General features: G+C 34.9%; 3 protein-coding genes and 1 long non-coding RNA gene across 4 annotated transcripts; 3 read left to right on the forward strand and 1 right to left on the reverse strand.

The window, feature by feature from the left end:
* Positions 1–7,442: 7,442 nt before the first annotated feature.
* Positions 7,443–46,902, forward strand: LOC133327224 (probable serine/threonine-protein kinase DDB_G0282963). Its single transcript, XM_061535786.1, has 11 exons — positions 7,443–9,645; positions 23,122–23,399; positions 23,675–24,430; positions 28,873–29,291; positions 29,382–29,611; positions 32,910–33,479; positions 33,545–34,567; positions 39,633–39,763; positions 44,219–44,986; positions 45,072–45,212; positions 46,806–46,902. Exons 1-11 carry the CDS (start codon positions 7,443–7,445, stop codon positions 46,875–46,877), a joined length of 6,591 nt encoding a protein of 2,196 aa, XP_061391770.1. The 3' UTR covers positions 46,878–46,902.
* A 23,048-nt stretch (positions 46,903–69,950) lies between these two features.
* On the forward strand, positions 69,951–79,425 carry LOC133327226 (uncharacterized). The gene is made up of 5 exons (XM_061535787.1): positions 69,951–70,004; positions 77,968–78,103; positions 78,173–78,301; positions 78,452–78,556; positions 78,617–79,425. Exons 1-5 carry the CDS (start codon positions 69,999–70,001, stop codon positions 79,423–79,425), a joined length of 1,185 nt encoding a protein of 394 aa, XP_061391771.1. The 5' UTR covers positions 69,951–69,998.
* On the forward strand, positions 70,742–71,477 carry LOC133327225 (uncharacterized). Its single transcript, XR_009754220.1, has 3 exons — positions 70,742–70,802; positions 70,911–71,222; positions 71,253–71,477. It is a non-coding gene; the product is annotated as an uncharacterized LOC133327225 (long non-coding RNA).
* A 29,270-nt stretch (positions 79,426–108,695) lies between the features above and the next one.
* Positions 108,696–109,261, reverse strand: LOC133327228 (zinc transporter zipt-7.2-like). The gene is made up of 2 exons (XM_061535788.1): positions 109,256–109,261; positions 108,696–109,178 (listed from the first exon to the last, which is right to left on the reverse strand). Exons 1-2 carry the CDS (start codon positions 109,259–109,261, stop codon positions 108,696–108,698), a joined length of 489 nt encoding a protein of 162 aa, XP_061391772.1.
* Between the last annotated feature and the right edge of the window lie 540 nt (positions 109,262–109,801).

The raw sequence follows: 109,801 nt of genomic DNA on the forward strand, positions 1-109,801 counted from the left end.
AATTAGGTCATTGATGAATGCGAAGTTTTGTTGAAATCGGTTCAGATTTAGATATAGCTCCCATATATTGTTTCGTCCGATTTAAAGTAAATGGTGCACCAAACTCCCAATATTGCTCCGATTGAAGCAAAATTTTGCGCAGAGTATGCGAAATTTCTATATCTACAGTATATTGTAGATACTAACATGTCTTGCATGTACCCATAGTGATGAAGGGTATTTTTTCTGTGTATCTCCGTTTTACCCTTGCTGAAGACTTCTTTCAATTGATCAAAATTGGTCGTCATATCTGCACAAGGAAGAGAAGTGAAGTCGACTCATGGAGCTTTAAAACCATGACAAAGCGATCCAACACATGGGGCTTGCAACTGATAAATTTCTGGCGACCTTCAGCGATTGCTTGAGCAAACCTCTCAAGGTGTTTGCCGCCAAAAGACGTGCTCCACATCCCAAAATACTACGCCTTAAAAGTACTCTTTCAACCGGACAGCAACATTGTAGGTAATCCTGTGGATTCACGACTGACATAGGTTTGGGATTTCAAAGTCTTCAGCGGAAAACTGCTCTTGCATAGGCGCAGCTTTGATCTTGTAAGAAGGCGTCTTGCAAAGCATATTGTTTTATATTTCCATTTGCGATATATACGAGAAGTTCAAGTCATTGTATGTACTGGGATAGGTTCACTTTTTGTTACATTTCCTATATGTAAATATCTCGAAATCATTCAATAACGGTCATAAACGAGTTTTCTGGAAAAAAAATCCAAAAGCTTACCATCAAAAAAGCACGCATCAATAATAAGTAAGGTGTTAATTTTCCCTTCAAATTTAATGCAAAGGAGTAGTTACCATAACAGAACCCAATTAATTTGGAGAAAAGAGTCAGTGTATGGATTGGCATAGGTCCTCTTTTTGTAATATGTTCTATATAAAGATAACAAAATCATCCGCTGAAGAGTAGTACAGGACCAGGTGCAGTCGAAATCTTTAATGGAAGTAACTGTCAGGCGTCTATATCTGAAATGGTTTCCAATAGAAGTTTTGTTTAAAGATGTTCTAAGATTTGTTTTTATAAATTTAAAGGTTATCATCCCAGTAAGAAGCATTTTATATGACATTTACATTTTTCAATTGGTATATGAAATATGATTGATCACATTGACAATAGTGTAAATGGCACACCCTTATTAATGTTCTACAAATGCCAAATTAGACATTCACCAAAATATAAAATGTCGAATGAAATGAAATTTGCTGAATTTGTCTGGTATGCTAATCCATTGTCAGACCCTCTTTATTTACAATATGTTAAGCTCTTTTTAAGTGGTAATCTATACACACTTTCGTTTGTAAGGATTTTCACAAAAAAAAACGTCCATATGCCCATGTGATGTGGGACTGATGCTGATAGTTACCCACCTGCTGGCGTGTAACAAATTTATGCGAAAAAACTTTAAGGTGAACAATTTAAAGTAGAAAATATAAAAGTTAGAAAGTTGAATAATTAATAATGAAATTAAATTTAAATATTTGTCATAAGTTATTTGTAAATTAGAAACTCAATAAAAAAATTCAATAGTGGGACGTGTTCGACCATGTATATAAAAACTCTGCTGTACTACGTTTAATTTATTGTATAATAATTAGCTAATTATCGGATGTATGAGATTCAAATGTCACTACAGGATTTTCAATATTTTTTATAGACCTTTGCCGACTAATTCAAGTTCAATATTAAATTCCTGAAATTTCAAACACTCATAAGTTTAATACCCATCATACCCAGATATAGATCCAATTACGCATTACCCTATGTCTTTACAACTCTAAATGCTGCGCTCATACAAATACACACACGCACACACCTTTAGCAAAATCTAATAAATTACCACACGTTTATCTGCCAAAATGTACGTATCTCTATCTCTACAACATAAACCGCAAAAATATAATTCAAATGTGCCAGCTTCGCTAAGAGGAAGACAGAGAGATAGAGAGGAAGGAAACACATCAGCGGCAAATGAGGAACCAACCGAATGAACATAAATAATTGTGAACATAAATGACGTATTTTTGCCAGCCTTTCAGCTATTTTTCCCCTCCAATTTATGAAGCGAGCACAATAATCGTTTGTCATTTACGCGTGAAAATGTTTTGGGTCTGCGAGAACACCTCTATTTACTTTGCAATGTGGTATGTGAAACAAAAAATATGTCGAAATCATTTTTATACTCTTTTGAGTAAGAAGGGAAATGAGATATTTTTTATGGAATTTCATATGGTTGAGATATTACTGTTCACATTTCATGTAGGGTATTTTACACTTTTTTAAAGGTACCACATTTCATTCTATCAGTTTCAGCTGATATCAGATAATCTCTATAATAACTTAATCTTCACAGATCCAAGACTCCCATACCAATATTAACAGTATTTTAAGTCATAATATGTAAAAATTTTAATTTTTCTATGCCCTCTAACTTTATCCATAACCACGGATTTCTGATTAGGGTAAAATTAAAAAAAATTAATTAAAAATTATCCACTGAAAAATTGTTGTCGTAGTCTCCGTTCAATTGTCAATCTATTGAAAGAGCTATCCAAAATCGGGTTTGAAATAGATAATATTCCATCAAAATCCGAAATTCAGATATAATTTATAAAGGACACATACAATTTTATATTTTGCGTACTGACCCATTTTTAGGGTTTCTCAGACATTAACCTGACAATGGGTCTTCTGGCTTCTTATTGCGTTATAATCATTTTTGCAGAAATGTTTTCAATATCATAGAATTTTTCAACATCGGTTGCAAAATTTTCCTACTATTCTCCCAGGTCTTGTAGAGTAAACTACGTCTACGCAAAAACTGTTCGCTATAGGCCCTCCATTCAAGGAATATTGATAGTCTTAGCAGATTGGGTAGGCTATCTCCCAACGAAAAATATCAGTATTGACGTTAGTTTCGGGGAAAGTCTGCTATAAGAGTACTCCCATATTATTCGGTATTTTGGTCACATTTTATATAAATACTTGTATACGCCAAAACTGTGCCTCATCGAAATATTGGTTTTTGACCCCATATTTCTTTGGACAAAATCCGTTTCAGACATTTTGGAGTGGATATATACATGTCTATCCGTCTGTCTGACCGGCTGGTGCGTACGATAACTCTCAAAGGGAGTAACCGATTTCATCCAAACTTTGCACATCGTAATATTTCTGCAAAACTCAGTTCATGTTCGAAAATGAGGAATATCGGTCCACTCCTTCTGGTACCTCCCCCACAAAATGGTAAAAAGCATCCGTTTTAAACCAACTTTTGTATAACCTATTATATAAGCCTAAATCAAGTCCGAAGATGTGACCCATTGGTCTACTCCTTCTGGCACCTCCCCCACGAATTGTCAACATTTTCAATATTTATAATTCTTCATTCAGAAAAAGTAGAAAGTTTACAGTAATGCGGTCTTTCGTTCAGATCAACTCAACTCTTCTGGTTAAAAAGACCACATAATACCCGGACGGAACCGACCATATGATACCCTGCAAAACTACCACGGATTACCTTCCCCGTGGTGTTGTAATGTCCCGTCACATTAGAGTGACCAGAAAAAGAGACACAAAAAGTTTTTCCACATTTCATCCTCGAACCTCTAGATGTCGTCCTAGACCATAACCCGAACTAAATGTAAAACTTCATTTCTGCTCTATAGCGGAGAATGGTAATACTATAGGAGGTGATGCAAATGTGGTATACCCATTTGTTTTTAGATTGCCAAATTTTTATTTTTTATCCGATTAAATTGAAATTTTACACTTAACAAGCTACATGTGTTGTACTTGGTATCAATTTAAAGGTCAACCACTTATCTCGGATATACCATCAACATCTCGAGTATATGTCCTTCGGGAATAAATGTATACGCCATAGTATAAAATTTTTGTCAATTTTCACACAAAAGTCTGGGTCCATTTGACCACCTAAATATTAACCGATAGGCCAGCCGCCATCCTCCGTATAAAATTTGGTAATGTTCGGACCATAATTGTGGCCTCTAGAGCCACCAGAAAAACAGAAAAAAATAAATTTTTTGGTCCATTAATATTAACCGATCATTGCCGATCATGGCGATTGGTCTATAACTGTGGCCTGTATCGTGTTTTGAAATTATAATGGACAGCCGGATGGACGTACACACATAGCTAGATCGTCTCAGCTAATGGAGATATACAAAAAGGTGGGTCTAGGACCAATATTTCGCAGCATTACAAACTCTTGGGGCCATACAAAGCTATAATACCATCACAACATAGTTGTGTGGTTATTTAACATTACAAAATACTGGTGTCAAAAAATTCATGAACGCATTAAACACTGTTTGTATTTACATTCACATACATTATATTATTATAACATAAATTTTTATCAAAATTAGGGTCAATCCAAACAAAGTCATTCTCCCGCTGTTTCTTTAAATTTTCACACAATCTTCAAAATTTATCGACCTCATTTGTATTCAAACATTTTATTTAAAGGTCACCGAATCACTTCATGGCACTGTTCACCGTTCACCTTCCATTTTTTTTTTTTTTTTTTTTTTTTGCAAAATTGTTGTTACTGCGACGGATATTGCCGCCGCTAATACTGATGTCACACTCTGTTACTCTAATGACATAATTTATAGTAAATGTCAAAATTTATGTCTTTTGTCGCCTATACGGCAAATGTTAACTCCCCTACTCCCATCCCCCCTTTTTCATTTTCGCCAGAAACAAATGGAACGCAATGAACATCATTTCTGTGGGCGTAAAAAGTTGGCAGAGTGATATAGAAACGATTGTGTCGACCAGAGATGAGTAATGCAAAATGTTACCATCATTATATGTTTAATGGAAGCATAACGAAAGATCTATATCGCCAACATTCAGGGACAATGATAAATTTGTATTCTGGCAAAAGAGAAAGCAAAGGAACGCACGAATAGTGTGACAGAGTGACCACCAGAACAAATGTAAAGATAATATCTCTCTCTTTTTGCCAGTTTAATGATGGTGAAAGTCATTGTGGATGGGAAGTTAATTTTAAAAATCTTAAAAAAATAAATATTTTAAAAATGAAAAAAAATTCGATTTGAAAGTCTAATATATTGAACATCTAAACCTCAATATAATGCAAATAGAAGCATTTTCTAATAGTTATACAACGAAAATGAATTTGACAAAGCCTACAATTTGGTTAGGGTCTATTTTGGAGAAGAAGACTAGACAAACTGTTTATGTCTTCTGCTGATCAGCGATGGACATTTGCAGAGGATGTGCTCAATTGTTTCCAGCTCTTCTTCGTCCTCACATAGACGACAGTAATCCTCTCCACTGGAGTCCCACATAGAAGTGAGAGATCTAATTTTGCAGTGACCAGTTATAATCCCCACAACGATTTTGATCTCCCTCTTACTGTGTTCCAGCAGGGAAGACGTTCTTTTACGAGAGAATTCAGGCCAGATAGATTTAGAGATTCTGCAAGCAGGTTTCCTTAGCCGACTACCTCGCAACGGTCCCGTAATGTCGGCATTAAGTACTTTTACTATCTCGGCCGCTTTCGTGATTGCGAGAATCTCTGCTTGAAAAACGCTACAGTCATTGTTGAGTTTATATGAGTTCTGTATATATATATATATATATATATATATATATCTTGGACCCGTCTGTGAAGATTGACAGACCTGGCAGAGGTAGGGAGCCACTAGTCCAGGATTCCCTACTAGGAAATTCAACTTTAATGCCATTGAAGTCCCTATTGGGGGGAATATAATCACTGATATGACTATCCCTCCTAAAGAGATCATAACCTGGCGTTATGTTTAGGATGCTGGCATGACCATAGTTCAGCGATTTCAAGGCTTCTGTTTCCCGGAATCTCAGGGTACACCTGGCCGCCTGGAATTTGATCAGAATATCCAATGGTTGGAGATTCAAGATTGCGTTCAAGGCTGCCTGTAGTGTACTTCTTAATGCTCCGGTGATCACAATGAAAGCCGATCGCTGTACTAAGCTCAGTTTTGTCAGCAGCATCTTTTTGTTCACCCCCTGCCACCAGACAAGACAACCATAAGTAAGTATGGGTAAGACGATCGTCGTATACAGCCAGTGTATAATTCCAGGTCTCAATCCCCAACTCTTGCCTATGGAATTCTTGCATGAATAGAGTGCCAGCAATCCCTTCTTGGAGCGTTCCTCAACATTCCTATTCCACAGTAACTTGCGGTCTAGGATAGTGACAAGATATTTAGCTTCATCAGAAAGGGTTAAAGTCACTCCTCCAAGTGATGGCAGACGGAAACTAGGAATTTTATGATTCCTAGTGAAGAGCACCAATTCGATTTTAGTTTACACTAAGACCTTTGATGCAAGCCCAATTAGACAAGGTTGAAAGGGCCTCCTCCAGGATGTCTGATATTGTCGTTATAAACTTACCCCCAACCAGCAAGACTACATCATCGGCATAGGCTACCGCCTTTATCCTGAGATGATTCAATTTCATAAGTATCTCATTTATCACCAGAACCCACAAAAGGGGGGAAAGTACTCCTCCCTGAGGTGTGCCTCTGTTGACAGATTTCCTCACGGAACTCTCTCCTAAGGATGAGTGGATAATTCTGCTTTCCAGCATTCTATCAATCCATTGTGGGGATACATATGCCTACGAGAGCAGAATGGATAGCTTCACATTGTTGAAAGCTTCTTCGATATCGAGGAATGCTGCCAACGTGTAGCCAGAGGACTCGACGTTCTTCTCGATGCATCCAACCACCTCATGTAGAGCTGTATCCACTGATCTTCCTTTGATGTAGGCATGCTGGGAGAAATGGAACAGGACGAAATTAATTAATTGAAATGTTTGAAACTAAATATTCACATTCTCTTATATAGGACTTAAATATTACAACAAACGAAATTTAAATATTACAACAAAAACCTGTAGAAAAGGACCAAAGTCGAACTGGTTTTTCTACGAAAATACTTACTCTAGAATTTTTTTCAAATTTAAATACAAAATATTTAATATATTAATTATTAAATATGAATTTAGTCCCCTTACAATTTTATTCCCATAATACAAACCTCCCACACGAACATTAATTGCTAACAAAAATGTTAATGAAAAATATTTTCACATTCTTTGTGGCTTCAGTCAATATAATCGATGATAGCCCTAGGCATATCTCCACAACTATGCAAAGCATTTGAGGCCTTTAATTTTAATTAAAAAACATTGTAACCAAACAAAAAAATAAACGATTTACCAACATTGTCAGCAATTAAATTAAATTTATAACACTCTTTTTTTAAACTCTCCACCACCACCGCAATTGCTAATTTTACTCATCATCTTTTTCCCCCTCGTTTTTTATTGTTATTGCAGTTAATTGACAACAATAATGGTCAGCACAACATTGACAACAATTGCTGCTGCTCCGGGACAAACAACAAGTGGCATTAACAATTTGCATTCAACAACAGCAACAGCAACCTCCGGTGGTGCATCACCCGAAAGACGTTATCACAACAATACAAATAACGCTGCCAGCAGTGAGGCCACAAATCGTTCGATATATTATCAGACTAATAGTAGAGCAACGACGTCCGGCAATACCAATACAACAACAAACTCCTCGCCCAACAACAAAGCCAACTTACGTTCATATTATTACAGCAGCAACAGTAATCGCCTAAATGTCAATAATGATGGTGGCTATAGCAAATTGAATGGCAACGATAGCGACAGTGCAACGGAACAATCCCACAACCACAACCTAGCATTCTATCAGAGAGAACAACAACAACAGCAGCATCATCAGAAATATTTGTCGAACGGTAAGGTGAATGGTGAAACCACAAAAGCCGAAACAGCCAATACCAACACCAACACAACCACAACATTAGACTTGTCACAAGCTTTGGTTAGCTCCTCACCACCGATAAGTGATCAAATTTCACTGCTCTTCCCCAAGTGTAGACCAAAGTCATCGTCGTCATCGGCGGCGGTTAGTCAGCACCAGTCCCCGGGCTCATCGCTGGAACAGTCGACAATAGATGCTAATTCGAATTGCAACAAAGACGATCAATTGAATAATTCATCATCGACGGCAGGTTCGAAAGGCCAGAATCGCTATACCACCAACAACAAAGTTGGCTACAACAACGGCAACAACAAAACTGAAGCGAGTGACAACAACAAAGAGAAGTCTACGAACAGTCATTATTATCGCAGTGTGAATATCATTACCCAGTCACCACCACCGCATAGTGCTTCGTCGTTATCGTCCGAATCTTTGTCATCGGTGACACCAAGAATCTCCACAAATCCATTTCTCTGCAATCAATTGTTGACACCCGAAGAGGTGGACGAGCCACATCGTGATCTCAGCGAGGACGGGAACAAATCACGCCGCGATAATACCCACAACGAAGACGACGAGTTACCCGTGCCTATTACCGCACCATTTTACTATCACACCAACACAAGTCCCAAGACCAAAACTCCACGGGAGAAGACTCAACGCCAGCATAACGACACAGAGATACGCGAAATGCCACGAAAACGCTCACAATATGAGCGGTATCATCACATGAATGGTCAAAATTATCCCAATGAGAAGCCGTATAATCATGGGATGTCCACAGCGGATTCTAACCCGCAAAATGCACAACAAAATGGCCATCCAAATCAAAATCCATTTGTAAAGGACAACTACTGGGAGAATTCAAGACAAACAACTACAACAACGGCGACTAATAGTAACACCACACCCACAAGTACGGTATTAAATTCACCCGAATATGGCGGGGGCGGCAATGGCCTACCGGAAATGGAACATTCCCAACGTTCCCAACATCGTCGTTCCATGTATCAACAAGACCAGTCGGGACAAGGGCAGGGTCAGACCACGCAACAGCAACAACAACATTCAAACCAAACTCAATCCTCAGCCTACATGAACGCCAGACAACACATACGTCTGGGACGTAGCCCCAACAGCGAGTCGACATATTCGGAAACGACACAAAAACGCAACAGCTACAATTCGGCACAAAATCAGAATTCTCTCGGACATCAAAATGCCGGTCAGAAGTCGTATGCAAATTCTGAAACTGGTGGCCTCAAAACACTTGCCCAACATTACTTGTATGGCAGCAAAACATCACTGCAGGATCATGATTCCTCACACCGGGAATGGCCGGAGAAACGTGAATCACATGAACGTTCTACGGTGTTGATGCGTGAACGGGAACGAGAACAGCGTGAACAACGTAGCAAAACTGAACGTTATATAAATGCCGCTTTGGTCCGTGAATCGGTGGGTGAACCAAATTCTCCAGCAACGCTCGAGTTACGCGAACGTCGTGAACGTGATCGTCAATCGTATCCTCAGTCGCAGTCACAAATGCAAAAATATCAGCAGCAACAACAACAAAAATCTTCACATCAATATAGCCATCAACAGAGGTCGTCTCAGCAACAACAGCAGCAACAGCATGTTCAACAGCAACATAATCAATCACATCGTCAATCAATGATCGATGATCGTTTGTCCAGTACCAATGAAGTGATATTCGATGATATAACCGAAAGTTGGCAGAGTAAGTGAAAAGTTTTTGTTGGTTTTTATGTACAAGCGGGGATGGGGAACTTTAACTTAAAATGTGTACTTCTTATATAAAAAAAACTTAAGTCGTGACCAAGTCGATGCCAAAATACAGACATTCGGGGGACAGTGGAGTGGTTTTTTATGGAATCTGTGGCAAATACCACCATTTTGATTAGTTTGTACTTAGAAGTACTTTTACAACTAGAAGTAGGGATTATATCACGACTAAGCGTTTTATGCAAGGAATTACCTTTATAAACCACAACTTCCAAATTATTATGAAGTCGGTTAAAATTGTTCTGGAAAGTGTGACCAAAACTCTAAAGGAAGCAAAAACGAAAGGATCATTTTACAGGGGGGTATTGCAATAAGTGAACCTCACTTTTGATGGTAACTTTTCCTAGAGTTTCCACCATAGTGTGTTAAAATTTATTTGCAATGAGTTTTCTTACCCCGCGAGGAATTATATTACAATTACCTGTGGTAGGAAATACAGAAAATCGGGGACGATGCTTAAAGATGGATCGATATAGCCCATTATCTAACCTAAAATTTTAGTTTTGTGTCACGAAAATAGGAAAGTGTGACCAGCTGGACCGATGTACCACAATTTTCAACCTGATAATTTAGTTTTGTATATCAATACCCTCCGAATGTAGTATTATTATAACAGATGAACGGAAAATGCTAAATTCATACATTGTAGAGTATAAACAAACAAATTCCGCCATAAATCTATTCAATATTTTAATACAAATAATTCAAAACGATGTTATGTTCGGCCCAGCCAAACTTTTTATACCTTCTATCATGAGGATGACATTAAAACTGTGTAAAGTTAATGGGAGCTCCTTAGAATAAATTCATTTTATCTTAGGTCCTTGATTACACTGAAAAAGATGCTATATCAAAACGTGGATCAATATTGATCATTTTGAGTAATGAAATTATTTTTAGTACAGGGATGTGGAGGTACCGTTATATGGAGGCTACAATCAAACTCGGTTCAATATCAATCAATATACCCTTCACCGCACTGTGGTACAGGTTATTATGCAGAATGCGAAGAATGATTAAATACGCTCTTTCTCACGGCGAGAATTCGAATGTTTTTCAATTTATCGCGAATGATAAAGTTACAATGATTGAACAAGCATTTGCATTCTCTCGCGAATGTTCGCATTGTACGATAAATTCACGAACGATAAAATTTCGCTGCAAGCGTTGTCGATTCGTTCTTTCGCGAGCATTTGTTGCTGAAGAACATTCTTTTGAAAAACTCAAAAAAGAAATATTCGCGAATGATCGAATGAATGATTCATTCGCGAGCGAATTTTTGCACACCCTGGTTTAACGTCTTTGAGCATATGTTTGTAACAGGAAAAAGGAATCGAGATAGACCCATGGTTCCTTTTGAGAATATGCATTGAATCTCTTTCTGAGTCGATACGCATGTCCGTCCGTCCATGTATTTTTGTGAATAAAGTACATGTCGCATTTATGATCCGATTTGGACTAAATGTGGCACAGTTCACTTATTTGGCCCAAGGACGAACTCTATTGAAAAAGTACAGGTCGCATTTATGATCCGATTTGGACTAAATGTGGCACAGTTCACTTATTTGGCCCATGGACGAACCCTTTTGAAATTGGAGAAAATCGGTTCAGATTAAGATATAGCTCCCATATATAGTTTCGTCCGATTTTATGTGAATGATGCACCAAACTCCCAATATGTGTCCGATTGCGACAAAAGTTTACACAGAGTACTAAATTAAGTCCAGACTGATGTCTGCGAAGTTTTGTTAAAATCGGTTCAGATTTAGATATAGCTACCATATATAGTTTCAGTCCGCTATACCTTAATGTGGATACGTATCGATTATTTTTGTAGAGATGGTGGGTATTTGGTGCTACGATATATGCCATCTGTAATTCATTAGAGGAGGATCGAGCTTGACTATTATGTCTGATGTCCAGTCTGCTTGATTTTTATGCCAACTTACCTAAATTTGGAAATTTCTTTTCAGCTATTTTTAAGCCTTGATATAGGGGAAATTTATTTATTCTGGATTGGGTTGTACACTGCCCTTTGATTTGGATAAACTACAAAGCTCAGCTATATTTTCCAATGTTGTTATTAATGCGTCCTCTTATAAAACACCGGATTCCACTCCCCAATTCACCTTAAAAGACAGCTCGATGATAATTGTGGATGTTCAGAAGTCAGTGGTAGTTATTATAACTGTGGGAAGATTATGAAATATTCTTAAATATCGCCATGACCTTTCTTTTCAAAATCCTAGGACATTTTCACAGCTCTTTATTTTGATAGTCAAATCCAGAAACCAAATTTTAGAAATTTACCACCTTATATTCCAACGATATTGAAGCATTTCAAACTAAATCAGTGGTACTGTATTTAATAAATGTTCTTTTAACATTTCCGTATGTCTGTATATCGAAATGCAGCAATTCTTACCGACATTACATACTCATATGCAGCAATTGTTCATTTCAACATTTTTTTCCATTTCTTCTGCTTGCCAAATTCTTCAAGTGAAATTTCTTACAAACCAAAAACATGTGACTTTAAATCTTTCATCCATTTTATACGTATCCTTGACCTTCATCCAGATATGTATCTATGTTTGGCCGTTGTCTACATGTAACATACTTTCATACATGACAATCCATTTTTGAAAATGCCAATATCCATATAATTCACATTATCACTATCGCCATCATCATCGTCATCTGTCTCTCTTCTTGCTTTGTGTCACTATCATATCTTTGCAATATTTCTTGAGACCGCAATCAGGACATGTTGCCACTGCAGCGAACAACAATCCTTTTTGTGCATGGCCAACACGTTTTCATTAAAAAGATATACGAATTGTGTGTATGTGTGTATAAATCCATGACGGTCACTGCGGGCACGTTTCGTACATTGTTTGCGACTTTAAATCTAAAGCCAAAAATCTGCGGGATATTCAAGGTGTTTGTCTGAGATAAACCTCTGGCATTGAATGTCATCATTTTCGTTTTTGTGTTTTGAATTGACAGCAAGCTACACATGCTGTGAATTGAACTAATGAACTAAAAGAGGGAGCGACAATATCGACGACATTAGAGAAATAATAATAAAGTAAGCTGGAATTGTATTATATATATATATATATATAAACAACTTAGCAAAGGATATTGTCGGGTAGAACTTAAAATGTGATATCATACAAACGTATCCCTTTATTAGAACATTCTTCAGAATCAAAACTCATCTTGGGACAAAAATGGGTTATTGAAGAATCATAACAAATGTCTTTGGGAAAAGTTTAGGATTTTGTATTTCAGAAATTTAAATTTATACGTATACGTTTTGGTATAGCCCCCATATAACGATAACAGCCAATATTCGGTATTTTGAGTCTATTGGGATCGTTTATCAACCTCATTGGCTGTCCCTTTGCATTTGGCGTTCTCATTGTGTAGAAAATCTTTCCCTAAAATTTGTTAATATTGGTCCAAGTTTCCGGTTAGCTCCCATATAAGGTTACTCCGAATTATTCGGTACATGCAGTGTTTGGGTACGTTTTAATAATAAAATGTGTGTTTAAATTGAATTTTCAGTTTCTCGTGGGGGTTTAAATCATTGACAATGACAAAATTAATAATAATATCCACACAATGGTTGAGGTAATAAAAATGCCGTCTACTACACACTGACAGCACGATTACCTAAATTGTAGATACTTCTGTTGGAAAATCCGACTAGAATCCTCAAACTATGGAAAATCGGGCGGTGCCATTAGAGGGATTTTGTAGTAAGGGACAAAATGGAGTTCTGTGTTTTCATTATATTTGTGCAGGGCAGTTACATCGAAATTGCTCACATACTTATGCTCTTCGATTACGAAGGTATGTCAGTGCTTTCGCTAATTTAAACTGATTAAAGTCGGTGGACGTTTGGAATAATCTTGCCACTTTTAAATGACCCCAGAGTTACAACGATACATCTGAGCCTTGATTTGGCGGTAGTTAATTTATCCTGGAGTGGAAGTAATTTGATTTTTCGGTTTCTCATTGGGTTTTAAAATTGTCAACGTTATCTTATAACTCCTATATAATGGCACCGACCCATTTTCGGTAGGAAGGCTTTAACCGCATTTTCCCTGCGATCTGACTGTAATTTGGTACATTTGGAATGTAATTTGTTACATACCTATATACTGGAAAAGATCAATAAAGGTCCATGATATGAAGTAGCCCCAATATAAAGGCAGCGCCCCTTATTAGTAATACATTGTCTATATTATACATATTGTCTATATTATCCAAGTTGTGATATAGCCCCGAAATTAAGGTCCCGCTCAATTTTCGGGAGTTTATATGTTTTATAGGTATTTTTCCATCGATATAGGCTCCTGCGTTGACATAGCCGAGGCAATTTCCTTTTTAGATAATTTTCTACATCAATCGATGTTTCGACATTGCCGCCCCATTTTCGGTATTATTCGCTTCATAGCGGATTTCATTAATCAATATAGGTTAATGTTTTAAAATAGCCCCTATAAAAATGTCCCGTTTAATTCGCCATTTAATTGCAACTCCATTTTGCAACTCCAACCCCAGTTTTCCTACTTGAGAACTAGAGCAATCTACTACCACATAATGCAACCAGTAAGGAAAGTAGTAAAGTCGGACTCGGCCGACTATATGATACCCTTCACCACTCTGGGTATATTCTGCATATGTATCCTTTGCCTTTTTGAAGGAATGTTGACATGAAATTGAACGAACTTATATATGTGATTTTTATAACTTTCGGGAACCTATGCTAAATTTTATTTCATTTGGGCAAGTTTAGAGTCGTTTACGCACAGTGGGACAGATTTGTGTAAATCGATTTAAAGCAAACTTGACACACGCTATTCGGTATGCTACACTGTTTAAAATTTAATCTCAATAAATAAGTCCAAATTATATATGGAAGCTACGAGATGTCTATATCTGAACCGATTTAATTTATATTAATTTCAGTACGTTGTGTCAATCGGCCTAGCTGTGGATCTTTAGTGCACAATTTACATAATCGGACGAAAATATATATGGGAGGTGTCATCATTTTAGCCTTAATTCAATACGCTATGCCAAAATTTGTGCAATTCGAATGATTTTCAGAGACTTTGGTGCACCATTTATCTAAAATCGGACGAAAATATATATGGGAGCTATATCTACATTTGAACCGATTTTCACGAAACTTAGCACACGTCATTCTAGACCTAATTCAATAGGCTATACCAAATTTCGTGCAAATCGAAAGATATATAGAGTCTTTGGTGCACCATTTACCTAAAATCGGGCGAAACTATATATGAGAGCTATATCTAAATCTGAACCGATTGTCACGAAACTTAGCACACGTCATTCTAGACGTAATTCAATACGCTGTGCCAAATTTGGTACAAATCGAAAGATATATAGGTACTTTGGTGCCTATATCGGACGAAAATATATATGGGAGCTATATCTAAATCTGAACCGATTTTCCCAATTTCAATAGGGATCGTCCTTGGGCCAAATTTCATCCAATTCGGATCATAAATGCGACTTGTACTTTGTTTACAATTTAACATGGACAGACGGACGGACATGCATAAATCGACTCAGAAAGTGATTCTATGCATATTCTCAAAAGGAACTATGGGTCTCTAATAATACCACAGTGTGGTGAAGGGTATAATAACGTTGTCCCCATATAAAGGTACTGACAAATTTTAGGAAATAGAACGAACACCAAGGAGAAAATGGAGGATATAAAAGTACTGCAGTTTAATATTCTGATTCCTACAGACAATTTTGCATACAGATCCATGTTTTGACATAGACTCCCCTACCCATTTCCAAAGATTTAAATGAATTTTCCAACGATTTTTAAAATTTGGCAATCCGGTTTGGTGAAGCTTAAGCAACATAACTGCAAAATAAATTTTAAAAAGATTAAGGTCTTGATGTAGCCCTCATATAAATTCGAAATTTTTAAGGCTTTAAACGCATTTCCCCTCTGAAATTCCGGGTTAATAGTGAATGAAAATAAAAACTTTTTTTCCGAAAAAATTTCAATATGGGTAAAATAACTCCGCCACATAAACACCCCGTTTTAATTTCAGTAAATTAAAGTTTCAAGCCCTGTTCCAGATTTTCATTTCTCAAAGGATAAACAACTTTAATCAGTAGACAAGTAACAAAGATCGATATAAGGAAGGCACTAAACAAGGTGGTGTGCATTAAAAACTTGGACCAACATAACGGTGTTTTTACTTCTTCTAAATAATGTCCATGCTTGTTTGTCATTGTTTGTCACATTACCATATATATTTAAGGATTTCAGGTATTTGTTTCATCCTATAGAATCTTTGGTATGTTCTAGCAGAATTTTTAATTTTGTAATTTTACTTTATTTTCAATTTAATGACAACGATTTCCAATTAGATGAGATTTTCTCTATGGTTTTCTCCTACTTTACCTTGCAGAATATTTTATTTCTCAATATTGAGACATTATCAAAAAACAATTTAAATAAAATATCTACTGCAACATTTTGTTTTCCCAAAAGACCATAACGACACTGTAATTCATCATCCCCCACACACTACCAAAGAATGTAACTACTAATGGCCAATCTGTCTGTCAATTTCATATGCTGCTGCAACAATTATCTCAATTCCCCCCATTGGGGTGGTAATAATGTTGGCAAATATATTTTGGTCACCCCATGTCAAGGACATAGAAACAGTCGGTGACAAAAATATACACACGTAATTAGGAAAATAGATCTACTTTCATTATTTAGTCCAGAGTGGTGGGGTGAAAAATTCTCTTCGTGGGGCAGAATATGTCTCTGGACATGTTAAACCATAATGCTTAATTTAATAACGATTTTGGAAAAAGTCATTACTTGCAGATTATTTATATTGAACAGCTCTGATTTTGATCAAGTCCATAAGAAATTGAAGTCGAATAATGTATGTTTTTATCTCAAATAGAAATTCGTTTTAGCTTTAAATTAAGTTTTTGTGTTGTATCAGAACAATTTTTCAAAAACATAAATTAAAAGAAGGGTTTGGTCTTCAAATTCTGTACAACATTTTTGATTTTTAATCAGGACTTCCAAAGCTCAAAATTCACGCTAGCAGTTCCTGTATTACCATCTCAAATATACACTATTAAGGCCACATTAAATTTGTTTATTTAATTGAAAAAAATTAAATCCTACGCTCTTCAAAACCTTGGACAGACAAAAGCCAATGTACCAACTGAGAGTAATCTACGGATGCAAAAAATATATCGAACAAAGCCCAAAGGGAGGTCATCTATACAGATGGCTGGCTGTCTGGTTAATTGAATGAAATTAATTGAAAAATCATTGGACAATATGTTGTTCAGTCGCTCGTTGGTTTATTCGTTTGTTTAATGGTGTATGTGGTATGTGTGTGTGTTTGTCTATATCAGATGTGTAAGCCCCCAAAAGGGAACATAGGAAACTAACTGATTTTCCTTGGGTAAGAACAAAAGCTGGCAATGCCAAACGACAATGACAACATGTTGTTAAATGTTCTTCTATATAAAATGTCTACATGCAGCATATGGGCTTGTAGTGTAGCTGTAGCATCCACACCCCTTCTCGCCACGTTTATCTGTTTATAATAGGTACAAATGAAATACCTATAATATTAAATAGTATGTTTGTGTAAATATACGTGGGTTGGGTAAAAATTTTTCATGAAATTTCCATTAAGTTCGGTCAAGCCGAAAGTTGTATGCCATGTACCATGAGGTGGCTATTTAAAATATCTGCAATTGTCATGGGCGTTTATATATTGCGATAAGATGAATGAATACAGTTTAAAATGGCGCTCATAATCCCCAAAATATCGAATAATGGGAAACCGTTACCTGAGGGCAATACTAAAAATTGAGCCAATATTGATTATTTTTGGTAGAAATGTTTTCAAAGTACTAAATTTTAACCCCAAAAATACCATTAAAATAGACTGATATTGATAATTTTCGTTAGAAAATATGTTTCGCAATGAGAAATCAAAATATAAATCCGCAAAATACCCAATATTTAATGGTACCGTTATATATAGTAGTTATTCCTAAACGTGGACCGATATACCCGATTTGCATTACAAAACATCTTAGGACTTTAGCAAAGCGTGTGTATTTTATAAAATCAGTTTTTTTTCATAAAAAGCGAGTTTCGCCAAAGAATTGTATTTTACATTGTTTTGAAAATCAGCTAGAAAATTGCGATATAAACCCCAAAACCGATTATATCCGTTTATGATTGTGTCGTAAATCTCCCAACATAAAAATTTCCCCCGATTTCCAACCGAAACGATCTACTTTTAAGTGCATCCCACATATAAAGGTGTAGGCCTCATATAACTTTATAACAATTAATAATTTTAGAAAGGCCAACAAACCGAAATCTTACATAGAAACACGTAAAAAAGTGTCAATCGGTGTTTCCGACAGATATTTCTATATCTATGGTTTGCGAAGGTCTTCGGAATTACACAAAGGTTATTCCCTTTATATATGGTATGGTTTTATCTAAGAGATTACTATTTGTGGGAGAGGTATAAAAAAGAAGTGGACTAATGGGTACCATCTTAGGACTTCTCAAGCCTTGCTAAAGATAATAAGTTGTACATTTTTTTTCAAATCGGTAGTTAGTCCGCTCACATTCAGAGATGGCCTGTCAGAAACAGTGACGTAAATTACATACATTTCCGACGTATAATACATATGTCAGAAACGTCGGAAACCTACCCAAATCCATTAGGTTTTTGACAAAATAGCTATTTCCATTAATCAATTTGGAAATTACGCATGCTTTACTCAAATTAATATAAAATTTCAAAATTTTCTTCTCAAAAAAATTTAGAAATGTTTATCAGTTCTACTAAGGAATAGTCAGATATATGTAAAAACAATATGCATTCTTGAAAATACATGTATATGCTGATAATATTGAAATAAATGACGTTTACTACATTTATTACATTTTATACAGGTTTTCGTTTTCGACGTTTACACCTTTTTGACAGTCGAAAACCTAAAAATTTGTCACACGGACCATCCCTGCTCACATTATATTAAAAATTTAATTTGTAGCACAATTTTGACCATTTTGTGAGGGAGATACCAGAAGGAGTGGGCCGATGCTCCTCATCTTCGAACTGAAACTTAGTTTGGAAGAAATATTAAGATCTGCAAAGTTTGGATAAAATCGGTTACTCCCTTCTAGAGTTATCAGATTTATTCCAAAAACATTAGATTTAAAAGCAATATTTTGATCAGGCACATTTCTCCGTATCAAAGTCTATTTACCCTCATTAAAAAATCGGTATTTTGTGCGAATTTTTTTTTCTTTTTTGGGGATTTTGGGCAAAGCCTTTCGGATTTTAATCCGTAATTCGGACAACCGAAACAAAACGGGTGCCGAAGAACATTTGCTTCGAAGAATTTTCGTAAGACTTTACTCGTCTGATAAGACCCACACGGTCGATTGTTGTTTTCTTATGGTCGGTGATCGTATTTTTTCAAAATGTCCGTTAGGTTAGGTTAAGGATGTGCGGAGACCAGCCAGGAAGAGTTTTAGTATCTCCTTCCTGACAATTTTTTTTGGTTTTTGAGACAACTGTGAATGATGATGGGATCAGAGAAAATATCAGAATCTACCAAACATTCAATGTTTCCTGCTGCGAAACATTGCAGTGACGTGTTATGCTTCCAACAGTTAGTTTCATCTTTTGCTTACCGACATCTGCGTATAGAAATAACCATTTTTCGAAATAGATCTTACGACCTTAAACCCAACAAGATCACATAAAAAGAATCACATAAAAGTTATATACATATATATAGTCCCCAATTCTATGTCATTAACCCATAGTTCCTGGAGCCGTTTTATGAGCGATTGTCGAATAGTACACGTACCAACGAGGACAAATCCTTTTTATGTTGTTAATGTTTCCATCTGCCAATATGCCTTATGACGATCTTGTGTCTGAAGTCACTATAAACAACACAACACATGGTCATTTCCAATGGAAATACCAGTTTCATCCGTGTTCAGTTTTGGGAAGGGGAAAAATCTGTGGGCGCCCAATTCGGTTTTGCTAAAAGTGTTTGCCTTTTGTCAAAAACCCAGGCACAATCATCAATGTGTGTCATCATGGTACAAATACTTATGGTTTTCCATAATTCTCTGCGTTTTTGACGAATTGCTTCGTACAAACCGCCCACGACTTAAAGGTAGAATCGTACGACCTTGTTTTTTTATACCCTCAGCCTTATTGCTATGGCCTCATCGAAATGCTTCTTTGGACCAAATCCGTTTCAGGCAATTTGGAGCCGATTTATAAATGTCCGTTCATTTGTCTGCATACCGTAATATATCTTACAAATTAAGTTCATAGATGGTACCTCTCCCACAAAATGGTCAAGATTTTGCTAATAATTATTTCTATAATATTATGCGAACCAACTATCCGATTTGAACCAAACTTTGTACTAGCAATTATCTATACCAAGCCTAGATTAAGGTCAAAATTTTGAATTTATAAACTTAATATCAGGCTAAGGGAATGTCCGATTTGAACCAAACTTTGTACATCCTATTATCGTGAACAAGCCTAGATCATATTCGAAAATGGCTCCCGTCGGTCTATCCTTCTGATACCTCCCCCATTAAGGGTCAATATTTTATAAACGTGTATATTTAATTTGGAAGTATAAACGTAAAAAACCTATACTTTACATAAATCGAACAATAAAACCTTTGTGTAATTCCGAAGACCTTGGCAAGCCATATGTTGTCGGCTGCCATTTTCGATTCGATTCGATTCCCCATTATCAAACATCTTTATTTCCCTAACTTATCATATGTTACCCATATTGACTCATCTTTGTAATCTTAAATCTACATACGTATAATATGTATGTGTACATGCATATAAAAATGTAATATTCTGAATAAATTGTTAATAAATGTAAATGAATTTTCAATGTTATTTTGCATAAGGTAAGGAAGGTCATGTTAAACACAAATCGATTTCCACACACATTCTCCCATCTGGTTGAGCTATAAAGAACAAAAAACGCAATCAATTGATGGAAATTGAACCTTTCTGGCGTAGGAACTCAACCGGATCGTTATAACCCCCATTCATGCATTTACATGACCATGGTGATGATTATGACAATGATGATGAGGATGGTGGTGATGTTATATTGACCAGTTCATTCATGTTCGTAGGTTGTTTGATCGCATATTGTCGACATAAACGTATTTTTTACATAGTAGTTAAAAATACATTTTGTAAAACTAATTGTTTCCCCTGCCCCCACCCCTTTTTCATTAATTTTTATGTTTTTCCACTACCATTTAGATATTCATTCACATTTTTTCTTCTCTTTCTCTTTTTTCCCCATTCGTTCGTTCGTTCGTTTGTTTGTATATTGTCATTTTAGATTTACGTGTTACAACCGATTCATCATCCCAAATCAACCAGAATCGCAATTCATTATTAGCGGGTGAGGTGAAATCTCATCATCATGATGCGTCTAGCAACCAAATGGTGGCCACAACTACTGGCGGTGGCTCATCATCGTCCACACATTTATTGAACAGTGTTCCAAAGAAGACCCATTTGTTGATGACGACAGCCATGGATGGAAAAGACGACAAACATCAGTCACATTCACAAACAACATCACAGCCGCATCATATCCCGACATCTGTAGTTGTCAGCAACAACCAGAGCAGCGACCTAGAATTGTCGTCATCGTCCACCTCCTTTAAGGATCACAAGAAATATTCAGAGAAAAATCATGGAATTAGTGTAGAATCACGTCATGGCATTATTGGTAAGTTGTTGTACAAACACCATCTTCCATTGTGTGTGTATGTGTATACGTTTGTATGTATCGATTGTATTTAGAAATCCATTCTCCGATTCAAATTCCCATCCATTTAGAATTGTAGAAAATGTACAAATTGCATGTGTCCATTTGAGTGGAGTTTACCTTAAGATTTGTCATCCTGTCATTCATGCCGGAACATGTACCTCAATGAAAAGTATGCAAATATTTCACTTTTGCCTATTTCTTGTTTCTCCATAAAGGTGTCTAATACACCGTAAAGAGATGACACAAAAGTGTTTACTTTTAGATGTTTGCCACGAAAATGAGTGAAACTGAAATGAAGGAGAGTTAATACATAGTATGAATGCGGGCAAATTGATTGGGATAAATTAGGTCAGTATTGGTGCGTAGGTTAATTCAAATATATACTAAAAATTGTAAGACGATGAAACTGATGGAGATACAAATCTTCGCGCTAGAATGCCACGAAAAGTACTAGATTTTTTACGACGATCGGGCGGTAGAAAAACTTTTTTTGCATGTCTGCCATAAATTAAATTGAGTACATAGCTAGTTTTTAGAAAGTACTGAATGGCGAGGTTAACTATGGTAACACTAGTATGGGTCATTGGACAATTTAATTTGTCTATGATATATGAACCTTAAAATGGTTTAGTTCCAAAGGACGCAAAATGACTCCAATATGTGAGGGAACAGATTATTTTATGATTGCCTGGGGCGACTTTGCAGAAGCTTCAAAGAGATTTCGTTTTGATATCTAATTTTTTATGACTTTTAACCGACCGCAAATGGACTTGCATTCCTGAAACCAAGAGTGGGTGTCTACTTAGTGACAATTTCTAAAATGTATTGCAATAAGACGAATTAAAGAAAATTCGTCACAGGTCAAAGTCAAAGTTTTTTTTTTTTGCTGACGACCCTATTATACTTGACGAGTTAGCTTCATATCTTTATTTGAAGCTATTGTATGTATTTTTATACCCTTCACTACACTTTAGTACACACAGTTGAAAAACGCGCTCAAGAACCTCAAAATACCGAAAATTTGGGGATACCCTTATATGGGAGCTATGCCTAAACGTGAACCGATGTAGTCCATCTTCGAACTTGACCTGCCTGCAGACAAAAGACTCTATGCAAAATTTTGGCGATCTATCTCAAAAAATTCCGTTCTATCTGTGAAGGTTATGAAATATCCTGGCACACGCCATTTTCACCAGTTTAGTTTAATGCTCTTGTTCAAGAATTTCATCATGGCTTTACAGAGCCCGATTTTACTTTATGTTTAGTTATAAAAACTTCGCCTATACAATTTTTCCTGCTTTTTAATAAATATATTAAAACAAATCCCCAAGCACTTATTGTCACCAAAAGAATCTTAACCACACTTTGTATTAATTTCGTGTATTGATTGATTGTCAGCTACTTATTTACATTTCAAGTAAAAAATGAAAACTATATTTACATTTTTACTTATTCACTTTTTTGTTATTCTTCTTTACAGAATATGAAGGTTCCCCACGACGCATTGGTCAAATGGGCAACAATAATGGCAACGATGAAGACCACTATCATAATCAACAGCATCGGACAAACAGCAACAACAAAATGCAAGGGAATGCCACGAATAAAGCCAATCATCACAGGGACGCCATTTCCAATAGCAATAACACCACTACATCGGCAACAGTTGTAGCTGGTGCAGCAGCAGCATCAGCATCAGGCAATATGTCAAATAATTCACCAAAACAACATTATACAGCAAGACCAGGGTTTCCACAGGTAAGTTATGGTGTGACACTCAGACACACTCACCCCTTAAGAAAATCCCTTTTAAATGTAAGACAGATGCTCGTTGAGAGGATAGCTTAAAATAGAAAGCCACAAAAAAATAAAATCAATATTTCCTCTTTTTGTTGAATTCTTTGACGACACTGACATAAGATTAAAAATAAATATTATTTTCTTCTTATTCTCATTGTTCTCTTTTTTCTTGTGTCTTTTGTATTGCTGATCTCGGGTGCCATTGTCCTGTTCGGAAATATACAATCTTACAGCGTATCATATCTCCACAACGTGAGACAACACCACCGATTATGCTGCTAAATTACAATGGCAAAAGTCAACAACAACAGCAGCAGCAACAACAACACCATCACCAACAACAATTGAATTCACAACAGCAGTCTCCAACTAGGGACAACAATGCCGAAGATACCAGCAATGATGTATCGGAAATTGGCACAATCTCTGACCTGACAACGCCAGAGGCTATTATCCATCCAGCCGGGACAGGCATGCTTACTGGAAATGGCAACGGTGCTGCTATATGCGATAGTCGTGCCACCACAACACCATCGCCACCACTGCCTTCTAGCTCCCATCTGGATATGGAGACAACAGGCGCATCGATATCGGCATCAGCCACTGCAACAACAACAACAGCAGCAGCACCACCACCAACTGCCACAACATCAATGACGGTTAGTTCCAAATGCAGTACGCCATCAACGCCACCCAATACATTGGCAACAACAATGACATCGCTGAATAATATGGCCGCCTCAACATCGCCAAGTGGTGTCAATGTATCGACGGCAGCACCGACAACAACATCAACAACAACAGCCTCGTCCACATTGTTGCCATCAAATATTGTCAGCAGTAATCCCTTGACTATACCGACCAAGTCATCAACCTTTGATTACCTCTATGAGTTCTCAGAAACACGCAAGGTGCTCGAAGAGTTTTTCAAGTGTCCCTCCAGCGATGACAAGCCCATCATTGAGAATAGCAGTGACGTCGATAGCATTGTAAGTTTGTTGTTAGTCTTCTCCTTTCGTTGGAATTATTTATTCTTATTTAGTGTTTTTTTTTTTTGCGTTGCGACTTTCTTACTACAATAGAATATGTAATTACACAAGGACTATATTTGTAGGGGTGGGATGATGAAGAAGGAGAAGATATGTTGTTATAAGGACTCTACAGAGAAATGGATAAAATGTGTGTGTATGTAGCGGGTACATGAAAGAAAAGAAATTGAAAAATAATTATCAGAATCTTGCGATAGGCAATATTTTCTTGGATTTGTTAATAAAAGAGGTGTCATCTAAAGTAATCTTAATGATAAGAATTATACATGTCATGTTGAATCCTTTACTAGCCGACAGAGGACATGGAGTACTTGTTTATTAGGGCGCATACAGTTTTGTAGGTGCACCCTGCTTTAAACTTCAATACATTAAGCCATAATTTTTAATTTGAAAAAAATCAGCAATGAAAAAATACCGTTAAGTTCGCCATCTCCCTGAGTAACCAAAATCTAGTAATTATTATTATTAATATTATTATTATCATTATTATTTAGTAATTATTTAAGTTGACCTATAATAAAATGGCATAGCGATGAATTATAAACATTTCCGCTTATATGACATCTACCATCTTTTAAGCTGAAATTCTAAATTATTGCTATTTGACCCACCTTACCGCGTTTAGAGGCGCTCCTTAAATTAGTCTGTTAAAAGACCTGTAATCAGGCTAGACCATTTAATAGGGGTTATTTCCAATCGGAAAGGTCTCCGTTGATTATATGTTGAATTACGGAATGTCCATAATTAAGAACACTAGCCAGCGCCCGCAACTTCGTTTGCATTTTTTAGAAGTGTGGTATTTTTCATTCAAATAATACTATTTAAAAATGTTAGGATTTAATAATGTCAAGTTGCTATTGTTTGTACCTGGACATATTATAAGTGCGAAATTTCTCAAAATTGTCTAAATTTTTTTTGCAAAATAGTCAGGCTGAATCCCAGTTTTGTTGTTTTTATAAAAAAAACAACTATTTATTAGTGGGGAATGTATGGCATTGTTTGCCGAGGGGTAAGGCAAGAAGGTTCGGTTCACGCCACTGATCCTCATCAGTTCCCATAGTTTTTTTTATTGATATATTCTCCCCAGAAGCTTTTGCTTCTATACAAAAAACCTTTCATACCCAAATGTCTTTTGTAACAAAGAGAAGTACTTAGGTGACCAACGATATGAACTACATGAGAATTTCGCTGGTGCCTTACTTCGAGGTTAAGAAGGCATTTATAAACAATACCATAACTATCCCACTGTTGTGTGTTGGCGCTAATTGGTTCAATATTCTGCATACAAAATTCTAGGTTTACTCTTTCGCCCAATATCAATAATAATTGGTTTATAAATTTTAGTACACTTTTAGTACGATTTTCCAAAGATCCTTTGGTACTGCTATTCTACGTTCGATTAAGATAATACAATCTAAATTTCAGAGCTCTAGATCTATCAGTTCACTCAAAAACAGTTCTAAAATTTTTAGTTCTTTTCGGTACCATTTTTATACACATACCAATTTGCCCAGTTTTATCACACACATTCGAACATATGACCCATATACTGAATTTCAAGATTCTTCTTCTTCTTCTAGGCGTTGATTATTGGAAGTAGTCATTTTAGTACCCTTATGGTACGTTTTTCCAAAATCCCCGGCTTATCACACACCTATGTGCCAATCTGGCCCTCACATAAAATTTCAGGATTCTAGCTTCAGTCCTTTTGTCTGGGTGTTGATTGTCATTTTCAGTACCTGTTAGTACTTTTCATGACCTTATAGTACGAATTTCCGCAAATTCAGCATCTACGTACCAATAATGACCCACATTTCAAAATTCTAGCGTCAGTTTGGGGCTTCATCAAAAAACATTATTACAAGCTCTATCATGAATTGCAACATATTAACCGACAGTAGTGATTTTTAAAATCTGTACTGTATTCGGTTGGCGTGTTCAATTGGCAACGTTCCGGTAAGTTTCAAGCTACGTATTTCAGCTAGCTAGGAGAGGTAGAGTAGTAATAGAGATTTAGAGATCAACTGTGGAAGTGGGAATTCTCGAGGTCAAAAATTTTTTTGATTTTATTCAAATATATATATATCCCTACAAAATTTCAAGTGAAAATCTCAAGAACTCTTGAAGATATAGCCGATTTATTGTGTCAGCATCAAGTGACGGCTGAGGGCTTCTCACACTTTAAACGCTTTTTTCTCTTTTGCGAATGGCGGGCACGATAACTCAAAAACTAATAACCCAATCGATTCCAAATTTTTACACGTTTCTCTGTAAGTGTATAGCTATCGTATGAACAAGGAAAAGTCAATCGGTGAAGATCTTCCTTAGTTTTTAACTTGGTTTTTGGTCAAAAATCGGCGATTTTTCAAAAATATTTTTTCAAAGATCCGCCATTTTGTTAATTTTAGAGCGAAGTCAATAATCCTAGTTCATACGAGAGTTCCGAGATTCCGATGTTCCAGTGAGGAGTTATCATGCCCGCCATCAAAAATGAGGAATTTTCTTTAATAACAAAAAACAACAACAAGACAACAACAAAATTTTTTGTAAATTATTTTTCTTCTTTTTTAAATCTTCAAAAATATATGTGCAAAGTTACAAACCTTAAGAATCATTGGTATTGATTTACCAGCCCATTGAAAATCTTGAAAAATTAAAATCGAGAATGGGGGTTCCCTTAAGGGGAACCCCCATTCTCGGGGTCAAAATTTTTGTTGATATAATTCGAATCTACACTGATTAAAGAATGCCTCTACAAAAATTTCAAGTGAAAATCTCAAGAACTCTTGAAGATATAGCCGATTTATTGTGTCAGCATCAAAGGACGGCTGAAGGGCTTCTCAAACTTTAAACGCGTTTTTCTCTAAACATTTTTTTTTGCGAATGGCGGGCACGATAACTCAAAAACTAATAATCCAATCGGTTCCAAATTTTGCAACCTTTCTCTGGGAGTGTATAGCTCTCGTATAAACTAGGACAAAGCCAATCGGTGAAAATCTTCCTTATTTTTTTAATTTGGTTTTTGGTAAAAAAATCGGAGATTTTTCGAAAATATTTTTTCAAAGGTCCACCATTTTGTCAAATATAGAGCGAAGTCAATAATCCTAGTTCATACGAGCCAGACATGTACTCTTTCTAACACCGTTGGATTTTTCGGATTCCGATGTTCCAGTGGGGAGTTATCATACCCGCCATCAAAAATAAGGACTATACTTTAATTACAAAAAACAACAACAAAACAATAACAAAATTTTGTTGTAAATTATTTTTCTTCTCTTTTAAATCTTCAATTATATATGAGCAAAGTTACAAACCTTAACAAGCATAGGTATTGATTTACCAGCCCATTGAAAATCTTGAAAAATTAAAATCGAGAATGGGTGGGTTCCCTTAAGTGACCTATAACTATTGTGATATGTCTTGAGAGGTTTGGTCAATTAAGGCTACTCAGGAACGCTATCAGTTCGAGGATATATGATGATCTGCGTATTATGCAGTTTTAGTCTACTACTTCTGAAGTTTATTGAAGATAGTACTAGAGTAGGGCCGAAGTGTAAATTACTGTCATTTTCCTTTTTGCAGAGCGAACCTAAACAGTTTGAACGGCTTCAGAAACAACATTCAACACATTTGGGTACAGAGGATTATATCTTTGTGGTATCGACACATAATTATGTTTGAGAATATACATATAATCACCTTCTGACTCCATTTATTAATGTCTGTCTGTCCACTTATTATTATAAACAAAGTACAGGTCATATTTGGTCTCCAAATGAGATGAAATTTACTGTAGCTTATTTATTTGGTCCAAAGACCTATTGAAATAATTTAGAATCGTTTCATATATATATATATATATATATTCCCCCAATTTCATAATAGCTCCCCACAGTTGCCAAATTTGAACAGCGACACTCAATTGTGTATGCCTTTCAATTAATTTAATACAGTTGAAATCGGTCCTCTTTTACGTATAACTGATTTAAAGCAAATTGTGCACCACCACAGTGAAAAATTTATCGAAATGAAAAATTCTTCACCGTCTTCCATAATGAGCATAAGTAAATAATTTTTCCAAAATTAAAAAAAACAAATCTGTTTATTCTTATAAATCTGGCTTCAAAAAACCAATCGCCAAATAATATTTGAGCCCTATGATTGCTTTCTGAGAATATACATGTTTTTATCATGACCAATAATAATATTTTGTCATCTACCACAACAATTTCCTTTTTAATTTGTTGCTGCTGATGTGTTCTACATTTTTTGTTTTGTTTTGAATTATTTAACAATAACGGAAAACACTACTAACCATTGTTCCATTTTCCTTCCGTTTTTTTCTACATCTTCCTTTTGTTTTTATATTGCCATAAACACAGGATATACAATATGAATTCCATAGCAATCTGAATCGCGGTGACATTGAAGAGGATGAGGGTGATGGTGATATTGAGGGCGATGACGATGATGATGAAATCCAATTGGATGGTGACAATGATGAGGATATTGATAACGATGGTGATGATGATGTTGAAACGCCACAACACCATCAGCCGCCAACACATTTGGGACAACATCAAATGCACCAACAACAACAACAGCAACAACATTCTATGCAAACACAAAACAACCATCATGGCCTAAATCATCATCATTCCAGTTTTCGCAATCATTTGCAATCGCCAACCCAGTTCACTTATCGTCCCTATAACGAAGATGAAGATGACGACGACATGGATCTGGACAATGAGGCCAGACACAATGACATGCAACACCATTATGAACAGCAGCAGCATCAGCAACAACAGCATCACCAGCAACAACAGCATGAACAGCAAGAAAATCATCACAATTTCTCATTGTTAAACAATCGCCACACCAACAACAGCAACAGCAGCAACAATACTCGCCAGCACAATTCGAGGCGTCATTTTACCGGCAGCCCATTAATGCGCGACTTTGATTTCTTTTTGGACTCGGCCAGTCGCAGCAGTTGTGAACAAATCGATCAGCAAATCGACGGCATCAATCATAATCAAATGAACACCGGCAATCGACAAAATTATCGCTATTCACCGGAGACAACAGATTATGATTCGAATTGTGGTGATTTAGATAGTAAGTATGAAATGACATGACATGTATATTTGTTATATATTTTAAATGAGATGATATTAAAAAGAGTGGTTGCCTTTTAAGGTTGATTACAACAACAATAGCATTTATGTGACGTCAAAAAAGGCATGCAAAGATTATATTAATCAACAAATAGTTAGAACTATTTATATCCTCCACCATGCTCATTCGAAACACCTGAGACTATGATCTTGCAATTCCGAATTACACACATTGAGGTTAAAAGCATGGACCTATATGGAAGATTTTCTGAGAATATGTTTTTAACCTCCAAGAAAGCTGAATGATAAATACAGCCCCACTGGCGGGGATGTTCGGATATGGCCTCCCAAAAATGGGCTGTGGTTAAGAAATGATAACGGTTTTTATTTTTCCCAAAAACTCACAAACATCGATGTGTGATCTGGTGCGTTATCATGGCGCTAAATCCATAATTGGATTCTTTGCGTCTCAGACAAATTGCATCGCGCAAAAGGCACATAACTTCAATGGGTATTGCAAAACAATGAGCAAAATCTTTACATTTGACCAAACTTTACGAGTTATTTTGGGTTCCCATTGGGTAGCACATCTTCGCACCAAAAATGTTCAATATTATCAAACTTTTCAGGGTAGCCCAAAATTCAAATTGTACAAAATTTAGTACGGATTTTGCACACATAAGTACGAACATCCAAAACTACGTACATACCTAAATTCCACACTCCAACTGTAATCGTAAATCTCCAGCTCTATCGTTAAATTGTAGCAAGCTTAGTACCCATAAGTACACATTTCCAAGCCTACATACATACCCCAATCCTACACTCCAACCGTAGTCCTAACTCCAAATTCCAGAATTCTAGATCTATCGGTTCCTCCTATATTCAGATTGCAACAAATTTCGTACCTATATGTAAAAATTTCCAAAGCTATATCCATACCCCAATCCGACACTCCAATAGCGATCCTAACTCCAAATTTCAGGATTCCAGCTCTGTCGGTTCTCTCAAAATTTAAATTGTACCAAATTTGCATTTTCCGAAACTTCTTATATACCCCAATCCTGCACCCCAACCCTGATCCTAACTTAAACTTTCAGGATTCCAGCTTTATTGTTTCGCTCAAAATTCAAATTGTACCAAATTTAGTTAACATAAGTACTGAGAATTTTCAAAATTATATCCATACCTCAATCCTGCACTCCAACAGTAATCTTATTTCCAAATTTCAGTGTTCCAGCTCTATCGGTTCACCCAAACCCAAATTGTACCAATTGTACATAAATTGTACATAGATAAAAAAATTCCAAAACTACTTACATATTGTAATTCTGCACTAACGTAATTTTAAATTTTGGGATTCCAGCTCCATCCGCCTCTCCAAATTAAAATTCTACCAAATATAGTACATTTCTTATACATGAGTACACACTTCCAAAACCAACCCCCCCCCATATCGACCATACTTCTCAACCTTAATTCGCATTCCAAATTTCAAGTTTTCCAATTGTACCAAACTAAGTACATTTTAGGACTTTTCGGATATTTACTGTTCGAATAAAAAAAATCCTTTAGTACATCTATCCTACCCTCCAGCAGTGATTATCATTCTAAATTTAAGAGTTTTAGCTCCATCCATTCGCCAAATACCATATTTAGAACTTTTTAGCACTTTTCGTCTTTTAGCTTCAGTCGTTTCGCCTGGGCGTTGATGTCATAGGTCAAGTTTTTGTGTTATGGCGCGATGATGTTTGCGGCTATTACAGGTTATTTTTTGATCATTCAATCAAATCGAATGAAAAATATTTGTGTAGAACATATTCTTCTTCTATTTCGAGTCCATCTGGGCCTTTTTATACCCTCCACCATATTAAATTCGTCAATCTGTTGGCAACAACTCGAAATATTCACCGGATACCCCCTAAAGATTTTTTCATCTCCAAATATTTTACAAAAATTTCGCCTATAAGAAATTCCAATTTTTCCGGTCCCTTATCAGAAAACCTTATATCTACGAAAAAAATAATAAAAAATTGCGGATCCATCTGAAAAAAAATTGCCATTAACATATCATATCATGTTAAACACGTCAATAAAATTTCTTCGTGGGTGACGAAGAATTTTTAGATAATTAACCTTATTTTTACTGGTTTTGATACATAATACATAACGTTGAATGAATTTCCTAATCCTAAAAACTTATAGCACTGTGTTATCTACTTTCTGACTGACGCTAGTTTTGTAAAGAAATGAATGTCTATATTTTTTACGGATTAAAGAATCAGCTTCATGGATGGAATTTCAACCATAGAGCCGTGTTGTTTCTCACAAATTACTCTGAAAGATTGCAGCCGTGCGGGGATTTGTCTGATGCAGATTTAAAGCAATGGTTTGAAAATTCACTTAATTCGTGTTTACAACTTACCACACTATTATATTTAAGATAATTTATCTATAAACTGTGTGTTCACATATTCGCCTAAAAGTATACTTTAATTTTGGGTCATTAATTTTTATACGGAAATTTAAATATAGATTTGTATTTTCTCGTTCTATTGTAATAAATTTAATTAATTAAAATCAATCATTTTTGTTGTGACAGAACGTTCATTATAATACAAAGATTTCTGATTTGTTTGACATTTATGATTGATTTCTTCCCTTCTCTCCTCCTTCACATTTGATTGCCTTTGGCAAGCACAATACTAGTTAGTACTTTTGTTTGCCTTGAAATATTTAACTTGACAATAACTGTGGCGATAACTCTTCTTTTCTTGCTAAAGAATACTTCAAATTGCTGTGGCTGAAATTTTGTACGTATGTATGTCATGGCTAGCAAATGACATTTCCCCCAAAACGAAAACGGATGAAAAATATCCACAAAAGAAAGAAGACAAAAAAACAAATCGAAAGTTAGAGTTTAATTAAGTGTCAAATGCAATACAACGAGGCCGAAGAGAAATGTAGGAAAGAAATTGCTTAAATGATAGATTGTCAATAAGCAATGACCGCAATTCAAGTGTAACGTTTAATAGACCAATGCCGCAGGACTAAGGGAAAGGATTTCAATTTCAATGACATTCTGTCGGTGGTTATTGTGAAATTGAGATTTAACCCGGTGGGAGGTTATTTAAATAAATTAGGACATTTTTGTTACTGGAAACGAATCATATTTGGTTCAAATTAATAACAATTCGAAGGACAAAAATATTAAAATGAGTTCAATGAAGGCGAATAAAAATTCTATTTTTGGAAGAAGTGAAATTTATTCATATATTTCCCCCCACTACCTCTTTCAGGTCTTTCGGGTGAAATGAATGGCGGTGTTTCAACCTCATGTTCCAACTATGCTAAATACTATGCATCCAGTATGCCAGTTCTTGAGGATGGTCTATCATCGGGCCACACATCCGATACCGAAAATAATAACCAAAATAATCTATTGAATCAACAAAATTCCGGTATTCATCATACACCACTGGGTGGTGGCATTTCTATGTTGATGGACATGAAGCGGGTCTCGACCAACAACAGCATTAATAGCATGAATAATACAACAATTTCAACCACAGATGGTATGGGTGGTAGCATCAGTGCCGGTGGCAGTGTTGTCGGCAATGACAAGTGCCGCAATACAACAATGTCACCGAATTTATTACACGATTCGTATATGCGTAAGAATGATAGTCCCATAAATGGTCTAATGATCGATGAGAATATTCGAGACGCGAATTCAACAAATACAACAACAGTGAGAACTAAAAATGAGATACGTGAAAGGGAAATAATTGGACAAAGTCCCAATGGCATAAGCAATAATAAAGTATTCAAGAATATTGATCCGGATCTTGATTCACTTTATTCGATAAGTATGGTCCATGAAAATTTAAAAAAATTTCGATTTTTAATTCTTCTTCTTATTCTTGCATTCCAGGTGTTTTCCATCGCAATGATATGGTGCAAATGACACCACCACCCCCAGCACCGGCTCCACATCGTAAACCAAACGTGCTGTCAGCGGAACCGGATATTTTACAGCCAACACCCTATCGAGATATGCGTTCAGGTTCGAATAACACAATTTCACCTACAAAAGCCAACAACACTACCAACATCACCACCACAACAACATTGAACAATGGCAACAGTAGCAACAATAGCAGCAGTGGTGTTGCTGCAATGCAATCGAACACCTCGCCGACTCAGCAATCAGCTCAAAGCATAAAACGTACCGCACAGTCGCAACAGCAGCAGCCACAGCAACAACCACCACCATTGCCAGAACGTAATGCACCGGCACGTTCACCATCGCCTGTGATGAACTCCCCAGTCTGGTTGACACGTCACCTGGAGGTTAATTCACAAAAAGGTCTCCTCGAATCACCCTCGGCAAATCACTCAAAAAATCTAAGTGCCGATGAAGATGATGTCGATACCGATTTGGAAACCGATCGCCTATTGGGCCATCAACGACTCGATGACCAAGGTTACTATGATGAGAACAAGACATGGGACCGTAAACCATCGAGATCTCTACTCTCGAAAATCTCTCCCAAACAGGTGCCAAGCACCAAAACACGTAACGGTTACAATGCCTTGTTATCCTCGACACCGGAAATCCCACCGCCAGTACCGCCGAAAAATTCCTCCAACAAATTACTGGACATAGGTGGTTCAATGTCGTCACCCGAACACAGTGACAAATCACCCATTAAATCGATTGACATACAGGATTGTGGCCTCACGTTGGGTTCGCCAGGCGGTTCAGAAGGTTCGGGTTGCATGAAAAAAGATCTGGACAATGGTGTTGGTGGTCCGACGAGTGGCAATAGCAGTACAGCGAGTGGCAATATTGTCAATAGTGGAACGGGCAATGCAGGTGGTACCGGCAGCAGTGTCGGCTCCACGGGCAGTACTACCGGAGAGAAAAAAGTTAAAAAGAGTAAGAACAAAGAAGGTAAATTATTGGGTTTATCTTCGTGGCAAACATTCAGTGTTGTCGTTTGAAAAGTCGTAAAACCAATTTTAGTACAAATTTATCAATTATATATATCTTACTATATTCATATATATAGTGTATTTATTGAAACAAAAAATATGTATTTTATTTGTAGTTGTGATAAAAGTTAAAGTTAATGGAAAATGTTGTTTAGAAAATTATGAATTTACACTACTAATTAATTTAATTTGAATGATATACCCCCAGTGAAATACATCCACTTGATTCTACACAGTATTACGGAATGAGTTTCTTTCTTCATCAAAATCTAAAAATATCATTCAATGTTGTTCCGTATAACTTTTATAGAGAGTCATATTATAGGCTATTATATTAGTTTCACTTGGATATTAGTTTCATTTGACTGATCTACGAATTTGTGCGGTGTATATATTGGTCTAAGTTTTGATATAACTGCTTTTTCGGTGTTAATAAAATGTTTACCCAATTTTCTCATGTTACAGAAACCAAATCTGATTCGAATTCGAGTAGCTACCTTCGATCGAAATGACTTTCAATCGTTTTAGTGAAACAGGCTTTATGTTTTCCAACTAGAGTCTGTAATTTAGAACACTATTTTTCGGTCCATGAACAACCTATCTCATAAATAATATCTCTCATTTGCTGCATGAAAGGCATAAGTAAAAAAAAATTGCAGAAAATGCGTTATAAGTTTTCAATTTACTCACACTTTATATGGGACAGAGGAACTTCTGCAGCTTCTCAATTCGAGTGTGTAAGATATATTCATATGAATTTTGTACACAACATGAGGTCTATTATAGCGAACAATCGAAAATCTCGTTTTTATACCCTCCACCATAGTATGGTTTTTCGTTTGTACCTCATCGAAATAATCATTTGTGATCCTCAGCGTAAAATTCTATGACGATATAGCCATGTCCGTCTGTCTGTTGTAATCACTCTGCGTTTAGACGCTATGGGCTTTATCGGTCCACGTATAGGCATAGCTCCCATATAAGGGCACCCCCAAATTTTCGGAATTTTGGGGTTCTTGAGCGCGTTTTTCAACCGAATTCGCTGAAATTTGCTACATTGGGTTCCTGCTGGGTACTTAATGTCTCCACAAAAAATTATAAATATATGTCCACTTCTTCTGGTAGCCCCCATATAACGGTACCTCCTGCTTGACAGTATTTTGGAGGTTTTGATCGCATTTATCAGCCGAATTAGCTGTAATTTAATATTTTAAGTTCTTAATAGGTACCAAATCTCTCCACAAAAAATTACGAATTTAGGTGCATTTTTTCGGATAGCCCCCATATAAAGGTTCCCCAAATTTTCGTTTTTTTGGGGTTCTGGGGCGCGGTTTTCAACCGAATTTGCTGCAAATTGGTATTTTGTAGTCGTGTATGGTAACAAATCTCCTTACCAAAAATTGTTAATAGTCGCCCCTTTTTGGGGTAGTCCCCATATAACCCCCCTATTATACCCTTCACCACAGTGTGGTACAGGGTATTATGTCTTTGTGCATATGTTTGTAACAGGCAAAAATAATCGAGATAGACCCATGTTTCCTTTTGAGAATATGTATAGAATCACTTTTTGAGTCGATTAATGCTTTTCCGTCCGTCCGTCCGTCCGTCCATCCAAGTATTTTTGTGAACAAAGTACAGGTCGCATTTATGATCCGATTTGAATGAAATTGAAATTGGGAAAAATCGGTTCAGATTTAGATATAGCTCGCATATATATTTTCGATTTAATGTAAATGGTGCACCAAAGTCCCTATATATCTTTCGATTTGCACGAAATTTGGCACAGCGTAATGAGTGAAGTATAGAATGATGTGTGTAAAGTTTCATGAAAATCGGTTCAGATTTAGATATAGTCCCATATATATTTTGACCGATTTAATGTAAATGAAAAATTCTATATAGGATTTGCAGAAATTTAACATATCGTATTCAATTTTAATGGTGAAAATCGGTTCAGATTTAGATATAGCTCCCATATATATTTTCGTTCGATTTATGTAAATGGTGCACCAAAGTCCCTATATATCTTTCTTTATGGATTCAATTTCATAAGAATGCGATTAAATATACCCAAAGTGGTGAAGGGTATCATATAGTCGGCCCCACCCGACTTTACTACTTTCCTTACTGCTTTGAGTTATGCCTGTCTTGCAGCAAATGATCGATATCATTGTCCCCATATAAATATCCCAATTGACTCAGGAATTTGGATGCACTTCACAAAGAACTGTGATGTATATGACATTTCCATTAATCTATTTACTAGTTTATATTTTAAAATATTTTTTTAGAATAATCTTGAAACCATTTTTAGGAAGTGTCTCTCATTTGACAGATTGTGTATAAATCAGTATGGAAAAAACTTTAAAGATTAGGCAAATTTGACAGTTCGAGTTTTAATTTTTTGTACATCTACTTAAAATGTTTTCAAATTTGTATGTATATGTTGCTTATACTCAATTCAGCACATCATATTCCCTTCTCTATTCGTCTAATTCAATATCTATTCTTTGGAAGTTTTGATTTTAAGTTTGATTGCTCACATATTTGTGTTTCATGGTTCCAACTTAATGTCGCTAGTTATGCAGTGTCGTTAAGATAACATCGGTTCTTATTCAAGGATTGACAAACATTTAGGGTATAGTAGATTTCGTGCTAATCGAGAACGAATGAAACAAATAACAAGTGAAAAAGCGTTAAGTTCGGCCGGGCCGAAATTTGGATACCCTCCACCATAGTTATACTGACAGATACATGCAATGAAAATATAGGGAACATACCAAAAAGTGGACACATACCGATAATACCGATTTATGTAAACCATTATGTACATTAAATACAAACTTCGGCAATTTTTAATGGGGATTTTTCCTAAAATCTGTATGATCCAAAAAGTGGACTGATATTTATAACGCATTGTAGAGTATGAAATCCTCAAACTACTGTAATTTAGATTACAAAGTTATATGAGGCTATGCCTAAAGAGGGACCAATATTGATTACATAGTGTAGGAAATAGTGAATATTTGGGGATATCATCATATGAGGGCTATGCCTAATTAATGACCGGTATATGCCAATTTTGAACCAAATATTTTAATTGTTTATCTCAAGATCCCTAAAATACCGAATATTGGGGGGTACCCTTATATGGGAGCTACCCGAAAAAATTGACCTATATTTATAATTTTTAGTACAAAGATTTGCTACCCAATAAGAACTCAAAGTACCGAATTACAGTCAATTAGGTCTAAAACTGGAAATTGGGAGGTACCCTTATATGGGGGCTACCAGAAAAAGTGGACCTATATTTATAATTTTTAGAGGGGAAATTTGGTACCCAATAAGAACCCCATGTACCAAATTTCAGCGAATTCGGTTGAAAACCGCGCTCAAGATCCCTAAAAAAATACGGTCAGAACCCCCCAAAAACTGGATATGGGGAGGTACCCTTATATGGGGGCTACCAGAAAAAGTGGACCTATATATATAATTTGTAGTAGGGACATTTGGTACCCAATAAGAACCCAATGTACCAAATTTCAGCGAATTCGGTTGAAAAACGCGCTCAAGAACCTCAAAATACCGAAAATTAGGAGGTAGCGTTATATGGGGGCTACCAGAAAAAGTGGACCTACACTAATAATTTTTGTGGAGGCATTTAGTACCCAATAAGAACCCAATGTACCAAATTTCAGCGAATTCGGTTGAAAAACACGCTTAAGAACTTCAAAATACCGAAAAATGGGAGGTACCCTTATATGGGAGCTATGCCTAAACGTGGACCGATATAGCCCATCATCGAACTTGACCTGCCTGCAGACAAAAGACGACTCTATGCAAAATTTTGGGGCTCTATCTCAATTCGTTTAGACGCTAGAGTGATTACAACAGACAGACGGACAGACGGACATGCTTAGATCGCCTTAGAATTTTACGCTGATCAAGAATATATATAGTTTATAGGGTCGGAAATGATTATTTCGATGCGTTACAAACGGAAAAACAAAACTAATATACCCTCCATACTATGGTGGAGGGTATAAAAACAGATCAATTTCCTCCAATCCGCATGGATGAATGGAAAAATGTTTAGTAGATATATTGCGCAAATTATAAAATCTCGAAACTTACAATTTCCATTAACTTTACTTTATCAATAGCGTTTAAAAGAAGTAAAATCATTTTAGATGTTGTTTCAAATTATAATTTGTAATATTACCAACAAATAGTATTTCGAATTATATATTTGAAATTCATGTTGTATACCTAATATACAATACAATCAAACGCAATTGAACATGGTTGTGATCGAAATCATTGTTACAAATTAATTATTAAAAAAATAATTCCCAGCATATAAAAATCTAATTGCATCCTTCCATGTTCAATTGCATCTAGTAATATATCTATATCAACCAAAAAACAAAAACAAAACTCTAGATAAAAACATGTGAACTAATTTGCAAATAATATGTTGTTTATATTTTTTTCTTTATGAAATATATATTTACTTTTGCATGCATTCCGTTACGTTACGTTTTGCGTTCGAAACCAAACAAAAACAAAAAAATAATCAATCAATCAAATATTTAATCAAAACAATTAAATGTGTGTAATCGCTTAACTCTCCATCTCGATGTCTACGTTCGTTCGTTCGTTCGTTTATACTTTGTAAGCTACAAATTCTTTTTTAAATACAACAACAATAATAACAACAACATTACATTTCATTAGTTAGTCTTTTTTGAGTTTTCTTTTCATTTAGAATTGATTGAAAATTTAACTTCGTAACCACCTTTTTCAGTTGTAGTCACTAGTTCAAGTTGTATTCAGATCCATATCAAAAACAAAAAAGTAAAAAAGCAAAACAATTTTTTATTTGTAGAAATTTGGATTTTAATTTTTTGGTTTTCAATGTCTTTTCACCCCCCAACACACAGACTTACAACCTAAAACCATTACTAATGCATTCCAATTTTTCTTTTACAACCTACCATTTCAAATTGAATTCATGCCAAAAGGCGGTGCAGTGCTTATCGAAGGTGTCCTATTTCGAGCCAAATATTTGGGCTCAACCCAACTGGTGTGTGAAGGTCAACCCACTAAATCCACACGCATGATGCAGGCCGAAGAAGCCGTGTCAAGGATTAAGGTCAGTATTTAACGACATATTTATTATGATTGGAGTGTTGTTCTAATGAAGTTCATTTCATTTGTTGCTTAAGAAATTCTAAATTTCTTTCACCTCCATTCCAAATTTTAATTTTTTTGTAGATAAATTATTATTGGGCTAATAAAAACAATTAAATTAACTGATAAATTATATATACCTTAAATTTAAGTTAATACTAATATTTGGTATTTGGTATATTATATCACACATGCAATCACATTCAATTGAAGCTGTATAAAAATAAATTTCAAACCCCCGTTCCTTAGTGGATCAACACGTCTTAAAACCTTAAAACAGAGGGCCAGATATCCAACATATTATTTTGAACAGCATTCTCTGACGGATAACATTCATATTACAATACTTCCCAAATTCCGGTATTTTTAGGCAGGTTTTTCAACCGAAGTGACTGTAATTTGGTATTTTGAATTAACATTGGGTCGAACATTTTCTTACCAATAATTATCGATGTGACCAAATTTATGATTATGATAGCTATATAACGGCACCCCCATTATTTGGTATTTTGGATATTACGGACACATTAGGTATAAAGCTTTTACTTGCTTCCTCATGTGCGAGAATAAAACCAGTAAGGAAAGTAGTAAAGTCGGACGGGGCCGACTATATGTTACCCTACACCACTATGGGTATATTAAACAGGACTAATAACATGAAATTGGATGAAATAATATATGTGATATTTATCTAAATGAACATGTCATTCGATTGTTACAATGGGACAAAAGTATGTAAATCGACTTCAATCAAATATCAATAGGTCTGTATTCTAAAAAAGGCAACTAAGTAATTCTATGCTCAATTTTGTACGTTGTGCAAAATTTGATGTCAATCTGACAAACATGAGGAGTCTGATGTCCAATTTACTTAAAATCGGGCGAAAATATATATGGAAGTTATATCGTAATATAAACCGATTTCAGCGAAACTTGTCACACGTTATGTAATACTAATTTCAGTACGTTTTGTTCCTATCAGCCATATATTGGATCCTTGGTGAGTCAATTACTTAAAATCAATCCATAATATAACGTAGCTATATCTAAATCTCAACAGATTTTCACGAAACTTGGCACACATCAGTCTGGACTAAATTCAGTACGCTATGCCAAATTTCGTGCAAATCGAAGGATATATAGGGACTTTGGTGCACCATTTACATGAAATCGGACGAAACTATATATGGAAGCTATATCTAAATCTGGACCGATTTTCTCGAAACTTGGCGCTCAATTCAGTACGTTATGCCAAATTTCGTGCAAATCGAAAGATATATAGGGACTTTGGTGCGCCATTTACATGAAATCGGCCGATACTATATATGGGAGCTATATCTAAAGCTGGACCGATTTTTTCTAAACTTGGCAAACATCACTCTAGGCTCAATTCAGTACGTTATGCCAAATTTGGTCCAAATCGAAAGATATATAGGGACTTTGGTGCACCATTTACATGAAATCGGACAAAACTATTTATGGGAGCTATATCTAAATCTGGACCGATTTTTCCCAATTTCAATAGGGTTCGTCCTTGGGCCAAATGAATGAGCTATGCCAAATTTCATCCAATTCGAATAATAAATGCGGCCTGTACATTGTTTACAATTTAACATGGACAGACGGACGGACATGCGTAAATCGACTTAGAAATTGATTCCATGCATATTCAGAAAAGGAACCATGGGTCTATCTCGATTCCTTTTGCCTGTTACAAACATATGCACAAAGACATAATACCTTGTACCACAGTGTGGTGAAGCGTATAAATATGTTATGGGTACCAAATTAGGGCTTTAGGCAAATGACCAATCAATTTCCCGTTTCCGAATATTCAGTCAAAATTGAAAGTGTACGTCGGGATATAAACAAAAAGGCGTGGCAATATTTCCCATTTTCGAAACATTTTAAAATATTCGGATTAAGATATCTCGAAACTTGTGCTTTATTGGTATATGATGTTTGGAAATGTTAATGATACAAAGGAGAAGAATATCTTTGTCTAATACGTTAACCCTCATCCGATTCTATGAAGGGGTCTTTTCAGTTCCCCTTTCCTGAAATGATTGAAACCCCATTTAAAACGGAGATATAGCAGGTCAGAATATTCTACAAAAATCTTAAAAATATGAAAATTCATTATAGGGTTAAAACCGATCTTATTACAAATTTGTACCAATTTTTCCCACTACATGTCGATTTAGATTGGTGGTATAAAAGACAAAAATATTCTTCATCAAATTTTAGTGTAAGTCACTGAAAATAAGAAATCGGTATATTTAACATATATATCGAATATATAGACGACAAGTTCAAAATTTACAATAAAATTGATAATATTGACTTCAGTAAGTGGTAATTAAACACCTTGCAGAATTGTGTCAAAATCTTCAATAAGACTGCATCTTATGAGTATTTCGTCAACGACAATACTATTCTACATCGAATTTCACTATTAGTTACAAAAGAAAAGTTTTTTGTAAACTCGATATTTATTTGTAAAAAATTATCTCTTCTTTGGTTGTATACAGCATCTATTTTGATCAAATTTCGAACATTTTCCATGTAATTGGAAACAATAATTCATTGACCGCCCTATGTTGCTCAAGCGGAACAGTCGACACATGACCATATTTAAACAGTACCTTCTGGCGACGAATCTAAATTGATTTTTTATATATGGGTGCCAAGTCAGAGCTGTATCACGGATTAACCGTAAATTCCCGAATTAAGAATTGACCGCTCTACGTTGCTTAGCGGAACAATTGCCATTCAGAATTGACCGACCTACATTGCTTAAGCGGCGACAAAACTCGTAGATCTCGCATTTTTTTCTTGGGTACCAAGTCAGGGATAGGTCATTCGTCGTACTCATCATTTATTTTAATTTGGCCAGTAAGATGTGTGGTTTCTTCCATTGGGATAATTCTGAATTTCTTCCATATGCATTTCAAAAAATATATTTTAAAAATAGAATTCAAAATTCGTAAAAATTAATCTACCTGTCATATTCAAATATTCTACAAATATGAAATTCCATAATGTCCAATTACAGGCACTTCTGTGAAAAATCCAGCCAAAATCTTCAAAATACCGAAAATAATGAAGAAACGTAGGTAGCATTGTGACAATGTTAAAACTGAACCTATATCGAAAAATTGCCGCAAACATGTTTTTACCCTCCATGAACCATTAAATGCCACATTACAGCCACTTCGGTGAGAAATTGCGTTTATGATCTTCAAAATACCGAAAAAGGGGCGGGACCTTTATAAGGTCCCTATTGGCCTATATTGAACATTTTCTGTAAAGTTTGTCGCCATTCAGAAACCCTACTTGCTAAATTACATCCTCTTCGATGAGCATTCAAAATAAAATTTGCTGGACCTATATTCAAATTTTTTTGCAAAGATTTTTATCATCCTCAAATTTGGCTAAAACCTACAAAATTTGTCAAATATACTTATGGAGGAGTATTTCAAGTATTTCGAGGAGTTGCAAACAGAAGAACAAATTTAATATACACTTTACCTTTGGGGAAAAAGGGGTATTACATGGAGTTACCACAAAACATAGACCAATAATTTTTGATATGAAGATTTGCATGCAATAAGAACCCAATAAAATATTAAATTAAAGACAACTTGGTTGATAAAAAATCCTCAAACCGAAAATAGGAACCTATACCTGGTATAGGCTACCAAATTTTCAGTTCTGTATCTCATTGCCTTCAGAAGACAGCGCGATTACAACAGACGGGCGGACATCGCTAGATTGTCTCAGAATATATTCATAGGGTCGTATATGGAATGACAAAATTAATATCTATACCACCTATAATATTTAATTGTTTTCTAAATCTCCTTGATTATCCTGTATTTATCTTTAGCAGATATTTTCATAGAAACTTTTTTGTTACCCAACATAATATCAGTTGTAAATAAATTATTCCATAATCTATGTTTGTAACCAGCCCTAAGAGCCCTTCGACGTTTTATTTTAAATTTCTTTAAAAGTTTTGTTTTTCTAATCCTTATAACGAATTTAAAACGAACATCTCTCTTTAATCCTTTCTTTTTGGTGAATGATAAATATTGAAAAACTTGGAACATAAATCTATGTGGCCCGTTAACTCTTGATATATATACGACCTCAAAACACACAAATATAGGCTCTGGTAAGTAAAAACTTCAATCGGAAATAACAAAGCCCATTTTCATCATCTGTACATCACAAATGTATTTCAATATTTCTAAATGGTGATGGTGAAAATGGGTGCAAACTTTCTTGTATGCATATCGTTTTAATTTTTTATTTCAAATCACTTTGCATACGCTTTTAAAATATATTTTTAGTTCATACAAATTAAATTAAAAATATTTAATTTTATCTATAATCAATTATCTCCCTCTTTTAGGCACCCGATGGCGATGTCCAACCCAGCACTGAGGTGGATCTATTCATATCCACCGAAAAAATTATGGTCTTAAATACCGACCTCAAAGAGATCATGATGGATCATGCACTGCGCACAATTTCCTATATAGCCGATATTGGAGATTTAGTCGTATTAATGGCCCGCCGCAGATTTGTGCCTCAGGACATCGATGATGCCCCCAAACCGAATCGAACACCCAAAATGATTTGTCACGTTTTCGAAAGTGACGAAGCCCAATTTATAGCCCAATCGATTGGGCAAGCCTTCCAGGTGGCCTACATGGAGTTCCTTAAAGCGAATGGAATTGAAGATCATCGTTTTGTTAAGGAAATGGACTACCAGGAGGTGTTGAATAGTCAAGAAATTTTCGGCGATGAATTGGAAATTTTCGCCAAAAAAGAATTGCAAAAAGAGGTGGTGGTGCCCAAGGCGAAAGGCGAGATACTGGGTGTGGTTATTGTCGAATCGGGTTGGGGTTCAATGCTGCCGACCGTTGTTATAGCAAATCTAATGTCCTCGGGTGCAGCGGCACGTTGCGGCCAATTGAATATCGGCGATCAGCTGATTGCCATCAATGGTTTGAGTTTGGTCGGTTTGCCGTTGTCCACGTGTCAGACTTATATCAAAAATACCAAAAATCAGACTGTAGTCAAATTCACCGTGGTGCCATGTCCCCCCGTGGTGGAGGTGAAAATCAAGAGACCCGAAACTAAATATCAACTTGGTTTCAGTGTACAAAATGGTGTGGTATGTATCGGAGAGAGAGGGGAGAAGTTGCTTGGCATTTATAAAATATTTGGAACTGTAATGTGATTTTTGTTTTGTTTTACAGATTTGTAGTTTACTAAGAGGCGGCATAGCTGAGAGAGGTGGCGTCAGAGTTGGCCATCGTATTATTGAAATAAATAACCAAAGTGTAGTGGCTGTACCTCACGAGAAAATTGTAAATCTATTGGCCACTTCGGTTGGTGAGGTAAGTAATGTTTTAAAAAAATACATATAAATTGTGTTGCATGGTGATGTTTGAAATAAAAACTTTCTATCCATACATCATGCCTTCATTAGACTTTTACAAAAAAAAAAAAAAAAAAAAATACCCTGTACCACAGTGTGGTGAAGGGTATAAATAGCGGAATATTTTTTTAATAAAAAAATAATAAAAACCAGTAAGGAAAATAGTAAAATCGGACGGGGCCGACTATATGATACCCTTCACCACTATGGGTATATTAAACAGGACTATAACATAAAATTGGATGAAAAAAAATGTGATATTTATCTAAATGTGAATCTACCTAGATCTATCCATAAAGTATGCCAATCGACTTCAAACAAATAAAAATAGGTCATCCGTTGGGCTATGTCTGCACTTCTAGAAAACGGAACTACGTAATTCTATGCTCAATTTTGTAAGTTGTGCAAAATTTGATGTCAATCTGACTAACATGAGGAGTTTGATGCCCAATTTACTTGAAAAATAAATAAATATAAATAAAATATATAATATATAATTCAAATATTGAGCGATTTCAAACAAACTTGTCACAGGTTAGGTTATACTAATTTCAGAACGTTTTGTTCCTATTGGTTCCTTAGTACGTCAATTACTTAAAATCAATCTATAATAAAAGGGCTCAATTAAGTACTATGCAAATCGAAGGATATATAGGGACTTTGGTGCACACATTTACATGAAATCGGACGAAACTATATATGGGAGCTATATCTAAATCTTGACCTATTTTCACGAAACTTGGCAGACATCATTCTAGACTCAATTCAGTACGTTATGCCAAAATTCGTGCAAATCGAAAGATATTTAGCGACTTTGGTGGACCATTTACATCAAATCGGACGAAACTATATATGGGAGCTATATCTAAATCTGGACCGATTTTCTCGAAACTTGGCAGACATCACTCTAGGCTTAATTCAGTACGTTATGCCAAATTTCGTGCAAATCAAAAGATATATAGGGACTTTGGGGCACCATTTACATGAAATCGGACGAAACTATATATGGGAGCTATGTCTAAATCTGGACCGATTTTCACGAAACTTGGCAGACATCATTCGAGACCTAAATGATTAGGCTGTACCAAATTTCGTGCAAATCGAAAGATATATAGGGACAGTTTACATTAAATCGGTTAAATATATATATATATATATATATATATGGGAGCTATATCTAAATCTTAACCGATTTTTCCCAATTTCAATAGGGTTCGTCCTTGGGCCGAATAAGTAACCTATGCCAAATTTCATCCAATTCGGATCATAAATGCGACCTGTACTTTGTTTACAATTTAACATGGGACAGACAGACGGACGGACATGCATAAATCGACTTAGAAAGTGATTCTATGCATATTCTCAAAAGGAACCATGTGTCTATCTCGTTTCCTTTTGCCTGTTACAAACATATGCACTAAGACATAATACCCTGTACCACAGTGTGGTGAAGGGTATAAAAAATAAAAATGTTTTTAGTAAAAAAAATAAAAATGTTCTTTTTTATTATTCATAACTAATTTTTGAATTTTCTTTTCTCATTCATTTCCAGATTCTAATGAAAACAATGCCTACATCAATGTTCCGCCTGTTAACCGGTCAGGAGAATCCAATTTATATATAAATAAGAAAATATATTATTAGAAATATAACAAAATGAAATAATTAAATTTAAGGTAAACATATTAAAAAATAAATATATAACCACAAATCAACAAAAGAAAAATCGAAAATACAAAAAAAAATTTAAACCAAATAAATGCGTAAAACACAAAAAAATGTATCTCGAATCTATAACTAGTCTAACAAAGAAAAAAATTAATAAATATAATTTATATTTTATTAACATGAAACTATAGTAACTGTCCTTAACAAAAAAAGAAAAAAACTATCTATAATTTGCTAAAACAAAAAAAACTCTTTTTCTTTAGAATGCATATAAAAAATTAATAAAAATATTTAAAATAAATAAAAAAAATTAAAACAAAAAAAATAATAATTGTAAATCTAAAACCAAAAAAAAAAATGAAATTATATATGATTTATTTATTATTATATATACAAGAGAAATTATAAATATATAAAAATAATTATATACTATATATACCGTAACAAAAATTAGAAAAAAAAAACAAAAATAATAAACTGTTAACTATATTAAAAACAAATTGATTAAAATCAATAGCAGATTGGAAATTGAAAACAAACAGAAACCCAAAAATAACATCTAGTATTATATTTAAAAAAATTAAATTGCAAATACCTAAATTAAGCATAACATGTATTTTTGCGAACAAAGCTCTCTACTCTACTGTCTCTATCTATTTATCTTTGTATTGTCCTTTATTTATAAACCAAAAACCAAATCATATATCCTTGTGTTGAAAATCAACCAACCACCCAACTAAAATACAAAATAAATAAAACACTATATTTATTCCAAATTATATTAAAGAGTATTTACAAAAAATTATATACAGGAAGGTCCCAATGTGTATGGGGAAATTAAAAAAAAACAACGCACTTAAACATCTGATCTGATTCGAGTTCTCCAACTTTGTAAAACTTCTTTACAATTGTGCCGTGCTATGATCGGTTCACCATTCGGATTCGACTATAAGAATGAACTACCATTCTCATTTATCACAAATGGAATTGGTTAAAAATATTTTATTTCAACTGTCGCCAGAATAATACGTTGGAAAAATGCTAAAACAAAATAATAACAATCAGATGTGTGTTCCCCTTTAAACATAAGGACACATTTGCTAATGTCAGCAAGTTTATCCGAATTTTGCAAACCTAAAATTGAAATTTAGAAAAAAGAAATTCCCTTTTGTGTTATAATTGTTGGTGGAGACTTCTCATACGCAGAATTAAATTGAAATTTAGAAAAAAGAGGATAGTCTTTCAAATCTCTTTTTGCATTATAATCTTTGGCGGAGTAAGATAAGTTGGCCAGAATTCTGAAACCTGTCGAATTACCTTATTCTTTTCCAGTGACTTATATGAGGACATTATTCCTACAAGTCTGAATTTTGTTTTGGCTGTAGCAATTGCAGAACCGCCCTGACACCTGATCGCTCATGGCAAATATACTTGACACAATAAAGCCTTTAATATGAACATGCTTGAGAGAATCAGTCGGTGTTTCCGACAGATATTACTCTCAGTCTATGGCATATGTATGTAGTATGCATCAAATCGGGGACTCACTCTAATATATTTTTCTAAATTTTTATTTATTTGAATTTTGCGATGATAATTTGAATGAGTTTTAAGTCAATTTTTTCTTCTCGATTTTAATTTTTCAAGATTTTCAATGGGCTGGTAAATCAATACAAATGCTTGTTAAAGTTTGTAACTTTGCACATATATATTTGAAGATTTAAAAAAGAAGAAAAATAATTTACAAACAATTTTTGTTATTGTTTTGTTGTTGTTTTTTTTTTTTAATTAAAGAAAAGTCCTTATTTTTGATGGCGGGCATGATAACTCCTCACTGGAACATCGGAATCCGAAAATTCCAACGGTGTTAGAAAGAGTACATGTCTAGCTCTCGTATGAACTAGGATTATTGTCTTCGCTCTAAAATTAACAAAATGGTGGAACTTTGAAAAAATATTTTTGGAAAATCGCCGATTTTTTACCAAAAACCAGGTTAAAAAATAAGGAAGAGCATCACCGATTGGCTTTATCCTAGTTCATACGAGAGCTATACACTCCCAGAGAAACGTTGCAAAATTTGAAACCGATTGGATTATTAGTTTTTGAGTTATCGTGCCCGCTATTAGCAAAAAAAATGTTTATGTATTCTAAAAAGTTAAAACGGTGTTAAGTTCGTACCGGCCGAAGTTTTTATACCCTCTACCAAGAGGACGACATTCAAAATATGTAAAATTAATGTGGGCTCCTAGGAGAAAACTAATGTTGTGATAGGATATTCAAAGTCCTATCACAACATTAGTTTTCTCCTACAAACCGTGAGATCAATATTGATCATTTTGGGTTGTGAACTCGTTTTTAATTGAAAAATGTGTTCAAAATCCTTAAAATACAGAATATCAGGTTAGAACTTGAGTCAGTATTAATAACTTTTGGTATTTGCATGTGCTATACATTGATTACCCAAAATACTAAATTACAGCCAGTTCGGTAGAAAAACGTGTCACAAATCTCCATAATATCGAATATTGGGGGTACCGTTATATGGGGGCTACCCTGATACTTGGGTCAATATTAATAATTTTTGGTACGGTCATCTGATATACAATGAGAACCCAAAATACAAAATGATAGCCAATTCGGTTGAAAAACTTTTCCAAAATCCCCAAAATACCGAATATTGGGGATATCGTTACATGGGAGTTACACCAAAACGTGGACAGATATATCCTATTTACAATACCAAACTTTCTAGAAGCAGTAACAATGTCTCTCAAAATTTGAGAGCTCTGTCTTAAATATTGCGATCTCTATCGTGGTTTCAATATACGGACTCATAAATCCACATGGAATTTATTCAAGAATATATATATATATATATATATACTTTATTGGGTTTCCGGTGAATATTTCGAACAATATGAAGTAGACCGTGAACATGATACCAAAACTTAAATTGCAAACACCAATAATTAAATCGCAATTTCCAAAAACACCTTCTCAGTAATGGTGGCCGTTAGGCCCCATCTTTCGATACATTCTATGTTTGTAATATTTTGTGCAAATTGAATTTCTTTTTCTTCGCATAATATTAAAAAGTAATTTTTCCAAAACTATAATGTCAGGAGGAGTGTACCGATAGTCACCTTCTTCGAACGTGATTTATGTTTGGAAGAAATATTGAATACATAGATCTTCAGTTTTAACACTTGAAAATGCGTGCACGCTGGTATGAAATAACAATCAGATTATTATCTAATTTTTATTGAGTAAATCAGAAAATCCTGAAGCAAATATGGCGGCGCCTAATTATACTTTGACCGAGTAGATAAGTGATATCGTTGTTTTAGTTAAAGTCAATCACGGTCAGAATATAAGAAACTGATTCCGCAATGGGTTTAGAACTTGATATTAATTACCTACATTCAAGTTGGACCCATATGATGTCATAGACAGAGTAGTGAAGAAATTATTATTGTAACTAAAAGCCAGATAAAATGTATTTTTTCAAGTACTGCTAAAGGACAAATGCGAGTTGAAATGTGGATTATAGCTGAAGCCGTTTGAAAAACTTCAATCTAAGCTAATCTTCTATTCTGCTGATCGTGATCCTAAACTTTCACCACTTATATCCGTCCTCATAAATAACTACTCTACAAGAGTGTTTCTACTGATATATCGTTTTGTTTCAAATTATACAAATTTACTATTACTTTTTTCAAAACGATAATAATTTTAATTCCCCCATATACACTTTGGGATCATCCTGTATCAAACGAAAAAAGTACATGCCTAGACGTCCATAAATAGAGCTAAAAACAAAAAAACTATATAACAAAAAACACCCCTCCCTCGAACAACAACTATCGAATTGATTGACTCTGCTTTAGTAACAAATTTAAAATGAAATAACAATTTATTATTATTACGTATTATTAGGTAGTTCCGATTCTATATATTCCACGCATATATAAAACACAGAACCAAAACCATAAAAAGAGATCCCTAAACAATGGAAATTTACTTTGTATTGAATATAATTCTCAATCTCACACACACATACACACAAAAAGAAATAACTAAACTTGTATTCAACTTAAAACCTAAACTAAACAACAACAAGAATAATATCAAAAGAAATCCAACCAAATAAACACTCGCTTGATTATATATATATACATACATATATTATTATAAATAAATAAATAATTGAATAAAATAAATAAACAAACATATTTAACAACAATAACAAAAACTCATTTAGTTTATTTTCTTTGTTTCCGTTTAGTCCCATTTGATGGTCTAAATTCCTTCAACAACAAACAACTATACATATATAACTAACTATATATATCTATTAATTTAGCATTTATACTAAATCTATATATGTATATTTACAACAAACATTTACAAAACAACAACACAAAGCTAATCCGCCACAATTTTGAAAACCAAAAACGAACAAACCCCAACCAATAATAATGACCTTTTGCGAATGGAAATTTTTAGCGTCCTTTACAACAAACAAGAAATACATACAACAACAAAAATCTGAAAGCTTAGCTTAGTTATTTAGTTACAAAATTATTAAACGATCAAAAGAATAAAAGTTATATTATTAGTATATCCCTAACCCGTGTAACCCGTTTAGCTTAAGATTTTCTACATGAACTTCTCGTTAATATTCACAACAAATTTAAGAAATAGCTATCTATCACCATACTTATACATACATTTCATTTAAAACTAATCATGGAAATTTGTCGTTTCTAATCATATTTTGATGATTTGTAGAACAAAAAGAATAATCTTTTTTCATTTAATAAATTTTGAAAATTTCAAATTCGATTCGGTTTCTGGCCTAGTTAGCATTACATCATTTTAGGAAGAAAATTGTCATAATTTTTATCATAATTTACACAAATAATAAAATCTCCTCTCTAAATTCTGTAATCGTTTTTATAACACACAGACGTTGTTCGTTCGTTACTTTACCTTGATGAAAATTTTTTGCAGTCAGAGTTCGGAAATAAAATTCAAATTTGTCATATCCATTTCGAAAAAAAACATTGTTCTAGGTCCAGGATAACTTACCAAGATCCATTTGTTTTCAATATTTTAATATATTTGCGTCTTGAATACAGTTTATAGGTATGGTGCATTATAAACTATATTTAGGGGCTATTATATATATTTTGACCCAAAAATTAGTATTTATCATGAAATGGTTTTATTGTTTATCAAAGCATTCTCCAAGATGTCCATGCGCTCAAACAATTTATCGTAGAACTTTTTCCACTCCGTTTGATACGCCTCCAAAACATGGGTTTCGAACGTTCAAAAGATCATTCAAAAGATAAGGCGTAACAATTCCACAATTTGACGACGATTAAAAAAGCCATTGACTTGAGCCGATGTGTGAGGGCTCGCATTGTCATTGTGTACAATGAATTGTCTACTATTGTTCGTTTTTCGATATATATAGCATTTCCAGATTAAATGAAACCTTTTACAAATTAAATGAAACCTTTTACAAATTAAACGAAACCTTTACCAAATTAAATGAAACCTTTTGCAAATTGAACGAAACCTTTTCCAATTGGAATGAAACCTTTTGCAAATGGAATGAAACTTTTTACAAATGGAATGAAACCTTTTACAATTGGAATGAAACAATTTTTAAATTAAATGAAACCTTTATTTTTGTCCAAGGAAATATAATATTATTTCCACAATTTGTGAAAATTGAATCAAATAATATCTATACTAATAAGAGAGTAAAGTGATTGACTGACTGACTTAACGATTCATCAACGCTCAGACGAAACGGCTGAAGCTAGAACCTTGAAATTTTATGTGAGACTCACTCTTGGTGCAAAGCTGACAGATAAGGCTGGGTTTTGGGAAATTCGTACTAGAACGGTACGAAAAGTATTAAAAATTACTAAATGTGGTATCTTTTGTATTTGACGAACCGGTAGTTATGTAGCAAAGGATTTTTGAAAATTCGAACTATAAGTATCAGAAAAGTACTAAAATGTACTACATTTGGTACAATTTCGTAGCATGTGAATGGAAAGAGCTAAAAACTTAAAATTTGGAATGCGAATTAGGGTTGAGAAGTGGATATAAGGTTTTGTACACGCCCTTTACTCATGTGTACGAAAAGTACAAGTAGTGGTACTATATTTGGTACCAATTTGATTTGGGTGAACCGATAGAGCTGGAATCCTGAAAATTTAAAGTAAAATTACCGTTGGAGTGTAGGACTGGGATATGTACGTAGTTTTGGAAATTTTTTTACTTATGTGAACGAAAAGTACTAAATCGTACTATAATTGTTACAATTTAAATTTGGGTGAACCGATAGAGCTTGAACAATGAAATTTGGAGTTAGGATCGTTGTTGGGGTGTAGGATTGGTGTATGTAGAAAATTTTGGAAATTCGTACTAATGTGTACTATATGGTACCAAATTTGGATTTGGGTGAACCGATAGAGCTGGAATCTTGACATTTAGGGTTAGGATCATTGTTGGGAGGGTTGAAATGAAATTTGGAGTTAGGATCGTTGTTGAGGTGTAGGATTGGGATATATAGGAAGTTTTGAATATTAGTACTAATGTGTACATAATGGTACCAAATGTGGATTTGGGTGAACCGATAGAGATGGAATGCTGAAATTTCGAAAGAAGGTTAGAAGGTTGGTGCGTAGCATCGGGGTATGAATGTAGTTTTAGAAATTCATACTTATGGGTACTAAATTTGGTACAATTTAAATTTTGGGAGAACTGATGGAGCTGGGATACTGAAATTTGATGTTGGGATCATTGTTGGGGTGTAGGATTGGGCTATGCTAAAAGTATTGGAAATTCGTACTAATGTGTACTAAATGGTAACAAATTTGGATTTGGGTAAACCGATAGAGCTGGAATCTTGAAATTTTGTGTTAGGATCACTGTTGGGGTGTTGGATTGGGGTTTGTAGAAAGTATTGAAAATTCGTACTAATGTGTACAAAATGGTACCAAATGTGGATTTAGATGAACCGATAGAGCTGGAATCTGGATATTTGGAGGTAGGATCACTGTAGCGGTGTTGGGTTTGGGAGTGTAGGAAGTTTTGGAAATGTCTACTATGCTAGGTAACAAATATAGTTGTGGTGATTGAATTTTTGTATTTAACATAAATATACTTTAAATCATCGAAATTTTTTTAACATCCTTACTACATAGAACCAAAAATAACTATACAAACTGGGATAGTTCTTAATGTTTTAAAAATATAGGCCAAAACTAGGAGCGCTGTTACCTTATCATAAAAAATTTATAAAATCAAATATGAATTTCGTATTTAGAACTTGATTGTTACTTTCAAAATTTCATAAATTAATAATATGTTCCCAGTTTTGGCCAGTATTTTTAAAATGTCAAGAACTTTCCCAGTTTGTATAACTATATTTAGTTTTATGTAGTACAGATATTAAATAAAATCACGCCGAATTAGAGAATATTTATCTTAATTACAAAAAAATCAATCACAAGTACAGAACCATACAACTATATTTGTTAATAGTATTTGATTAAATGTTCAAATATTGATTTAAAATTACTGGAAATATTATATTTCTTTAGACAAAAATAAAGGTTTTATTTAATTTGGAAAATGTTTCATTTCAATTGTAAAAAGTTTTCGAACTTGAACTAACTTTGGAAGAAATATTACGATGGGCAAAGTTTGGATGTAATCGATTACTGCCTTCGAGAGTTATAGTGCGCACCAGCCGGCCGGTAATAATTTGATAATTTGAAAGTAATTTTAAGTGAGTTATTTATACTCTTTCGAGTCGAGCTTAATGATCGAAGTTTTGCAATGAAAAGGAAAGCCAGGAGAAGAACCTACGTACCCACCATTATGCGATGCGTTTCGCCGTTGGCTTTACAAAGATTGTATGTTGATAACTTGTATTTATTCCGCCCTGATGCATATGCAACGCGTTTCGCCGTTGGTTAAGCGGCTCATCAGGCATATTGGGCTATGTGGCTTTACAAAGATTGTATGTTGATAACTTGTATTTATTCCGCCCTGATGGGAAACTTGCATATGCGAATCAAATTTGAATATGTCAAGATTCGACATTTGTCTTCATTCTAGAAACAGTCCTTTTCATTGGAAAAATGTTAGAATATGTTAGGTCTTTAGTGAAGCTTTTAGATGAAATCGGATGAATATATATATATGCTTGCGATTTCTACAAAACTTAACAAACTATATTCTAGACACAAATCAATACGATGTACAATACTTCGTGCAAATCAATCAAACTCAGGCTTTTTGGTGCACCATTTACATAAAATAAATGGGAGCTAACTTTCAACCAAACTTAGCACACTTCATTCTAAAACAAACATATGAGCTTTGGTTCAACATTTACATAAAATCGAACGAAAATATGTGTGGGAACTACATTTAAACTGATTTTGACAAATTGTGCCGAAATGTGTTCAGGCTCAATTTAGTACGCTGCGCAAAAATTTCGTCTCAATCGGTCAAACATTGGGACTTTGGTGCACTATTATTTAATTGGACGAAACTATATATCTGAACCGACTTTCATAAATTTTCCTAGGTTTAATACTTGGGCTAATAAATGAGCTGTACTCAATATCAACCTATTCGGATCAGAGATGCGGCACGTAATTTGTTTACCATAATACATGAGCAGACAGCGGGACTGACGCTTATGCGTTTCAGAAAGTGATTCAATACATATCCTCAAAAATAAATATTGGTCTATGTGGATTTCTTTTGCATGTTACAAACATATGCACAAACACATAATACCCTGTACCACAGAATGGTGAAGGGTATACAAAATTGTGTGGATTTGGATTGAAATTTGTTCACAATGAAATTTGAAATTTCAGTTAAGTTCTTAATATATTTGCACTTTATATTAATAATATAAAGTGGATCGAGAATCCCCCTTATTCCTGTCGTTGCACACATTCTGGTACATTCCCCACAAAATAACAACATTTTGGAAAAAACATATGCTATCCGTTTAAAAAATGAATAGAGCTATGAACGTAATTTCGCAACCAGGATCATCTGAAATAAAAAAAAATCAGAAAATATATTAAATACCAATACCCACATATTAGCATAAATCTCCCACGAAGTCATTCTAATTGGATCATAAATGGGTAAATATGAGTGTCTCTTGCTACTTTTGACATGTTACAAGAAAATGCCACAGTTCAAGATTTAATCACGCCTACGGGCTTAAAAAATAAAAAAAAAATAAAATCTAATATTAATTTATGATTGTTTGGGTAATCTGTTTTGCCCTTATTAAAAATTCCATAAATTTAAAACAAATCCCAAATAGGTCAAGTTTATTTAAAGGTCAGCATAGACAGAAAGTGAAAAATATGAACTGGAAATTACTAGGTCAGTTTGGCCGTGCTTGTTTATTATAATCATATTAGCTTCGAAACCTTTTTAGATGGAAGATATCTGCATCCGGCAAAATTAATAACGGAAACGATCGTTCCTAAAATCTATTGGAATGTTAATAAATAAAAGTATATATAAATCCTAAAATTCGGGTATTTTTATGTTTCTAGACATGTTACAAATGAAACTGAATGCAATTTAGGATTTCGGATATTATCAAATTTATTACATCGTTGTCTCGAAAGATGAAAAAATCCTTCCAAGAGATTTTAAATATCCGCAGCTCCACTGTAAGGATCCCAAACGATTTTCTGTATATTAAATTACCGCAATATGAATGTGGAGGTTTTAAAAATGTCTGCACTGCCTATCATTCCGACATTTTTATTTTTTTACCTGTTTACAAATATCAATTTTCTACAGTTATTCTATTAAACTTAGTTCAGCGTCCATATTTTTCTGTTTTCTATAATAAAAAGACAACATACACACAAATTACTTTTCGACATTAAAACTTCAACCACATTCTAAAACATATATATAAATTAATAATAAATCGTCTGTATTATAAAAAATGTCAATGTTGTTTAACATTTAATAATTATCAACAAATAAAAATATTAAAAAAATAATAATAACCAAAAAATAAACTATTTTTTAAAAGCTTTTTCTATATATTATTTATTGAATTGAAAAACAAATTTATAAACTGAAAATTAATTGTTATTTAATATAAAAAAAATTAGCAGGACTTGAAATGTGTAAAATATATATTAATAAATTACGATTATATATACATAGATGCTAATAAAAAAAACTTTTTCATTACTGTTGCGTTGACATATTATAGAACATCATCTTCTGCCTTGTAAACCATTGCACAGCATTTCATTACTAACAAATGGCATTTAATATCGATGAATATTATAGTTCATGCTCATTTCACACCCTTTTCAACTAATTTATTCACAAACTGCACCCTAAGATAGAGATTAAACCAAGATGGTAAATGAATTTGCTTGTCCAACATTAGTTATTGGAGCGAAGATGGAAATGTTGAAATAAATTTTGAAATATAGAGGCTATTATCGAATCACTTCTTTCTCTTCGACTAAGACACCTACAAAATGGTTATTGAACGCTTCAATCACATATTCTCACGACGATGTTCGGAAATAAAAATAATTCATTGAGTCCCACGTCCGGTGTGACTTACAAAATCCACGTTTTGGTCCGTCAAAAACGCGACGATTTGTGATTTGCTTCGAAGAGCTTCTTCCACAAACAACACAACACAACCGCTCGTACACATAAAATTCTCATATTCCTAACGGTACTGTTGATGTTTGAAGCATAACATTATCTTAGAGTACTAATGGTACGGTATTAGTGCCATTACGAATACGGACATTACTGATCGGAGAAATAAAAATAAATTATAATAACCTCCATGATATTAAAAATGTTATTCATTTGGAGCGAATGTTGACTCCTTTTTGTGAATTTTAAAACATTTCCAAATAAATTAAATCTAAAATTCCGCAAATTTAATACAACAATATATGAATATTATTTTACACAAACATAGGTTTTCGATGACTAAATTTCATCCATTACTTAAAAAAATTATCTTAATTAAATAATATGATAAATTTTCCTATTTATTTTATTAATTGAAATATATATACACCGTTTAAACAAAGTATTTAGACAACAACTAAATAAAAATTAAAAAAAAAACATTTAACTATTTATCATGGTTAAATAGGAAACTAAATAAAAAACAAGTAATATTAAAAAAAAAACAAAAATAATAAAGAAACTAAAAAATAAAAACATGTTAGTTACGCAAATGTATTAATTGACGAGTAATAAATATTATATAAGCAAATGCAGAGAACTAAAAATAAACAAAATATAAGCGGAAAATATATACATATATTGAATAAAACAAAAAAAAACAAATTATTGATATTGCTTAGAGTTTATTATATAATGAGAAAATTAAAATATTAACAAAATTATATATACAACAACAAAAAGTAAAAAACAAAAAAATATTTAATAATAAGTAACAAATATGTAATCGACACAAAACAAAAACAACAACAAAAGATGAATATATAAACATTGCATAATGAAATAAATAAGAATTATGTATAAAACAATTGAGAATGTATTTTTATTACAAAACTCAAGTGAGAAATCGAATGCATAAATGGGCAATATTGTCAATTTTTGGTTAATTTTGGAACATAGTTTTGGAAAAAATTCCAGACCTCGAATGCGTTTGAATTTTGAGTATGAGAAAATAATATTAAAACCAGCGAAGCGAGTTCATTCAGACCGATCTGTTTATACCCTCTACCATGAGGAGGACATTCAAAAGGTCTAAAATCGATCGTGAATTTGAACATAATTAACATGACGTGTGACCTGTGTATGGGGACTATGATGAAACCGGGAGATTTACTGAAAATGTTCTGTGAAGAAGTTATTTACCCACAAAGGTAATTTTCGTCCAAATATGGGTATATTAATACACGAAATTGTCGTATTTGGGGTTCTAAGAATGGTCAAATAATTGTAGAGAGGCCATTACATTCAGAAAACTTCAGTTTTTTGTGCACTCGAACTCGTTCGAAAATTTGGCGGTACCGTTATATGTCATTTCAATACTAAACAACCTAGAATGTGGGTCACTGATGGAAAGTTAGATAAATGTACAAAATGCTGAAATAATAAAAGTACTACACTTTACTAAAATTATTCTAATTGTATGTATATTGAACATATCGCTCATTTGCTGCAAGACAGGCATAACTCAAACAAGCGAAAAGGGCGTTAAGTTCGGCCGAACTTTGGATACCCTCCACCATATGTATACTGAAAGTTACATGAAATGAAAATATAGGGAACATACTAAGAAGTATACCAGTACCAACAATTGTAAACCATAATGTGCACCAAATACACATTTCAGCAATACCCCAAAACGTGGACTGATATTGATAGGGGAGGTTGGAACATGTTTAATTTTTAGTGGAGAAGTTTGTTACCAACTAAGAACTCAAAGTAGTAAATTACAGTCCATTCGGTCGAAAAATACGATATACGACTACAAAACACCAAATCACAGCGAATTCGGTTGAAAAACTCGTTCAGGAACCCCAAAATACCGACAATTGGGGAACTTGACCTGCCTTCGGACAAATAAAAACTCAAAGTACTAAATTACAGCCAATACGGTCGAAAAATACGATCACAATCCCCAAAATACTGAAAATTGAGAGTACCGTTATATGAAAAAAACCAGATTAAGAACCCAATATACCAAATTTCAGCGAATCCGGTTGAAAAACGCACTCAATAACCTCAAAATATCGAAAATTGGGGAGTACCGTTTTATGAGGGCTACCAAAAAAGTGGACATATATTTATAATTTTTAGTGGAAATATTTGGTACCCAATTAGAAACCATTGCAATAATTTGCAGCGAATTTGGTTGAAAAGCCTGCAGACAAAATACGACTCTATGCACAATTTTGGCGATCTATCTCAATTCGTTTAGACGCTAGAGTGATTACAATAGACCGACATGCTAAGATCGTCATCGAATTTTACAGTGATCAAGTATATATATACTTTATAGGGTCGGAAATGATTTTTTCGAATTGTTACATACGAAAAAACAAAACTCATATACCCTCCATACTATACTTTTAATCTACACTAATTCAAGAATGTCTCTACAAAATTTCAAGTGAAAATCTCAAGAACTCTTGAAGATACAGCCGATTTTTTGTGTCAACATCAAGTGACGTCAAGAGTGAACCTCAAACTTTACATTTTTCTCGAATCAGTATTTTACGAATGGCGGGCACGATAACTCAAAAACTAATAACCCAATCGATTTCAATTTTTGGGACGTTTCTCTGTGAGTGTATAGCTATCGTATGAATTAGGATAACGCCAATCGGTGAAGATCTTCCTTATTTTTTAACATAGTTTGTGGTCAAAAAATTTTTTTCAAAGTTCCGCCATTTTGTTAATTGTTGTGCGAAGTCAATAATCCTAGTTCATACGAGAGGCAGACATGTACTCTTTCTAACACCGTTGGAATTTTTGGATTCCGATGTTCCAGAGAGGAGTTATCATGTCCGCCATCAAAAATAAGGACTTTTCCTTAATCACAAAAAACAACAAAAAAAAACATCAAAAACAAATTTTTCTCCATTTTTAAACTTACAAAAATATATGTATATGTGCAAAGTTACAAACCTTAACATGTATTGGTATTCATTCACCAGCCCATTTAAAATCTTAAAAATAAAAAATCGAGAATGGGGGAGGTCCCCTTAAAACGCATTTTTTGCAAAATCGTTTTTTAGTTAAGCCTGTCTTGCAGCAAACGAGCGATATATAGGTAGCATCTGGAAATTTTATATGGAGTACAGTGGTGTTAATGTATGGAAATGGTTATAGAAATTCGTACTTATGTTTATGGAAAGTACACAATGGTACTAAGTATGTTCGTACCCATAAGTGCGAATTTCCTAAACTTCCTAAAGTACCAAATGTTACAAAAATTTAGTACAATTTAGATTTTGGGTAAACTGATAGATCTGAAAACTGGTACTAAGCAAGTAAGATTGATATATGGAGGTAGAAGCACCTATTGTTAATGAACGGTTAATATTTAGGGGATGAAATGGCCAAAAAACTTAATTTTTGTCTGTGTTTCTGGTCACTCTAGAGTCCACAATTATGACACGAACATCACGAAATGTTAAACCCGAGAAAATTGTTTGACCATAGAATAAGCATGACTGTTTAAGGAAGATTAGTGAGTCCAATGGACCCAGACTTTTATTGCATGTACTAGGATGTGGGAGTTATACTTGGCCCCGTCAAACTTACTGCTCCGCTTACTGGTTTATGCATATGTTTGCAACATGCAAATGGAAACGCAATTGGCCAATAGTTAATTTGGAGAATATACATAGAATCACTTTCTGAGACGATTTATGATTCAACTGTGATGAATTCTTTCACAGATCATTTATTTGGCCGAAGGACGAATAAGTACACATCCTATATAAATTGGAGAAAACTAAAAGGTTTGTCCCATTTAATCCGAATGTTCTTCGATTGGGACAATATTTTGTCCAGCGTACAAATAAGTACACATCCTGAAGTTTTGTTGAAATCAGTCTAGATATATATATATATATATAATATATATTTTCCTCCGATAATATATAAAAGGTGCATCGCAGACCCAAAGTTTGCAATTTGACACATTTTTTTTTTATTGTTCACCAAATATTTTATGTTTCTCCAAGTTTGTTTTAAATCGGTTCTGATTTACATAATTTGGCTTCATATAATTCTACTCCATATCTGTCTTCTTGTGTACATGGTAGTAATATAGAACATTTTCAGAAGAACTATCTTTAGATAATAATTTAAAAATGATTGATATTATCATTGATATTCCATGATACACCACAAAATTGTCGCTAAGTGCCTTTCAGTGTTGTAATGATAGATTTATAATTGAGAACTAACAGAAATTATATTCTTATAATCACTTTCTTAGTCGATGAAAGCTTGTCCATTAGTTAAATCTCATCCGATCCTAGCCAGAGGATCACGATCGTCCGACTGATCTTTTGAATAAATCTTTATAACACCTAACATTTTAAATCGGTTTAAGCACTCTTACGATATTAACATCTGCCTTGTGTGGTGTTTAACTTTCAACTGAATATTTGCATACCGCAAAACGATCAATGCGTTATGATATTAAACCCAATGAACAGTGATTTGAAATAGATATTGAACAATGATTATATTAGTAGAAAATAAATATATTCTAACAAATACAGTGGTAAGCCATATATTTTGATTAATGCAATCTGGGCCATTTTTGGCTAAGTTTAAAAGTTATTTAGAATTTTAAAAGTTATTTAGATTTTAGAAGCGGCAAAAAAATTTAAATCGAATCATTTAAATTAAATTTTTTCTTTTATTAGGATATGTAAAGGTTTGTGTTTTTTCTTCAAAAATTTTGTTAAATTGTATTAATTTTGTTTGTGGTTTTGCGCCCTTAAACATTTTAGAATATATAACGTACTTTGGTTTGTTCATTTTACTACAAACCAAGAATTGTATCAGAACCTAAAATGGACTTAAACCACCTTGAAAGTAAACTTCTCAATTCTTAAGATTCGAATCGAATGTTTTTCTCTTTTTATACCCTCCACCGTAGTATGGAGGGTATATTAATTTTGTTTCTCCGTTTGCAACTCATCGAAATAATCATTTCGGACCCTATAAAGTATATATATTCTTGATCAGCGTAAAATTCTATGACGGTATAGCCATTTCTGTCTGTTGTAATCACTCTAACGTCTAAACGAATTGAGATAGATCGCCAAAATTTTGCATATCGCCAAATTTTTGTCTGCAGGCAGGTCAAGTTCGAAGATGGGATACATCGGTCCACGTTTAGGCATAGCTCCCATATAAGTGTACCTGCCAAATTTCGGTATTTTGGGGTTCTTGAGCGCGTTTTTTAGCCGAATTCGCTGAAATTTGGTACATTGGGTTCTTATTGGGTACTAAATGTCTCCACAAAAAATTATAAATATAGGTCCACTTTTTCTGGTAGCCCCCATATAACGGTACCTCCTAATTTTCAGTATTTTGGGGGTTTTGGTCGTATTTTTCCCCCGAATTAGCTGTAATTTAGTATTTTGAGTTCCTAACAGGTACCAAATCTCTCCACAAAAAATTATGAATAAAGGTCAATTTTTTCGGATAGCCCCCATATAAGGGTACCCCCAATTTTCGGTATTTTGGGGTTCTTGGGCGCGTTTTTCAACCGAATTTGCTGCAATTTGGTATTTTGTAGTCGTATATGGTAACAAATCTCTCTACCAAAAATTATTAATATTCGCCCCCTTTTTGGGGTAGTCCCCATATAACCCCCTTTTTATAGCCTCCACCATAGTATGGAGGGTATATTAATTTTGTCATTCCTCATCGAAATATTCATTTCCGATTCTATCAAGTGTATATATTCTTGATCAGGGTAAAATTCTAAGACGATCTAGCCATGTCCGTCCGTCTGTTGTAATCACGCTATCTTCCGAAGGAATTTAGATAGGGTGCTGAAATTTTGCATAGGGTTGTCTTTTGTCTGCAGGCAGGTCAAGTTCGAAGATGGAATATATCGGTCCACGTTTAGGCATAGCTCCCATATAAGGGTACCCGCCAAAGTTCGGTATTTTGGGGTTCTTGAGCGCGTTTTTTAGCCGAATTCGCTGAAATTTGGTACATTGGGTTCTTATTGGGTACTAAATATCTCCACAAAAAATTATAAATATAGGTCCACTTTTTCTGGTAGCCCCCATATAAAGGTACCTCCTAATTTTCTGTATTTTGGGGGTTTTGGTCATATTTTTCCATCGAATTGGCTGTAATTTAGTATTTTGAGTTCCTAATAGGTACCAAATCTCTCTACAAAAAATTATGTATATAGGTTCATTTTTTCGGGTAGCCCCTATATAAGGGTACCCCCCAATTTTCGGCATTTTGGGGTTCTTGATCGCGTTTTTCAGCCGATTTCGCTAAAATTTGGTAGATTGGGTTCTTATTGGGTACTAAATATCTCCACAAAAAATTATGAATATAGGTTCATTTTTTTTCGGATAGCCCCCATATAAGGGTACTCCCAATTTTAGGTATTTTGGGGTTCTTGAGCGCGTTTTTCAACCGAATTTGCTGCAATTTGGTATTTTGTAGTCGTATATGGTAACAAATCTCTCTACCAAAAATTATTAATATTCGGCCCCTTTTTGGGGTAATCCCCATATAACCCCCTTTTTTTATTAAAATAGTTATCTGATTTGTTACGCGTTTTAATTTTGGTTCTAAGACTCTGTTGTAATCATTTCACCTGCGGAGGATATCGAGATAAAAAATTAGAACGTAAGGTTCGATAATGAACTATAGCCGCATTTAGACCTAGCCCCTGTGTGGGGATTTCAGAAGGAATGGACCGATATTCCCCATCTTCGAATTTGAATTATCAATTAAAAATTTCTAATGTGGTATACATAACCCCTTTTTAGACATGTCGGTATAGGTCCACTTTTTGGTATGTTCCCTATATTTTCATTTCTAGTACCTGTCAGTATATCTATGGTGGAGGGTATCCAAAGTTCGGCCCGGCCGAACTTAACGCTTTTTCACTTGGATTATGTTTGATATTACATACACAAAGCGCATTTCGGAAACAACACATAAAATACTTTCGCAGTTTGTCACATATCGTCACATAAATTACGAGCATACAATAAATTAATTATATTACATCATGAAAAAATACTTATAATATTATAATCACTTAAGATCAACAAATACTTTTTGGATCCACTGTGCATTCCATAGTATCATCGTTTATAAAAAGAAAACATTTAAATATAAGTTTGAAAATTTTAAATTTACATTAATTTGATTTTAAATTATTATTTTCCCAAACACGCTGTATTTTTTAATATTTTATATAAACGTTGTTAATGTAATCCGAATAAAATATTTGAATGCAAAACATTTGGATTGCATTTCTGACGTTTTAGCTAGATTGACCAATCTATAGTAATTATCCAAAGATATTATTAATTCATTTAGTTTTTTATGTAAAACACCATTAATTATGAACATCGAAATATCTTTGGTATGGTCATGCTGTTGCTGTGGTCGTTGTTGTTGTTGTTAGTTTGCCTAATATTATTTATATTCATTGGGTATTATGTCAACAGTAGCCATATTTCTTAAATTTATGTAAAAATTATTTTTTTTTTAATTAGCTGTTGATAGTAGGCTGAACAGTTTTGTGTGTATAGGCCAATTAAGCCATTAGGGGTTATGAAATCTAAGTGTATCGGTTAAATTGAGTAATTAGCAAGCATCCACAAAAGATTCATTAAACTTTGTAACAAATAACTATTGATTTCATTATGGGATATAATATCAATTCCAGGATCTAATCATACTTGATGTTCTGTAGATCAGAATTGTAGGGCTACTATTATTTTAGAACTCATTTATTCGAAATTAGCAATATGCAATTAATAATTGCTGGATAAAAACATCAATTAAATCAGTAAAGAAATTAGTAAAGTCTGACGGGCCGACTATATGATACCCTTCACCACTTTGGGTATATGCAACAGATGCGTTCTAACAAACGGTCTGTTTGTGCACCATTAACTTAAAGTCAGACGAAACTATCACGGGAGCTATATCTAAATCTGAACCGATTTTAACGAAATTTAACACACATCATTCTACGCTATGCCAAATTTCGTCCAAATCGAAAGATATATAGGGACTATGGTGCAACATTCACATTAAATCGGACGAAATTTATATATGGGAGTTATATATAAATCCTTGTGCCAAATAAATGAGCTGTGTCAAATTTCATCCAATTCGGATCATAACTTTATTTACAAGTCACATGTATAGATAAACAGACGTACGAACGGATATGCATAAATCGACTCAGAAAGTGATTCTAGGCATATTCACAAAAGTAACCATGTGTCTATCTCGTTTCCTTTTGCCTGTTACAAACGTATGCACTAAGACATAATACCCTGTACCACAGTGTGGTGAAGGGTATAATTACATAAAAGATTTTTTTTACAAAAAATGTAGATTTTTCTAAAATAGTGTAATTACTATGTACATTAGTGAGATCATTAAGATTTACGTATAAAACAAGAACAACAATCCCTTCCCTCCCTTACCTGACTAAAAATTTGTTGTGGTGTGTGGGAGAAACATAATTCTTTGCACAAATTTCGGAATTTGTTTTCCAAAAACTTTTTAATTTACTTCAGCATTTTCAAACCAGTGAGCGGAGCAGTATAGTCGAACGGGGCCGATCATACGAACTTTGTGCGGATATACTATCAACTTCTCGGGTTTATGTCCTTCAGGGTAAATCTATACGCTATAGAATACAAATTTTGTCATTTTTCACACAAAAGTCAGGGTCAATTTGACCCGCTAAATATTGACCGATCTCTGTCAAAACAAATTTCGCGATGTTTGGACCATAATTGCGGCCTCTGGAGGGACCAGACAAAATCAGACAAAAATAAAGTTTTTGGTTCATATCATCCCCTAAATAATACCGATCTTTATTGGCTAAAACCAATCCTACATGCAAAATTGAAGAAATTATGAAGATTGGTCCATAACTGTGGCCTGTATCGTGTTTACAAATTATAATGGACAGACGGACGGACGGACACACATGTCTAGATCGACTCAGCTAGTCGAGATATGACGATCGGTTAAAGGTGGGTCTAGGAACAATATTTCGCGGCGTTACAAACTCTTGGGGATGTACAAAACTATAATACCCCGACAACATAGTTGTGTAGGGTATAAAAATTCTTCAAATTCAGAAAGTTTGACTCCCTAAACGAAGATTCAGGCCTGGCCTGTTATGTTGCTTTGTATGAAATGTTAATATATAAAAGGGAAATCAGAGTCAAACTTGATTTTGGACGCCGTTCTTTTTTATTTTTTTTTTTCCCCAATAAAATAAGACAATTTAGCATACCAAGCCTGTAGTCCTATTATTTTTTCCGCTTAAATATTGCCTTTGAGTATTTATACCTTCAGCCTTATGGCTAATGAGGGTATATACACTTTGATATGGTAAAAATGTGCCTCATCGAAATATTGCTTTGCCCAAAGAAAAATGGGGTCTATGTTTCTTTGGGCCAAATCCGTTTTAGAAAATTTAGCTGGCTGATGCTCACAATAACTCTCGAAGAGAATAATCGATTTCATCCAAATTTTGCACATCTTAATATTTCTTCCAATGTTAGTTTAAGTTCGATGATGGGGAATATCGGTGCACTCCTTCTGGTATCTCCCCGACAGAGGGTCAAAATTTTCAATGTTTATAAATCCAATATCAGGTGAATGGAGTGTCCGATTTGAACCAAACTTTGCACAACCTATTATCTTTGACAAACCTATCTCATGTTTGAAGATGGACCCATTGGTCCACTCCTTCTGGTACCTCCCCCACAAATGGTCAACATTTTCAATATTTATGAATCCAATATTAGGCGGTTGGAATGGCCGATTTAAACCAATTTTGCACAACCTATTCTATTAACCAACCCTAGATCAAGTTTGAAGACGGGACTCATCGGTCCACTGCTTCTGGTACCTCCCACACAAAGGGTCAAAAATGTTAATATTTATGAATCCAATTTTAGACGATTGAAATGTCCGATTTGATCAAAATTTTGCACAACCTAATATTTTTACAAAGCCTAGATCAAGTTTGAAGATGGGACCCATTGGTCCACTCCTTCTGGCACCTCCCCCTCAAATGATCAATATTATCAATATTTATAAATCTAATATCAAACATTTGCTCAACCAAGGATAGATCAAGTTTGAAGATGGGACCCATTGGTCCACTTATTCTGGTACCTCCCCCACAAATCGTCTAAATTTTCAATATTTATAAATCCAATGGGTCCCGTCAGCCCTCACCTCTGATACAACCTACAATCCTATATCTGTCGGCAACACCGACTGATCTTCATCAGCACACTTGCTTTGACGTGAAATCCAATTATGTGATATTAATCCAATATTCACTGACATATTTTTAACTTTTTACTATATTATTTAAAATATCCAACTTATTTAAAAAAATTGAATTGAAAATTTGAACGAATCTGCTCTCTTTTAAATGTCAAATTATTTTTTATTCCATTTTATGGCTCTAACCTAATTCAATGCGTTCCGTACTAAAATAACCAACTACGCAAGGACCCTATATGCATATGTGCCAATTGAAAACGGCGAAAATGGTAGAATAATCTTTTTTAAATGATCAATTTTTTTACGTTTATAGAAACATACATTTTTCAATGAGTGGAATTATATTTAAAAAATCCAAAACATATTGTTTTTAACTTCATATTTTGATATGCAGTGCCTATTTGGATAACACTCATTGAAATGCATGTATAATATTCAACTTTTGAGGTGAATAAAATCATACGCTTGCGCATGAGTTTAGGCACGAGCCTAATGTAAGCGACACTTCGCTGTGACCGTAAATTGTAAACAATCTACAAAGTGTACTTATCGATTAGCATTAAAAACCAAATTTGAAATATTGTCGCTTACAACATTTTAGCGAAAAGGGCTCGATATATTGTGAGGGATTTGTACTAGACCCACATATTAGTAGATGCATACATATATCGTATATGAAATAACTGAATTAATATACCAATGTCATTGTTGTAATAAAAAATACATGTCGTAGTCATTGGCAAATCATCACAAAATTTTGCGTTTAGGTTCTATTCTGGATCGGTTAAAATGATCAATTATATCGATGTATTGTCTAGTATTCTGATATTGTTTACGATAATCAATATTTTTGGCTAGGAATTTTGTCCGTGAATTAGCTCAACAGAATGTGGTTGTAGTATATCGTATCTTTTTTACGGCCCCATCCATTTATAGTGGTTTTCTTAATGGTTATATATTAATGTAGGAAAATATAGCTTGCCTTCTCTGTCCGATTTCGATTTATTTCGAAGAAATTTTCGACTATCCTTGATAATGGAAACATTTTTATTGAGCGTATTATAATTATTTCGTTTCCTACATCTATGCTCCGTAGAAAACCCATTCCCAACCGGACTATAATACAGACTGCCGTATTAATAAAAGTATTGAATATTAATAAATATGTTTATAGGCTTAATTTTTAATTGTATTCGGATGGATATTAAATAATAACCGGCTTTTCGTTTTCTACCAGGGGGAAATCCCTTTGCCCGACACATTTCGTGTCTGGCAATAGATAAAAGAAAGAGAGAAATTAATGGGCTCAGTTCGCATGGGCATTGGCGTTAGGCAGGTAGCTGGAAATGAGTTGTTGTTAAACAACTTCCACTTCCCTCTAATGAACAACATTTGGGGGTCAAGAGATACTCCAGAAACGGCTGACAATAAAAATATGTATGTGAATACAAATGAAGACAAAAAATGCAGATGAAAACAAGTTCTGATTTAAATGAAATTGGTGGTTAGTGGTGTTGTTGTTGCTACATTTAATCATTTGAGGTAGGTAATGGCTTAAGTGGTATCCACTCAATCTAACACCTTCAATGTTGTTGTGGTTTTTGTAATTTCAGCTAACATTAATTATTATTGTTGTTTTTTTTTTCTTTCGTATGGTCTTTACCTTTCGGTGATCATTTTTGCCAAATATAGGTGACCATTGCCAATAGAAACGAAAGCCGAAGAGAGTTACTGCAGCTGATATGTAATTTGACTACCAAAATTGGCATCTGCAGCGTCGAAACAGAAGCTACCCACATTCGAAGATGAGTTTTCTTCGATATCGACAGAGAAGTCATGATTTTAGATTTTCATATAAAACACCAATGGTTACAGCGAATCAACATCAGTCTCAATTCATTCGGAGACAAGTCGCATAGGAATCACCTTTGATCTTCCATTTTTACAGCTAAGCAAGAAGATTCCTAATATGAAGGTGGGTACATTCAAAGCGGAATTTGGAGTGGTATGGAGTAACTAATGGAATACTTTTTCGAATTCTAGGTTTTCGTGTGTATTTTAACAGTTTTAGTAGCTTCATGCTCAGCCGGATTCTTGGGCGGTAGCTCTGGCGGTGGATATGCTGCTGGTGGCCATGGAGGTTACAGTGGCGGTGGTGGTCATGGCGGAAGCTATGGCGGTGGCGCTGCAGCTGGTGGTGCCGTTCACACTGTTAAGGTGATCCACCAAGAAGGTGGTGCTGCTCAAGGTGGTTTTGCAGGAGGTTATGGTGGTGGTGCTGCCGTCAAAACCATTAAAGTCATTCATCAACAACAAGCTGGTGGTTATGCTGGAGGTGCCTCTGCTGGTGGTTTCGGTGGTGCCCAAGAGGTTAAGACCGTTAAGGTTATCCATCAACAACAAGCCGGTGGACATGGTGGTTATGCCTATGGTGGTGGTGCTGGTGCCGCTGTTGGTGGTCAAGCCGTTAAGACAATTAAAATTGTTCACCAACAACAACAGCAACAACAACAATATGGTGGTTACTCTGCCGGTGGCGCCCAAGAAGTCAAGACAATCAAAGTGATCCATCAACAACAACAGCAACAAGGTGGATACTCAGCTGGTGGTTATGCTCATGGTGGTGCTGTCGCTGGTGGCCAAGAAGTCAAGACCATTAAGGTTATCCATCAACAACAACAGCAGCAGCAAGGAGGACACGGATACGCAGCCGCCGGTGGTCATGGTGGTGCTCAACACGTCAAAACCATTCAAGTTGTCCATGAACAAGCTGGTGCTTCTGCTGGTGGTCAAGGTGGTTACTCCTATGGTGGTGGTGCTGCTGCTGGTGGTTACGGAGCTGCTGAAGAAGTAAAAACCATTAAAGTTGTCCACGAACAAGGTGCTGCTGCTGGTGGTTATTCCGGTGGTTACTCCGCTGGCGGTCACGGTGCTGCTGAGGAAGTTAAAACCATTCAAGTTGTCCACGAACAAGGTGCTAGCGCTGGTGGTTATTCCGGTGGATTCTCTGCTGGCGGCCATGGCCACGGTGCTGCTGAAGAAGTAAAAACCATTCAAGTTATCCATGAACAAGGTGGTGCTGCCGCTGGTGGAGCTCAAGGTGGTTATTCATATGGAGGTGCCAGTTCCGGTGCTGCTCAAGAAGTTAAGACCATTCAAGTTGTCCATGAACAAGGTGGTGCTTCGGCTGGGGGTTACTCTGCCGGTGGATACTCCGCCGGAGGATACTCATCCGGTGGTTACTCGGCCGGTGGTGCTAGCGCCGCTGCTGAACAAACTATTAAAGTTATTCACGAAGAGGCATCTGCTGGAGGTTATTCTGCTGGTGGTTATGGCGGTTTTGCTGATGCTGGCGCTTCTTCTGCTGCTGGCTCTGGTGGCTTCGACGATGCACTTGAAACTTTGAAATCCCTTAAAGTTATCGGTGCTTTGGGTGCTGATGGTGGTGCCGGTGGTTATGGTGGTGCCAGCGGCGCTGGTTCATATGCCGGTGCTTCTTCAGCTGGTGGTTGGCAATAAGCCCACACCTCAAGTATTCTGTGATCTTTTACAATCATACCACCACTCATCGTTAATCGCACATTGATCCATTCGCTCGATAGGGCATGAATGCTCTAAAATCTGTTGTTATTAGTTTTATAAGTAGTCCAATATTTGGCTTTAGTTATTTAAATCATACATGAATTCATTTGGCGGTCAATTCGCCCCCATCTAATAAATTTAAATAGAAAAATTAAAAAGAAAAGCATTTTGTATTTTATTTCATGAATCATTTTTATTCGAAAAAAATCTCTATCAGCAAATTCTCTCAAATCTTTAAAACTGAAACACAAAGCCTATTACACATTTATATGGCGTGTCTGTAATTTTATAAACAGCAATGGACAAAAATATATAAAAGCTCTACAGAAAATTCAGAGGACATGCTGTCTTGGTATATGTTTGTGGGATTGTGCCGACAACATCAACGATGATATCCAAATAAAATACGAGGCGGCCGTCTCAGCGTTAAGACTTGCAATAGTGGATCATAACACGATACAATATACCGCAGAAGAACCTAGTTCATGCTCAGATCATCAATTACTTCCACATCCTATAACATGAGAAGTCACATCATAGGAAACTCTAATATCGGTCAAAAACTCATGGACTAAGGGACCACTAGCACAATTTCATTTTGCCTGTCAGATCACCATACGATTCGTCAGGCGGAGGTTGGAGCAGTGACGGAGCATCAAAACTGGTAAGGTTAAAATTCTAGACTAACTAAAACAAATATCCTAACTGATAACTTTGAAAACAATATCATCCGAAATAGTTAAATTCAAAATTGTACTGAAATTCATCAAACCATAAACAATTTCTCGAGCCACGGTCTTGTACGAATCATGTAGGTACCGCGTCTCACGGGAATCATAGGCAATACGAAAGCAAACTACTCGTCAGAATTGCTACTAACCTACACACTATAGGGCAACGCATCTACGAGTAAGGTCATGGGCGAAAGAGACCCACGAAATTCTTTGGAATAACATGAAACTCTGAAAAGAACACAAAAATATTATTGGAGGACGAAAATGAGAATAAAAATGAGAACATTTAAAACCTTGAAACAGCAAAAATCAGCAAACTTACAGGAATTTTCAAGGGAAATCGCAGCCAGCAGGCACGTTCACATTGGATGTGTCGAAAGTAGTACGCGTTTGCAAACATTTAAACCTAATTCCTAATGGTACTATACCCTACATAAATAAAATGAGGATGTGTGAATGAAAAAGACTGCGGGACTTCACTAAGAATACAGAATTCCAAGAAGTATAAGGACACCAATCTCAAGCAAACAATCTCAACAGGCCTTGGCATATTTTACGTATGTGTTTCACTACGTACTTGTGGTGGAGTAAACATCCCCTCTTTATACCATTCACCCCACTTTGAATCTTTTGCACGGAATTTTTAGTTAAGCTTCTTAAATTATACTTCATAGCTCATTGTTATTCATGATTTTAGCTATGACGACCTCCTTTTTGAAATTGCAAAACAAATATTAAATTGAGATTACTGCGATGGCTTTTCCGTAATATCTATATTTTTGTCCTGGAATCACTGTTTTGCTAATCGATTCCTCTGTTTTAGATCTTTGTCCTGATGAAATTTTAATTCTATATGCATTTCATATTCTCAAATAGAACCATAATATGTTGTTCTGTGGACGACTCACATACTGTCGGGATCCAGTATCAACATATAAAAATATTTTGGAATCGTCCGATCACATCATGCTTCTCCTTTTTCCTTTGATTATAGGATGCGCTGCTTTATTTTGACTATATTAGTTCGTCCGATTTACTGCAAATGGTACACCAAAGCGATATTTAATTATTTCATAACCCAATGCTCTATGTATGGCCAACAAAATGGGATCACTGGCCAATAGTGGAACACCAAATTTGGTTCATTAGGACTAGATTTACGGATGTTGAGCATATACCTACTTTTATGAAAGCGAGTGAGTTACATACAAACTTAATTTTTATATCCACACGATAACTCTCGAACGAAATAACTATTTAATCCAAACTTTGCAGATCGTAATATTTCTTCCCAGTGTAAACCCTCTTCGAAGATGCAGAATACCAGATCATTCTTTCTGGAAATTGACAAAATTGTACTGAAAAATAAATATATAGTAATATCCTGCGAAATGATTAAACGTTTTAATCCAAATTTTAATTTAAATTTTTGAAATTGTGTAAATTATGGGTTATAAATACCTTAAAATAATACAACTTTTTCAAACTGAATACAAAAGTAATATTTTTTACCAAATCTATGTCATATCCGCAGATGCAGCCTATCGGAGTTTGATGTATAACAAATTATAAATCTAGATAGATTCCCGAATATGTCCAATGGAAACACTCCCTTTGGTACATGCCCAGCAAATCTCAACATCTTAATTTTTCTTCTTAGTTTCATAACCCATGTGCCCCTAAAATTTTGCCTAGGCCTGATAGAACCAATAAATGCTTCAAAAATTAATAATGCGAAATGGGAGGGCTGCGGGGAAGGGAAATGTACCTTCATATATATTTCATTACTTAACCCTACGGTCAATAACCGGATACATTTGTACCTTTTTTGAATAAAAATGCCGTAAATTTCTCAATTATGAAGATATTTGGGTCAAATCAGAGGAGGAATCATTCTTGAGGTATTTTCACACATAAATGAAGAAAAAATTATAAATATTTTCCATATATATAATTTTTAGAATTTTTTAAAGTTATTACCTACGTAGATCAATAACCGTGGTACATTTGTACCCATCCAGACATAGTGCTGTAATTCATTAAAATATTGGACTTTCGTCCGGTTTTTTGTTTAAATTAGTCTATACAGTCTACATGTAGGAACTAAAAATTATATATACATTATAAGAATATATATTTAAATCCATGCTTAAATCAAAATCTATCTAAAACAATCATAGTAAATTTGTTATAGCTTTCGAATGGGTTAAGCATTTTTAGTTATTTTTTTATTGGGATCTAATTTGTATGTTTCCCAACCCTTCAGCAAATTTTTGTGACCCTAGACAACATGGGGCCATCAGGGTGACTCGTAGAAGTCAGAAACTACCTTGGTTTTCCCTTTGTGTACATGGACTAAAACAATGGTTATTGTTCGTTATTTTCCAATTATGCTTTACATTGGGCCTGAAATTTTTTTTATACTCGAATTAGATTGATTTATTACAATCGTAAATTAACGTACATATGTAAATTATCATCAAATAACATTTTAAAGTATTAAAAAATGTTAAAAATGCGCTAACCACAAGCTCTAAACTCATAAAATGTGAATAATTAACAATCCCTGTACACCAAAGGAAAACCACGGTAGTTTCTGACTTCCACGAGTCGCCCTGATGGTCCCATGTTGTCTAGGGTCCCAAAAATTTGCTGAAGGGTTGGGAAACATAGAAGTTAGATCCTATCTTTGGATGGGTACAAATGTACCAGAGTTTGAGTTTCAGTCGGTTTGAGTTTTTATATGAATGTAGGTGTGTAGATCTAAATGCTAAATATGTCATAATGTGATGTAAGATAGTTCTTCTTCCTGAGAACGATGAGAAATCAACACATTCTGGTCTTCGGCCACACTTTCACTTACAGCAGCGATATTTTCAAGCGAAACGATAATGCACAGGTTTTACAATATTTGCAACTGCTCTAGTCTCTTTAAATTTATTCACAATTTTGTCAATTGCTTGCGTAATTGGACGATTATCCTAATATTCTATTACAGCATGCGTCTGTGTCACCATATCGCCGAACTTTGACATGCCAAATATTTCCTTCCGTGGCTTTCATATACTCACCAAAGTCTTTCATCCCCAAGAATATTTCCAAATTTAAACCAGTAAAGAAAGTAGTAAAGTCGGACTGGGCCGACTATATACCACTTTGGGTATATTTTACATATGAACATGAACGAACTTAAATCTATCCCGATTTCCTCGAAACTTAACACACGAGCTATTGTAGGAAAAGGTTTTCATCTCAAAGGCACGAAAATCACCATGAACATGCAGAACAACATCAAGTGTAAATACAAATACAGAAACAAAACAAAATTTCTGTAAATACACTTGTCAATGGCGAACAAATATATAAAAGAGGTTGTTAGAAATACTTCAACGTATAAAACATTCAATTATATATAGTAGCTTCAGTACATTGTACAAAATTGTGTGCCTGTCGGCCAAACATGGGGTCTTTAGTGCACAATTTACATTAAATCGGACGAAAATATCTAAATCTGAACAAACTTTCACGAAACTTAGCACACATCATTCTGGACCTAATTCAGTACCCTATGGCAATTTTCGTGCAAATCGAAAGATATATAGGGACTAAATATATATATATGGAAGCTATATCTATATCTGACCCGATTTTCTCGAAATTTGGAGCACGTCATTCTGGACTCAGTTGAGCAAACCATGCAAAATTTCGCGAATATCAAAATATATATAGGGACTTTGTTGCACCATTTACATAAAATTGGACCAAACTATATATGGGAGCTATATCTAAATCTGAACCGATTTTCTGAATCGAAAGATATTCTGATCGAAAGATATATAGGGATTTTGGTACTCCATTTACCTTAAATCGGGCGAATATATATATATATATATATATATATGGGAGCTATACCTAAATCTGGACAGATTTTCAGCGAACTTAACACACATCATTCTAGACCTAATTCAATACGCTATTCCAAATTTCGTGCAAATCAAAAGATATATATAGACGTTGGTGCACTATTTACATTAAATCGAAGGAAAATATATATGGGAGCTATACATAAATCTGAAACGATTTTCAGGAAACGTAGACCTAATTCAGTCACTATGCCAAATTTCGTGCAAAACGAAAGATATATATAAGACATTGATAACAATTTATATTAAATCCGGCAATAATATATATGAGAGTTATATTGAAATCTAAACCGATTTTCACGGAACTTAACACACATCATTCTAGGCTTTCATTCATAATAACCGCATGCACATCAACTGATTTCAATGAATACGCGAACTGTACGATTTTTAACGTTGCTCATTTTCATATACTGCAACTGCAATATATTTGGTCATTTTTAAAGTCGAAACTCTTAACAGAGGAATCTACCGATATTTAACAATCATCTAAAAGAATTTGAGAAAGAAAACGTCGTATATTTTAGATGATTAATGCAAACTATATTCCCTTAACCGTACTAAAAAATCGAAAATTCAAACAAACCTTTTGTTTTAATTACAAAATTAATTTATTTTATTTTCCGATATTTTCAAGCTTTTATTTGTTTTTCGCGACTCTTGAACCGAATTTCAATGTGTTTTGACAAGTATGCAAAGAAAACTAATGTGTTTAACCGTTGGTTAAGAAATTCGGGAATTACAACAAACTTATGTCCCAAAAATCATGAATGTTCTCTCAAAAAAAATGTTTCAAATTTTTTTTATGGAATTTTAAAAGAATTTTGTAGTTTCCCATATATTCTCTTCTCTATTCGATTTTGATTTAATTCGAAGGGAGTATAGACTATGTATTGTTATGGACACGTTTCCCACATCTATATTCCGAAGAAAATCAACACATTCCCAACCGGACTGTAAAACAGACTACCGAATTAATAAAACAAGTATCGAATATTTCTAAATATCTTGTATAGGCTTAATTTTTAATATTATTCGGATTGTTATTAGATAATAACCGGCTTTTCGTGTCTGGCAAAAGATGAAAGAAAGATAAATTGATGGGCTCAGTTCTAATGAACAAAATTTGGCGGCCAAGAGATACAACAGCAACGGTTGAAAATAAAAATATGTATATGAATACTAATGAAGACAAAAAATGCAGATGAAAACTAGTTCTGAGTTAAATGAAGTTGATGGTTAGTGGTTTGGTTTTTAAACATTTGAGGTAGGTAATGGCGTAAGTGGTACCCTCTTTTTTCTTTCATTTGGTCTTTACCTTTAGGTGATTATTTTTGCCAAATATAGATAGCCCATGCCAATAGAAACGAAAGCCGAAGAGAGTTACTGCAGCTGATATGTAATTTGACTACCAAAACTGGCATCTGCTGCGTCGAAACAGAAGCTACCTATATTCGAAGATGAGTTTTCTTCGATAACAACCGAGAAGACACGATTTTAGATTTTCATATAAAACACCAATGGCTACAGCGAATCAACATCAGTCTCAATTCATTCGGAGACAAGTCGCATAGGAATCACCTTTGATCTTCCATTTTTACAGCCTAAGCAAGAAGATTCCTAATATGAAGGTGGGTACATTCAAAGCGGAATTTGGAGTGGTATGGAATAACCAATGGAATACTTTTTCGAATTCTAGGTTTTCGTGTGTGTTTTAACAGTTTTAGTAGCTTCATGCTCAGCCGGATTCTTGGGCGGTAGCTCTGGCGGTGGATATGCTGCTGGTGGCCATGGAGGTTACAGTGGCGGTGGTGGTCATGGCGGAAGCTATGGCGGTGGCGCTGCAGCTGGTGGTGCCGTTCACACTGTTAAGGTGATCCACCAAGAAGGCGGTGCTGTTCAAGGTGGTTATGGAGGAGGTTATGGTGGTGGCGCCCAAGGAGGTGCTGCCGTCAAAACCATTAAAGTCATTCATCAACAACAAGCTGGTGGTTATGCTGGAGGTGCTTCTGCTGGTGGTTTCGGTGGTGGCCAAGAGGTTAAGACCGTTAAGGTCATTCATCAAGAACAAGCCGGTGGACATGGTGGTTATGCCTATGGTGGTGGTGCTGGTGCCACTGTTGGTGGTCAAGCCGTTAAGACAATTAAAATTGTTCACCAACAACAACAGCAACAACAACAATATGGTGGTTACTCTGCCGGTGGCGCCCAAGAAGTCAAGACAATCAAAGTGATCCATCAACAACAACAGCAACAAGGTGGATATGCTCATGGTGGTGCTGTCGCTGGTGGCCAAGAAGTCAAGACCATTAAGGTTATCCATCAACAACAACAACAGCAGCAAGGAGGACACGGATACGCAGCCGCCGGTGGTCAAGGTAGTGCTGAGCATGTCAAAACCATTCAAGTTGTCCATGAACAAGCTGGTGCTTCTGCTGGTGGTCAAGGTGGTTACTCCTATGGTGGTGGTGCTGCTGCTGGTGGTTACGGAGCTGCTGAAGAAGTAAAAACCATTAAAGTTGTCCACGAACAAGGTGCTGCTGCTGGTGGTTATTCCGGTGGTTACTCCGCTGGCGGTCACGGTGCTGCTGAGGAAGTTAAAACCATACAAGTTGTTCACGAACAAGGCGCTAGCGCTGGTGGTTATTCCGGTGGTTACTCCGCTGGCGGCTATGGCCATCGTGCTGCTGAAGAAGTAAAAACCATTCAAGTTATCCATGAACAAGGTGGTGCTGCCGCTGGTGCAGCTCAAGGTGGTTATTCATATGGAGGTGCCAGTTCCGGTGCTGCTCAAGAAGTTAAGACCATTCAAGTTGTCCATGAACAAGGTGGTGCTTCGGCTGGAGGTTACTCGGCCGGGGGATACTCCGCCGGAGGATACTCATCCGGTGGTGCTAGCGCCGCTGCTGAACAAACTATTAAAGTTATTCACGAAGAAGCATCTGCTGGAGGTTATTCTGCTGGTGGTTATGGCGGTTTTGCTGATGCTGGCGCTACTTCTGCTGCTGGCTCTGGTGGCTTCGACGATGCACTTGAAACTTTGAAATCCCTTAAAGTTATCGGTGCTTTGGGTGCTGATGGTGGTGCCGGTGGTTATGGTGGTGCCAGCGGTGCTGGTTCATATGCCGGTGCTTCTTCAGCTGGTGGTTGGCAATAAGCCTACACATCAAGTATTCTGTGATCTTTTACAATCATACCACCACTCATCGTTAGTCCCACATTGAACCATTGCATCGCTAGGGTATGAATGCTCTAAAATCTTTTGTTATTAGTTTTATAAGTAGTCCAATATTTGGCTTTAGTTATTTATGTCATACATGAATTCATTTGGCGGTCACTTCGCCCCCAATCTAATAAATGTAAATATAAAATATAATAAAAAGAATAACATTTTATTATATTATTTTATTATTTAAATGAAAAAAATCTCTACCATCAAACATTCTGGAATGTTGAAAACAGAAACACTGTGATCATCACAGTGTGTGTCTATATTACTCGTCTGTTATTTGGTGGACAGCAAAAATATACCTACCTGTAATAAGAGGAGTCACATCATTGGAAATTCTGATATCGGAAAGACACTCATGAAAATGGACACTAGCACAATTTCACTTTGCCTCTTACACTCCAAGCGTTGTTTCTAAATTGCTTGCTTAGAAAATAGTAGTATAAGTTGGCCAAAACTATCCTTCTCCGAACTTCAAAACGGAATAGCACTTTATATGCGATGGGAAGGAGACTAATTCCACTAAAGTTGGAAAATATCGTCTTGCTTCCTTTTTGTGCACGGGTCACTATCCAATCAATCACCTGGTGCATCCTCTTTATCAACATCTGGCCACCACGCTTGTATAGTTCGGCTGATAATCCATCGGCACATGCTGCTTTATTATTCTTCAGCCGATTGATATTCTGTTTGGTGTTTTACTCGTTGCTAAAATTTCCGGACTTCATTCTGACTCTCGGTTTGCTCACGCTCACGTCTTTCTTGTTCTTTCTTCTTTTTTCTGAAGATACGTTTCTCCTCTCTCCTTTTCACCCGATAATTCCATCTCGCCGTACGTGTTACGATACGTTTTTCGCCTCAGTAGCATTACGACACTCCTGATCGTACCACGGGTTTCTTGATGGTGGATTTTGGTACCCAATTGTTGCTTTTGCTGCAGCTTGTAGGGAGTGGGCAATTCTTTGACATTGTGCTTCTATATTATTATCGGGACAAGGAATGCTTTCGTCAAGCAGGTGGGCAAGTTGAGCGGAGTAGGCCACGGCTACCTGTTGTGTTTGCAGCTGCTACATTAAGACAAGTGCGAACCTTGGCCGCTACTAGGTAATGGTCCGAATCGATATTAGCTCCTCCGTCTATCATAACATGATCAATTTGATATCTCGTTGCTTGATCAGGAGAGATCCAGGTGACCTTGTGTACATCGAGATGCTTGAATCTGGTGCTGCTAACTATCATGTTTTTGCTGTCACGAAGTCAATCAACCTCATGCCGTTGTCGGGTGTTTCCTCGTGGAGGCTGAATTTTCCGACGGTGGGGCCAAACATATTTTCCCTTCCGATTTTTGCATTAAATTTCCTGTATGGCAATAATATCGACTTTGTACTTCTTGAGTATATCCGTTAAAGCAAAAACTGTACCTGTTCTGTATAACGTGTGTACATTCAAAGTGCAGATTCGCAGATCTTGGTACTTTATACGTTTGGGGGTCGTTTAGTTTTATAGCTTCTTCTTAGTAGAAGGGGTTTTCCGAGTGTGAGCAACTAACCCCACGCTTCAACCCATTTTTTATAGTTCTTATGGGCGAACTCTCGGTACATATCACTTCACTAGTTTAACGGATGATGAAAGTAGTAACCCCAGGTGACACCGCGGGGAGGCAAGTGTTCACAATTGAGATGAAAGAAGGATCAAGATAAGCCTGGGCTTTGCCTTGTTAAAGCCAATCAAAGCCGTTGCCTGGTATCTATCTTTTGGCAGAATAACCACTTTTGGAGTAGATTTTGATCATTTTTATGCGTTGTGAGATAGTTAAGCGAACCATTTTCGTCAATATCAGAATTTCAAAGAAAATCAGAAAACAAAAAATGGTTTAACAAATTGAAACCACGAAATGGATACCCCTTTAACGAAAAATTAGGATTCCTAGAGCCCACAATAACAAATTGCAGAAAATGTAGTTGGAAAAAGTTTCCAAAATCTTCAAATACCGAAACATGGAAACAAACACTCCGTATCAGATCTTTTGAAACATGTTATCAATGGATCATTGATTCCTCGTATATATTTTAATACCCACGCTACACTAAATACATGTACAATATTTCGAGGAAGAAAAATCGCAACTTGTAGTAATTAGAGTCGTTTTCAAAAAAATTGGGACGAAAAGGACACACTAGGAATTAAATTAGAGGGATAAAATGCTCTGAATCTAAAAAAAAAATACAAACCAAAATATCAAGCTATATCTTTAAGAATAAAGTGTCTCCAGCAAAAAATGATCACACCATACCTCCGAACTTTGACCTGTCGCAAATTTTTCCTTCTGGGGTTTTCATATACTCACCAAAATCTTTCATATACTCACCAATATTGCTATTTCTAATATTCCCCTTGCTTGCCCCCATTACTGAATATTTCATTTTATACTGGTTTGCGATCATAGGGGAATACCTTTCATCGAGTATTTCATTATGATTTATTTGCCATCACGATAGCACTTTACTGTTATTTCCCAAAAAAATCTCACACACAAATTCAAGTAGCTACTGCTGTAGGGTGATATGAACTTCAAATTATATACTCGTGTTTTAATTGTTTTAATTACTTTCAACTAATGCGATATAAAAAACTTCCACCGCGAATCACCAACAACACTCCATACCAATTCGGACGATTCGTGGAAAAAGATGTCTATTGCGTAGCTCTCAAGTGTGTTTACCCTACACTTCAGTCTTGTACGAAACTTCATGACGAAAAGGTCAGTTCGCAATAAAAATCATAATAAAATCGAAAGAAGGTCAAAACTCGAATGCGTTTTTGCGATCGATTACAATTATAATCCGATTGACGATTAATTATAACAAATTGCCACGTATATTTCGCGATATAAAACAACAATAACAATTTGAAGTAAATATATAAACAAATTTGTTGAGACTCTATATTCTGATATAGTAAATATTTTTGATGAGTGGAATTTTTCGGCAAAATAAATTTCATATGCAACATATATAATTTATAAACAAATGTTGCAATGTATAATTTAAAAACAAATAAGATTTTAATCCGTTATACGGTCGACTCCGGATAATTGTTATGCGCATAAGAGATGTAATCAAAGTGATTGAAATTTATGTGGCCTCATGAAGGAACCCCAATTATAAAATGGCTCTAAAATGACAAAAAAAAATGCCCAGAATAGAAGAAGCGAATGTCTTAAAAACAAACTATGAATATATACCTTCTTCGATTAGAATGCTAAGACCTAAAGCCTCTTTATAAGATTGAGGTTACGTTCGAATATTAATCGGAAACTCAATGTGGTTTGAATGTCCTTGATCGAATTAAAATACGCTGTGCAAAATTTTGCGAGTTTGGTGCGCCAGACAATCCTTGCTGGGAGCTATATCTAAATCTAAACCGAATTCAGCAAAACTTCGCGGACATCAAATTAGACGCTGTGCAAAATTTTATATCGATCGGACAAATATTAGGAGTTTGGTGTACCATTTACCAAAAAATCGGACGAAAATATATATGGGAGCTATATCTAAATCAGAACCGATTTCAACAAAGCTTCGTATACATCAATGTGGACATATTTTAATACGCTGTACAAAATTTTGTATTAATCGGAAATCCTTGGGAGTTTTGTGCACCATTTACATAAAATCGGTCGAAACTATATGTGTGATCTATATCTAAACCTGAACCAATTTTCTCAAATTTCAATAGGGTTCCTCCTTGGGCTAAATAAGTGAGCTATGACAGATTTCATCTAAATCGGATCACAAGAGTAGGTGGATAGACGGACATGCATAAATCAAAACAAAAAGTGATCCTATGCATATTCTCAAAAGGAACCATGTGTCTATCTCATTTCCTTTTGCCGGTTACAAACATATGCCCATCGAGATAATACCCTGTACTACAGTGTGGTCTTAGTCACTAGCTTCAATGTTTGTCATAAAAATATATTTTTAAAATAATCCACGCCTTGAGGTATGTCATAAAAATATATTTTTAAAAGAATCCACGCCTTGAGGTATGTCATAAAAATATTTTTAAAATAATCCACGCCTTGAGGTATGTCATAAAAATATTTTTAAAAGAATCCTTGAGGCATGTCATAAAAATATATTTTTAAAAAATCCACGCCTTGAGGTATGTCATAAATATATTTTTAAAAAATCCACGCCTTGAGGTATGTCATCAAAATATTTTTAAAAAATCCACTCCTTGAGGTATGTCATAAAAATATATTTTTAAAAAATCCACGCCTTGAGGTATGTCATAAATATATTTTTAAAAAATCAACGCCTTGAGGTATGTCATAAAAATATATTTTTAAAAAATCAACGCCTTGAGGTATGTCATAAAAAAATATTTTTAAAAAATCCACGCCTTGAGGTATGTCATAAAAATATATTTTTAAAAAATCCACGCCTTGAGGTATGTCATAAAAATATTTTTAAAAAATCCACGCCTTGAGGTATGTCATAAAAATATTTTTAAAAAATCCACGCCTTGAGGTATGTCATAAAAATATTTTTAAAAAATCCACGCCTTGAGGTATGCCATAAAAATATTTTTAAAAAATCCACGCCTTGAGGTATGTCATAAAAATATTTTTAAAAAATCCACGCCTTGAGGTATGTCATAAAAATATTTTTAATCATAAGGGCTTCTTTTTGAAGGTCATTTAAAAAATATGGCACAACACAAGGCGTGGATTTTGGACTTGGGACCGAAACATTTTAGTAGTAAGATTTTTCTCCCAATTATATCCCATAGTATTAAATTAAAACGAATTTTGTTGAAAAACTTGTCCGAAATCCCTAAACTTTGGAATATTGTTGGGTGTAGCGTTATATGAGGGGATATTAATAAATGTGAACCGATATAATAATTTTGGATTTTTGAAAAATAAATTCGGTTGGAAAATATTTCTGAAATCATTAAAATGCCGAAAATTAGCTATATCGGGATTACATGAAAACGTGGATCGTTATATTCCAGTATTCTTACCTAACAAATTTGGCGTAGAAGCAATAAAAACTCCACATTAATTGCTATTATCCCATAGTTATGATAGTTCTTTAATTTTTCTATATTTCTTAAAATATATTCACTTTTCGTTTCAGTTAACCAGAGCCGACTGTGCATTAATTGTGAACCATATAAAACATCCGTGAACGCAACAAAATAACTTCAGTACAAAGTAACAAGCAAATTCAGCAGCTAGTAGGAGTTTCCTACGATCTCCTCTACACACAAAAAAAACCCAAGCCCACCAACAACAACAACTATGAAGATTCACATTAACAAGGTAATAAACCGAATTTTGTTTCGTACCCAGCTTAAAAATAACACATTTCTTTTGCTCATAATTTGTAAATACAGATTGTTTTTATGTTATTGCCGTCTATGCTGCTATTAGCCATAACGACCCAGTGTTCACCTGAAGTCTATTTCAGTCGTCAAACACTTAACGATGTTCCAGTTCACACGTTCAAAGTAATTCACCAACGACACCCATCGACGTCAACGTCATACGATCGTGTCGTTCAAACATATCGCGTATTCGAACATTCGATTGACGATTATCCAAATTATGGCCGCACTCTAAGTCCACATGGTGCCACTTATAATTTGGTTCATCAGCAACAGTCTACTCTATTCGATGATCAATTTAAATTATACCAACTACAACAACAACAACAGCAGCTTGATGAAAGGGAACCCCCCGCAATTATTAATGTAATACGCGAACACCGGGGGAATCACATTAAAACTTTGCAAACAATTCGTGTCGGCGATGGAGTTACCGATTTAGGTTATCCTACTTTTGGAGATGCATTCGAAACACACAAATCGCTAAAAGCATTTGGAGCATTTGATGGTCTGGTGGATAGTTATGGCAAACCAATTGCCAATAGTTGGCAGGAGTTGTGATTGCAATATAAAATGTGTATTATTATATTAATATGTTTATATGTGTAATAATAGAAAAAAGTATTTAACTTATTGTTGTTGTAATTAATTTATTGTTATATCATTTGTTATATGTATGTTTGTGTATAATCGTAAAATAAAAAATAAAATAGCTTACATGGGCATTTTGAACATAAACTTAGCTTTCCATTTAAGAACCAGTAGACAAAGCATTTAAGTCGATTTGGACTTACCATAATATACCTTACCAAAGTGCATCTGGACTTTAACATTATTATACCCTTCACCACACTGTGGTACAGTGTATTATGTCTTTGTGCATATGTTTGTAACAGGCAAAAGAAAACGAGATAGACACATGGTTCCTTTTGAGAATATGCATAGAACCACTTTCTGAGTCGATTTATGCATGTCCGTCTGTAGATGTTAAATTGTAAACAAAGTACAGGTCGCATTTATGATCCGATTTAGATGAAATTTGGCACAATGATGTGTGCCAAGTTTCGAGAAAATCGGTTCAGATTTAGATATAGCTCCCATATATAGTTTCGTCCGATTTAAGGTAAATGGTGCACACAAAGTCCCTACATATCATTCGATTTGCATGAAATTTGACATAGAGTACGGAATTAGGTGTAGAATGATATGTGCCAAGTTTCGAGAAAATCGGTTCAGATTTAGATATAGCTCCCATATATAGTTTCGTCCGATTCAAGATAAATGGTGCGCCAAAGTCCCTATTTACCATTCGATTTGCACAAAATTTGGCATAGAGTACTGAATTAAATCCAGAATTATGTGTGCTAAGTTTCGTGAAAATCGGTCCAGATTTAGATATAGCTCTTATATATATTTTCGTCCGATTTAAGGTAAATGGGTCTCCAAAGTCCTTATATATCTTTCGATTTGCACGAAATTTGGCACAGAGTACTAAATTAGGTCTAGAATGATGTGTGCTAAATTTCGAGAAAATCGGTTCATATTTAAATATAGCTTCCATATATAATTTTTTCCGTTTTAAGGTTAATGGGGCTCCAAAGTCCCTATATACCTTTCGATACCGACTTTACTACTTTCCTTACTGGTTCAAAATTGTGACAGTTTGTTTGGGAGTTACCAGAGATGAAGGACCTGGAAATATTAAGGTATTCCATGAAGGCCGGATGGGTCCTATCTTCAGACATGATCTAAGTTTGGTAAAAGTATTCAGATTTGCATAGTTTCGATCAAAGTGGACATTAATTTGGTATTGGATTAACAAATTTTGAAAATTTGTGGGGGAGGTACTAGAAGTAGTGGATCGATAAGTCCCATCATCGAATTTGATTTGATGTGTTAACAAATCTAGATTGATTGTGAAAAGTTTGGTTAAATCGGAAGCAGATATTATAAGGCAGATATTATAAGATGTATTTCTCTTGTGTTGGTGGGATATTTGGGATACCATTTGAATTTTGTTTTTGCAAAATAGTCAGGTATAATCCCACTTATGGTTTTTATAAAAACGAATATTTATTAGTGGGGAAAGAATGGCATTGTCCACCAAGGGGTAAGGCAGGGAAGACTATAGTTTCGGATGTCGCCACTGATCCTAATCAGTTCTCTTAGACTTTGTTGGGGATATTCTTATTATATCCGGCAATGCTGAACTTGATTTAGTTTGTATCAAATCTGGAATTCCAATCGCTTGATATTGGATTAAACATTTTTAAAAATATGGACCCTTTGTGGGGAGGTGTCATATGGATCAGTGGGTCCCATCATCGGACAAGTTTAAAAGTAGCTAAATATTGAATTTATAAATATTAAAAATTTTGACACTTTGTGAGGGAGGTAGGAGTGAAACGATAGGTCCCATCTTTGGAATTAATGCAGAATTGGTGAAAATATTACGATATACAAAGTTTGGATGTAATTGCATATTTCGTTCTCTTCAAATGAGATTTTTAAAATACTGGCCTATTGGGGGTAACTCCCCCCAGCAGTGGACAGATAAGTCCTATCATGGTTAAAGTATTAGGTTAAAATATTAAAGATAGGCTCAAATCGGATTATCCTTTCGCATGATATAAATTTAATTTCAGCAAAATTTCAACCATTTTATGGGGGAGGTACTAGAAAGAGTGAAACGATATTTCTCATCTTCGAACTTCATTTAAGTTTGGAAGAAATATTACGATATTCAAAGTTTGGATGAAATCGGTTACTCTCTTCGAGATAATTTGTAAATCGACTCAACATTTTAATTCGATGAGACACATTTTTGCCGTATCGGGTATACGCTTACCATAGACTTATGGATAAGTTTGAGGGTATCAAAAGGCCAGGAACTTCAAACTGTCTCCTGTTTTGGGAAAATTGAAAGCAGGGGCTTTGTATGAGAACCACTTCGTTGGGAAAATACATATAAAACGTACAAAATACCAAAAATGAAGTGGAACGTTCCAAACATGGATCTATTGAATAGTTTCATAGTACATTTTTAAAAGAGGTATAGTGCATACATTTAATAAAAGTTTACTGCATCTGGAATTTTTAACCCTTTCTGTGTTTTTGTCGAATATATTCGACATTTAAAATTACTCTCTTTCTTTGCAATTTTTCAGTTATCCTATGTACCTTTACAATTGGTGTTTTTGTTTTTGCTGAAAGACAGACAAAACTGCCCGAGGGTTAAAATAAAAATTACTTTTTTTCTAAACTCTGTGCCTTTAAATGATCTTAAATACAAAATTTTAGATTTTTATTCCGACAAAAAATTTTTTTGACACTGAAAGGGTTAAATTTAATCTAAATCTAATCTTAAATCGAAATACATTAACTACAGACTAAAATACAATTTACAAATATTTGCTTTGTTCCAGTATCTGCAAGAATATACAAATTCTTACTACAATAACAATTTTTCTTTTATGATCTCGAAAAACTGTAAAAATTAGCCGTTTTTCCAGTCCTGGAACATACCAATTATTAACTTATAGATATGAGTTAAGATGACAGCATAATTGGAACTCCATAACTGTCAACGAGTCCTTGATTTCTATCAAATCCATTGATAATTTTCAATGCTTCATGATTTCCTGAGTCTTCGTCGAAATTCTGCCCATGGCCACCACCAATATAGCCTATAAAGCTGTCATCATTACGTGCCTTCCGAATTGTGCTATATTGATCTATCGGATGTTCATCGGCTACTGGAAGAGCTTCGAATTGTTGAAGTACATGAAAAGGATTATTCGATCGTACCTCCGCCGATTCTTGGCCATTTAGAGATGTTACTGCAATCGAAATAACCAATAGACCAAGAAGAACCTGAAAAAGATAATAATTACATATATAAAAGATAAATAAAATATAAATGGTATTAAATAATCACGGCCCAATAAAAAGTTCAGTTAACACTACAACTCCGGCATGCCATGCTTCGTAAAATCATCTGTGCTTTGGATTCGCAAATCATTAACGTGTGACTGTTTGGTGCGGTTTGTGTTTCGAAAGGTTCATTGTAGACATGAGTAATATTTTTTATGATCGGATTTGGATGTTATTAATCTGGGCAACTTTTACTTTCAACGACTCTCCCGACCATGTTATATCTTAAACACCTTGCGGCTTCTTCCTATGTGGACAAGTGAATGATAAAGTCTGCACCCAAAAGTTCAACGTCGATAAAATTGGTTAAAAAATTATATATACCCGTAAATATAGTCGGGGCAGACATTTGGCAGATAATATTTTTCACTATTAAATCCGATAATTTTTCTCAGAATTTTTCTTTGAATACCGAAATAACTTCCTATAATAATATTGTCTGTTAAGGTTTCTGGCACTTACCTTCATTTTATCCTCCAACCAACCAATTTTGTATTTCTAAAACTTAACTTTTGATACACTCTTTTGTATTACCAAAAAAATTAACCGTTGGTCTTTATGTTTATTGCCAATTTTATTTTCAAAGCCAAGCGACACCTTGACAATCACAAAGTCAACAATGGACTGACGTTTTACAACTTGATCTCACCGTTAATTTGCTCCATATTTCGAATCTACACGCAAATATTCCAAATCATCGTATCTCAATTCCAATAAAAAATTGATTTTTGCCTTCAGCTTATCTTAATAAAAATAAAAAAAAATGTCATTGTTCCATTATATTTTTTGGAAACAATACATGTTTTCCAGTTCGGTCATGTGCCCGAATTTTTAATGAAGAAAACGATTCAGTAGCACAATTGAAATACGGTCAAGTTCGTATACATTAAAACGTTTTTGTAGTCTCAGAATTTATGAGAGAGAAAAAAAAGAGAAATATTTAAGGGATTTTTTAAGTAATTAAAGAAATTTCTCATTCCTTGCGAAGCAAGGCATATACTTTAGAACCCACCTGAAACGGATAGAGCTAAAAACCTAAAATTTGAAATAAGGATCATTGTTGAGGATTGAGCTATAGAGACAGATTTGGAAATTCGTTTTTATGTCTACGAATAGTACTAAACGGCACCAGATTTGGTACAATTTGAATTTGGGTGAACGGAGAGAGCGGGATTTTTAATAGTGGTTGCTGTTAAAGTTCAGAATTGAGATATGGAAGTATATTACTTATGTGTATTATAACTGGTAGAGTAACTTCGGGTAATGTGGACCACCATTTTCATTTTTTGATATTGTGATAAAAACTCTAAACTGCGAATAAAAATAACTTGGCGGGTAATATGGATCAGTATGTGTGGGTAATTAGGATCAGTAAGTTAATAGTAGGTTGTGGATTGGTTGTGATAAATTTCAATTTATTGCACTCTTGGGTCACAGTGAATGCAAAATTATATGGGTTCATGTTTTGGAATAGCCCTCATTTAAGGGTACCGCTCCATTTGTGGTATTTTGAAGGTCCTTGCTTCATTATCCAACAGAAGTTCCTGTAATTTCGCATACCGAGTTTTCAGAGGATAGAATACCTCCTCGCATATTAAATGCGCCCATGTTTCGAACTCGTCCCCATGAAAAGGTCCCAATTTTTATAGTGGTCCACATTACCCGACATTGCATATTTTTATTTAAAAATAATTATCGGCTTCAAAAATGAATAAAAATTAATAATCACCGATTGTAATTCAGCTAAACGTATTTTTTGTTAAAGAAATCCACATAACTTCTTTATATTCGAGAAAAACAAACTTGATTAAGTGTGAACGGATTGAGTTGGGCTGCAGCAATTTGGAATTACAATTACTGTTTTAGTGTAGGATTGAGGTAGTTTAGAAAAAAAAACAACAATTTGTTTTTGTGTGAACAGATAGGGCGGGAACCCTGAAATTTGGGATTAAAATTACTGTTGGAATGTATGTGTACCAAGATTACTGCTAGAACAATTATTGAGTTAGCTTAGGAAATTCGTACTTATGGGTACGAAAAATACAAAATATGGTACAATTTGGATCTATAAAATCCTAAAACTTATGATTAAATTTACTGTTGAAGTGTAGAGTTGAGGAAATTTTTGAAAATCGTCCTTACGTCTACGAAAATAATAAATGGTACTAATTATGGTACAATTAGGATGTTGGTGAATGGATAACGATTATTATTGGAGTGCATGACTGAAGTAGTTTTGGAAATTCGTACATATGGGTACGAAATCTACTAAATTTGGTACAATTTGGTGAATGCGTAGAACTACGAAAAGTACAGAATGGCACAAAATCTGGTAAAATTTGTTTGAATTCTTAAATTTTGACCTATTTGAAATCAGAATTGATGTAGTTTAAGACAAACGTACTTACTTGGTGGAATTAAGATTAATGTTACAGTGTAGAATTGATGTACTATTTGAAATTCTTACTTATGAGTATGAAAAGAACTAAATGGTACTAAATTTGGATTTGGTTGAATGGATAGAGGTAGAATTCTGAGAAATAAGACAGAGATTTCGGAAATTAGTGATTATGTGTATGAAGAGTACTAAATGGTAATAAACTTGATATTAGATGTAGGAACAGAGGATGAATTCGGAATTATAGTACAGCAAATTATGCCGTATTCACGATTTCCTTACAAAATATTATCTATTTGTTTTGTATTCCCTTTCCACACACAATGTAGCGGGCACATTGCTTGTATTATATAAGAATGGTAATAATTATCTTAATAATTATTCTAACCATAGATTTAGTGTAACGATCGACTATATGGGTTCACAATCATTGGTACGTTCCCCTCATACCGCCACAATTATTAATTTAATAAAAAATTGTGGCATTTCATGACACAATTTATATCCAAATAGACTAGTTTCAGTATTTTGGTACACTCATTATACGCTACAAAACTATGTTGTCAGGGTATTATCGTTTTGTGCAGCCCCAAGAGTTTGTACCGCCGCGAAATATTGGTCCCAAGCCTGTTTCGATGAAGATCGGTCAATATTTTGCGCGTCAAATGGACCCTGACTTTTTTGTGAAAAATGACAAAATTTGTATTCTATAGCGAATATATTTACCACTGAAGGACATAGACCCAAGAAGTTGATAGTGTATCCAAGAGGAGTAGTTGACCTTTAAATTGATACCAATTATATTGTCGTTTGTTCTCGGTTGAGGAAGTTACATGTAAATATTTACAGGTGCTTACGTATACATATATTATTTAGTAACCCATTACCACATTAGAGGGCGAAAATATAGCGCGGATAGATTTGAAATTTTCTATGAGGATCCAGCTATGGTCAAAGACCACGCCTATAATTTTCGGTGATGATCAGATAATAATATTGGGATGAAGTGGACCGAAAATTTATTTTTTATGTTTTTTTCGAGTCGATCACAAGTCGAACATCACAACTAGGGTTGTGGAAATTCACGACTTTTTTCATTCCCGGGAATTCAAAATTTTCAAAACTTTTATAAGTAAAACTAGAAGAGGGTAGGACTGATATATTTATTAATTAAATAATTTTAATTGAAAAGTAATTAGAAGAGCTGTATAGAATATAGGGAATATTCGGAAAATATGTCAGTGTAAGGAAGAGGTACTGTTGGTCTCTAATCATCAAGAGGCTGGAAATATCACGAAATATGCGAAATATTGAAATATTGAAAGTTAGAGTTCCGTGGTAGTTGTGTAGAGTGTCATATGGTCGGTCCCGTCCAACTATACTGCCCCGCTCACTGTTTTTTTCTGCATTTTTTTTTAAATTTCGATATTTTTGGTTTCATCTTTTAAAAATTTCCCGTTTTTCAATTACACATCGACGCATTGAAATTTCCCAATTTTTTCTAATGTTAAAAGCCCGGTCCGGTCAAACATTTTATATCCTGCACAATGTGGTGGGTATTAAAATGTTCTTCTTCTGCGAGAAGATTGTTTATGTAGGAACATGAAAAACCAAATTAAGGGAACCCCCCATTCTCGATTTTTTATATTTAAGATTTTAAATGGGCTGGTAAATTAATACCAATGCTTGTTAAGGTTTGTGACTTTGCACATATATTTTTGAAGATTTAAAAAGGAAGAAAAATAATTTACAATTTTTGTTGTTTTTTGTGATCAAAGATAAGTCCTTATTTTTGATGGCGGGCATGATAACACCTCACTGGAACGTCGGAATCCGAAAATTCCAACGGTGTTAGAAAGAGAACATGTCTGGCTCTCGTATTGACTTCGCACAATAATTAACAATATGGCGGAACTTTGAAAATTTTTTTTTTTTGGAAAATCGCCCATTTTTTACCACAAACTAAGTTAAACAAGTGAAAAAGCGTTAAGTTCGGCCGGGCCGAACTTTGCATACCCTCCACCATAGTTATACTGACAGATACATGCAATGAAAATATAGGGAACATACCAACAAGTGGGCATATATCGATAATTCTACAAACCGATTTATTTAACCATTATGTACACCAAATACAAATTTCATCAATTTTAATGGCGATTTTTCCTAAAATCTGTAAGATCGAAATAGTGGACTGATACTGATAACGCATAGTAGAGTATAAAATCCTCAAACTACTGTAATTTAGATTACAAAGTTATATGAGGCTATGCCTAAAGGGGGACTAATATTGATTACATAGTGTAGGAAGTAGTGAATATTTGGGGATATCATTATATGAGGGCTATGCCTAATTAATGACCGGTATATGCCTATTTTGAACCCAATATATTCATTGTTTATCTCACTTCCTTCCTTCAGGAGGTATCACTATATTGAGGAGATGCCTAAATATCTGCCGATATATTTCATTATTGTCATGTTTGTCTTTTTTATCACAATATCTTTAGAAGGCGGAATGCTTTCAACAGATGCCTAAAACGTCTATGTAGGGTAGAAATTGACTATTTCACGTAACGACTACCCAATCCCAACACACGGAACAAATCAGATAAGTATTTTAATATAAAAAAGGGGGTTATATTAATAATTTTTGGTGGGGAGATTTGTTATCGTATACGACTACAAAATTTCCAATTTCAGCGAATTCGGTTGAAAAACGCGCTCAAGAACCTCAAAATATCGAGAATTGGGGGTCTACACGAAAAAATTGACCTATATTTATAATTTTTTGTGGAGAGAGAGAGCTACCTAATAAGAAATCAAATTACTAAATTACACCCAATTCGGTGAAAAAATCCGGTCAAAACCGTGGACCGATATAGCCCATCTTCTATGGATAATTTTGGCGATCTATCTTCATTCGTTTAGACGCGAGAGTGATTACAACTGACAGACGGACATGCTTAGATCGTCATAGAATTTTACGCTGATCATGAATATATATACTTTATAGGGTCGGAAATGATTATTTCGAAGCGTTACAAACGGAAAAACAAAACTAATATACCCTCCATACTATGATGGAGGGTATAAAAATGAGGATGTTTTTCACCGATTGGCTTTATCCTCATACGAGAGCTATACACTCCCAGAGAAACGTGTAAAAATTTGGAACCGATTGGATTATTCGTTTTTGAGTTATCATGCCCGCCATTCGCAAAAGAGAAAAACCCGTTTAAAATTTGTAGGGACATTCTTGAATTAGTGTAGATTCGAATTAAATCAAAAAAATTTTGACCCCGAGACCCCCTTAAGTGGGGTATTTGTATGGAAACGATGTACAAATCATTGTAGAAAGAATGTTTTTTATTCACCAGGAATTCCAGAATGCCAAATTATAACCATTTCAGATTACCGAGAATGGGTCGTGTGACACTTTTTATGAGGATTACGTCAAAAGATGATCCTTCATCGCAAATTTTCGGCATATAACTTACAGCCACTTCAGTGGGCAAATGGTTAAAAGTACGGAAAATGTATATGGAGGATATGTCCAAATATAGACCTTCGTAGAAAATTATCCGCATATGAGGCTTACGTGCAAACCTCGACTAAGGTTGATAATTATCTGTCTCAAAAACCCCGTAATGTGAAATTACAGTTACTTTGGTGGAACCTTTATATTGGGGTAATCTAAAAAGGACCGATATTGTAAATGGTATATTCCTGGGAGTAGTAGCAATGTAAGTGCAAAATTTCAAAGCTCTGTGAGCTGCATCGTTATTTAATCAGGCAGATAGACATTGGTAAATGAACATAGAATTTTATTCTGATTAATAATAAATGGGAAGTTTTAAGAAATGCAGATCTAATAATTATCTATAAGTAAAGTTGTTTCTATATATTTTTAGCACTTTTATTTGGCACTATTTAAAATTTTTTAGAACTTTCTAGCATTGTTTTTAACCAATTCTAGCATTTTTTTATCAACAAAGTTTTGACAACACTGCTCCCGGTAGACCTTAATAGGGCATCGCCATTAATAGGCCATTATTTAAAGCATTAAATCTTTCTTCATGGATTACTTATTTAGAGGAGAAATAAGGAAGTGATAGAAATACAAATTTAATAGATTTTCATGCATGTTTTTCGTGATGCAATTCTCCTTGCTTACATACCCATCAAGCCGGAAATTGTACTCACCTATGAACCATTCGACTGGAAAATGTCTTCTCTATGAAATTGCCAAACAATAAACCGAAAAAAACATGGATAAAGTGTTACATACACGAAGGGTCAAAAATATAAAAACAAATATTTTATGTTTTTATTATGGTTACAAGGAACACAAGGATATTCAATAATATAAAACTTAACCAACAAAACAACTTAACAACTACGTTCAGACTTTCAGTTTCGATTCAGTGGAGACCACTGGCAAAGGCACCACCAAAAGCACTAAAGAAAAATTTGAAATGTTTAAGAAACTGTTCATGGATATCATCTTCAGTGGTATTTTCGCGTAGTTCTTTGCCTTCTCCATTGGCTTCATCCTTATCGAAATCAATATAACCTCCCGATGAGGAGGTTGAAGGTTTACGACCGGCATAGAAGCCGATTTCTTTTTTACCAAGAATGCCGGCATGTTTTTTGGCATAAATACCAAAATATTTTTCGGGTAGGGGCCTAAAACTGGGTATCTGCACTTGTTGTTGTTTCTGTTGTTGTGGTTGCTGTTGTTGCAAGGTGTTATGTTTTTGATGTAGTTGTTGGAAAAGATCATGATGGTGTTGATAAAGTGGTGCAGGGGTAGTTTGTGGAATTGCCAATTGTTCCTTGGCATAATTTCCATATGTGTAACCATTATTATTGTACTGAGATCCATAACCAACTGCATTTGTATGTTCTGCTTCGTGAAGCACATTGACATAATTCACTGGTTCTATTGGTTGGGGTTGTTGTTGTTGTTGATGTATGACCCTGACAACATTTGCCTGAGACGGTTCGGGTATCACTTTCAAAATCTTGTAATTTTGAGTAGGTATTGGAGCACCATACTGATTCACTTCGGGTTGAGCAAATACACGAAATGTATACTCCTTGGGATGGTTATCAGCTGTTACAGCAGGTGCAGGTTGAGGAGGATTGTAATTGTGGTAACTTCCAGCTTCCAGAAATCCGGCAGAGCATTTCGACACCAAAGCGGCAAATAAAACGAAGTAAATCTAAATAAAATTCGGGAATATTAGAATATATTTCTAGAACAAAATACTCATGTTGTATTTGCATTACCTTCATTTTTCTGAGCTTTTGTTATGGTTCGTTGTCGTCGGCACCAAGAATTCAGCTATTCGCCCTAACCAATGTTATCAATAAACAATACTAAAATCAGTTTGTTAGTCGCTTCGCCATTATATACATACGTGCATAGTTAACAACAAATAATCGATTTTAAATTTCATTTTGGGAACACCCCAACTAAACATTGACCATCTTTAGTCAGTCAGTCAGTTTGCAGCAGCATCATCATCTTCTTCTTCGTCACACTCAACCTTCAAACATTGTTATAATGCAACTGACTGTTCGCCCGACTATCACCAGTCCAATCGAATTTCTGCTTTGTGTGTTTTTAGGTCGATTTTATGTTTCAGTGTTTTGTAAACGGGTTCAAACGGGCATTGTTTTGTTTTTAATGAAATACCAGTTTTATGTTTTGAACATCAAATCTCGCTCACCAATTTTTGTGGATGTTGTTATTGTTTTTGATATTTATTTGTTTGTCTATTAAAAAAACTTGCCATTCACAATCGCTTTTGGGTGTAAACAAAACAAAATCGAAAAAAAACTTGTATTTCTACCAGCTGTTGTGGTTTGGATCACATAAAAATAATAATTTGTTATTTATATTTGATATTTTGGTTTTATAGCGCGTAGGGTAGGTTAGTTATGGCCGTTTTTAATTTAGTAATAATCGGATACTGTGAAATCACTGAATCAGCTGTCGTAGTTCGCTGCATTTTTGAAATTTAATAAACTTCAGGGTCGCTTGAAATATCTGATCTCATCTAAAAGAAAAAGTATGAAAAGGGCATAGATCAATAATGAGGTCATTTTAGGATGCAGGAGTTTGCAGGAGTACCATGAGTTTTTCGAGCCCCAGATACTACAATGATTTTTCGATAGAATCCCGGATTATATTCCTGCGTTTGAAGGAGTTCAGCTTGCGTTTGAAGGAGTTCAGCCTTAAGATTCAAGTCTTTATGCAGAAGGCGAAGAATCGGCAATTCTGGAGATTCTTCAGCACTATGAATCACTATTTTATTTCGACCCAAAGTCAAATCCCACAGAAATTGTTAAAAATCTATTCTGATTACTATATCGTAATGAAATACTTTCAAATACCAAATTCCATCATAAACAACAGGGTATTATAGCCTTGTGTAACCCAAGAGTTTGTAAGGCCGTTATTTACCTACCTTTTTGTATACCGATCCACATATTTCGACTAGCTGAGACAATCTAGACACTTGTGTCCGCCCGTCTGTCTGTCCATTCTAATTTGTAAGCACGATACGCCACCGTTAGACACCAATCATCACGAAGTTTAGCATGTAGAACCGGTTCTGGCAAATGAAGACCCCTATTATTATTATTATTTTATGTTTAAAGCCATAAATATAGAGGAATGAAATGGCCCTTTACTTTAATTATACCCTTCACCACATTGTGTTACAGGGTATTATGTTTTTGTGCATATGTTTGTAACAGGCAAAAACAATCGAGATAGACCCATGGTCCCTTTTAAGAATATGCATAGACTCACTTTTTGAGTCGATTTATGCATGTCTGTCCGTCCATGTATTTTTGTGAACAAAGTACAGGTCGCATTTATGATCCGATTGGGATAAAATTTGGCACATGTCACTTACTTGGCCCAAGTAACCCTATTTAAATTGGAGAAAATCGGTTCAGATTTACATATATAGTTTCGTCCGATTTAATGTAAATAGTGGTTCGATTGAAGTACAATTTTGCACAGAGTACTGAATTAGGTCCCAACTGATGTATGCGAAATTTTATTGGAATCGTTTCAGATTTAGATATAGCTCCCTTATATAGTTTCGTCCGATTTTAGGTAAATGGTGCATCAAACTCCCAATATTTGTCCGATTGGGACAACATTTTGCACAGACTACTGAATTAAGTTCAGATTGATGTCTGCGAAGTTTTGTTAAAATCGGTTCAGATTTAGATATAGCTCCAACATATAGTTTCTTCCGATCTTTTGGGAGTGTTACACCAAACTCCCAATATTTGTCCGATTGAGCAAAATTTTGCATAGCGAATGCAATTGAGGAAAAAATTATGTCTGATAAGGTTTGTGGAAATCGGTTCAGATTTTGATATACAGTGGTGGTCACAGAATTAAAACATTTACTGTGGTAAACATTTTTTGATCATCCCTCGATTCGTTTGAAGTATTTTTGATTTTTTTTTAATTCAGAACACTTCGATATACTGCACTTAAAAGATTTAGTGCGAAAATAGAAAATTATTGCATGCAATTTTTCCATAAATAACGGTTTTTATAAAAATACATCGATTTTGAAGTGGCCATTTCATTAAAACATTGTGTGATTTTTTACTTTACTGTATTTTTTTGAAAATATTTTTAAAAAAGCTCATTAATTTAGTTCACTTATGTAAACTAAGCACTAATAGAATCATTTACAGATAAAAATATCTGAAAAAATCTGTAAAATCTATCAAAATTGCCAAAAAATTTGTACAGTACACCTAACATTCAGAAAACACCCTTATTATAGAAAATAAAGGTCCGAATGCACTAGAAATTGCTAGAATTAGTAAAAAAACAATTAATAATTTTCAAAATGAATAAATATTTGAAATAAAAACTCAAAAAATTGGAATTAACCTAAAGGAACGATTCAATTTCAATAGCCTTTACTAAAGAAGGCCGGAATATTTTTGCAGTATGTGAGAAAATATCGATTGATATTGGTATTTATTATATAAAATCGATTGTTCGAGTAGTACAGAATATATTTTATCAAAAAATATATCAGTCACAACAGAACGAACAGAGATCAAGGCCTATGTTGACGAGTAAAGGTTTCTGGCACACAGCAGTATTTTTGATGTTCAACACAAGTCTTCAAATATTTGTCAAAGAGTAAAATTTTTCCTAATTTTTTACTAAAATAGATTAAGTGGAAGTTATTCTCTTCATAAAATATTATTTTGGGAAAATATTGTCATGTTCAATAGATTTTAAGGGTTAAGAGTTGACCATCAATCATGCTGCTGTGTGCCAGAAACTTTTCCTCGTCAACCTAGGCGTTGATCTCTTTTCGTTCTGTTCTGACTGATGTATTTTTTGATAAAAATATTCTATACTACTCGAACAATCGATTTGATATAATAAATACCAATATCAATCGATATTTTCTCACATACTGCAAAAATATTCCTGCCTTCTTCAGTAAAGGCTATTGAAATTGAATCGTTCCTTTAGGTTAATCCCCATTTTTTGAGTTTTTATTTCAAATATTTATTTATTTTGAGAAGTATTTATTGTTTTCTACTAATTCTAGCAATTTCTGGTGCATTCGGAACTTTATTTTCTATAATAAGGGTGATTTTCTGAATGTAAGGTCTACTGTACAAATTTTTGGCAATTTTGATAGATTTTAAAAATTTTTTTCAAAAATTTTTACCTGTAAATGATTTTTTCAGTGCTTAGTTTACATAATTTAACTGAATTAAAGAGTTTTTTTTTAAAATATTTTCAAAAAAAAAATCAGTAAAGTAAAAAATCACACAATGTTTTAATTATATGGCCACTTCAAAATCGATATATTTTCATAAAAACCGTTATTTATGGAAAAATTGCATGCAATAATTTTCTATATTCACACTAAATATCTTAAGTGCAGTATATTGAAGTGTTCTGAATTATAAATTTTTCAAAAATACTTCATGCGAATCGAGGGCTGATCAAAAAAAGTTTACCACAGTAAATGTTTTAATTCTGTGACCACCACTGTATGTCTTATATATATTTTCGTTCGATTTTATGTAAATGGTGCATGTTTATTCGATTTACACGAAATTTGGCAGAGGGTATTAAATTGAATATATAGAGTGATAACGAAAAACAAATGTTGTATGCAACTGTTGTTCTATAATGTCCATGTGTTTATATATAGCCCCCATAAATAACCTTACTCGATTTCAGAAAAGAATCCAAGTTTGTCCGTTAGACATGTAAATTTTAATTTATTTCAAAATTGTATGTGTATGGGATTTTTTAAATTGGTTCAAATATCTATCTAGATAGCACATTTAATTTCGCCCGATTGCATCTCAATGGTCCTCCAAAGATTCTATGTATGTTCTATCTACAGTATATTGTAGATATTAACATCTCTTGTATATTCCCAAAGTGGTGAAGGGTATCATATAGTCGGCCCCGTCCGACTTTTGAACTTTCCTTACTGGTTTTTGCCTGTTCGCTATACAATTATGACCTGAGCGTCACGAAATTTTTACAAAAGGAGGGGACCGAATGTCTAATCTTCGGACATAAATCTAGGTATGGTAACCATATTACGATGTGCAAAGTTTCGATGAAATTGGATATTTTGTTCGCACCATATGATATATACAAAAAATACTGAAACTTTGTGCGGGGAGCTACTAGAAGGAGTGGGCCGATAAGTTTCATCTTTCAATATTAAGTATTCATGGCTAAAATATTACGTTGTGTGATGTAGAGTTCATATTGAATATAAAATCAACGACATTTTGACAATTTTTCGTGGGAGGTACCAGAATGAATGTGTGACCAATATACTCCATATTCGACCTTGATAGAAGTTTGGAATTAATATTATGATGTGCAAAGCTTGAACGAAATCGGTTACTCCTATCGAGAGTTCTTGTGAGTTGCGCCGCGGCTGGTGCAACCGGTCAGAAAGACGGGGATCTTTGTTAATCGACTCGACGTGTATATGAGGGCATAAAAATTGTGATTCTGCCACAGCCACATATCGTACTTTAAGAGCAGATTATGGTTTACACCAACTATGCAAAAACTGTAGAGATTGGAGCGGTTACACATATTGTAAGACCTGTGCATCATCGATTCGCTTGTTCCGCCGAAAGTATGACTGCTGTAATTAAAAGTGTTGCCGACCACCGGAATGTGTTGATTCCTCATAGTTCTCAGGAATTAGGACTATTGTACGGCACATTATATCTACACCTACATCCATATAAAGTCCAGCTCATGCATAACCTGAAGCCAGCTGACCATTCACAAAGTGCTTGAACAATAGGTGTTGGACGGCATCTTTTCCAACAAAATTTCCTTCAGCGACGAGGCACATTTCTCAATCGGTAGTTATGTTAATGAACTATATTGTCACATTTGAGGTTCTGAGAATGCTCGAGTAATTGAAGAGAGGTCATTACATCCAAAAAATGACACTGTTTGGTGCTCTCTTTGGTCCGAAGGTGTGATGGGATCTCCTTCTTCGAAAACGACTGTCACCGTCAATTCGGAGCGTTATGGTCATATGATAACCGACTTCTTTTTTCCTGCTGTTTAAGAATCCGGCTTGGACAATTAGTGCTTACAACTCGAACAAATGTGGCCGCGTAATTAATGTGATTTGGTGTCATTAGACTTTTTTATGAGGCTTTTTTGAACACATAAAAACCAGTACAACTCAAAATCCGCTGAGTAAATCCAAAAATATATCTTCTTGATGAGAGTCCCAATTAGAGACCAATTTAGGTATTTTGATGGAGGCTATAAAAAAGGTTAGCCAGCCCGAAATTTATGCCCTTTATACTTGAAAGAAATTACCAAATTCGGTTGCCGTTCAGCTTCAAAAACACAGATAGGGATTGTGCAAACAAATTCACCAACATATTGAAAATTTAAGCTGTGAATCTTTTCTGACGTGAAAAAATTCTTCATTTCTGTCTATGGAAAAGCATACACCCAAAACAAAAACGTAGCACACAAATGGAAAATGTATTGAAATTTCATTGCCAGAAGCCCTGAATTGTTCCGTTAAGTGTAAATATATTTAGAATGGCCAGATATAATCATATAATAATTTATATCTTCGCAAGAAGGTCTACAAATTGATATCAATAAAAATATCCACCAATTGTCGTATGGAATATAACAAACACATCGGTAACCAACCCCCTTCGCTTAGGTTCAAGGTCGTTGTTTAATTGCCAATAAAAACTTTGTAAAACAAAATTATATCATTCAGTGGAAATGTGTGATAAAAAAAAAACAAAGTAACGATACCAAAGAGTGCAATGATCTTCGAATGAAATAAAATAACAAAACAGGAATACAATGAACTTGAATGTTTGCATGATTCAAATTCAAATGAAATCAATGAATAAATCGTTTCACATTGTAACATCAAATATTTTGTTATACAAATTTTATTTTATCGTACTGTTTGTGATGCGACAAAAACTTCGATTTTAATTTAATTTACTATTTTGTTAAACAATGCTTTAGTAATATTAATATCATAAAACAATAATCTACTACGGTGAATAACGAAGTGTAACATCTTAATCTATTTTGCATGTACTACACCAATACGTGTATACTTTAAACCTGCAGACATGTATGAAGTTAGGCAATACAAATTTGAATTGTTTTTGTATAAACGTACACAGTGTGGCTTTATGTACTACCATGCTCTATATGCCATGCTCTATACAGTGACTTGAAACATAGCTTAAAAACGTATGCAAACTCCACAAAATGTCGAAATTTGGGAGGTACCTTTTTTGGGGCCATCCTAAAAATTGGAACAATACTGATCATTTTTTGGTGGAAAATTTCCTACACTATCTCTAAATTACAAACATGTAATTCTTTTTAAAAATGTGCCTTCAAAATACGTTTATATGTTCATCACACATGACGATACATGGATCTATACGTATGTCCCCTAAGCAAAACTGTAATCGACCATTTGGACGTAGACGAGCCGAATTCAACTTTCGTTGGTTCCTAGAAGCAACACTTCGAAACAAATGATCGTATTTATACCCTACACAACTATGTTGTCAGGGTATTATAGCATTGTGTAGGTGCAAGAGTTTGTAACACCGCGAAATATTTGTCCTAGACCCACCTTTAGTATCTCGACTAGCGGTGTCGATCCAGGCATGTGTGTCCGCCCGTCTGTCCATTATAATTTCTAAATATGGTACAGGCTCCAATTATCGACCAATCTTCACGAAATTTTGCATGTAGGATGGGTTCAGGCCAATGAAGACCACTATAGTTTTTGGTAAAGATCGGTAATTATTTAGGAGATGAAATGGACCAAAAACTTTTTTCTTGTCGTTTTTTCTGGTCGCTCCAGATGCCACAATTATGGCCCCAACATCGCGATTTTTTACATGAAGAAGAGGATCAGGCCAAATAAGCATGACTGTTTTGATAAGGATTGGTCAATATTTAGCGGGTCAAACGGACCTTGACTTTTGTGTGTTAAATGATAAAATTTGTATTCTACAGCGTATATATTTACCCCTGAAGGACATAGACCCGAGAAGTTGATAGTATATCCAAGAGGAGTGGTAGACCGTTAAATTTATACCAATTATATTGTCGTATGTACTCGGATGTGGGAGTTACACTTAAATATTTGTAGGTGCTTACATATTCGTATATATTGCCCAAGCTCAGAACATAGATCCACAGAAAGTTAGATTTTCGTGTAAGGTGTTATGATATGATAAGTTGTTATGATACCCTCCATATGATCGGCCCCGTCCAACTACACTGCTTCGCTCACTGGGCTTTGTGCATATGCTTGTAACTGACAAAAGGAATCGAGATAGACCCATGGTTCTTTTTGAGAATATGCATAGAATCACATTCAGAGTCCGGATATAGCTCCCATATATAGTTTTCCCATATATAGTGAATTAGGTTTAGATTGATGTATGTTTTGTTAAAATCGGTTCAGATTTAGATATAGCTCACATATATAGTTTCGTCGGATTTTATGTAAATGGAACTCCAAAGAGTCAAATTTAGCCAGATTGTCACAAACTTCTGCACAGCGTACTAAATTAAGTCCAAATTTATGTATGCGAAGTTTTGTTGGAAACGGTTCAGATTTAGATATAACTCCCATATATATTTTCCTCCGATTTTACATAAATGGTGCACCATACTGTCAAAGTTTGTCCGATTGAGACAAAATTTTGCATAGCGTATTGAAGTTACTACAGGTTGACAACCATATTGAAATTGCTGCAGGTTGACGTCCGTGAAGTTTTGTTGAAATCGGTTCAGATTTAGATATAGCTCCCATATATATATATTCGTCCGTTTTTATGTAAATTGAGCACCATACTACCCATGGTATAATAATAGAAGGTAACAGCAAGTGTTGTTGTACAAAAAACGATACAACAACCACATGGAAATTTGTTGTTGTAAGTTCTACTAGTGTCAACTCATTTGACAGAAAAATGTAAACAAACAAACAAATTATCAACAAATTATTTTTATTTTGAAAATGAAATATTTTCGAATCCTCAAAATAAAAATTGAAAAACATGAATGGAAATGTATCAAATTTATATTTCTATCGCTTCCACATTTTTCCTATAATTGAGCCATTGGCATATATATGTGTAACACATATGAAAATGCTGGGAATAGCGAGTTATTCCTTGAAGAAAGATTTGCTTCCTCAAACTTTCCCAGCAGACAGATTGAGTAAATTGAATACAAGAGCACATTTAATAAAGAACAATTTCAAATTGTATGAGTTCCCAATTTTCCTGTTGGGTGATTTTTAAAACCATAATTTGTCAAATTCATATTGACACTAGTATTACGTTGGAATCAAATCAGCTGGGATTTGCTGTTACCTTTTATAATTGTACCATGCATACTACCAATATTTGTCCGATGGAGACAGAATTTTGCACAGCTTACTGAAGTTACTACAGGTTGACATCCGTGAAGCTTTTTTGAAATAGGTTCAGATTTAGATATATCTCCCATATATATTTTCGTCCGATTTTATGTAAATGGCGCACCATATATCCTGCTCTATTCGCACGATATTTTGTTGTTGAAATCGCTTCATATAATTTTGTCCGATCTTATACAAATGGTACAAATGGAGGAGCCTATGTCTGGTCGCTTTAACTGAAATATTGCATAGCGTATTGCATCATCCGATTTCATCAAAATTATGTCCCAAATAACACAGTTTGTCCGCTAAGGGCGAATTAGTGCACAACATACCAAATCGATTCTGGAATAACGTATATTGGATTTTGTGTCGAGATAAATTTTGGATAGCGCACTGTGCTGCAGCATACCAAATGCCACAGTTGCTCAAATACGTCCATTTATATATAGCTCTCATACATATTTTGCTCTATGATTGACATTAAATTGATCATAAATTTCAGATTGGTATGTGTATGGGTTGTTTTAATTTAGTTCAAATATCTATAACTCTACGCAGTTAATTTCGTCAGATTCCATTTCAATTGTCACCAAATATGCTATGTTTATTCTATCTAAGTGATATTGTACATATGAGCATCTCTTGTATGCACCAAAAGTGGTGAAGGGTATCATATAGTCGGCCCCGTTTTTGCATAGTCTTCGTCGTTTATTTGGGTGAAAATCGTCTTATCAACAATTATCATGTTTTGGTATAGCATATATATAACAGCTCACCCAATTTTCAATATTTTGAGAATTTTAGACAATTGACGAATTTTAGACGAATTGACTCTAATTTGATGTTTTGAGTTGGCACTGAGTGGCAAATCTTTTTAACAAAAATTGTAAATATTGGTCAATGTATGGCTATAGCCCTCATATTAATTTCCATCCCCTTTAAAGGTATTTGATAGTCCCACACGCATTTTCCAAACAAAGTGAGTACACTATGCTGCGAAATGGCTGTAATTTTGCAACCTATGACTTTGGTGGGTAAACAATTTCTTCATAGAAAATTTTCAATATAAGTCCATGTTTTACGTAGCCCACACAAAAAGGTAAAGCGTAATTTTCACAACAGCTCATTTTTGTCAGTTCAAAAATATTAAAATTACGCCTTTTTCTTCTAGAAGAATCCAACAATTGGAAAAGCCTTTAACACCCACAGAAGTATTTATACTAAAATTTTATTCCTGCGTCTAGGCTCATTTGGAATCACTGACAATAATTTTTCGAAGTTGAGGTCCCATTATTTATGGGCGATCAAAATTCAAAATATGTCTTACTTACTTAGCTGGCTTGTCACAGAACGGTTGTTCCATATGCCGAGCTTAAAAAAGATTTCCAAGCGCGTCGGTCTTGTGCGCAAGTCCACCAATTTGGAAGACCACATTCCAAGATGTTGTTTTCTACTTGGTCTTTCCATCTAATTCGTGGCCTTCCCCTTCTACGGGAACCATCAGTAGGCTCATTTTTATATGCCTTTTGAGCTGGGGCATCTTCATTCATCCGCACAACATGGCCTAGCCACCGTAGTCGCTGCAGCTCAATACGACTGACTATGTCGATGTCCGCGTATAAATTGTAGAGCTCGTGGTTCATTCGACGCCGACATTCACCGTCGACGCAGATCGGCCCGTAGATCTTTCAGAGAATTTTTCTCTCAAACACCCCAAGCGCTGCCTCATCTGCTTGCGCAAGTACCCATGCTTCTGATCCATATAATAGCACGGGTAGTATCAGCGTCCTGTAAAGTGTGAGTTTGGTCTGGCGAGAGGTGGCCTTGTTTCTAAACTGCTTACTTAGACCATAGTAGCATCTGTTGGCCATCACAATCCTTCTCCGAATTTCAAAACTGATATTATTCGTTTTATTTATGGCGGTACCAAGGTATATAAAGTCTTTAACTACCTCGAAACTGTAGTTCTCAAGTTCCACAGTTGGTCCGTGTCTACTGGACGTCTTGCGCGTTGATACCATCAGCTTGGTCTTCTCGCCGTTTACTGCCAGACCCACTTTGGCAGACTCCTTTTCAATTTGTTCAAAGGTGGCTGTTACCGCTCGCAATTTTCGACCCATTATATCGATGTCATCGGCGTAGGCGAGTAACTGATGTTTTTTGGTGTACAGAGTGCCATTTCTGTTCCCTTTTGCCTCTCGTATGACCTTTTCCAGTAGGATGTTAAAAAGATCACACGACAAACTGTCACCTTGTCTGAATCCTCGTTCGGTATTGAAGGGCTCCGATAGGTCCTTTCCTACTTTAACGGCTGACCTTGTGCCACTTAAAGTTACCCTGCATAGCCGTATTAATTTTGCAGAAATGCCGAACGCAGACATGGCTTTAAACACCTCTGAACGGATAGGGCTGTCGAATGCGGCTTTATAGTCGACAAATAGGTGGTATGTGTCGATGTGTTTTTCGCGGGTCTTTTCCAGGATTTGGCGCAGAGTGAAAATCTGGTCAATGGTGGATTTGCCAGGTCTGAAGCCGCATTGGTATGGTCCGATGATGTCATTGACCATTGGCTTCAATCGTTCACACAGCACACTGGATAACACTTTATATGCGATGGGAAGGAGACTTATTCCTCTATAGTTGGCACATATCGTCTTGTCTCCTTTTTTGTGCACGGGACACAGGATGCTGAGGTTCCAATCATTGGGCATGCATTCATCTAGCCAAATTGTGTTAATCAGCTGGTGCATGCTCCTGACCAGCATCTGGCCACCAGTCTTGAATAGTTCGGCTGGTAACCCATCGGCTCCTGCTGCTTTGTTGTTCTTGAGCCGATTAATTGCTTTTATGACCTCATCTTGGCTAGGTGGTATACACTCTATACCATCATCTCTTATTGGTTCTGGGGTATCTTCTTCATCGCCACTATTTGATACTAGTAGCTTTTCGAAGTGCTCCTTCCAGATCTTCAACACGCTATCTGTATCTGTCACCAGGTTTCCCTCTTCATCTCTACAGGAGGATGTGCCTGCACCAAAGCCTTCGGTTTGGTGTTTTACTCGTTGGTAAAATTTCCGGACTTCATTCTGACTCCTGTACATCTCGATTTGCTCACGCTCACGTTTTTCTCGATCGGACGTCTAAAACACTGGATGAATGCCTTCCGTCTATCACAACATGATCAATTTGATTTCTCGTTATATGTATGTCTTACTCTTCCATTTATAGAACGCCTACATCAACCCTCAATATTTTCAATGTATATCAGTAATAATCAACCCATAGAAGTCCTTATAATAAATCAATCCTAGACAATAATAAACAACAAAACACACCAATATTTGTAGATTTAAATATAATTTATTTTTCTTAAACTAATGGGTGAAATGTACAGTGATATCGGTTGATTGGCAGGATAAAAATGGAAAGTGCTATTTACATCACTGCTCTGAGCTTTATTGCCAACCATTCCAGCCATTATTCCAGCCGCCATGACCACCAGCTCCGGCATTGATTACTTTCACGATTTTAACTTCAGCACCACCATGACCATAACCTCCATGACCGTGTCCATGATCATGATGATCAGCATGGATAACCTTAATGTTATGGACATGATAACCACCATGACCATGTCCATGAGCATATCCATGTCCGTGATCATGTTCTTTGATGACTTTGACAATTTTCACTTCAGGTTGCGGTTGGGGTTCAGCATGAATGACTTTGACTGTTTTGACATGAACATCTCCATGACCATGTCCATATCCGTGACCATAGTCATGGCTATGCCCACTAACTGGGATAACTTTTACAGTTTTAACATCAACATGCTCGTGGTGATCATATCCTGCAGCATATCCACCAATATCACCACCACCACCAATGAAGCCAGCTGAGCATGTGGCTACCAAAACAGCTAAGGTGCAGACAAAGAACTGAAATACCAAAGATCCACGTTAGTATCAATTAATTTATTTAATTATCTTTAACGTAGAGGATTTTTGTTACTAACCTTCATTTTAGGAATCTACTTGCTTCAATCCTCTTTATGGAGATTATTCCTAAAGTTGTTTTGTTTTTTCTGCTAAACAGAAACGAATGATGCTCTTATCAGCAAATCTAGGGTATTTATATATTAAATTGTCATTTAACGAAAACTATTCCAAATCTAAAGCAAATCTATTTTTTAATAAATCAATAAAATATAATATAAATATTATGAAGACATTTATGATTTTTGTATTTTATTTGAAACGATGTATGTAAATGATAATGCATTTTATTCGCAAATTGGGTCTTCGTTTGGTAGTTTTCCGCAAATGTTTAGTTTTGCTTAAAAATAAATATAAAGAAATTTGCATAAATATGTTGGCACTAAAATAAAGTAGTGCGGGTGTGAACGACATAATATAAAGAATTAGATGAGCCACTAAAATATCTTATTTATCCTTCACTTGAACAAAAAAGTAGCAAAGTGTCCGTTGAGGTTGCCGACAGATATATACCTTTTATATAAGGGTATACGGTATATGTTTTTATCCAGGAACTGGACATATTT

The sequence above is a fragment of the Musca vetustissima genome, unplaced genomic scaffold (assembly GCF_032173495.1).
Source record: "Musca vetustissima isolate MV318-11 ecotype Yass unplaced genomic scaffold, APGP_CSIRO_Mvet_v1 utg34729, whole genome shotgun sequence".
Lineage (NCBI taxonomy): Eukaryota > Metazoa > Arthropoda > Insecta > Diptera > Muscidae > Musca > Musca vetustissima.

Coding starts and splice junctions, on each gene's coding strand:
- LOC133327224 (XM_061535786.1), top strand. CDS start 7,443: ATGGTCAGCACAACATTGACAACAATTGCTGCTGCTCCGGGACAAACA. Junction 29,612..32,909: donor GAATTGTGGTGATTTAGATA/GTAAGTATGAAA, acceptor TACCTCTTTCAG/GTCTTTCGGGTGAAATGAAT. Junction 44,987..45,071: donor TCAGTGTACAAAATGGTGTG/GTATGTATCGGA, acceptor TTTGTTTTACAG/ATTTGTAGTTTACTAAGAGG.
- LOC133327226 (XM_061535787.1), top strand. Junction 78,104..78,172: donor TCATGGCGGAAGCTATGGCG/GTGGCGCTGCAG, acceptor GTGCTGTTCAAG/GTGGTTATGGAGGAGGTTAT. Junction 78,302..78,451: donor TGGTGGTTTCGGTGGTGGCC/AAGAGGTTAAGA, acceptor AACAACAACAAT/ATGGTGGTTACTCTGCCGGT.